Genomic DNA, 121,896 nt, shown 5'->3' on the forward strand with positions numbered 1-121,896 from the left:
CCGCACCCCTCTCATGTCATACTACCCCCCACCATACACTCCGCACCCCTCTCTTGTCATACTACTCCCCACCATACACTCCGCACCCCTCTCATGTTATACTATCCATCATGCACTCCACACCCCTCTCATGTCATACTACCCCCCGCCATACACTCCACACCCCTCTCATGTTATACTACCCACCATACACTCCGCACCCTTCTCATGTCATTCTACCCACCATTCACTTCCCACCCCTCTCATGTCATACTACCCCCCACCATACACTACGCACCCCTCTCATGTCATACTACCCCCCCCCATACACTCCACACCCCTTTAATGTCATTTTACCCCCCCACCATACACTCTAAACCCCTCTCATGTCATACTACCCACTATACACTCCGCACCCCACTCATGTCATACTACCCACCATACACTCCTCACCCCTCTAATGTCATACTACCCCCCCACCATACACTCCACACCCCTCTCATGTCATTCTACCCCCCCACCATACACTCCACACCCCTTTAATGTCATTTTACCCCCCCACCATACACTCCACACCTCTCTCATGTTATACTAGCCACCATACACTCCACACCCCTCTCATGTCATACTACCCACTATACACTCCGCACCCCACTCATGTCATACTACCCACCATACACTCGTCACCCCTCTCATGTCATTCTACCCCCCCCAGCATACACTACGCACCACTTTCATGTCATTCTACCCCCCCACTATACACTCTGTTCCCCTCTCATGTCATACTACCCCCCTCCATACACTACGCACCCCTCTCATGTCATACTATCCCCCACCATACACTCCGCACCCCTCTCATGTCATACTACCCTCCACCATACACTCCGCACCCCTCTCATGTCATACTACCCCCCACCATACACTACGCACCCCTCTCATATCATACTACCCCCCACCATACACTATGCACTCCTCTCATGTCATACTACCCCCCACTATACACTCCGCACCCCTCTCATGTCATACTACCCCCCACCATACACTACGCACCCCTCTCATCTACATACTACCCCCACCATACACGACGCACCCCTCTCATGTCATACTACCCACCATTCACTCCGCACCCCTCTCATGTCATTCTACCCCCCACCATACACTCCACACCCCTCTCATGTCATACTACCCACCATACACTCTGCACCCCTCTCATGTCATACTACCCACCATACAGTCCGCACCCCTCTCATGTCATACTACCCACCATACACTCCACACCTCTCTCATGTCATACTACCCACCATACACTCCGCACCCCTCTCATGCCATACTACCCACCATACACTCCACACCCCTCTCATGTAATACTACCCACCATACACTCCACACCCCTCTCATGTTATACTACCTACCATACACTCCGCACTCCTCTCATGTCATACTACCCACCATACACTCCGCACCCTTCTCATGTCATTCTACCCACCATTCACTTCCCACCCCTCTCATGTCATACTACCCCCCACCATACACTACGCACCCCTCTCATGTCATACTACCCCCCACCATACCCTCCACACCCCTCTCATGTCATACTACCCTCCACTATACACTCCGCACCCCTCTCATCTACATACTGACCCCCACCATACACTACGCACCCCTCTCATGTCATACTACCTCCCACCATACACTCCGCACCCCTCTCATGTCATACTACCCACCATACACTCCGCACCCCTCTCATGTCATACTACTCCCCACCATACACTACGCACCCCTCTCATGTCGTACTACCCCCCCACCATACACTCCACACCCCTCTCATGTCATACTACCCACCATACACTCTGCACCCCTCTCATGTCATACTACCCACCATACAGTCCACACCCCTCTCATGTCATACTACCCACCATACACTCCACACCTCTCTCATGTCATACTACCCACCATACACTCCGCACCCCTCTCATGTCATACTACCCACCATACACTCCACACCCCTCTCATGTAATACTACCCACCATACACTCCACACCCCTCTCATGTCATACTACCCACCATACACTCCGCATTCTTCTCATGTCATACTACCCACCATACACTACGCACCCCTCTCATGTCATACTACCCCCCACCATACACTCCGCACCCCTCTCATGTCATTCTACCCCTCACCATACACTACACACCCCTCTCATGTCATACTACTCCCCACCATACACTCCGCACCCCTCTCATGTTATACTACCCATCATACACTCCACACCCCTCTCATGTCATACTACCCCCCGCCATACACTCCACACCTATCTCATGTTATACTACCTACCATACACTCCGCACCCTTCTCATGTCATACTACCCACCATTCACTTCCCACCCCTCTCATGTCATACTACCCCCCACCATACACTCCACACCCCTCTCATGTCATACTACCCCCACCATACACTCCGCAACCCTCTCATCTACATACTGCCCCCCACCATACACTACGCACCCCTCTCATGTCATACTACCCCCCACCATACACTACGCACCCCTCTCATGTCATACTACCCCCCCACCATACGCTCCACACCCATCTCATGTCATTCTACCCCCCACCATACACTCCACACCCCTGTCATGTTATACTACCCCCCCCCCCATAGACTCCGCACCCCTCTCATTTCATACTACCCCCACCATACACTCCGCACCCCTCTCATGTCATACTACCCATCATACACTCCACACCCCTCTCATGTCATGCTACCCACCATACACTCTGCACCTCTCTCATGTCATTCTAACCCCCACCATACACTACGCTCCCCTCTCATGTCTTACTACCCCCCCCACCATACACTACGCACCCCTCTCATGTCATACTACCCCCCACCATACACTCCACACCCCTCTCATGTCATACTACCCCCCCACCATACACTCCACACCCCTCTCATGTCATACTACCCCCCACCATACACTACGCACCCCTCTAATGTCATACTACCCCCCACCATACACTACGCCCCACTCTCATATCATACTACCCCCCACCATACACTACGCACTCCTCTCATGTCATACTACCCACCATTCACTCCGCACCCCTCTCATGTCATTCTACCCCCCCACCATATACTCCACACTCCTCTCATGTCATTCTACCCCCCCACCATACACTCTACACCCATCTCATGTTATACTACCCACCATAGACTCCACACCCCTCTCATGTCATACTACCCCCACCATACACTCCGCAACCCTCTCATCTACATACTGCCCCCCACCATACACTACGCACCCCTCTCATGTCATACTACCCCCCACCATACACTACGCACCCCTCTCATGTCATACTACCCCCCCACCATACGCTCCACACCCATCTCATGTCATTCTACCCCCCCACCATACACTCCACACCCCTGTCATGTTATACTACCCCCCCCCCCCATAGACTCCGCACCCCTCTCATTTCATACTACCCCCACCATACACTCCGCACCCCTCTCATGTCATGCTACCCACCATACACTCTGCACCTATCTCATGTCATTCTAACCCCCACCATACACTACGCTCCCCTCTCATGTCTTACTACCCCCCCCACCATACACTACGCACCCCTCTCATGTCTTTCTACCCCCCACCATACACTCCACACCCCTCTCATGTCATACTACCCCCCCACCATACACTCCACACCCCTCTCATGTCATACTACCCCCCCACCATACACTCCACACCCCTCTCATGTCATACTACCCCGCACCATACACTACGCACCCCTCTAATGTCATACTACCCCCCACCATACACTACGCCCCACTCTCATATCATACTACCCCCCACCATACACTACGCACTCCTCTCATGTCATACTACCCACCATTCACTCCGCACCCCTCTCATGTCATTCTACCCCCCCACCATATACTCCACACTCCTCTCATGTCATTCTACCCCCCCACCATACACTCTACACCCATCTCATGTTATACTACCCACCATACACTCCACACCCCTCTCATGTCATACTACCCACTATACACTCCGCACCCCTCTCATGTCATACTACTCACCATACACTCCGCACCCCTCTCATGTCATACTACCCACCATACACTCCGCACCCCTCTCATGTCATACTACCCCCCCACCATACACTCCGCACCCCTCTCATTTCATTCTACCCCTCCCAGCATACACTACGCACCACTCTCATGTCATTCTACCCCCCACCATACACTCCATACCCCTCTCATATCATACTACCCCCCACCATACACGCCGCACCCTTCTCATGTACATACTACGCCCCACCATACACGCCGCACCCCTCTCATGTACATACTACCTACCATACCTTCAGCACCCCTCTCATGTACATTCTACCCCCACCATACATTCCGCACCCCTCTCATGTACATATTACCCACCGTCATACCCTCGACTTTCCTCTCCTACTCCATTTTACCACCATTGTACAGTAGGGGCCCCTACTAGGGAGATGGTGACCTGTAGCATACGGAACAAACACTGCGTGTGGATAAATTATGCTACCTATTGGGCATGGCTTTTTAGTTTGATTCAAAATTTTAGTCTGATTTTTTTTATATTATTCAGAGTTATATATTTTTTTTTTTTACAATCTTTTTATTTATTTATTTTTACATTTTTTGGTGAGAGTTTTCGGTATCTTTGGTGAGATATCAGGATTCTAAATGGATCCCTGAAGTCTCACTTTTGAGACAGAGAAAGGAAATGAGGAAACACGTTCCCCAGTTCCTTTCTCTATAGCGTCAGCTGCACTGTAGATGAATGAACAGGAGACAGAGGCTCCTGTTAATTCATAAACTAAAGCATCTTATTCTATGAAAAAAGTGAGCGATCAGTTCCAATCATGCACTGTGTTATTTTAGCAACGGTAAGGGGTGGTAAATGTAATTTACCAGGCCCTTTTCCCAGCCTCCATCCTGAAGACTCCCCCCCAGAGCAGTCAGCTGGAGAGCAGAGGAGGGAAGTCGGCAGGGCTGTGAGGGGGCACACCGTTATTTTTTATTGCTTGAATTATTTTTCCCATTATGGGCGTGAGTGGGGCCTCATGTCTAAGTTTTGCCTAAGGCCTCACAAAGCCTAGAGCCACCTCCGTCTAGAGGACTGAGAGCAGCAAAGCAGAGCTACAGAAGTCAGAGCCAGCACAGTAGATCTACAGAAGTGAGAGCCAACACAGTACATCTACAGGACCGAGACCCAGTACAGTAGATCTACAGGACCGAGACCCAGTACAGTAGATCTACAGGACCGAGACCCAGTACAGTAGATCTACAGGACTGAGACGCAGTACAGTAGATCTACAGGACCGAGACCCAGTACAGTAGATCTGCAGGACTGAGACGCAGCACAATATGTGTATAAGACTGAGAGCCATCACAGAAGATCTACAGGAATGAAAGTCAGCAAAATATATACACAGGACTGAGAGCCAGCACAACATATCCACAGAAGTGAGAACCAACACAGTATCCTGCTTCTACAGCCTACCTTATTGAAGGATAACCATGTACCACCAGAAGTCATCTTTTGTACATCATGGATGTGAAGGTAAGTTATATGAGCATTTGTGGATTCCCTGACAGCTAGAACAAGGCTTGTAATTCTCTTCTAAGATCGCCCAAATAACAAAGGGTCTTTAAAACTAACTTTTTTTTTATTTTTTTTACATCGCTCTCTGTATGAAATTGTAGTGTGAAAATTACAAGCAGGCAGCAGTTTCAGAATTACTTCAAAATCATTAAACTCATTGCATGGTCAAAGTCCCCTAAATCATTGCATCTCCCCCTTCTAGTTTTCTATGGAACAACAGAACCTTTTGACTATGTCTCCATGCTTTTTGTTACAGCCTTGCCAATCGCTGTTGGGCTATTTGTGTTACTGTAATAAAAATGGTCAGTTATTGTTCATGTGAAACTTTAAAAACTTAAAGCGCAACTCAAGTAATCGTCTTTATTACCAACCTAAGTTTGAGCAAGCTTGGCATGATGTAATCATCCATATCTGATATTTGGAGGGCACTGGAGATGCTGCCAACCATTGTAGCAGTCCGTGCTTTACGTGATAGCGGTGATTTTCTGGGTTCTGCTAGAGCGGGTTACCCTCTACACACAGGGTGTCGCTCACTTGGCACAACTGGCATTAATATTTATAGTGAATACAAGGCATTCTGTGATGGGACAATGGTAGATCCTGACGATACTGATGTCCTTTCTACCTCATCTAATTGGAGTATGCCTTGTATTCACTGTAAAAAAAGATGTCCTTTGATGCGTGGCAGTGCTGAGCGAGTGACACTCAGTGTGCCAAGGGGAAGTCACTTGAGCAGGACCTGGAAGATTGTTGCTATCACTGTATGTAGCGTAGGCTGTTACAGGGGTTTTCAGCATCCACAGCAGCCCTCTAGACATAGGATATCGATAATTAAACTGTGCTGAGCTGGATCAATATCAATTGAAAATAAAGAAAATTCATAGAGTTCCACTTTACCATGTGTTAGTATGATAAAAATCTGCATTGTTATATTGTTTGTAATATGAACATGGGAGCAGCATATTTGTGCTAAAAGAGAACCCTTTAAAGAAGCATTAAAGTAAGCATTTCAAATCTGCAGGTGAGCAAGAAGGTGTATGTTACCTCCTGGATCTTTCTATTTTGTTTACAATTTACTGGTTCAATGAGTGCTCCTAGTATAGCTTTTGCTATACTCCAGTGTTCCAAGAGGTGGCAAATGGCTCTTCTACACAGCAGACAATCTGCCTGCCATCCTTTTCCCTGCCCATGCATCAAAAGCATTGGATTTTGTGAATAGGTGTACAGAATGTAAGTTCTAATATTAATAAATTGAATCGGCGATCATATTTCTGTGGGGTGCCAACATCCAAACTAGTTAAACACAAAAAATAAACCCCTAACTGGACTTGAAAGGCACTGGCGTAGTAGATTATTGAAAAAGGTAGAATTTATTAAACATAATACAACAAAATTAACAATAAATTTGTATTGGAATGATTACAGTTGCTGTACATAAAATCACCACACAGATTGCACTATGAAATTCTCTGGGTTTATCCGACGCGCTTCAGAGTATCAAATGTCTCTTTCTTCAGGGGTGTTATGAGAAGGTCAATCGTGTATCTACAATATAGTGGTTACAAAAGGTCACAAAGATTATTGTATAACAATCAGTGGTACAATATATGTCTATATTAAATGTATTTGAACAAACTAACATAGAAGTGATGGAATTGAAATTGAAAAACTATTAAAAACCAAAAGACAGAACTGTGTCTCCATAAACCTCCTGCTTAAATGGGCTGGTCTTGTCGATATGCTTTAGTATTGCATAGAAGTGTTGGAACTGAAATTGAAAAAAATGCCAGACTTCCCCAATGGACAATGGACAGCTAAGGACGCTGAAGCCAAACAAGCGGGCGACGCTCTGTGGGTAAAAATGATGAGATATATAGTAAAGAGTAAACGTAATAACATAACAAGTTCTAATTATGTTGACCCTATACTGTATATATGGCTTCAGCATCCTTAGCTGTCCATTGTCCCTTGGGGAGAGTCTGGCATTTTTTCAATTTTAATTCCATCTTTTAAGCAGGAGGTTTATGGAGACACATTTCTCTCTATGTTTGTTTTTAATAGTTCTATGGAATGTTTCATTGGTGACACCACCACAATATGCGTAAGTTTGTTCAAATACATTTAATATAGACATATATTGTACCACTGATTGTTATACAATCATTTTTGTGACCTTTTGAAATCACTATATTGTAGATACACGATTGACCGTCTCATAACACCCCTTAAGAAAGAGATATTTGATAATCTGAAATGCGTTGGGTAAACCCATAGTGCAATCTGTGTGGTGATTTTGTGTACAGCAATTGTAATCATTCCAATACATTTTAATGTTAATTTTGTTGTATTATGTTTAATAAATTCTACCTTTTTCAATAATCTACTACGCCAGTGCCATTAAAGTCCAGCTGGGGGTTTCCTTTTTGTGTTGTTCTATGATTGGGCAAAGGAAGAGGAAGGACGGCCAGTGCTGCTGCAAACAATGCTATGGCTACAGTGTAGGAGACCCAAAGTTGGGGTGGCGGAAGTAGTAAAGAGAGTTGCAGGAGGTGGTGTATGTACGCCTCATTATTTTTAACTTATTGTGTGCCAGCAGAAATTAAAAACATCTCCTGGAGTACTTCTTTAAGCCTCCAGGCCCCTCCCGCATTTTCTCCTGCTGGGACATCTTGTAAATTTGATGGCCAAGGTCCTGATCTTCACGCCGGTGTTGATCTTTTGCTTCTATATTTACAGTCATATATTTTTTTTGTGGAAAATCAGTTTCAGCACTATGGATAGCTCCAGACAGTACATATACTGGCAGGAGCGAATGTGCTGTCTGGTATTGGTTATATTGGTATTGGGCTAATGTTGTTTAAAAAAAAATATTAGACGTGATCTTTATATAAAATTAATGTTTAATACGGGGTAAGCTGATGACTCTCAAAGGCGTATGTTTGTTTGTTTTTTAAAGTGAGACTCTATTTTTCTGGATAAAAAAAAAAAGTGAGACTCTATGCAGCCTGTGTGAACAATGCAGGCAGGGAGAGAGGAGCCACAGTTCACTTTTATGATTTATTCATGTACTGTATGGCAGGGCTCAAAATTTCAAGTCCTGAGCTACTAGGCAGGCCTCAAGGGTTACCCGCCACCAGTTTCTCCGCCCAACCCCTACCCTGCTCCACCCCTAATTCCACCGCTTAACACACCCTCATAAATTATCTTATGAAATTACACTTAAATGTTTTATGCAGAATTAAGTTATAAAAAGAAATATTAACAGCAACTTTTATCCGTGCCCAAAAAGGCAGCCTGCCTGTGTCCACCAATACAGCCTGCCAGCGTCCAGTCCACCAATGCAGCCTGCCAGCGTACAGTACACCAATGCAGCCTCTGCCGCCAGTGCACCCTGTGTCCGCCAGTGCAGCCTGTGCCTGCCAGTGCAGCCTGTGTCACCAATGCAGCCTGTGTCACCAATGCAGTCTGAGAGAGAGGAGAGCCGCTGATGCCTGGTTTATCAGAGCATCGGGGAACATAACAGCTTTCTTTTCAATAGCTGTGTGTTCCACAGCCCCTCCCCCTTGTCTGGAGAACTTTGATAGACAGATCACCTATCCCAGGTTTGGACGGGTGATCTGTCAATCAAAGTGTCCGGACAAAGAGGAGGGGCTGTATATCACAGCGTGCGGCGGGGACCACACAGCTATTGAAATGGAAGCTGTTATGTTCCCTGGCGCTCTGATAAACCAGGTGACAGCTCTCCTCTCTCTTCCCCTATAATCTCTGTCGGCAGTGCTCCCCCCGCAACCCCCGCCCACTCCCAGGCAGCCCACACTTGCCAGCCCTCAAAATCCACTCGCAAATGTAATTGTCAGCTTGGGATATTGAGCCCTATAGACAGCATTTTTATTTTAGTTTTAGTAATTGTAAATGCTTTTTTTTTTCAAATAGCAGAGATTTATACTTACTTGCACTGTGTAATACTTATACTTACCTGCTCTGCTAAATTGCACAGAGCAGCCCTGAACCTTTTTTCCTTGGGTCCCCTGCCAGTGGTCCCGGCTTTTTATAGGGGCATTCCTATAGGCATTTTTTTTCTTTAAAAGAGAAATCGCTCAGTGTTCAGAGCTCTGTGATCAGAGAGCTGTAGACTGTCGGTCGCATCTCTCTGCTCTTCTCCCTCCTCGCTCATTGGAGCGCTGAGCTGTGGAGGGGCGGGAAGCAGGCATCTCATGCTCACAGCGGCTCGCTGAGAGGCTGAGCCAGGTGTCAGTCCAGGCACCTGGCGAATCCAGACTCCGTGGTGCCTGGACCGATATCGCTGATGTCAGCAGAGAGTAGACTTCACTTCGTTCTCTGCTGAAAACAAAAATAATTGCACTCCTGTGATCCATAAGAGAAGTACAGTACAGCCAAACGAGCTTTGACTATATTTCTCCTTTAACGTATAGAATGCATTAAAGGATAAGTTCACCTTTCGTAACATGTTACACCCATATTTAGGGTATATCGTGAGAATGTCACGAAGAGACCAGCCCTGTGCTTCCCCCTCATCCACCGCTCTGACAGGTTGTGGGGATCTCTCTCCCCCCTGTACGATGTACGGGCATGGAGGTACACTGACAGGTCTGCAGGAGACCGGCATGACGCCAGTGAACAGCAGATCCTTAGTGCCATGCTTTAGATGCTTTAGAGGCTCCAGACACAAAAAAAAAACATTTTTTACCTGCAAAAAAAAGTGCATTTATTATTTTTTGTTAAAAGGTGAACTTCTCTTTTAAGGTAAAAATAGTCAGTCTTTAGAACCACTTTAACAGACCATCTAAGAATATTTAGGTAAACCTGAGAAATAGAATTCCACCACTTGCTGGTAGTTAAAATACAAAATATTTAAAGCAATATTTCTTATTCATTTATTCATTTCATATTTCCCTGACTACAATTTTTTTTTTTTTTTATATATTATTTTAGCCCTTACTATATTGAATGTTTTATAAAAAAAAAAATGCTTTATAAATCTGCCCCATAATCCACCTTCCTTATAGTCTAATTCTAAGCCCTTGTACACACGGTCAGAGAATCCGTCGGAATGTGTCCTATCGGACCGTGTTGTCAGATAATCCGACTGTGTGTGGTATGCATCGGACTGTTTCTGTCGGAATATCCGTCGGACCAAATTTTCAAACTTGCTGGAAATATTTTCCGACAAACTGGTACGATAGGACATACTCCGATCATGTGTAGAGAATTCCGATCAGACAAAGTGCCACACATGCTCAGATCAAATTCCTACATCAAAGCTATTGGCTACTAGCCTGAACGTAGTCCCATCGTAACGAAATTACGTCATCACGTTCTGAAAGATCGGATTTTTCGACAACTCTGTCCGACCGTGTGTGTGCAACAGTTTCGGACAAGATCTGACAGACAAAATCCGACGGATTTGGTTGTCGGAATCTCCGACCGCGTGTACAAGGGCTAAGACTTGTGTGCTGTGCATTCTTTATTTATGTGTTATAGTCACTTCTGGTAGGTTACCTTACCTTAATGAATAGATACAGTTTTTCACTTAAAAACCATGTCGTTCTGCTCAAAAGGCTTTAGCTGATGTTTGATCACAGCTGCCGGCACTGTGCATGAGTGCATATCACTGACTGCAAGAGGTGGAGAAAGAGAACTTTTTTTATGGGCTTTAATTTAGTGAACACTGATCTCTGCTCCAATCACATGGAGCAGAGATCAGTGTCACTAGTTGCTAGGCAGAACGGGGAGATGCTGTGTACAACGGCATTTCCCTGTTCAGCCTCCCCGTGAGACGATCGTGGGTATGCCCGCGTCGATCAAGTTCGCGGGTCTCGCGACTGGACTCCGGTGGCGGCGCGCTCGCGACGGCAGGGCGGCAAATTTAAAGGGACGTACAGGTACTCCCATTTGCCTGCCCGTGCCATTCTGCCAACGTACATTGGCGTGCGCTGGTTGGGAACCGGTTAAACAGAACCACAGGAGATGGTTTCTTGTGATGTGACCCAAGGCGAAGGCAGAGATGAAGTGAGCTGGACAGCTTTAAGTAGGCGGGTCAGACGAGCATGATCAGGAACAGCTGGTAACTGTGGAGAGAGCTGTCAATTAGCCGACAGCTGAGCAGCCAGCCCAGAGAAGGAAGGGCTAAGCCAGTTCTGACAATCCCAGCACTTCTGAATCTAAGGGAGCATATGAGCTATGCCCCCTCATTGTCTACTAATGGCAATATCATAGAATCCTATTCACCTGAAGAACGCATACTACCAAAACAATTGAAGAAAAAAGAAAAAAAAGGTCCCGGAACTTCAGTGGCTGGGGGAGCATATAAACCATGTTCCCCCACTGTCCCCTAATGACAATATCATATAATCTATCCTATTTACCTAAAGAACATATACTACCAAAAAAATAGAAAAAAAAAAAAGTTTATGATAAGGAGGTCCCGACACTTTAGAGGTTGGGGTAGCATACAAACTATTCTCCCCCACTGTCTCCTACCGGCAATAGCATGTAATTATATTCACCTAAATAGCATCATAAAAATAAGACAAAAACAGAAAAAGATTTAAAAATGTTATATAATGAAGAGATCCTGGCACTTCTCGGTATGGGGGCACATATTACCTATGGTGCCCCACTGCCTACTAATGGCAATATCATATAATCTATCCTATTTGCCTAAAGAACACATACTATCATAAAAATAATAGCAAAACTTTTTTTTAAAATGTTTAAGATAAGGAGATCCTGGCACTTCAGAAATTGGGGGAGTATATAACCTGTGCTCCCCCACTGTCTCCTACCAGCAATATCATGTCATTTCTTTCACCTAAAGAGCACAGACTATCATAAAAATAGGAGAAAAACAGGAAAAGATGAAAAAAAAAATGATAATAAGAATACCCTGGCACTTCTAGGTATTGGGGAGCATATGACCTATGGTCCCCCACTGTCTACTAATGGCGATATCATATAATGCTTTTTGCCGAAAGAGCACAGACTATCATAAAAATAAGGATCAATCTGCACTCAGTCGTATATTGTAAATAAGAAAAGTGGAAACTGCAGCTGATTATTTAACTGTGATACCAGCCAATATGATGAAAAGAAATATGTAAGCAGTGCTCAAAAAATCATAAAAGACACCACCACAATGGTGTCATGTGCTACATTAATTAAACAACCAAGTGTACAATAGAGATGAGCTTCGAGTCCAACTCATGTTCGACGCGAACATTAGCTGTTCGCCTTTTCGCTTAACAGCGAACAATTTGGGATGTTCACGGCAAATTCGAAAAACACCCTGTAAAAGTCTATGGGAGAAATTTTTTAAGGCTAATTTTTAAGGCTTATATGCAAGTTATTGTCATAAAAAGTGTTTGGGGACCCGGGTCCTGCCCCAGGGGACATGTGTCAATGCAAAAAAAGTTTTAAAAACTAACATTTTTCGGGAGCATGGATTTTAATAATGCTTAAAGTGAAACAATAAAAGTGTAATATTCCTTTAAATTTCGTACCTGGGGTGTGTATAGTATGCCTGTAAAGGGGCGCATGTTTCCCGTGCTTAGAACTGTCCCTGTACAAAGTGTCATTTCTGCAGGAAAAAAAATAATTTAAAAGCACTTGCGGCTATAATGTATTGTCGGCTCCCCGTAATACAGAGAGCAGTCATTGAAAGTCATTGATAAAAAAAATAAAATAAAAAAAGCATGGGGTTCCCCCAAATTCAGTTACCAGGCCCTTCAGGTCTGGTAGGGGTATTAAGGGGAACCCCGCGTCAAATAAAAAAAAAAATGATGTGAGGTTCCCCCCAAATATCCATACCAGACCTGAAGGGTCTGGTATGGATTTTAAGGGGAACTCCATGGCAAATGTAAAAAAAATGGCATGGAGTTCCCCCCAAAAATCCATACCAGACCCTTTATCCGAGCACGCAACCTGGCAGACCGCAGAAAAAGAGGGAGGGATGAGAGAGCACCCCCCCCTCCTGAACCATACCAGGCCACATGCCCTCAACATTGGGAAGATGCTTTGGGGGTCTGTGACCCCCTCAAAGCACCATGTCCCCATATTGATGGGGACAAGGGCCGCATCCCCACAGCCCTGACCAGTGGTTGTGGGGGTCTGCGGGCAGGGGGCTTATCAGAATCTGTAAGCCCCCTTTAACAAGGGGACCCCCAGATCCCGCCCCCCCTGTTAGAAATGTTAAGGGGGTACGAAATTACCCCTACCATTTCACAAAGAAAGTATAAAAAAGGGTTACAAAACACACACACCATTGGGAAAAGTCTTTTATTAAAAATAAAAAAAAGATTCCAGCAGTGGTAATCCGCTCTTGCTATCCAGCGATGGGTGATCTCTTCTCCGGGGTCCAGCGAAGGTGATCTGATCTCTTCTCCGGGGTCCAGCGATGGGTGATCTCTCCCGATGATCCAGCGCAGCTCATCCATCCTGTCTCCACCGGAGAGACTGTGGGAATCTCAGCAGCCTGACACGTCTTAGCTGAGGAGGACGGGGCCACCCGTCACCTGACCCCGCCCCCTCTGACGCAAGGGGAAAGTCGGGCTTCCCCAGTGACGTGTGGGTGATCCCGCCCCCTCTGATGTAATGGAAACCTGCGTTACATCAGAGGGGGGGTGGGGTCACTTCAGCCCCGGAAGATTTTACCCCCTTCCTAACCTGAGCACTTTTTAAAATTTGGCACTGCGTTGCTTTAACTAACAATTGCGCAGTCGTTCAACGCTGTACCCAAATAAAATTTGCATCCTTTTTTTCCCACAAATAGAGCTTTCTTTTGGTGGTGTTTGATCACCTCTGCGATTTTTTATTTTTTGTACTATAAACAAAAAAAGAGTGACAAAAACAATATTTTTTACTTTTTGCTATAATAAATATGCCCAAAATAAAAAAAATAAAAAAAAAATTATTCATCAGTTTAGGTCAATATATATTCTTGAACATAGTTTTGGTTAAAAAAAAACATGCGATAAGCATATATTGATTGGTTTGCGCAAAATGTATAGTGTCTGCAAACTATAGGAAAGATTTATGTCATTTTTTTTTTACTAGTAATGGCAGTGATCTGCGATTTTTTTTAGCAGTACTATGACGAGCAGAGCGGAAACTTTTGATACTTTTTGGGGACCATTGGCATTTATACAGCGATCAGTGCTATAAAAACGGACCGATTACTGTGTAAATGACACTGGCAGGGAAGGGGTTAACACTAGGTAGTGATCAAGGGGTTGTGTGTTCCCTCAGTGTGTTCTAACTGTATGGGGATAGGATTGACTAGGAGAGGAGAGTTCCTACTTAGTAGGAACAAATGATATGCCTCCTCTCCTCTGACAGCACAGGAATTTGTGTGTTTACACACACACAAATCCCTGTGCTGGCACTCGTGTATGCGATTGTGTGTGGCCGGCAGCGATCATGCCCGCTGGCCACATGCGACGGCGAGCACGCTCCTTCTGGTGCCCCGAAATAGGCTAGAACGTACCCATACCGGATTTCGCGGATTTCGCATGACATGGTCGGGAACTGGTTAAATAAATACTTTGAATCCTTGATGGGCTTCACTGTGGAAAAATGTTGTGATGTTGTGGGAACATCATGGTGTGGGGCTGTTTTTCAGCATGCAGTACTGGCAAACTTCATATCATTGAAGAAAGGATGAATAGAAAAATGTACTAGGACATTCTTGATAAAAATCTGCTGCCATCAACCAGGCGCGCTCTGTGATCAGCGAGTCTATGAGACTTGCCCGATCACAGATCGGAGTAAGGGGTCGATCCCGACCCCTTACCACGTGATCAGCTGTCAGCTAATGACAGCTGATCATGTGATGACAACAGAGCCGGTAATCGGCTATTTTTCCTCCTCGTGCTGATAGCGCGAGGAGAAACAAAAAGCTGATCACCGGTGGCCGTGAAAGGGACTTCAGTCCCGATCATGGCTAGCTGGCGCAAGCTTATCAGTGCCCACCTGCCCCCTATAGTTATAGTATAAGCAAAAGTGCCGCCCATCAGTGCGCAGCAGTGCCACCTATCAGTGCCCATTAGTCCCATCTATCAGTGGTACCTATCAGTGCCCATCCGTGCCACCCATCCGTGCCACCCATCCGTGCCATCCATCAGTGCCATCTTATCTTTGCCCATCAGTGCCGCCTTATCTGTGCCCATCAGTACTGCCTTATCAATGCCTATTACAAAAAATTGTAACAAAAGAAGGGGGAACACAAGTATCCCAGTTCATATTAGCAGAGCCAGATATACCTATGGGAGGGCATATGTGGGGGATGCATGTGGAGAAGTATGCCATACATTCATAAAGTAACAAAGGAAAAAAATCGCTTTATTTTCCTGTTCTGCAGCCGCTCTGGTCCAGTCTCCAGCAGCACCCTCTGTGTGCAGGAGAAAGCCGACAACGGTTTGGAAATTCCTGGGAAGTCACCCATAGACTCACTATGGGGCTTCCGTCGTCGGCTGTCTCTACTATCACTGAAGCCGCCGCTTACATCTCAGTCTGGGACCAGAATGGAGCGACTACAAAACAGGGAAGTGTAGAGATGTTTTTTTTACAGGGCTAGATAGATTAGGTTTGGAATTTGTCTGAGAGTAGGTTTAGAGTTAGTTAGGTTTTGCCTTTACTTCCACTTTACCCACTTCACCCGGGTTCACGTCAGATGATGTCGGGGACTTGAAGTGGTGATATCTGAATGATGGGTGCAGCCAATGATTCCCTGCACCGTAAGAACAATCATAGTGGATGTTCAGCCTCTTGATTGTTTTTACAGGTGGTGGGAGGGGGCATCCTCCTCCCTCAATCCTGCCACCCTCCGGTTCTTCTCCGATACTTCTTAGGTCTCGCTCATGCAATCGGAAAGCCAGAGAAGAAATTTCACCATAGAGCTGACCGAGGCGTTATGACGTCACGTCCAGCCAAGGCAGTTGTAAACCCTACATACATAGTTACCAAGTAGGTGAGGTTGAAAAAAGACACAAGTCCATCAAGTTCAACCTATGTGTGTGATTATATGTCTGTACTACATTGTCAGGGCCGGTGCAACCACTAGGCGGATTAGGCGGCCGCCTAGGGCGCACTGCCACCTAGGGGCGCTGCTGACCCTTGCCTCATCTCTTCCTCCTTGTCGCTCCCCAGGCTCCCAGCAGGGCTGTTGATAGAGGGGCCCCGGGACAGCAAGGCGCTCAGTGCAGCGGGCGGGTGTTATTAAGCAGAGCGGTGTTCAGCTTCCCCCTCTCCATCCCACGGCTTTCACATGATGGAGGGAGAGGGACAGACCAGTGTGTCAGGCAGCCAATAGCGCTGCTCTTCTGAGTGGGAGGGCATGACTTCTACGTTGCTCCGCCTCCCACCACCCCATTAGCCAATCAGATTGCCCAGCCCGCCACATTTGATCAGAAGATGCCAGTGACCAGAGCAGGATGAGATGCAGAGGATCCGACATACCTGAGAAAGAAGAAGGTATGATCATGTCACACACTCACTTTTAATGCAGAAGTGTAATAATCGGTGTGTTCTCCTGTCCTGTGTGTAGATTAGACAATGATCAGGATGACTTCCCCTCTATCTTCTCACACTGCTTTTTATCTGTGTTTGTATTTGCACAGCACAGTGACTGATGATTAGACTTCTGCAAGACCTTCAAACTTAAGCTGTTTCTATAGTTATTTGTGCCCGAGTTGGTGTCAGCCATCCCTGATTTATCTAACTTTCCTTGTTATCTTTGAAGGAATTAGCTGGTCAAGCTGGGAGCTTCACAGACATGTTAACTATTTACTGTCCTCCTGTGCTTGAGAAATGACTGTTAAAAATATGTGTTTTTTTTTTTTGCCACTAATAGTTATATCTTGTAAACCCCTGTTTGCAGTGATCAATGTTTTTCCACACTGCTAGGACACACTTGTACTATGTCTGCAGTCTTTAACCCTCTCCTGTACTATGTCTGCAGTCTTTAACCCTCTCCTGTACTATGTCTGCAGTCTTTAACCCTCTCCTGTACTATGTCTGCAGTCTTTAACCATCTCCTGTACCATGTGTGCAGTCTGTGACCATCTCCTGTACCATGTGTGCAGTCTGTGACCATCTCCTGTACCATGTGTGCAGTCTGTGACCATCTCCTGTACCATGTGTGCAGTCTGTGACCATCTCCTGTACCATGTGTGCAGTCTGTGACCATCTCCTGTACCATGTGTGCAGTCTCTGACCATCTCCTGTACCATGTGTGCAGTCTCTGACCATCTCCTGTACTATGTGTGCAGTCTCTGACCATCTCCTGTACCATGTCTGCAGTCTTTAACCCTCTCCTGTACTATGTCTGCAGTCTTTAACCCTCTCCTGTACTATGTCTGCAGTCTTTAACCCTCTCCTGTACCATGTCTGCAGTCTGTGACCATCTCCTGTACCATGTCTGCAGTCTGTGACCATCTCCTGTACCATGTCTGCAGTCTCTGACCATCTCCTGTAGTATGTCTGCAGTCTGTGACCATCTCCTGTACCATGTCTGCAGTCTCTGACCATCTCCTGTAGTATGTCTGCAGTCTCTGACCATCTCCTGTAGTATGTCTGCAGTCTCTGACCATCTCCTGTAGTATGTCTGCAGTCTCTGACCATCTCCTGTAGTATGTCTGCATTCTCTGACCATCTCCTGTAGTATGTCTGCAGTCTCGGACCATCTCCTGTAGTATGTCTGCAGTCTCGGACCATCTCCTGTAGTATGTCTGCAGTCTCTGATCATCTCCTGTAGTATGTCTGCAGTCTCGGACCATCTTCTGTAGTATGTCTGCAGTCTCTGATCATCTCCTGTAGTATGTCTGCAGTCTCTGATCATCTCCTGTAGTATGTCTGCAGTCTCGGACCATCTCCTGTAGTATGTCTGCAATCTCTGATCATCTCCTGTACTATGTCTGCAGTCTCTGACCCTCTCCTGTAGTATGTTTTGCAGTCTCTGACCATCTCCTGTAGTATTTCTGCAATAAAGGGGGCTACAGGCACAGTAGGTGGTAAGGGAAGGTGTACCTAGGCATGGTGGATAGTGAGGGATGGGGGGCCCAGGCATGTTGGGTGGTTAGGGAAGAGGGCTGTAGGTGCAGTGGGTGGTCAGGCAAGGGAGGCTACAGGCATAGTAGATAATGAGGAAAGGGATCCCAGGTGCAGTGGGTGGTAATGGAAAGAATGCCTAGGCACAAGTGGTGGTTAAGGCGGGGCTGTAGAGAAAATTTGAATGTAGCATACAGGGCAAGGGGCTTCATAATCCAGGGCCCACCAAAATCCTCAGCACCAGGCCTATGATGCTCCTAATCCAGGCCGAACGATCAGGCCACCGCAGGTCGCCCTTGCAATCGGGCCCTGGGGTTCCGCCGCTAATATATTTTTTATAATGGCACACAGTGAAGTAATTAAAAAGTGGCATTATAAAAAAAAATTGTGACAGATTGTCACACAATACACACTGGGATCTGTGATCAAAGAGTGTATTGTGCTATTATTTAATGACACTGTACAAAGCCATCACATTTTTCTTTTTGAATTTTTTTTGGGGGGGGGGCGCAAGTAGCTGGTCTTGCCTAGGGTGCAAAATAGTCTAGCACCGGCCCTGTACATTGTATATCCCTGTATGTTGTGGTCGTTCAGGTACTTATCTAATAGTTTCTTGAAACTATCGATGCTACCCCGCGGAGACCACCGCTTCAGGCTTTCCAGCCTAGAGGAGAGATGTGGGGTCTTTTGTGTTTTGTTTTCTTTTTTAATTCATGAAAGTGTTTTTTCCCCAAAATTGCCGCGTGACATAAAAAGTTGCAACAACTGTCATTTTATTTCCTAGGGTCTCTGATAAAAAATATATGTTGTTTGTGGGTCCTGGGTAATTTTATAGCAAAGAAATTATGATTTTTACATGTAGGAGAGAAGTATCAGAATTGGCCTGGGAGGCAAGTGGTTAAGTTGTTAAAAACAGATGACTATTAAATATAAACCTTTACCATAGTAACAGCACTATGAACAATGCATAAATAACATACAAGCCTTAAAGTGGTTCAAGTCTTTATTTTATTTTTTTACCTTAAAGCGGAACTTTAGTAATTTTTTCATCTTTCCATCTATTAAATCCTCTGCCATTGTTGTTTTAACTTCGGATAGTAAAACATTTTTTTTTCTGCCAGTAAATACGTTATACAGCCAACTTCCTCTTTCTTGTCTGGTCATTAGCCTAGGCGTATGACATCATGCACAGCTCTCTGTCTCACTCTGGTGAGAGTTTGCCAGGAAGGGAGGAGGGATGAGTCGAAAGAGGTCCAATGAGAGCTGCAGAGCTGGAGGTGTGCCTCTGTGTAAATCCAGGAAGTGAACAGGCAGCAGCTTCAGCTGCCCACAGTTAAAATGGTTGCAGCCAGACTCAGCGGAGGGAGATTTCTGCAGCCTATTTGGCAAGTACAGATTCAAAGTATATATAAAATAATATGCAAAGTGGTTGGAGGGAAGCTTCAGAATGGCAAAGATGTTTTTATTACAAACTATGTGAGCAGACTTCAGTTCCTCTTTAATACATTCTCAGCATTAAGGTAAAAAACTCTGCACTACCCACTTCCATCCATACGCACTTACCTGGGTTGTGTCACTACTTTAGCGCTGTTTGACTACAGCACCGCTCTCCTCTCTTCCTGGTCTAAGAGGAGACACTGAGGGTGGTGGAAGCCATAGACCCCTGCTGCTGTCAGTCATACTCCTATCAGAAGGGATCAGGGGGGCATGCCCAAAGACGCACACAGCCCGGCTCTAAAGTATACATGCACAGACCGCCAAAGAGGAAGTAAGGGACTGCTCTGTGCAATATAGAGCAGGTAAGTATAACATCTTTATTATAATAAAAATATCACTTTTAAGCTGGCACTACACTGCTGGAATTCTGTTCAATTCCTGCTGAGTCGTCCAAAATTTGAGATATGAGTGGCTCTGTTGGCACCATCTAGCACAACAAAAATATTTGTGTGTTTTTAAATTGACTTTTGTTGAAGAAAGATGGAAAATTGTAGGCTCAACAGTGACTGCATCCAATCAGGGGGATCCATGGATCCTGCATCCAATCAGCCATTAGGATCCATGGATCCTGATGGCTGCTAAATACAATAGCTGGCAAAGGCGGATTCTTTCATCCATGCAGTTTAGCATGGATGGTGGAATCTATTAGATTCATTAGCCCACAAGCAAGCTTTACACTAGAGAGAAAACAAGACAAGAAGACGATGCCAATTTTAGACATGAAGATGATGCCAATTTTAGACATGAAGATGATGCCAATTTTAGACAAGAAGACGATGCCAATTTTAGACAAGAAGACGATACCAATTTTAGACAAGAAGACAATGCCAATTTTAAATGACTCAGAAATTGCTAATAGGCAGAAAATTGGGGACCATGTACAGAATTCATGCCAAGCAATTACTCCTTTCGCTGGCATTTTGAGATATAAAGCTGCCCATTTCACCCGATGCTGATGTGCTACATTCTTTTAGGCCTGAGTCACACCTATGCATTTTTAGTGCGTTTTCAGTTTTGCAGAAACACACTACAGTCCAATTAACCACTTCAATACAGGGCACTTAAACACCTTCCTGCCCAGACCAATTTTGAGCTTTCAGCGCTGTCGCACTTTGAATGACAATTGCGCGGTCATGCTACACTGTACCCAAATGAATTTTTTATCATTTTTTTCCCACAAATAGAGCTTTCTTTTGGTGGTATTTGATCACCTCTACGGTTTTTATTTTTTGCGCTACAAATCAAAAAATACCGAAAATTTGGGGAAAAAAAAAAGTTTTTTTGTTTCAGTTTCAAAACTCTGTAAATAAGTAAGTTTTCCCCTTCACTGATGGGCACTGATGGGGCTACACTGATGGGCACTGATAAGGCGGCACTGATGGGCACCAATGATGTGGCACTGATGAGGTGGCATTGATGGACACTGATATGTGGCACTGACAGGCGGCACTGACAGGCGGCACTGACAGGCGGCACTGACAGGCGGCACTGACAGGCGGCACTGATGGGCGACACGGATGGGCGACACGGATGGACACTGATAGGTGGCACAAATGGGCACTGATAGCTGGCACAGATGGGCATGGATGGGCGGCACAGATGGGCATGGATAGGCGGCACAGATGGGCATGGATAGGCAGCACAGATGGGCATAGGTGGGCACTGATAGGTGGCACAGGTGGGCACTCATAGGTGGCACAGGTGGGCACTCATAGGCAGCATTGGTGTTATACTGTACTAATGGATGCCAATCAGTGCCAAACAATAATGCATGCCAATCAGTGATGCCCATTGTGGGCACTGATTGGCATCCATTATGGGCACTGATTGGCATCCATTATGCTGACTGGCATCCCTGGTGGTCTAGGGAGGATTACCTTTTCCCTGGTGGTCTGGTGGCGTCGGTGGTGGTCCAGTGTGGGCATCCTCGGGGGGGCTGTGCTGATAATCGATCAGCACAGACCCCCCCTGTCAGAGGAGCAGCCGATCGGCTCTCCTCTACTCGCGTCTGACAGACGCGAGTGAGGAAAAGCCGATCACCGGCTCTTCCAATTTACACTGTGATCAGCCATGATTGGACACGGCTGATCACGTGGTAAAGAGTCTCCGTCGGAGACTCTTTACTGAGATTGTAGTTGCCGGGTGTCAGACTGACACCCCGCAATAACGATCGCCGCGATGCACGCCCCCGGGGGCGCGCAGCGGCTCATAATCCTGAGGACGTCATATGACGTCCGGTCAGGATTATGCAACTTGGATTTGGAAAGCGGAAACACATCAAAAACACACCAAAACGCATTAAAAAACACGCGGAATGGATCTGGAGTGCGCTTTTGTGCTGTGAAACCAGCCCTAATATCTTTATTGGTGGTATTCAGTATTTGAATGCCTATTTTGTATTTTACATGCTCTACTTTATATTTTTATCCAAATTTCCATGAATGTCAAACAAACAATATAACACTGGCAGGGTGTATACAGCAGTCAGCTTTAATTCATGTGGTTTAACCTGATTTTTTTAAATATTAAAAACTGCCAAAAAGTGTTAGCTGGCATTAATTGTAAAGCCCTATTCTGAACTGGGATCCCCTCTACCCTCTTAGAGCAGCCCTGTACCCTTATTTAAAAAAAAAATAATAATAAAAAAAAAAAAAATATTATATATATAATGTATATATATTAACCACATGCCCTCTGGAAGATTTACTCCCCTTCATGACCAGATCATGTTTTGCAATACGGCACTGCACTACTTATTTTAACTGACAATTGCGCGGTCATGCAACGCTGTACGCAAATAAAATGTAGGTCCTTTTTATGCCACATAAATAGAGCTTTCTTTTGGTGGGATTTGATCAACTCTGCAGTTTTTTTTATTTTTTGCGCTATATACAAAAAGAGATTAAATTAAGGAAATCGGCAGAGCTTCCTCTCATTTCAGAGCTTCCCCTTAGATCTAGAACAAGTTGACTTGCAGGGCACAGTATATTTGCCGTTAATAAATCAACCTCATTGTGTCTGCAATAAAAATTCTCCCTGCTCATATTTTTTTTTTTAAAGAGTCGTTCCAGCCTGTATAAATAAAAAAAAAATTAAAAGTCAGGAGCAGGGTAGCCATCCTCCTACAGTATTTTTTACTGACAAAACATGGACAATTTACTGGCAGAGCAGATTTTTTACTGGCATAAGAAATTACAGAACTCCTATTGAAAACTAAAACAGTGAATATTTGAACAGTATAAACCATATATGGAAACACTGACAATACCTATACCAAAGCCATTTGCTTGATTTACACTTAAAAAGTCAACACAGCATGAAAATATCAGCCCCTGATATATAGGCCTCTTTCACGCGACTGATACGCTCAAGTCCGCCTTTTTTCAGGTGGCCCTGAATGGATGCTCCATAGAGGTCTATGGAGCGTTGGATGTCAGTGGTGACATGTCCGCTGATGTCCGACCCGCTCCGATCCGAAAAAGTGTGACGGAGGAAAAACCTACTTTTCCATCCGTCTGAGGATCGGATCGGGTGACGATGGACTCTGCGGTCCGTCCTCATCCGATCCCCCATAGGGGAGAGCGGTGCTCTGACAGGTCCGTCCCTGCACGGTGTGCAGAGACAAACCTGTCCTCTGCCTGCTCAGTGGGGATCGACAGAGCGATCCCCGCTGAGCAAGCGGATGTCCACGGGGCAGATCAGCGCGGATCCTTTCCGTGTGAAAGAGCCGTTACTGGTAGTTATAAAAAAATCACAGATTTTTACAAACTGTCAGTAAATATACTGGCGGTTGACAACCCTAGTCAGGAGCTACAAATAGTGTAGCTCCTGACTGTTAACCACTTAAGCCCCAGACCATTTGGCTGGCCAAAGACCAGACCACTTTTTGCGATTCGGCACTGCGTCTATTTAACTGACAATTGCGCGGTCGTGTGACATGGCTCCCAAACAAAATTGACGTCCTTTTTTCCCCAAAAATAGAGATTTATTTTGGTGAAATTTGATCACCCCTGTGGTTTTTATTTTTTGCGCTATAAACAAGAAAGAGCAACAATTTTGAAAAAAATCATTATATTTTACATTTTGCTATAATAAATATCCCCCAAAAATATAGAAAAAAGCTTTTTTTTCCCTCAGTTTAGGCCGATATGTATTCTTCTACATATTTTAGGTAAAGAAAATCATAGTAAGCGTTAATTAATTGGTTTGCGCAAAAGTTATAGCGTTTACAAAATAGGGAATAGTTTTATGGCATTTTTATTAATATTTTGTTTTTACTAGTAATGGTGGTGATCAGCGATTTTTATTGTGACTGCGACATTATGGCAGACACATCGGACATTTTTGGGACCATTGTCATTTATACAGCAATCACTGCTATATAAATGCAGTGATTCCTGTGTAAATGACACAGGCAGTGAAGGGGTTAACCAGTGGGTGGCAGTGTAGAAGTTAAGTGTTCCTAGGGGTGTGTTACTAACTGTTGGGGGCTGGGCTTTAATTTAGTGAACACTGATCTCTGCTCCAATCACATGGAGCAGAGATCAGCGTCACTAGTTGCTAGGTAGAACGGGGAGATGCTGTGTAGTGGCGGTGATCAGCGATTTTTATCGTGACTGTGACATTACAGCAGACACGATGGCGGCATGCACATGATGGCGTGGCCCCAAATTTAAAGGGACGTACAGGTATGCCCATTTGCCCATCCATGCCATTCTGCCAAAGTACATCAGCATGCGCCAGTTGGGAAGTGGTTAATATAAGGATACTTACCTGTAGTGATATCCAGTGATGTCGGCACCACTAGCCGATTTGTCCATCAGCTTTGGGTGCAGGAGCGGCATCCTTATAAGGGAAATAGGAAGTGAAGCCCTGCGGCTTCCCAGCCTGTTTCCTACTGTGCATGTGTGAGTTGCGCTGCCCTTATTGAAAGGTCCCACTCTCTTCTGGGACTTGTGTCTCCCAGAAGACAGCAGGGGGCGTAAGTTCAGTAGATCGTCGCAATCAATGTGCAGCGGTACCTGATTTTGACAAAAAGTGCCAAATATGGCAGTGGGGGTGGGGGGGGGGGGGCTGGTGTGAACAAGCAGAGCTTCCACTTTTGGGTTGAGCTCCACTTTAGACTTCAGTTCCAGTTTTAATTTGAGTATCACTTAGGCTGACTTCACATTTGCGTGTCTGTTGTTTTCTGTGTTCTTTTGTTATTACCTTGAACAGGTATGTTTGTCATGCGTTGACGTGTGCTGAAACTCCCATGAAAGGCTCATCAAAAGCATCAGTGGATTCCAAACTCGGAATGTTTTCAGCCAATGCGTGTCAAGGCACTGCACAGATCTGAATTGGCAGAATCCTGGCTTGTTTACACTCGTGTTGCTCTCTGAAGAGTGATCAGTATTGGATTGATCTTTGGAGGGTGTTTAACAGGTGTTGAGGAGGCATTATGTTGCCTGTTTTACCCCCTAAAAACCCCACCACCCCATTCAGTTGATTGAGTCTCATCTGTCAGTCGCTGTTGGCCGCCATGAGCGACAGTGCGGATAAATTTGGTCGCGCCGCAGTGGAAAGCATTGTGGCCATATGTACACCCCAATCCATTGCCTTTGCAGGTAGTAACGCTGCTCAGGTGTGTGTGTTTACAGTCCCCTAAATTCAAAGTGTAAATTTGCATTGCAAGTAGGGGGAAATAGTCCCCATCAACTCAAAACAACATGTCCATCTAAAGTCTAGAACACACTACTCATTTTTTCTTTCAGGGCTGAACAAAAAAAAACTGACAGCTCCAGAGGAGCCGATGTACTAACTAAGAGATGTTAGTACATCTATCTCCCCTGCTGTGCTATTGTGTTTTGACAGGGGGGACTGCTATGCCCCTTTAATAGAAGCTGGCCGCCTTCTGTTGGACCGGCTGCAGTACACGGGCAGAGCGTCTGGCGGTTTCTAGTGGACCAAGCGATGCTGCCCACCATTCAGCCCATGTGTACGGGCTTTAGACTCTTCTGTCTTACAGGGTGATGGTACATTATTATTATAATTATTATTATAATACATATTATTATATATATTTATATATATGAGATCTTGTACAATATATATAGTACATGATCTCACTGCAGAGTTGTCACGTTATAGGAAGTAGAAAAATATATGATCAATTGACAGGATCAACAGGTAACAGAAATACAATATATTGTCAAAAGTATTGTGACAGCTGCCTTTACAGGCACATTAACTTGTTTTTTTTTTGTTTTGTTTTTTCAAATAGCAATTTTTATTAGTCGTCATTGATTTTCAACAAAGGTAAAAAGCGTAACGTGAACGTACATGAACAAAAGCAAAATGTACACGACAGAAGTCCATTTAAGGTAGGAGCAAAATACAACAACCATAGTCATTGATACTACCGAAAATGTTACCGCACATGAACTTTAATGGCCTCCCAGTCTAAGGCTGGATTCACACCTACGCATTTTTATGTGCTTTTTGCATTTTGCTGATTTGCACTACAGATCGTGTTCCATAGGAAACCATGTTATTTGGACTCTAGGGCAAATCTGCAAAATGCAAAAAGCACTAAAACTGTATAGGTGTGAATCCAGCCTTAGTCTGCAGGGTTCAGTATTGGGTTGGCCCACCCTTTGCAGTTATAACAGCTTCAACTCTTCTGGGAAGGCTGTCCACAAGGTTTAGGTGTGTATCTATGGAAATGTTGGACCATTCTTCCAGAAGTGCGTTTGTGAGGTCGGGCACTGATGTTGGACGAGAAGGCCTGGAGTGCAGTCTCAACCCAAAGGTGTTCTATCGGGTTGAGGTCAGGACTCTGTGTAGTCCAGTCAAGTTCCTCCACCCCAAACTCACTCATGCATGTCTTTATGGACCTTGCTTTTTGCACTGGTCCAAATCATTTGGTAGAGGTGGGGGTTATGGTGTGGGTTTTTTTTCAGGAGTTGGGATTGGCCTCTTAGTTCCAGTGAAGGAATCTCTTAAGGCGTGAGCATACCAAGACATTTTGGACAATTTCTGCTCCCAGCTTTGTGGGAACAGTTTGAGGACGGCCCTTTCCTGTTCCAACTTGTCTGTGCACCAGTGCACAAACTTGACTGGCCTGCACAGAGTCCTGACCTCAACCTGATATAACACCTTTGGGATGAATTAGAGTGGAGACTGCGAGCCAGGTCTTCTCATCCAACATCAGTGCCTGACCTCACAAATGCTCTTCTGGAAAAATGGTCAAACATTCCCATAGACACACTTCTAAACCTTGTGCACAGCCTTCCCAGAAGACTTGAAGCTGTTATAGCTGCAAAGGGTGGGCAACGCAATACTGAACCCTACGGACTAAGACTGGGATGTCATTAAATGTCATGTGTGTGTAAAGGCAGGCGCCCCAATGCCTTTACACACAGTTTATTCTGGGAACTCAGAAACAAATGCTGTTAATTCTGGAAATAGACGGCATCATGTATAGCATTTTTTATTTCAGTCATAGTTTCATTCATAGCTTTTACAAAGAAAACATTCTGACTGGGTTCTCTCTCCCTAACGAGCATACGTGTCATCACTCCATTAATTCCTATAGATGATCTGTACAGTACTCTTGGTAGCCACCAGTCACCCAGCAGAGTAGGAATCAGGGTGGATATAAATAATTTTTTATTTTTTTTTATCGATTTTTTTTTTTTTATATATCAATTTTTTTTTATAAAATGCTTTTGGGGTAAAAATCTATCTAAAGATAAATTTCTATTTAGGATGCATTAATAATTTAGTTTATTCAGCATGAAATGGAGCTTAGTTATGTAGCATGAGGCTGTATATTCTGCAATATTTACATTTTTGAATCCAAGCTCTGCAAGCTGAGATAACAGGCACTGCATTGATGTATTCACAGTAACCAGGCGATAAAACAAAATTCAGGAATATTCCTTTATCCCATTATTTTGCAAATCTATGTACACTACAAACTGTATGATTGAATAGGCTCAGATATCGCTGTTTTACTAACCTGACAGCTTAATATTCTAAATAAGAAACCTTAATTTTGTTTGCAAATATTAAAGATTCTAACTACCAATAAGTCCTTACGTTTAAAGAGCACCTGTCACTTTAGATCCATCATGGAAGCACTTGTTAGCGGGCATCCACTCACCTGCTGCCACCACGTCCCTCACCTTGTTGTGTCACTGCCACATCACCAGCTGTCCTATTAAAGTGAATGGGACTGTCGGTGAGTCAACAGCGGGTCAGAGGAGGAGCCACTGCGGGACAGAGATGACAGTTGCTGTTTAACCACTTGACATCCGTGCTATGGCCGAATGACGGCCACAGTGAATTCAAATCCACCCTGGTAGGAATCATCCATAGTAATGAATAGGGCCCCTGGGTGCATGCATGGTAGGAAGAGGACCTGGATGAGACACTTTCCTTGCAAAGGCTCTGTAGTGCCAATCAGGACTTACCAATGAGGACCATGGAAGTCGGAAGAGTGGAAATTTACTAGGAAGACTGCAATTAATGAGATGGTTCTAAAGTTGTCCTTTAAGCAGGAAGTCTGAGCAACAAATAGTTTTCTGTGTTCTTTCTTTTTTATGTATTCTTTATTAAGGCCCCAATCAAATCTGATTACGTAGATTCATGCAGATTTAGCCTATTCAAATTCAATGGGTGTGTCTGAATATGCGCTGCACAAGTATTTATGTGCATTTTTCAAGCATTTCTCTGCCTAACAACTAGGCTCCTTCTCCTCCTCCTGAAGCTTATAATACATATAAAAAATGCTTCAAAAACGTGTATATATGCGTTAAAACATACCAAAAATTCACTGGCAAATCTCTGGCAAAAATACGCTCTGCTCAGGTGTGAATGCAGCCTTGATGTATAATTAAAGACTTTTTTTTTTTTTTTTTGGATAGTGTGGAGAGCAGGCATGTTCCGGCCATCGGGACTACTGGGAGTTTCCCGGTGGGCCGATGGCTCAGTGGGCCACTCTGATGTAAGGGGGCTGGTGATGGGACACTCTGATGTAAGGGGGCTGCTGATGGGACACTCTGATGTAAGGGGCTGCTGATGGGACACTCTGATGTAAGGGGGCTGCTGATGGGACACTCTGATGTAAGGGGCTGCTGATGGGACACTCTGATGTAAGGGGGCTGCTGATGGGACACTCTGATGTAAGGGGGTGCTGATGGGAAACTCTGATGTAAGGGGGTGCTGATGGGACACTCTGATGTTAGGGAGTGCTGATGGGCCACTCTGATGTAAGGGGGCTGGTGATGGGACACTCTGATGTAAGGGGGCTGCTGATGGGACACTCTGATGTAAGGGGCTGCTGATGGGACACTCTGATGTATGGAGGTGCTGGTAATGGGACACTCTGATGTAAGGGGGCTGGTAATGGCACACTCTGATGTAAGGGGGCTGGTAATGGGACACTCTGATGTAAGGGGGTGCTGATGGGACACTCTGATGTAAGGGGGTGCTGATGGAACACTCTGATGTAAGGGGGTGCTGATGGGACTCTCTGATGTTAGGGAGTGCTGATGGGACACTCTGATGTAAGGGGGCTGGTGATGGGACACTCTGATGTAAGGGGGTGCTGATGGGACACTCTGATGTTAAGGAGTGCTGATGGGACACTCTGATGTTAAGGAGTGCTGATGGGACACTCTGATGTTAGGGGGTGCTGATGGGACACTCTTATGTAAGGGGGCTGGTGATGGGACACTCTTATGTAAGGGGTGATGATGGGACACTCTGTTGTAAGGGGGTGCTGATGGGACACACTGATGTTAGGGAGTGCTGATGGGACACTCAAAATGTAAGTGGGCCGGTCTGGATGAAGTCCAGGGCCAAATTTCTGTCCCAGTCCAGCCCTGGTGGAGAGGGATGAGATCTGTGACCCCGTTAGGGAGACTCACCCTCTACTTTCATTTTTAACCATTATCATCGAAAGTGAAGGTAAAAGGAAATCACTAATTTTGGGTTGACGCCGAAACAGGATTGGCGGCACTAGTTCTGGTGACACCCAGGGATTCCCTCACTCAGGAGGGATTTCCTCTCACTTCCTGTATTTGGCTATGGGATAGGATGTGAAAGGAAGTCTCAACAACGAGCCACAGATGTGGAAAGTGGGGATGGTGTATTGAGTGTGATGAGCTGTGTTGCTTTTACGCCAAACATATCGTTTTGCATTGTGGGCAAAAAGTTTGATTTTGGTTTCATCTGACCAGAGCACCTTCTTCCACATGTTTGGTGTGTCTCCCAGGTGGCTTGTGGCAAACTTTAGACGAGACTTTTTATGGATATCTTTGAGAAATGGCTTTCTTCTTGGCACTCTTCCATAAAGGCCAGATTTGTGCAGTGTAAGACTGATTGTTGTCCTATGGACAGACTCTCCCACCTCAGCTGTAGTTCTCTGCAGTTCATCCAGAGTGATCATGGGCCTCTTGGCTGCATCTCTGATCAGTCTTCTCCTTGTCTGAGCTGAAAGTTTAGAGGGACGGCCAGGTCTTGGTAGATTTGCAGTGGTCTGATACTCCTTCCATTTCAAAATGATCACTTGCACAGTGCTCCTTGGGATGTTTAAAGCTTGGGAAATCTTTTTGTATCCAAATCCGGCTTTAAACTTCTCCACAACAGTATTACGGACCTGCCTGGTGTGTTCCTTGGTCTTCATGATGCTCTCTGCTCTTTCAACAGAACCCTGAGACTATCACAGAGCAGGTGCATTTATACAGGGACTTGATTACACAGGTGGATTCTATTTATCACCATCAGTCATTTAGGACAACATTGGATCATTCAGAGATCCTCGCTGAACTTCTGGAGTGAGTTTGCTGCACTGAAAGTAAAGGGGCCGAATAATTTTGTACACACCACTTTTCAGTTTTTTATTTGCTAAAAAAGTTTAACCAGTTGCCGACCGCCGCACGACGATGTACGTCGATAGCATGGCACGGGCAGGCATATTGGCGTACATGTACGTCCCTTGCCTCCCGCGGGTCGGGGGCCCGATCGGGCCCCCGCCCGGTGCCTGCGGCGGTCGGTATTCGTGCGGGAGCGATCCCGGACGAGGGGACGGCCATTCGTTCATGGCCACCCCCTCGCGATCGCTCCCGACGAATAGGAATCCCCCGTGACATCACTTCCTCTCCTGTAATGTAAACACAGGAGAGGAAGTGATGTATTCTCTCCTCCGTGTCGGTATTTTCCGTTCCGACACGGAGGAGAGCGGATCGGTGAGTTGCACCAACACTCTACACACACAGTAGAACATGCCAGGCACACTCACACCCCCCCTTTACCCCCCGATCACCCCCCCAATTACCCCTGCCCCCCAGTCACAGTGACACCAATGTCATTTTTTTTTTTTTTTTTTTTTTTTTGCATTGGTGTCATTTGTGACTGTAATAACTGTTAGGGCAGTTAGAGTTAGCCCCCTTTAGTTCTAATGTACCCCCCTAACCCCCCCAATAAAGGTTTAACCCCGTGATCACCCCCCGTCGCCAGTGTCACTAAGGCTGGGTTCACATTGCAGCGGTTTATGAGAACGAATGTGATTCGCACCGCACTGCAGTGCAAATCACATCCGATCTCTGTGCGATTCGAGTTCAGCCATTCGCCGCACCCGCCGCACCCGCCACACCCGCCGCACCCACCGCAAATTCGCACGGGACCCTTTTTTTGGCCCGCAGCAGAATCGGATCGCATGGGTGTTCACACCATGCGATCCGAGTTTGCAGATCGCACTGCGATATGCGAACTGATCTGGGGGTGTCAGTAACATTTCACTGACACTCCCAGCAGTTCGCATAGGGCAGTGTGAACTGCCGCCGGGAGGCATGCGATGCGGGAACCCGCCGCGGATTTGCGGCGTTTCCGCATCGCTCCAGTGTGAACCCAGCCTAATAAGCGATCATTTTTCTGATCGCCGTATTAGTGTCACAGGTGACGCTAGTTAGGCAGGTAGGTATTTAGGTTCGCCGCAGCTTTTTATAGCGCCAGGGACCCCCATATACTACCGCATAAAGCCCCCTGATTGCCCCCTAGTTAACCCTTTCACCAGTGATCACCATATAACTGTTACAGGTGACGCTGGTTGGTTAGTTATTTTTTATAGTTTCAGGGCACCCACCATTTATTACCTAATAAAGGTTTAACCCCCTGATCACCCGGCGGGTGTCATTTGTGACTAATAACTGTTAGGGCAGTTAGGGTTAGCCCCCTTTAGTTCTAAGGTACCCCCCTAACCCCCCCAATAAAGGTTTAACCCCGTGATCACCCCCCGTCGCCAGTGTCACTAAGGCTGGGTTCACATTGCAGCGGTTTATGAGAACGGATGTGATTCGCACCGCACTGCAGTGCAAATCACATCCGATCTCTGTGCGATTCGAGTTCAGCCATTCGCCGCACCCGCCGCACCCGCCACACCCGCCGCACCCGCCGCAAATTCGCACGGGACCCTTTTTTTGGCCCGCAGCAGAATCGGATCGCATGGGTGTTCACACCATGCGATCCGAGTTTGCAGATCGCACTGCGATATGCGAACTGATCTGGGGGTGTCAGTAACATTTCACTGACACTCCCAGCAGTTCGCATAGGGCAGTGTGAACTGCCGCCGGGAGGCATGCGATGCGGGAACCCGCCGCGCATTCGTGGCGTTCCCGCATCGCTCCAGTGTGAACCCAGCCTAATAAGCGATCGTTTTTCTGATCGCTGTATTAGTGTCACAGGTGACGCTAGTTAGGCAGGTAGGTATTTAGGTTCGCCGCAGCTTTTTATAGCGCCAGGGACCCCCATATACTACCGCATAAAGCCCCCTGATTGCCCCCTAGTTAACCCTTTCACCAGTGATCACCATATAACTGTTACAGGTGACGCTGGTTGGTTAGTTATTTTTTTATAGTTTCAGGGCACCCGCCATTTATTACCTAGTCTCACTAGTGTACCCCTAAATTTAGGGGTGTCTACTTTCCAAAATGGGGTCATTTGGGGGGGGTTTGTGCCATCTTGGCATTTTATGGCCTTCAAAACTGTAACGCCCTTAGAAAGCCTGAAGGCGGTGCTTGGTTTTCGGGGCCCCGTACGCGGCTAGGCTCCCAAAAAGTCCCACATATGTGGTATCCCCGTACTCAGGAGAAGCAGCAGAATTTATTTTGGGGTGTCATTTCACATATGCCCATGGCATGCGTGAGCAATATATCATTTAGTGACAACTTTGTGAAAAAAAAAAAAAAAAAAAAAAAGTTTGTAATTTTCCCGCAACTTGTGGCAAAATATAAAATATTCCATGGACTCAACATGCCTCTCAGCAAATAGCTTGGGGTGTCTACTTTCTAAAATGGGGTCATTTGTGGGGGTTTTGTGCCATCTTGGCATTTTATGGCCTTCAAAACTGTAATAGGTAGTGAGAAGTGAACTCAAAAATTTACGCCCTTAGAAAGCCTGAAGGCGGTGCTTGGTTTTCGGGGCCCCGTACGCGGCTAGGCTCCCAAAAAGTCCCACATATGTGGTATCCCCGTACTCAGGAGAAGCAGCAGAATTTATTTTGGGGTGTCATTTCACATATGCCCATGGCATGTGTGAGCAATATATCATTTAGTGACAACTTTGTGAAAAAAAAAAAAAAAAAAAAAAAAGTTTGTAATTTTCCCGCAACTTGTGGCAAAATATAAAATATTCCATGAACTCAACATGCCTCTCAGCAAATAGCTTGGGGTGTCTACTTTCTAAAATGGGGTCATTTGTGGGGGTTTTGTGCCATCTTGGCATTTTATGGCCTTCAAAACTGTAATAGGTAGTGAGAAGTGAACTCAAAAATGTACGCCCTTAGAAAGCCTGAAGGCGGTGCTTGGTTTTCGGGGCCCCGTACGCGGCTAGGCTCCCAAAAAGTCCCACATATGTGGTATCCCCGTACTCAGGAGAAGCAGCAGAATTTATTTTGGGGTGTTATTTCACATACGCCCATAGCATGTGTGAGCAATATATCATTTAGTGACAACTTTGTGTAAAAAAAAAAAAAAATTTTTTTTTTTGTCATTATTCAATCGCTTGAGGCAAAAAAATAAAATATTCAATGGGCTCAACATGCCTCTTATCAATTTCCTTAGGGGGTCTACTTTCCAAAATGGGGTCATTTGGGGGGGTTTTGTACTGCCCTGCCATTTTAGCACCTCAAGAAATGAGATAGGCAGTCGTAAACTAAAAGCTGCGTAAATTGCAGAAAACGTACCTTAGTTTGTAGATGTGACAACTTTTGCGCAAACCAATAAATATACAATTATTGACTTTTTTTTTACCAAAGACATGTGGCTGAATACATTTTGGCCTAAATGTATGACTAAAATTGAGTTTATTGGATTTTTCTAATAACAAAAAGTAGAAAATATCATTTTTTTTCAAAATTTGCGGTCTTTTTACGTTTATATCGCAAAAAATAAAAATCGCAGAGGCAATCAAATACCATCAAAAGAAAGCTCTATTTGTGGGAAGAAAAGGACGCAAATTTTGTTTGGGTACAACATTGCATGACCGCGCAATTACCAGTTAAAGCAGCGCAGTGCCAAAGTGTAAAAAGACCTCTGGTCATTTACCAGCAAAATGGTCCGGTCTGAAAGTGGTTAAACTATCCAATAGATTTCCTTCCACTTCACAATTGTGTCCCACTTGTTGGTGATTCTTCACAAAAAATAAACATTTGATATCTTTATGTTTGAAGCCTGAAATGTGGCTTTTCACAGGTTGAAAAGTTCAAGGGGGCCGAATACTTTTGCAAGGCACTGTGCATATATATCTATATATATATATATATATATATATATATATATATATATATATATATATATATATATATATATATATATATATATATATATATATAATATGTGTGTATATATAGAAGGAGAGAGAAAAATACATACAGAGAAAGTTCTATATACTGTACGGATAGATAGATTACAGATAGATAACCAGCAGATAAATAGATCGATAACAGATAGATAGATAAGTGAGTAAGAGATACAAATAAATCCAGTATAGAATAGACTGTACTGCATCTCAAGCTCCAAACAAAAAGGTTTCTTCCTATCCCTAGATGCGGAGAAGGCATTCGACAGGGTGTCATGGGATTATATGCAAGCTGTCCTACAAACCATAGGCCTTGGTCCTAGATTATTTACTTTTATTCAATCGCTCTATTGCAACCCCACAGCCAAAGTCAGAGTCAATAATACCCTGTCGAATGCCTTCCCCATACGCAATGGAACTAGACAAGGATGCCCTTTATCCCCTATCCTCTTCATACTTACCTTAGAACCACTTTTGAACAGTATACGACAAAACCCCGACATAAAAGGTATCCAAACTAAAGATAAGGAATACAAACTGGCTGCATTTGCTGATGACATTCTACTATTCCTAACACAGCCCCATACAACAATTCCAATCCTCCTGCAAGAATTTCGAAATTTCAACCAATTATCCAGCCTAAAGATAAATTTTACCAAGTCCTATGCCCTTAATATTTCTCTTTCCCCGGATGACGTAACTCTCTGCAAAACCAATTTTCCATTCCGCTGGCAGGAAGACCACATCACCTACTTAGGTATAAAAATTACAACGGACCTGAAAGATCTTAACGTACAGAACTACTTAACCTTGATGCGACAACTCACACTTGACCTGAAGCATTGGGACAAACCGACATTTTCCTGGTTTGGTAGAGCTGCAATATTGAAACTGAACGTACTCCCAAGAATCCTTTATACCCTACAAGCATTGCCGATACACCTCCCCCAAACTCTGTTCAGATCTTATAGAAGCATGTGTACCAGATTCCTCTGGAGTTCCCGAAGACCCAGAATCAAATACGATCAATTATCCTTGCCCAAACATCTCGGTGGCATAGGACTCCCAGATCTCTCTAACTACCACAAGGCGGTACATTGGACAAGAATCATAGACTTGAATATTCACGCAAATAGCAAAGACTGGGTACATCTAGAATCCTTATTCATGTCCCTTCCATTTAGATCTCTGCCATGGATCCAGCCCTCTCTAGGTATCAAGGAAATCAAAACGCACCCACTCCTAGCTCCAACCTTGCGCTGTTTCAGAAAACTGTGCACACGCACCACCCTCTCTACCGTCCCAGGACCATTGACGCCACTGAACCTGAACCCCGACTTCCCACCGGGTTTACACCAAACTTTTCTTCAAACACACTGGTCACAACCACAAATTCTAGTGCAACACTTCTACCAGAACGGATACCCACTGACACTAGAGCAAATAGCCTCCGTTATGCAAAAACCCCCTATACCAACTTGGACGTTCCAACAAATCACCCACTACCTACAGTCAATAAGGAAGAAAACAGACTGCTCCCGTAAACTGACGCCCTTTGAGACACTATGCTCCTCGACTACACCCCTATCACATCTTATCTCCCAGACACACTCTCTACTGTTTCGGGATAGCGACGCCACGACTTCCAAATTTTGCTCCTCCTGGGAGAAGGATCTAGATATCACTCTCACGACAGATGACTGGGAAACAGCCTTCTTTAATATCCACAAAGGTTCTATCAACGTATCCACTCAGGAAAACGGCTATAAAATACTCTCGAGATGGTATAGAACACCAGACAGACTACACAAATGGGACCCCTCTATCCCGGAATGTTGCTGGCGATGTCATCAGCATAGAGGTACATTGCTTCACATTTGGTGGTCCTGCCCTCTGCTCCAACCCTTCTGGAGATCTATCCATAAATTGATTAAAGACATTACGACCTATGATTTACCCTACACACCGGCCCAATTCCTGCTACATCACACTACTCTACCACAAACGTCCTATCGCAAAACAATACTGATTCACCTGATCAATGCAGCTAAACAATGCATACCAACCCACTGGAAGTCTCAGATCGTCCCTTCTATTAAAGATTGGCTCCATAGAATACACAAAATTTCAGAAATGGAGGAATTAATCCACATAGCAAGAGATACCCCTGTTAAATATAACACAAAATGGGCGTTTTGGAAACACTTTAAAACTACACCCGAATATATCCGCATACAAAGTCACTTAGTTTGATTTACCGAACCTTGATTTGCCCTCTGCTGCTCACTCAGGCAATATCAATAAGACCCTTACACATTTAATATATCCGGTTACCCATACCATAATGGACCGTATCTTATTTCTTTCCTTTTCTTTTTTATATGTAGTCGACTTTGACCAGACTCATATCACGAAAATTCTGTCCTAGAGCATGATATTATACGTTTCTATATGCCCCATCCTTACCTCGGAGAACATCGGTGAACGGACCCTTGATCCCCCTCCTTTCCCACCCTTACTACCCCTCTGTCTCTCCCCTTCCCACCCATCCTATCCCCATCCCCGTCACGGGTACGATTTTATGCTCCACACATAGTATATAGCGGATACATCCTCCTCTCTACCACTGGTTTGGCCCCCCTCCCGGAAGACTATCTGATGAGAACCCTGATCAGTTGGCCTTTCGGGTCCGCACAATTTGTGCCGACAAGACCCCATTTTACGAGTACGTGTGTTATTTCCTGACTATGTGCTGTTATTAATGCAATACTAGACTTTAATTAACGTTGTAGTATGCCTTGTAGTATCTCTGTTATATATGGGCCATACCAATATGTGTTCATTGTATTTTTTCCCTTATATCTGCATGTATACGTATTGTTAATGTACCCCCTTCTTTAATCAATAAAAACCTTTGGAAAAAAAAGAAAAAAAAGAATAGACTGTACTGTACAGAGAGGGGATTCAATAAAGGTAGAGCAACCAAACAGAAAGATAGATGGATAGATTACAGTGTAGAGATGTGTGTTACAAAATAGATATATACAGCGACTGTACAGTACAGAGATAGATAGTAATTAGATAAATATATAGTGGAGATAGATAGATAACAGGCAGATATATAGATCAATAACCGATACATATTACGTAGATAAATAGATCAATGACACACAAATAAATAGATTGATAATTGATAGGTAACAGATATATAACAGATATATATATATATAACAAATATATAACACGCAGATAAATAGATCGATAATGAAAAGATAAATGGATAGAGATAGATAACAGGCAGATCAATGACAGATAGATACACAGATAGACAGATAAGATTGAGGTTGATAGATTAATAAAGTATATTTTACAGAGAAAGATTAGATATTTAAAAAAAAAAAAGATATACAAACAAAAAAGATAAACTGGCTGATAGATAACAGGTAGATAGACAATACTGTGCAAAGGGAAATGAGAGGTCCAGTGAAAAGAGATAGAAAAATGAATAGACAGACGTAGATTAGACAGATAGTACACAGAGAGGGTTATTTATGAAAGGCAAATCCACTTTGCACTACAAGTGCAAACTACAAGTGCAAAGTACACCTGAAAGTGCACTTGGAAGAGCAGTCGCTGTAGACCTGACGGGGACATGCAAGGAAAAGTTAAGAAAAAGCATTTTAGCTTGCACATGATTGGATGATAAAATCAGCAGAGCTTCCCCTCATTTCAGATCTACCCCTTAGATTTACAGCGACTGCACTTCCAAGTTCACTTTCAGCACAATTCCAGGTGCACTTTGCACTTGTAGTTTGCACCTGTAGTGCAAAGTGGATTTGCCTTTCGTAAATAACCCCCAGAGAGTGAGATAAAGAGAAATATACAGATATAACCAGTTATATTGTATGAAGAGAGAAAGATTGATTAGATTGATATAGGGGAGAGGGCTAGATAGAGATATGTTACATTTGTCCTGTATACATAGAAATAGATAAACTGTGCTTTACATACAAATCGGTAAATATACAAAGAGATAAAGGAGTTGTAAACCCTCAAGGTTTTTCACATTCTGTGCATTTCTATGCATTAAGGTAAAACGCCTTTTTGGTCTGCAGCTCTCCCCAGAGCCCCCCATTTATTTACTTGAACCCGATCTTTTCAGCGACAGGGACGAGCCCAGCAGCTCCAGCCATTGTCTCAAGTCCTCATTGGATAGATTGATAGCAGCAGGAGACATTGGCTCATGCTGCTGTCAATCAAATCAAGTGTGTGTGTGTGTGTGTGGGGGGGGGGGGGGGCAAGTCCTGCTGTCTGTGTCAATGGACATAGCAGCTGGACTGCAGCACGAGTGCTTCCATGGAAAGCGGCTCTCCGCGGGGGCACCCGAGAACAGGAGGAGCCAGGATTGCTGCCAGGGGAACCCCAGAAGAGGAGGATCGGAGCTGCTCCATGCAAAACCCTTACACAGAATAGGTAAGTATAACACATTTGTTATTTAACCGCTTGCCGACTAGCAGCCGTCATACAGCGGCAGGTCGTAGCTGTACATCGGTTCATTTAAGCGGGATAGCAAGCTGGGGGGAATTATACCATGTATGGCAATGACTTGCCAATCTTCAGACCAAAGTCTCCTGTTTGCTTACAGAAGTCAGAGCCAGCGCAGCAGTTCTACAGAAGTCAGAGCCAGCGCAGCAGATCTACAGAAGTCAGAGCCAGCGCAGCAGATCTACAGAGGTCAGAGCCAGCTCAGCAGATCTACAGAGGTCAGAGCCAGCTCAGCAGATCTACAGAAGTCAGAGCCAGCGCAGCAGATCTACAGATGTCAGAGCCAGCACATCAGATCTACACAAGTCAGAGCCAGTGCAGCAGATCTACAGAAGTCAGAACAAGCGCAGCAAATCTACAGAAGTCAGAGCCAGCGCAGCAGATCTACAGAAGTTAGAGCCAGCGCAGCAGATCTACAGATGTCAGAGCCAGCACAGCAGATCTACAGAAGTCAGAATCAGCGCAGCAGATCTACAGAAGTCAGAGCCAGCGCAGCAGATCTACAGAAGTCAGAGCCAGCGCAGCAGATCTACAGAAGTCAGAGCCAGCGCAGCAGATCTACAGAAGTCAGAGCCAGCGCAGCAGATCTACATATGTCAGAGCCAGCGCAGCAGATCTACAGATGTCAGAGCCAGTGCAGCAGATCTACAGATGTCAGAGCCAGTGCAGCAGATCTACAGATGTCAGAGCCAGCGCAGCAGATCTACAGATGTCAGAGCCAGCGCAGCAGATCTACAGATGTCAGAGCCAGCGCAGCTCTTATACAGATGTCAGCCAGCGCAGCAAATCTACAGATGTCAGAGCAATAGCAGACGATCTACAGAAGTCAGAGCCAGCGCAGCAGATCTACAGAAGTCAGAGCCAGAGCAGCAGATCTACATATGTCAGAGCCAGCGCAGCAGATCTACAGATGTCAGAGCCAGCACAGCAGATCTACAGATGTCAGAGCCAGCGCAGCAGATCTACAGATGTCAGAGCCAGCGCAGCAGATCTAAAGAAGTCAGAGCCAGCGCAGCAGATCTAAAGAAGTCAGAGCCAGTGCAGCAGATCTACAGATGTCAGAGCCAGTGCAGCAGATCTACAGATGTCAGAGCCAGCGCAGCAGATCTACAGATGTCAGAGCCAGCGCAGCTCTTCTACAGATGTCAGAGCCAGCGCAGCAAATCTACAGATGTCAGAGCAATAGCAGACGATCTACAGAAGTCAGAGCCAGCGCAGCAGATCTACAGATGTCAGAGCCAGCGCAGCAGATCTACAGATGTCAGAGCCAGCACAGCAGATCTACAGAAGTCAGAGCCAGCGCAGCAGTTCTCTACTGAAGTCAGAGCCAGCACAGCAGAGTAAGAGCAACACATTATATCTAAAGACTGAGACCCAGCACAGTATGTCTAAACGAGTGAGAGCCAGATCAGTAGATCTAGAGGACTGAGAGCCAGCAAAGCAGAGCTACAGAAGTCAGAGCCAGCACAGTAGATCTACAGGAGTGAGAGCCAACACAGCACATCTACAGGACCGAGACCCAGTACAGTAGATCTACAGGACTGAGACCCAGCACAATATGTGTACAAGACTGAGAGCCATCACAGTAGATCTACAGGACTGAAAGTCAGCAAAATATATACACAGGACTGAGAGCCAGCACAATATATCTACAGAAGTGAGAACCAACACAGTATTCTGCTTCTACAGCCTGAAGGATAACCATGTACCACCAGAAGTCATCTTTTGTACATCATGGATGTGAAGGTAAGTTATATGAGCATTTGTGGATTTCCTGACAGCTAGAACAAGGCTTGTAATTCTCTTCTAAGATCTTCCAAATAACAAAGGGTCTTTAAAACAAACTTTTTTTATGTTGCTCTCTGTATGAAATTGTAGTGTGAAAATTCCAAGCAGGCAGCAGTTTCAGAATTACTGCAAAATCACTAAACTCATTGCATGGTCAAAGTCCCCTAAATCATTGCATCTCCCCCTTCTAGTTTTCGGTGGAACGACAGAAACTTTTGACGATGTCTCCATGCTTATTGTTACAGCCTTGCGAATCGCTGTTGGGCTATTTGTGTTACTTATGCCGTGTACACACGACCGGACCTTCCAGCAGATTAGGTCCGACGGTCTTCCCGACGGACTTTTCAGCGGAGTTCCGACTGACTTTCCAAATGAATGGACTTGGCCACACACCATCACACCAAAGTCCGACGGATTTGAAAATGATGACGTACGACCAGACTAGAATAAGGAAGTTCATAGCCAGTAGCCAATAGCTGCCCTAGCATTGGTTTTCATCCGTCAGACTAGCATACAGACGAACGGATTTTTCGACCAGACTCGAGTCCATCGGAAAGATTTGAAATATGTTCTAAATCTAAAGTCCGTCTGATTTTTTGACAGCAAAGGTCCGATGAAGCCCACACACGGTCGAATTGTCTGACGAAAAAAGTCCGGCCGTGTGTACATGGCATAACTCTAATAAAAATGATCAGTGAAAAAGATTGACTTACTTTTCCCTGCAAAGGAAATGCATAATGGGCTACTATGCATCAGATAGTAGCCCATTATGTGTCACTTACCTGACACAGGAGCCAGCGATGTCCCCGATTTCCTCGCCGGCTCGAAGCATCCATCTTTCTTCCGAGGTCACGAACTCCGGCTCTGTGACTGGCTGGAGTCGCGTGACATCACTCCCGCTCGTGTGCATGGGAGCCGCCAGTCACGGCATGTCATTTAATGAAAACGGCACGCCGTGACCCTTCTAAAGTATGCATGCGCTGAGTACATCGGCGCATGCGCAGAAGAAATCCAGGGAAAGAGGGAATTGTAAATATCTCCTAAACCATGTAGGTATAGGAGATATTTGCAGCACCTATAGGTAAGCCTTACCTGTAGGTTAAAGTGTGTTGTAAGGGTATACAACCACTTTAAGTTTGGGCAAGCTTGGCAAGATGTAATCATCCATATCTGATATTTGGAGGGCACTGGAGATGCTGCCAACCATTGTAGCAGTCCGTGCTTTACGTGATAGCGGTGATTTTCTGGGTTCTGCTAAAGCGGGTTACCCTCTACACACAGGGTGTCTCTCACTTGGCACAACTGGCATTAATATTTATAGTGAATACAAGGCATTCTGTGATGGGACAATGGTAGATCCTGACGATACTGATGTCCTTTCTACCTCATCTAATTGGAGTATGCCTTGTATTCACTGTAAAAAAAGGTGTCCTTTGATGCGTGGCAGTGCTGAGCGAGCGACTCTCAGTGTGCCAAGGGGAAGCCACTTGAGCAGGACCTGGAAGATTGTTGCTATCACTGTATGTAGCGTAGGCTGTTACAGGGGTTTTCAGCATCCACAGCAGCCCTCTAGACATAGGATATCGATAATTAAACTGTGCTGAGCTGGATCAATATCAATTGAAAATAAAGATAATTCATAGAGTTCCACTTTACCATGTGTTAGTATGATAAAAATCTGCATTGTTATATTGTTTGTAATATGAACATGGGAGCAGCATATTTGTGCTAAAAGAGAACCCTTTAAAGAAGCATTAAAGTAAGCATTTCAAATCTGCAGGTGAGCAAGAAGGTGTATGTTACCTCCTGGATCTTTCTATTTTGTTTACAATTTACTGGTTCAATGAGTGCTCCTAGTATAGCTTTTGCTATACTCCAGTGTTCCAAGAGGTGGCAAATGGCTCTTCTACACAGCAGACAATCTGCCTGCCATCCTTTTCCCTGCCCATGCATCAAAAGCATTGGATTTTGTGAATAGGTTTACAGAATGTAAGTTGTTCTATTATTAATAAATTGCATCTGTGATCATATTCCTGTGGGGTGCCAACATCCAAACTAGTTAAACACAAAAAGGAAACCCCCTAACTGGACTTGAAAGGCACTGGCGTAGTAGATTATTGAAAAAGGTAGAATTTATTAAACATAATACAACAAAATTAACAATAAATTTGTATTGGAATGATTACAGTTGCTGTACACAAAATCACCACACAGATTGCACTATGAAATTCTCTGGGTTTATCCGACGCGCTTCAGAGTATCAAATGTCTCTTTCTTCAGGGGTGTTATGAGAAGGTCAATCGTGTATCTACAATATAGTGGTTACAAAAGGTCACAAAGATTATTGTATAACAATCAGTGGTACAATATATGTCTCTATTAAATGTATTTGAACAAAGTCACATAGAAGTGATGGGATTGAAAGTGAAAAACTATTAAAAACAACCATAGACAGAACTGTGTCTCCATAAACCTCCTGCTTAAATGGGCTGGTCTTGTCGATATGCTTTAGTATTGCATAGAAGTGATGGAACTGAAATTGAAAAAAATGCCAGACTCCCCCAATGGACAATGGACAGCTAAGGACGCTGAAGCCAAACAAGCGGGCGACGCTCTGTGGGTAAAAATGATGAGATATATAGTAAAGAGTAAACATAATAATATAACAAGTTCTAATTACCGTATGTTTACTCTATACTATATATCTGGCTTCAGCATCCTTATCTGTCCATTGTCCCTTGGGTGGAGTCTGGCATTTTTTCAATTTCAATTCCATCATTTCTATGCCAGTACTAAAGCATATCAACAAGACCAGTCCTTTTAAGCAATAGGTTTTTGGAGACACAGTTCTGTCTATGTTTGTCTATGTTTTCCCCTCACAATTACTGCGACCACCTTCCCACTCTGTCCTCAACTCCCTAACCCACATCTTCAACCTCCCCCTCTGCTCCGGCACCTTTCCTTCCCCAGCAAACATGCACTGGTTACCCCATACTCAAAAAACCCTCACTAGACCCCACCTGTTTGAACAACTTAAGACCCAACTCCCTGCTCCCGTTTGCCTCCAAGCTCATCGAACGCCTTGTCCATAACCAAATGAGTCCCTACCTCATGGACAACAACCTTCTCGACCCCCTACAGCAGGGCCGTCTATAAGGCAGGGCAAAAGGGGCAGCTGGCCTGGGCCCTGTCATTGTTGTGGGGCCCAAAACAGCTGCCTCATACTTGCCAACTATCCAGGTTTAAATTCCCTTGTCCCTTGAAGTTTTATTCCTGTGCTGTGTCCTAATATCTGTGTGACGTGCTGCTACTAATGCTGTCCAGTTCTGCCCTATTGTGTGCAAGTGACTCACCTGCAGACCCTGGGTTTACATATAAATAACCAGCATTCATATGTAAATAGCAGTGACAATACTAAGTAAATAGCTGCGGCTGGCGGCATTGATATGTAAATAAAGGTGGCATTCCTAAGTATATCATGCTCCCCTGCTGTGAGGAGGTGATGTGCTGTAACCTCTAGCAACTAATCAGTGAGCCGTAACATGTGCTGTAACCCCTAGCAACTAGTCAGTAAGCAGTAATGATATGCTGTAACTGCTGGCAACCAATCACAATTGCTGCCTGATCTGATACAGAAAAATGATTTTAGGTCTAGCTGCTATTTATTGTATGTCTCAGAGTAGGTGGAGAGGGAAATTGCGTGGGGGGGCCCAAGAAAAATTTTGCCCAGGGCCCAATCTATATTAAAGACAGCCCTGCCCTACAGTCTGGCTTCCGCCCACAACATTCTACTGAAAATGCCCTACTAAAACTCACCAATGACCTACTAACTGCTAAAACCAACGGCCACTACTCCATACTCATACTTTTAGACCTCTCTGCTGCCTTTGACACAGTTGACCACCTGCTCCTCCTCAGCAAATTACACTCCCTTGGCCACCATGATTCTGCTTTATCCTGCATCTCCTCCTACCTCCCATGGTTTCCAATACCGCCTCTATGCCGACGACACCCAGATATATCTCTCCACTCCTCAACTCACCCCCTCGATCTCCTCACAGATCTCATACTTACTGAATGACATATCAGTATGGATGTCACCCCACTTCCTCAAACTCAATATTTCTAAAACTGATTTTGTTATTTTTTCTCCTTGACAATCCCTCCCCCCCCCCCGACTTCACCATTAATATCAACAACACAACCATTGGTCCCTCCACACATGCCAGGGTCCTGGGTGTAATCCTCGACTCTGACCTCTTCTTCAGCCCCCATATCCAATCACTGGCTAAATCCTGCCGTCTTAACCTCCGCAATATCTCCAGAATTCGACCCTTCCTGACTAATGACACCACAAAGCAACTTATTCACTCCTTGATTATTTCCCGCCTTGACTACTGCAACTCTCTCCTTAATGGCCTACCCTTAAGCAGGCTATCTCCCCTTCAGTCTATTATGAATGCTGCTGCTAGACTAATACACCTCACTAACCAATCCGTGACTGCTGCTCCTCTCTGCCAATCCCTTCACTGGCTTCCCCTACCCCACCGTGTAAAATTCAAAATGCTAACCATAACATACAAAGCCATCCACAACATCGCCCCCATCTACATCACCAACCTCATCTGCAGATATCGCCCAAATCGTCCCCTCCGCTCCTCCCAGGACCTACTGCATTCTAGCTCCCTTGTTACCTCCTCTCATGCTCGCATTCAAGACTTCACCAGAGCCTCTCACATCCTCTGGAACTCCCTGCCCCAGTCTGTCCGATCAGCCCCTACCCTGTCCACCTTTAGAAGATCCCTGAAAACTCATTTATTCAGGGAAGCCTATCCCACACCCACCTAACTGTCCCGAGCCGCCCCCATCAAATCATTCTCTGCAACTATTACCTTTTGTACCACCACCCCCTCCCTTTAGCATTTAAGCTCTACGAGCAGAGCCCTCTTGTACCTTTTGTATTGAACTGTACTGTAATTGTGTCGCCCCCCCTATACATTGTAAAGCGCTGCGTAAACTGTTGGCGCTATATAAATCGTGTATAATAATAATAATAATAATGTTTGTTTTTAATAGTTCTATGGAGTGTTTCATTGGTGACACCACAATATGCGTAAGTTTGTTCAAATACATTTAATATGGACATATATTGTACCACTGATTGTTATACAATAATTTTTGTGACCTTTTTGTAACCACTATATTGTAGATACACGATTGACCTTCTCATAACACCCCTTAAGAAAGAGATATTTGATAATCTGAAACTCGTCAGTTGAACTCAGAGAACGCGTCGGGTAAACCCATAGTGCAACCTGTGTGGTGATTTTTTGTACAGCAACTGTAATCAATCCAATACATTTTATTGTTTATTTTGTTGTATTATGTTTAATAAATTCTACCTTTTTCAATAATCTACTACACCAGTGCCGTTAAAGTCCAGCTGGGGGTTTCCTTTTTGTGTTGTTCTATGATTGGGCAAAGGGAGAGGAAGGACGGCCAGTGCTGCTGCAAACAATGCTATGGCTACAGTGTAGGAGACCCAAAGTTGGGGTGGCGGAAGTAGTAAAGAGAGTTGCAGGAGGTGGTGTATGTACGCCTCATTATTTTTAACTTATTGTGTGCCAGCAGAAATTAAAAACATCTCCTGGAGTACTTCTTTAAGCCTCCAGGCCCCTCCCGCATTTTCTCCTGCTGGGACATCTTGTAAATTTGATGGCCAAGGTCCTGATCTTCACGCCGGTGTTGATCTTTTGCTTCTATATTTACAGTCATATATTTTTTTTGTGGAAAATCAGTTTCAGCACTATGGATAGCTCCAGACAGTACATATACTGGCAGGAGCGAATGTGCTGTCTGGTATTGGTTATATTGGTATTGGGCTAATGTAATTAAAAAAAAAAAATATTAGACGTGATCTTTATATAAATAAATGCTTAATACGGGGTAAGCTGATGACTCCCAAAGGCTTTTTTTTTTTAAAGTGAGACTCTATGCAGCCTGTGTGAACAATGCAGGCAGGGAGAGAGGAGCCACAGTTCACTTTTTCTGATTTATTCATGTACTGTATGGCAGGGCTCAAAATTTCAAGTCCTGAGCTACTAGCCAGGTCTCAAGGGTTACTCGCCACCAGTTGCCATGCGAAACCCCTCCTCTGTCCCACCCTAATTCCACCCCTAAACACGCCCTCATAAATTATCTCCTGAAATTACACTTAAATGTTTTATGCAGAATTAAGTTATAAAAATAAATATTAACAGCAACTTTTATCCGTGCCCAAAAAGGCAGCCTGTCTGTGTCCACCAATGCAGCCTGCCCATGTCCAGTCCACCAATGCAGCCTGTGCCCGCCAGTGCAGCCTGTGTCCTCCAGTGCAGCCTGTGCCCGCCAGTGCAGCCTGTGTCCTCCAGTGCAGCCTGTGTCCTCCAGTGCAGCCTGTGTCCTCCAGTGCAGCCTGTGTCCTCCAGTGCAGCCTGTGTCCTCCAGTGCAGCCTGTGTCCGCCAATGCAGCCTGTGTCTGCCAATGCAGCCTGTACCCACCAATGCAGCCTGTGTCTGCCAGTGTAACCTGTGTCCACAATGCAGCCTGTGTCCCCAATGCAGCCTGTGTCCCCAATGCAGCCTGTGTCCCCAATGCAGCCTGTGTCCCCAATGCAGCCTGTGTCCGCCAGTGCAGCCTGTGTCCCCAATGCAGCCTGTGTCATCAGTGCAGCCTGTGTCACAATGCAGCCTGTGTCACCAATGCAGCCTGTGTCCACCAGTGTAGCCTGTGTCCCCCAATACAGCCTGTGTCCCCAGTGCAGCCTGTACCACCAATACAGCCTGTGTCCCCAGTGCAGTCTGTGACCCCAGTGCAGCTTGTCACTAATGGAGCCTACCTGTGCAGTGGAAGAGAGAGGAGAGCCACTGCTGCCTGGTTTATCAGAGCATGAACATAACAGCTTTGATTTCAATAGCTGTGTGTTCCACAGCTTCTCTCTTGTCCAGGATTACATGGGTGATCTGTCTATCAAAGTGCCCCGGACAAAGAGGAGGGGCAGTATATGACGGCGCTTGGCAGGGACCACGCAGCTATTGAAATGAAAGCTGTTATGTTCCCCGGCACTCTGATAAACCAGGCAGCAACTCTCCTCTCTCTTCCCCTACGATTGCTGCCGGTGGTGCCGCCCGCTCCCAGGCAGCCCACACTTGCCAGCCCTCAAAATCCACACGCAAATGTAATTGTCAGCCTGGGATATTGCGCTCTATAAAAAGCATTTTTTTTGTGAATGCTTTTTTTTTCAAATAACAGAGATTTATACTTACCTGCACTGTGCAATACTTATACTTACCTGCTCTGCTCAATTGCACAGAGCAGTCCTGAACCTTTTATCCCTGGGTCCCCCGCCAGGTTCTTGGCTTTATGGGCTTGTTCCTGAGCTTCTCTGCTTGCGTTTATAGACACAGACAGAGGGACTTGATCTTGCCCCCCCCCCCCCCCCCCCCCCCCCCCGGTTTCCTTATCACTGGCTTTGATTGACAGCAGCAAAAGTCAATGGCTTCTGCTGCCTCAGCATAGCCTGTGGAACCCAAAAGTGAGGGGATAGAAGAGCTGCAGACATGCACAACACTGGATCGAATGAGGGCTCAGGTAAGTGTAGGGGGTTAAGTGGAGATCTGATACCCAAACATTTTTTTCCCTAAAAGAGAAGTAAAAGGATTTTTTTTTGCAGATTTATACTTACCTAGGTGGATGCCGCATGGGTTTGATGCTGCATCTGTCCAGCGGCAGCTCTGCGCTGTGATCTGATCGACCAAACACCGTTGATCGCTCAGTGTTCAGAGCTCTGTGATCAGAGAGCTGTAGACTGTCAGTCACATCTCTCTGCTCTTCTACCTTCTCGCTCATTGGAGCGCTGAGCTGTGGAGGGGCGGGAATCAGGCATCTCAAGCTTACAGTGGCTCGCTGAGAGGCTGAGCCAGGTGTCAGTCCAGGGACCTGGCGAATCCAGACTCCATGGTGCCTGGACTGATATCGGTGACGTCAGCAGAGAGCAGACTTCACTGCATTCTCTGCTGAAAACGGTTTTTGCACTCCTGTGATCCATAAGAGAAGTACACTACAGCCAAACGAGCTTTGACTATATTTCTCCTTTAACGTATAGAATACATTAAAGGATAAGGTCACCTTTCATAAGATGTTACACCCATATTTAGGGTATATCATGAGATATGTCAAAAACAGACCGGACCCGAGCTTCCCCCCGTTCCCCCGCTCTGACAGCTAGTGAGGATCCCTCTCCCCCTGTACGATGTATGGGCATGGAAATACACTGACAGGTCTGCAGGAGACCTGCATTGCACCAGTGATCAGCAGATCACTAGTGCCACGCTTTAGAGGCTCCAGAAACAAAAAAATAATAACTGCACATTTTTTTTTTACCTGCAAAAAAAATGCATTTATTATTTTTTGTCAAAAAGGTGAACTTCTCTTTTAAGGTAAAAATAGTTAGGCTTTAGAAACACTTTAACAGACCATCTAAGAATATTTAAGTAAACCTGATGCCACATACACACGATCAGATTATCTGGCAGACTTGGTCCGCCGCCCATGTGTGGGCTCCCCTGGACTTTTTCGTTTTATTCTGTGGAATACACGAGCAGGGCCGTCTTTAATATTCATTGGACCCTGGGCAAAAATTTTCTTGCCCCCCCCCCATACAATTTCACTCTCCATCTGCTCTGAGACAGGCAATAAATAGCAGCTAGACTTAAAATCAGTTTAATGTATCAGATCAGGCAGCAATTGAGATTCGTTGCCAGTGGTTACAGCATATCATTACTGCTAACTGACTGGTTGCTAGAGGTTACAGCACACTACGAGTCACTGATTAGTTGCTAGAAGTTACGGCAAATGATTTCTGCTTCTTAATCGGTTGCTAGAGATTACTTTATAGTATTACTGCTCACTGGTTGCTAGAGGTTACAGCACATCATCTCCTCACTGCAGGGGGGCATGATCTACATATGAATGCCACCTTTACTTAAATATCAATACAGCCGCCCGCAGCTATTTACATATGAATGCCGATTATTTACATGTAAACACAGGGTCTGCAGGTGAGTAATCTGTACACAACAATAGGACAGAACTGGGCAGCATTAGTACCAGCACATCACACTGAGATATTGGGATTGTTGGCAAGTATGAGGCAGCTGCTTTGGGCCCCACAACGACAGGGCCCAGGGCAGCTGCCCCTTTTGCCCTGCCTTAAAGATGGCCCTGTACACGAGTCAGCTCTTAATTCAGGTAAAATGGTTGTCGATCCAATACTCCCAACAGATCTTACATATGGGAAACAGATCTTACATATGATTCACTGCTGAAGCCACATTCCGTCCTCATTGCGGAAACCTTAGAGCTTCTAGAGTAAAGCACTGGGAGACATTTACTAAAACTGGAGGGGAAAGATTTACTAAAACTGGAGCATACAGAATCTAGTTCAGGTGTGCATAGCAACCAATCAGCTTCTAACTTTCAATCAGCTTGTTCAATTAAGCTTTGACAATAAAACCTAGAAGTTGATTGGTTACTATGCACTGCACCATATTCGGTGTGCACCAGTTTTAGTAAATCCCCCCCTTAGACCCCTTTCACACTAGGTAATTTTAAGGGTATTTTTCAGGCGCTTTAGCATTAAAAAAAAACCTCTGTCAAGCGCTTGAAAGAAGCCTCATCTGCAAACCCAGTTTGAAAGGCCAAGTGCTTTAAGAGCCCTTTCACACTGCCAGCACCCAAAAAACGCTGGTAAAGCGCTGCGTAAAAGTAGCTGCGCTTTACCAGCATTTTTCAAGCGCTATTGGGCACTTTTAACCCCCGCTAGTGGCCAAATAAAGGGTTAAAAGTGCCCACAAAGTTCCGCTGCCAAAAGCGATTTGCAGGCGTTTTGCAGGCACTTCCCATTGATTTCAATGGGAAGGGGTGCGTTAGGAGCGGTGTATTCATCGTTCCAAAAGCGCTGCAAAAAAGCTGCTTGCAGGACTTTTTTTGATGCCCTGCCAGCCCAGCACCTCAGTGTGAAAGACCTGTGTAGTGTGGGGGCCGAGGAACTGTATACAGTGCTGAGATGGGAAAGGAGCAATGTCAAGTGACCTGCCAGGGGTCCCTCTCCTCTGATTCTCCAACGGTAATCACTGTCCTCTCATGTAAAGAGGAACTCAAAACTCTTAAGCCACTTTGGGTATCTTGGCATGCAGTGGGTGTTTCTGCACACACGGTTGAAGTGGTGGGTGGTAATGAGGGGGGTCCAGGCCAACTTTTGCATCGGGGCCCACAAGCTTCAAGCTATGCCTTGTGTGGTGCGATCGCTATTTACATAAGTATGCAGGACCTACATGCATGTTTACATTTGTGCATGAGCATGGGTGTATGGGGCGCTTACATTTTTTTTTTTTTTTTTTGGATGAACTTTATTGCTATAACAAGGGATTAACAACACTCATGGGCTGTGATATATCCAGTTTAAGCCCATATCGCTCCTTTTGCCTCCAAAGCATGTGATCAAAGCAAGATCAGTTTGATCAGATGCTGTACAAACCAGTAATGGCTTCTAATCAAAACAAAAGTAATGTAACAGAAGAGGGGAAGAAACTCTTTCACAGTGATTGCGATTAGAGCGGTTATATCGGTAGTGGGCTCCCCGATGGGACAGGAGAGCCCGGTAAAGGTGGAGGGGGTCCCCCTTGCTCCATCTGTAAAAATGACCGAGAGGCTGTAGAGCCACTTGGACCATTTTTCCCCAAATAGCGAAACACTCAGAGAAAAAGGATAATACCAAGACCATTGTTGTAGCTGCACTGATCCCGATCCTTGCTGAACTTGAATCCATGTATGACTGGCTTTAGTTTGCCTCTATAGATACCCTGTGCTGTTATTCCAGGTATAACAGGCCCCTGTGCACAAATGGCATCCCACACTGTGTATTTTTGGCCCAGGGATGACATCTAGCACCGTGTGTCACGGGCCCACAGATCAGGTGGCACACCGGATATGGCAATGGTACACTCATGAAAGGAGGATGGGAAAAGGGAAGTCTATTATAAAACATTTTCAGATGGGCATTCCAATCAGGTCCACCTATCAGTTTTTACGGCTGACTTGATTGGAAGGTCCATTCATCCCTATGGACAAGCAGCTGTACACAGACTTGTGTCCATTTACACCCGCCTACCCCTGGGTTCGATCAGGCCCTTAAAAAAAAAGGGTAGAGGACTCTCTCTTCAGTTTAAGGTGAAGCGGTTCCTACTGAACTGTCCGAGATTCAAACCATGTATGGGCAGGCTGATTGCACCCAAGCTTATTGATCAATCCACTTGGGTACAACTAGCCTGTTTGATTTTTCATGAGATCATTGCTAGAGGTTAAGCAATAATCACTGTGGCTCTCCCCATGAAGAGAACACAATAGCTCCACGGGATGGATTCCCCCATCAACATCAGTGTTGATGGGGGAATGCACCTATTTTCTTTCCTGCAACCACAGGTTGAAAATTTAACCATCTATGGCTGGCTTTACAGTCATTGGAGTTGCACCTGCTCTGACTAGATGGAGGTTGGAATCAGACCTGTGTTCCGGTGCATTGTGTTTAGAACGAATAAAAGAAAAAAAAAATTCTTACACACACTATTTATTTTTATTTCATTTTATTAAATGTTTTGCACAATATAGCAATAAAGTATATACGTAATTTCTTCTGCCATGATGCACCACACTGCATGGTAGTGCGTTAAACTGCATTGTGTTGAATTGTACTGCATGTGTGTTGGAAGTGCGTTTGGTCAATGTGTTGGGGTACCATTGACGATGGATGACACTGCACCACACTGATGCTTGTAACGTGAATTAAAAAAACATAGGTTGCGGTAATGCACATTTACCACAACACAATGGTGTGATTTGGCACTAAAGCATGGCAGTTCACAGAACCATCCAAAACACACATTTCCCCAGCATACTTACCAGCTAGCCAGCATAATATAACGAAAAAAAGGCTAAACTGTTTCTGCAATTTACATTGGATGCAAATATATGTGAAGCCGCACTGCCACGTCAAGGCCCCTCTGCAAAGTGCGGTCCCTAACTATAATGTTTCCAAATTGAGAAATATATAGCAAGAAATAAATTGAGTGTCTAAACTAGTTACAATTTCTTTTTAAAAACAGAGGTTTTTGTTATATATTTGCATTCATAAGTGAAGCTACATAGAGCTCCCAGGGATCCCATTGGATCTTCCTTGTGGCTTGTGCTTGGTCACAGTGAGACCTCGTATGATTGGGATTTCTGTGTCCCTCTAATGTAATGTTTCCAGGGTATATGCCTGTTAACCCTCTAAGTCTTAGGTGCTCGCAGTGATACTGGTGTTAGGTTTAGAAAGTCTCTAGCACTCAAAAAGATTATTTCCACTTATTGTGAAAAAATTTCATATTATTCCAGCCACTGTTTTATTGCTGGTTTGATAGTACCAGAAAATAAAAAAAAACTGGCCTCCAACCTCCCCTTATAGCCAGTCCAACACACACCTAAAAAGTATCAGCCTCCCGCCTGCAAAAAAACCCTGTGTCACTCCTTCTGGAGCCTGAATGGCCCACTCTGATGGAGCCAGAATGGGGGTGTCACACTCTCCTGGAGCCTGAAAAGGCCCATTCTTCTGGAGCCAAACTGGCCCATTCTTCTAGAGCCTGAACGGCCCGCTCTGATGGAGCCTGAACGGCCCGCTCTGATGGAGCCTGAACGGCCCGCTCTGATGGAGCCTGAACGGCCCGCTCTGATGGAGCCTGAACGGCCCGCTCTGATGGAGCCTGAACGGCACAGTCTGATGGAGCCTGAATGGGGGTGTCACACTCTGATGGAGCCTGAACGGGGGTGTCACACTCTGATGGAGCCTGAACGGGGGTGTCAGTCTCCTGGAGCCTGAAAAGGCCCATTCTTATGGAGCCAAACTGGCCCATTCTTCTAGAGCCTAAATGGCCCGCTCTGATGGAGCCGAAACGGCACACTCTGATGGAGCCTGAACGGGGGTGTCACACTCTGATGGAGCCTGAACGGGGGTGTCACACTCTGATGGAGCCTGAACGGGGGTGTCACACTCTGATGGAGCCTGAACAGGGGGGTGTCACACTCTGATGGAGCCTGAACAGGGGGGTGTCACACTCTGATGGAGCCTGAACAGGGGTGTCACACTCTGATGGAGCCTGAACGGGGGTGTCCCATTCTGATGGAGCTTGAACGGGGGTGTCACATTCTCCTGGAGCTTGAAAAGGCCCATTCTTCTGGAGCCAAACTGGCCCATTCTTCTAGAGCCTGAATGGCCCGCTCTGATGGAGCCTAAATGGCACAGTCTGATGGAGCCTAAACGGCACAGTCTGATGGAGCCTGAACGGGGGTGTCACACTCTGATGGAGCCTGAACGGGGGTGTCACACTCTGATGGAGCCTGAACGGGGGTGTCACACTCTGATGGAGCCTGAACGGGGGTGTCACACTCTGATGGAGCCTGAACGGGGGTGTCACACTCTGATGGAGCCTGAACAGGGGGGTGTCACACTCTGATGGAGCCTGAACAGGGGTGTCACACTCTGATGGAGCCTGAACAGGGGTGTCACACTCTGATGGAGCCTGAACGGGGGTGTCACATTCTGATGGAGCTAGAACGGGGGTGTCACATTCTCCTGGAGCTTGAAAAGGCCCATTCTTCTGGAGCCAAACTGGCCCATTCTTCTAGAGCTAGAGCAGCCCACTCTTCTGGAGCCTGAATCTCCCACTCTTCTGGAACCTGATCGGCCCAATCTCCTGAAGCCTGAATCTCCCATTCTTCTGAAATCTGATCGGCCCAATCTCCTGGAGCCTGAATCTCGCACTCTGATGGAGCCTGAACATCGCACTCTGATGGAGCCTGAACCTCGCACTCTGATGGAGCCTGAACCTCGCACTCTGATGGAGCCTGAACCTCGCACTCTGATGGAGCCTGAACCTCGCTCTCTGATGGAGCCTGAACCTCGCACTCTGATGGAGCTTGAATGGGGGTGTCGCACTCTGATGGAGCCTGAACCTCGCACTCTGATGGAGCCTGAATGGGGGTGTCGCACTCTGATGGAGCCTGAATGGGGGTGTCGCACTCTGATGGAGCCTGAACGGGGGTGTCGCACTCTGATGGAGCCTGAACGGGGTTGTCGCACTTTTCTGGAGTCTGAACGTGGGCGACACACTTTTCTGGAGTTTGAACAATTTCTTCCAACTTGTTGGCAATCTTCACTCCCAAAAATTCTGCACCCCTCCCATTTAAGTGCAGTCTATCCCTTCCATAGAGCCGGGAAGCGACCGCAAAGTCAGACCAGTTCTCCATGAAGCCAAACTCCTCTTCTCTGCACCAGTTCTTCAGCCACTTGTTAAGCTCTCTAAGCTCCTGCTGCCTTTCTGGTGTGGCTTTAGGTACAGGCAGTATTTCTGAAAATACTGCTTTGGAGGTCCTTTTTTTCAACATAATCCCTATGTCCTTGAAATCATTTTGTAGACTGCTCCATCTTCCTCTGACTTGGTCATTTGTACCAATATGTACCAAGACAGCTGGGTCCTCTCCAGCCCCACGCAACAATCTTTCCATCCTATCTGCAATGTCCCGAACCCGAGCGCCTGGTAAACAACATACTGTTCGTAGTTGAGGGTCTTTGTGACAGATTGCCCTCTCTGTCCCTCTAATAATTGAGTCCCCTACCACCAGTATCTGCCTATTCTTTCTTGTAGCCTTGCCCCCATCTTTACTGGAGGAAATGTTCCCATGGTTCACCTGACATTTTGGTTGAGTCTCAATGTCGGGTACAGTCCCAATATGCACATGACACTCTTCTGGACTTTGCACACGAGCAACACGCTCTTCTGTAGTCTGCGCGGCGGCGGTGCGCCCTCCTGGAGTCTGAGCGGCGGCGGCGCGCCCATTTGGAGTCTGAGCGGCGGCGGCGGCGCGCCCATTTGGAGTTTGAGCGGCGACGGCACGCCCTTTTGGAGTCTGAGCGGCGGCGGCACGCCCTTTTGGAGTCAGAGCGGCGGCGGCTCGCCCTTCTGGAATCTGAGCGGCTGCGGCACGCCCTTTTGGAGTCTGAGCGGCAGCGGCTCGCCCTTCTGGAATCTGAGCGGCGGCGGCTCGCCCCTTTGGAGTCTGAGCGGCGGCAGCGCGCCCATTTGGAGTCTGAGCGGCGGCGGCGCGCCCATTTGGAGTCTGAGCGGCGGCGGCACGCCCATTTGGAGTCTGAGCGGCGGCGGCACGCCCATTTGGAGTCTGAGCGGCTGCGGCACACCCTTTTGGAGTCTGAGCGGCGGCGGCTCGCCCTTGTGGAATCTGAGCGGCGGTGCGCTCTTCTGGAGTCTGAGCGGCGGCGCGCTCTCCTGGAGTCTGAGCGGCGGCGGCGCGCTCTCCTGGAGTCTGAGCGGCGGCGGCGCGCTCTCCTGCAGTCTGAGCGGCGGCGGCGCGCTCTCCTGGAGTCTGAACGGCGGCGGCGCGCTCTCCTGGAGTCTGAGGACTCCAGGACACGTTATGGCCTTCCCGGACTTCTCTGCGGAGGTCCAGAAGCAACGGGCTCGCTTCACTGAGGTCAAGCGGAGGCTGAGGGTTAATCACCTGAAGTATGCCATGATGTATCCGGCGAAGCTGCATGTTCTGGGAGAGGACCGCGCTCACTTTTTTGATGACCCGGCGCAGGCGATGGAGTGGCTGGACCGACAAGAGGCTGACCGGAACCGCCGGGCCTAGTGTGCGGACTGGAGTGGGCTCTCTGTGGTGATACACCGGATTACGGTTTCTGCTTGGACCGCAATTTATTGGCTGTTTGTATGAGGCCCGGGACCTATGTTCTTTCTTGCTCTGACTACTGCTTACTATAGTGGCTCTGCTTGCTGTGAACTGATGGTCCCTACAACCCTGCCTGCCTTCTACGGAAGATACTTTCCGGGGGGCCGGTACTGTCCGCTTTACCCTCGGATGCCACGATGCTCACTTGTCTGCCCCCCCATTTTGCATGCTGACACTGACTTGGTCCATCCTGGCATGTGTGGTTCTGTCCCTGTTGGCCTTCCTCCCCCGAGATGGCGGACTCCAGCCCCTTTTGCACTCTGATCTCCCTTTACTGCGGTGTACTTTGCTGGGACGACTGCTTCTGCCTTCTGTTCCCCCTTTTTTCAAAATCTTTTTTTTTTTATTCTTCATGTACTTTCCCAATTTATTTCTTTAATCAATTTATTATTATTATTACTGCTGTTTCTACTGCTGCTCGCAGATGCTTGTTTGCCTGTTTTCCCGGCATCGGGGGCGGGGACCGCAGCTCTGGTTTTTGCGGCTGCTCCTGGGGCTGGATACAGCGAGTGTTCGCCTTGTGTGTTGCGCCATGTCGTGTCTGCCCTCCTGGAGAGACAGCTGATTCGGGCGGCGGAGTGAAGCTGCGCTGGACGCTGTTGCTGGGATTCTGAGTTTGAGTTCGGTTGTGAGTTTATGGTAACTGAGTTTATGGTACAACAAAAAATGTCACTTCCTGCATTGCTAGGAACGCACTTATTATTGTGGGGGGGGGGGTGTGGGGTGGGACCGCTATTGGTACTTGCCTCACCTGCCCCTCCCAGTGAATAGACTGTTCCTTATTGCTGTATGGCTCCAGTTAAATTCTTGACTTGGAACGTCAGGGGACTCCGGGATAAGCTTAAGCGCACAGCAGTTTTTACTTGTCTTAAGACATATAGGGCCGACATAATAGCGCTGATAGAAACACATGTTACTGGCCAACTTCAGTTGGCTCTTAGGCGACCCTGGGTTGGATGGGCGTATCACGCGACCCACACTCCCTACTCCCGGGGTGTGTCACTGCTGATTGCCAAAACACTGCCATTTCACCTGATTGATATGCATACTGATCCCCAGGGGAGATTTATTTTTTTGCATTGTACTGTACATGGTAGACGTTGCCTCCTCCTGGCCCTGTACATACCACCTCCGTACTCTGCTAGCCTGGTGACTGAGGGATTAGCTTTTATGGCCCAATATCCGGGCACCCCTGCCATTTGGCTTGGGGACTTCAACCTTGCCCTTGACCCGAGTATAGACAGGCTGCACGGAGGTTCTGCCCCCGCGGCCCAGATGGGATCTAGGCTGAGTCGCACCCTTGGGGACTTCTCACTGACTGACGTGTGGCGACATAGACACCCCACGGCCCGAGCCTTTACGTGTTTCTCGGCCACACATTCCACTATGTCTCGCATTGACTACATTCTTGCGTCGGACATTCTCCTTCCCCAGCTGGAGGATGCGGGGTTTCACGCAAGATCTCTATCAGATCATGCTCCATGCTGGGCTACCTTTTCTGTGACCTAGCAGGTGGTTCCTCGCGCCTGGCGCCTCAACCCCTTTTGGCTGAAGGCACTGGGGGAGCAGGATGACTTAGCGGAGGAATGGCGTCGCTTTTTTGCTGTGAATAAAGGGACAGCGTCGGGTGGTATTGTATGGGAGACCTTTAAGATCTATGCGCGCTCTACTTTGACTCGGCGTATCAATACCTTGAAGGGCTCTTCCAAATTACTAGCTGATCAGGCAGTCGAGCAGCTGGAAGCTGCTACCTGTCGGTTTGTGGCGAACCCCACGGCAGAAGCTGCCTCGGCGCTTAGGCTCCAGACTAGGGTCCTAGATCATTTGCGCTTCAAACAGGCCAGACGCAAACATTTTTTCTCGCGGCAGCGCATCTTCAAGCAGGGCGAGAGGGCGGGCAAACTGCTGGCGTTCCTCGCCCATCAGGACGCGAGGCCGCCGGTGGTGGTGTCCTTAATGGACGAGAGTGGGGTACTTATTTCAGACCCTGCGACGGTAGCCGAAATGTTTAGGTCCTACTATGAGGATGTTTATGCTTCCCGGGTGGAGGCCACCTCACGGGAGACCCAGACGTTCTTACAAGAGGTCCTCTTCCCGCACCTCTCTGTGTCACAGGTTGCTGACTTATAGGCCCCGTTCACTCTGGATGAAGTTGTGTTGGCGCTCTCCTCCCTGGCAGCGTCCAAGGCCCCGGGACAGGATGGCCTACCTCTAGATTTTTACCACAAGTACTCCGAGGTGCTAGCCCCCGAACTGCTAAATTTGTATACTTCCCTTTTTGACTCTGCCACTCTCCCAGACACTCTACGTCAAGCGACGATAGTGGTTATTCCGAAACCGGGTAAAAACCCACACCGCCCTGAGACATACCGCCCGATCTCCCTGCTTCAGGCGGATGTCAAAATTTTAGCCAAGATGTTAGCAACCCGCTTGAACTCTCACATTTTGTCCCTCATCCATCCGGATCAGACGGGATTCATGCCTGGCAAGAACACGGCAATGAACCTCCGTAGGCTCCACATGAATCTGCAGGCTTCCCATGAGCACGTGGGTACTAGAGTTGTGGTGGCGTTGGATGCGGCTAGGGCATTTGACTCGGTGGAGTGGGAATATTTGTGGGAGTGCCTTCGACGGTTCGGGTTTGGCCCTAATTTTTTGAAGTGGGTTAAAATTTTATACTATTCCCCGGAGGCGCGGGTGGCGGTGAACGGGTGGCTGTCGGGTCCCCTTCCTTTGGGGCGGGGGACCAGGCAGGGATGCCCGCTGTCCCTGCTCCTCTATGCCTTGGCGGCGGAGCCGCTGGCTATATCCCTTAGAACCAATGTCCACATCAGGGGCCTTAGGATAGGTACGTTAGTGGAAACAGTTAGCTTATACGCTGACGACATGCTCCTATACCTCGAAGATGAGGGGCCATCGCTGAGGGCAGCACTTTGTACTATCGAGGAATTTGGCAAACATTCAGGTCTTACTATTAACTGGGCTAAGTCGCAGATCCTCCCTATTGATGCGTCTCCTCCGATGCATGACGCGGCCTCCCTTCCGCTGAGTAGAGTATCCTCTATTCAGTACTTGGGAATCCAGATCACGAGGGAGCCCTCCGACTGTATAGCCCATAATATTGAACCCCTGATTTCATATTTGAAGAGTAAAACCCAATCCTGGGCAAGGCTCCCCCTTGGGGTGATGGGCAGGATTAATCTAATTAAAATGATTCTGCTACCCAAATTCTTATACAAATTCTGGCACTCCTCCGTTTTAATCCCTCTTAAGTATTTTAAAACCTTGGATTCTATCCTTAATTCCTTCGTCTGGGGCTCTGGACGACACAAATTAGCCTGGAATACATTGAAAAACCCAACTGACCTGGGGGGAGCCGCACTGCCTGACTTCCATGCATACTATATTGCTGCCCAACTTTCCCATTTCTTTCACCTTCATAAAACAGATGCCCCTAGATATAGTACTTTGATTTGCAGAGTGCCTCATGGCCATGCTCACTCCCCCCTGCAGGTTCTGTTTCGGGGTAGGGAGACTACTAGGCGTGTGGGGGGGGGGGCGCCCCTCTGCTTCTTCAGCACCGGCGGGTGTGGGGGATTGCCCTTAGGATGGTGGGGGCGGATTGGGTACATTCCCACATGCCCTTGTGGCGCAATCCCTGCCTGGGGGAGCTTCGGGAACTACCCGGGGCGGGTCTCTGGGCCGCCAGGGGGGTGGTGTACCTGTACCAGGTCGTCACCCCGCGGGGGGTGCGCAGTTTTCAGGCGTTGCAGGGGGAGTTTGGGATCCCTTCGCATATGGTGTTTCGATATGCGCAGCTGTCTCACGCCCTTGGGGCCCAATTCGGGGAGGGGTTCCCTGTTCCTCAGGAACTGTCACTGGTGGGCATTCTTATTGGTGAGGAGTCCTCCAAACTGATCTCCACTTTATATAGTTCACTTCGACGCCGTTCTGAGTCCAGGCTGGCTGAGGTAGCTAAACACAGGTGGGAAGAGGAACTGGGCCCGCTCGAGACTGAGGAATGGGAGGAGGTGTTGGATAATGTTAAACTGACTTCTCCCAAGATGTCCGACAGGCTGACTCAATTGTACATTGTGCACAAATCTTATCTTACTCCCGTGCGTATTTGTAGATATAAACCTACTCAAGACCCGGGGTGCCCGCGCTGTAGGACTGTCCCATGCTCCTTCTATCACTTGCTGTGGTCATGTCCACATGTTCAGACCTTCTGGCAGCAAGTTATTCAATTCCTTCATGATCGTATGGGTTCCCCGCTTCAGGTGGACCCTAAAACCTGCATCCTGGGTCTGCTGCCAGTCCCTATGACCGACCCTTCCCATGCGGTTTTTGTACAGGAAACTCTATTCAGCGCTAGAAAGGTAATTGCCAGGTGTTGGATGCGGTCCGAGGCCCCGACGTTTGGGGCTTGGGTAGCTGAGGTAAATTTAACGCTGCCCATGAAAAAAGTCATTTATGCGCATAGGGGGTGCCCCAACAAATTTAATAAGATATGGGATCGCTGGCTTACTAACCCAGACACTTGTGTGGACTAGCCCCCCCTGGGCGGGGTGGTGCGGGGTGAGGTGTGTTCTCTTGGCCTGGTTCAGGGGACTGGATGTGGTGCTTATCAACGTCGCAGCAGATACTGGGTATGACCAAGATGGGATACTAGAGGAGCCTCTTACCCTATTTGTATTGAGCGGATTGACTCTATGCGGTCTGTCTCCTTATCAGCACCAGGGATGGGTGGGTACTCTGGATGTGTTTATATGAGTTACTGTCTTATTGATACAATATGCCATACAGTGCAAGTGCTCTGTTATTCTGCTGCCGTTCTACCGGATCTGATCTGTATTTCTATACATCACTGTACTGATTTTGAAGTTTGTTGTCCTGTCCTGCTGGATGTACCTATGATGTCGAAATTTTTTCCTTCTTTTTTCCTGTCTACTGGCTTGTATACCAATAAACTCGTTGTTTTAAAAAAAAAAAAAAAAAAGGGTTTTGATAAACATAACCTATGGAGACACTATGCGAAGTTTCATAAAAAAGACCCCTCATCTTTATTAATTTGTGGTATTCAAAAATACAAGCCCCATTGGAGAGGTGATAATAAAATTATTAGGATTAGCCAATCTGAATCCCGATGGATTCATGAATTATGCACTTTAACAGCTTTTGGACATAACGTTGACTTTGATCTTAATTGTTTTATTTCTAATTATTAATTCAAGATTTTTGTGCATTTTATTAATATTAATGAATTTTTTTATATTTTTCTATATATACTTATATATATATAGATAGCATTGGGGTTAGATGTACTTCACTGATGAGGGGTTTTGTCCTCTCCCCCCTCCCCCTCCTGTTTTTTTTTTTCCGGTATTAATTTCCCAATTGATTGGTCCAGTCAAAACCAACGTTATGGCCAGTTATGAGATAGTTAAAATATAGCTATGGTATAGTTGTCCTTTTTTTCATAATATTGCTATGTATTTGAATGACTAGATGAACACAGTTAGCATTGCCTGTATAAAATGATGTAGTATGGCATTTAACCACAAGATGGCAGTGTCTTTGGAGCGATATATTTAGAATGTTATTTTACACTTATTTATGTGGAGAAAGTTATAACAATTACTTTGTGATTTTTAGTAATGTTATTAGTAGATGTGGAAGTAATTTGAATATGCTTTTATTTTCAAGTTGTATCAGGAAGCTAGTAGTATTAAGGTATGGAGCGGTTGTTGTTTTGAGTTGCTATAGCCGCCCGCCCTATTTAAACTTCGACACCTGACTCCTTGACCCTTTGAAAAAGTCACGTGTCTGTGACGCAACGTGTCAGGGAGGAGCCAGGTGTCACGATCGTCACTTCCGGTCGCGGCCAAGACCGAAAGTTCCCTTGTTTACAAGCGCAAGATTCTGTTTTTTAATGTGAGTGGATATTTTACATTATTTTATTAAGGTTTACATTTCTACACATGAGAGTCCCCTTTCTTTCCCCCATGATCGTTGGTATTTTGGATTTTAATGTGAGGCCGAACGAATCATCTATAAGGAGCCAAATCAGCAATTTCCCCTACAAGTGTGTTGGACCCTGAGGGGTCTTGTATTGAGGGGAGAGGCTGGGGGAAACGGGGGGTGCACTGGTGGAGCACTGAAGGTGGACTGTCTCTCTCTTTTTGTGAAGCATGTCTGCATCTGTGACAACACTGCATGACTATTAGATATACTGTCACATTTGGATATCGAGCTACTGAATAGCACTGGAACATTTGTTTGATCACCTGTATTTGCACATGGACTTTTTTATTTTTATTTTTTTCTTCTTCTTTTTTAGCCATTTTTGTATTGTGATTCAGTCACATATTGTTTGCGATATTTGCACATTTCATGTCATTTGGATGTATCACTTTTTATATATGTGATTTTGCACTTTTTAAATATTATACACTACTGTGTTTTGCACGTTTATGGATGCACAGTGTTTTTACATTTGCACATTTATGTACGTATTTATTACAGTTATTGATTTGTGTCACATAATAGATGGTGTATTTTAAAAGGCAGCGCTACATACCTTTTTTTACATATATATATATATTTATATTTATTAACCACATGCCCTCTGGCAGATTTACTCCCCTTCATGACCAGATCACGTTTTTCAATACGGCACTGCACTACTTATTTTAACTGACAATTGCGTGGTCATGCAACGCTGTATGCAAATAAAATGTATGTCTTTTTTTGCCACATAAATAGAGCTTTCTTTTGGTGGGATTTGATCAACTCTGCAGTTTTACATTTTTTTGCACTATATACAAAAAGAGACTAAATGAAGGAAATCAGCAGAGCTTCCTCTCATTTCAGAGCTTCCCCTTAAATCTAGAACAAGTGGACTTGCAGGGCACAGTATATTTGCCGTTAATAAATCAACCTCATTGTGTCTGCAATAAAATTTCTGCCTGCTCATATTTTTTTTTTTAAAGAGGAGTTCCAGCCTGTATAAATAAAAAAAAAATGAAAAGTCAGGAACAGGGTGGCCATCCTCCTACAGTATTTTTTACTGACAAAACATGGAAAATTTACTGGCGGAGCACATTTTTTACTGGCATAAGAAATTACAGAACTCCTATTGAAAACTAAAACAGTGAATATTTGAACAGTATAAACATATATGAAAACACTGACAATACCTATACCAAAGTCATTTGCTTGATTTACACTTAAAAAGTCAACACAGCATGAAAATATCAGCCCCTGATATATAGGCCTCTTTCACGCGACTGATACGCTCAAGTCCGCCTTTTTTCAGGTGGACCTGAACGGATGCACCATAGAGGTCTATGGAGCGTCGGATGTCAGCGGTGACATGTCCGATGACGTCCGACCCGCTCCGATCCGAAAAAGTCTGAGGATCGGATCGGGTGACGATGGACTCTGCGGTCCGTCCTCATCCGATCCCCTATAGGGGAGAGCGGTGCTCGGACAGGTCCGTCCCTGCACGGTGTGCAGAGACAAACCTGTCCTCTGCCTGCTCAGTGGGGATCGACGGAGCGATCCCCGCTGAGCAAGCGGATGTCCACGGGGCAGATCAGCGCGGATCCGTTCCGTGTGAAAGAGCCGTTACTGGTAGTTATAAAAAAATCACAGATTTTTACAAACTGTCAGTAAATTTACTGGCGTTTGACAACCCTAGTCAGGAGCTACAAATAGTGTAGCTCATGAATGTTAACCACTTAAGCCCCAGACCACTTTTTGCGATTCGGCACTGCGTCTCTTTAACTGACAATTGCGCGGTCGTGCGACATGGCTCCCAAACAAAATTGACGTCCTTTTTTCCCCACAAATAGAGATTTCTTTTGGTGGTATTTGATCACCTCTGTGGTTTTTATTTTTTGCGCTATAAACAAAAAAAGAGCAACAATTTTGAAAAAAAAGCATTATATTTTACATTTTGTTATAATATAAAAAATATTTTTTTTCCTCAGTTTAGGCCGATATGTATTCTTCTACATATTTTTGGTAAAGAAAATCACAATAAGTGTTAACTAATTGGTTTGCGCAAAAGTTATAGCGTTTACAAAATAGGGGACAGTTTTATGGCATTTTTTTTAATAATTTTTTTTTTTTTACTAGTAATGGCGGGGATCAGCGATTTTTATCGTGACTGTGACATTACAGCAGACACATTGGACATTTTTGACACCATTGTCATTTATACAGCAATCAGTGCTATACAAATGCACTGATTCCTGTCTAAATGACACTGACAGTGAAGGGGTTAATAGCTAGGTGGCAGTGTAGGGGTTAAGTGTGTCCTGGGGCGAGTTTCTAACTGGGGCGGTGTGGCTGTGTGTGACACGTCACTGATCACTCCTCCCGATCACAGGGAGAAGAGATCAGTGACACTGTCACTAGGCAGAACAGGTAGATGCTTGTTTACATTAGCATCTCCCAGTTCTTCCTTCCCGTGAGACTATCGCGGGTATCCCCGCGGTGATCGAGTCCACGGGACTTGTGATCCGACTCACGGAGGTCTCAGCCAGCATGCACGCGATGGCGGCATGCACATGATGGCGTGGCCCCAAATTTAAAGGGACGTACAGGTATGCTCATTTGCCCATCCATGCCATTCTGCCAAAGTACATCAGCATGCGCCAGTTGGGAAGTGGTTAATATAAGGATACTTACCTGTAGTGGTATCCCGTGATGTCGGCACCCCTAGCCGATTTGTCCATCAGCTTTGGGTGCAGGAGCGGCATCCTTATAAGGGAAATAGGAAGTGAAGCCCTGCGGCTTCCCAGCCTGTTTCCTACTGTGCATGTGTGAGTTGCACTGCCCTTATTGAAAGGTCCCACTCTCTTCTAGGACTTGTGTCTCCCAGAAGACAGCAGGGGGCGTAAAATTCAGTAGATCAACGCAATCAATGTGCAGCGATCTTATCCGGGAAGAGGGAGCGGGTACCTGGTTTTGACAAAAAGTGCCAAATATGGCAGTGGGGGTGGGGGGGGGGGGGGCTGGTGTGAACAAGCAGAGCTTCCACTTTTGGGCTGAGCTCCACTTTAGACTTCAGTTCCAGTTTTAATTTGAGTATCGCTTAGGCTGACTTCACATTTGCGTGTCTGTTGTTTTCTGTGTTCTTTTGTTATTACCTTGGACAGGTATGTTTGTCATGCATTGACGTGTGCTGAAACTCCCATGAAAAGCTCATGAAAAGCATCAGTGGATTCAAAACTCGGAATGTTTTCAGCCAATGCATGTCAAGGCACTGCACAGATCTGAATTGGCAGAATCCTGGCTTGTTTACACTCGTGTTGCTCTCTGAAGAGCGATCAGTATTGGATTGATCTTTGGAGGGTGTTTAACAGGTGTTGAGGAGGCATTATGTTGCCTGTTTTACCCCCTAAAAACCCCACCACCCCATTCAGTTGATTGAGTCTCATCTGTCAGTCGCTGTTGGCCGCCATGAGCGACAGTGCGGATAAATTTGGTTGCGCCGCAGTGGAAAGCATTGTGGCCATATGTACACCCCAATCCATTGCCTTTGCAGGTAGTAACGCTGCTCAGGTGTGTGTGTTTACAGTCCCCTAAATTCAAAGTGTAAATTTGCATTGCAAGTAGGGGGAAATAGTCCCCATCAACTCAAAACAACATGTCCATCTAAAGTCTAGTACACACTACTCATTTTTTCTTTCAGGGCTGAACAAAAAAAAAACTGACAGCTCCAGAGGAGCCGATGTACTAACTAAGAGATGTTAGTACAGCTATCTCCCCTACTGTGCTATTGTGTTCTGACAGGGGGGACTGCCATGTCCCTTTAATAGAAGCTGGCCGCCTTCTGTTGGCTGCAGTACACGGGCAGAGCGTCTGGCGGTTTCTAGTGGACCAAGCGATGCTGCCCACCATTCAGCCCATGTGTACGGGCATTAGACTCTTCTGTCTTACAGGGTGATGGTACATTATTATTATTATTATTATTATTATTATTATAATACATATTATTATATATATTTATATATATATGAGATCTTGTACAATATATATAGTACATGATCTCACTGCAGAGTTGTCACGTTATAGGAAGTAGAAAAATATATGATCAATTGACAGGATCAACAGGTAACAGAAATACAATATATTGTCAAAAGTATTGTGACAGCTGCCTTTACACGCACATTAACTTGTTTTTTTTTTGTTTTGTTTTTTCAAATAGCAATTTTTATTAGTCGTCATTGATTTTCAACAAAGGTAAAAAGCGTAACGTGAACGTACATGAACAAAAGCAAAATGTACACGACGGAAGTCCATTTAAGGTAGGAGCAAAATACAACAACCATAGTCATTGATACTACCGAAAATGTTACCGCACATGAACTTTAATGGCCTCCCAGTCTAAGGCTGGATTCACACCTACGCATTTTTATGTGCTTTTTGCATTTTGCTGATTTGCACTACAGATCGTGTTCCATAGGAAACCATGTTATATGGACTCTAGGGCAAATCTGCAAAATGCAAAAAGCACTAAAACTGTATAGGTGTGAATCCAGCCTTAGTCTGCAGGGTTCAGTATTGGGTTGGCCCACCCTTTGCAGTTATAACAGCTTCAACTCTTCTGGGAAGGCTGTCCACAAGGTTTAGGTGTGTATCTATGGAAATGTTGGACCATTCTTCCAGAAGTGCGTTTGTGAGGTCAGGCACTGATGTTGGACGAGAAGGCCTGGAGTGCAGTCGCAACCCAAAGGTGTTCTATCGGGTTGAGGTCAGGACTCTGTGTAGTCCAGTCAAGTTCCTCCACCCCAAACTCACTCATGCATGTCTTTATGGACCTTGCTTTTTGCACTGGTCCAAATCATTTGGTAGAGGGGGGATTATGGTGTGGGGTTGTTTTTCAGGAGTTGGGATTGGCCTCTTAGTTCCAGTGAAGGAATCTCTTAAGGCGTGAGCATACCAAGACATTTTGGACAATTTCTGCTCCCAGCTTTGTGGGAACAGTTTGAGGATGGCCCTTTCCTGTTCCAACTTGTCTGTGCACCAGTGCACAAACTTGACTGGCCTGCACAGAGTCCTGACCTCAACCTGATAGAACACCTTTGGAATGAATTAGAGTGGAGACTGCGAGCCAGGTCTTCTCATCCAACATCAGTGCCTGACCTCACAAATGCTCTTCTGGAAAAATGGTCAAACATTCCCATAGACACACTTCTAAACCTTGTGCACAGCCTTCCCAGAAGACTTGAAGCTGTTATAGCTGCAAAGGGTGGGCAACGCAATACTGAACCCTACGGACTAAGACTGGGATGTCATTAAATGTCATGTGTGTGTAAAGGCAGGCGCCCCAATGCCTTTACACACAGTTTATTCTGGGAACTCAGAAACAAATGCTGTTAATTCTGGAAATAGACGGCATCATGTATAGCATTTTTTATTTCAGTCATAGTTTCATTCATAGCTTTTACAAAGAAAACATTCTGACTGGGTTCTCTCTCCCTAACGAGCATACGTGTCATCACTCCATTAATTCCTATAGATGATCTGTACAGTACTCTTGGTAGCCACCAGTCACCCAGCAGAGTAGGAATCAGGGTGGATATAAATAAATTATTTTATTTTTTTAATCTGATATTTTTTAATTTTTTTATTGATTTTTTTTTTTTTTTATATATCAAATTTTTTTTGAAATAAAATGCTTTTGGGGTAAAAATCTATCTAAAGATAGTTTTCTATTTAGGATGCATTAATAATTTAGTTTATTCAGCATGAAATGGAGCTTAGTTATGTAGCATGAGGCTGTATATTCTGCAATATTTACATTTTTTGATAAACTCATTCAATGAATCCAAGCTCTGCAAGCTGAGATAACAGGCACTGCATTGATGTATTCACAGTAACCAGGCGATAAAACAAAATTCAGGAATATTCCTTTATCCCATTATTTTGCAAATCTATGTACACTACAAACTGTATGATTGAATAGGCTCAGATATCGCTGTTTTACTAACCTGACAGCTTATTATTCTAAATAAGAAACCTTCATTTTGTTTGCAAATATTAAAGATTCTAACTACCAATAAGTCCTTACGTTTAAAGAGCACCTGTCACTTCAGATCCATCATGGAAGCACTTGTTAGCGGGCATCCACTCACCTGCTGCCACCACGTCCCTCACCTTGTTGTGTCACTGCCACATCACCAGCTGTCCTATTAAAGTGAATGGGACTGTCGGTGAGTCAACAGCGGGTCAGAGGAGGAGCCACTGCGGGACAGAGATGACAGTTGCTGTTTAAACACTTGACATCCGTGCTATGGCCGAATGACGGCCACAGTGAATTCAAATCCACCCTGGTAGGAATCATCCATAGTAATGAATAGGGCCCCTGGGTGCATGCATGGTAGGAAGAGGATCTGGCTGAGACACTTTCCTTGCAAAGGCTCTGTAGTGCCAATCAGGACTTACCAATGAGGACCATGGAAGTCGGAAGAGTGGAAATTTACTAGGAAGACTGCAATTAATGAGATGGTTCTAAAGTTGTCCTTTAAGCAGGAAGTCTGAGCAACAAATAGTTTTCTGTGTTCTTTCTTTTTTATGTATTCTTTATTAAGGCCCCAATCAAATCTGATTACGTAGATTCATGCAGATTTAGCCTATTCAAATTCAATGGGTGTGTCTGAATATGCGCTGCACAAGTATTTATGTGCATTTTTCAAGCATTTCTCTGCCTAACAACTAGGCTCCTTCTCCTCCTCCTGAAGCTTATAATACATATAAAAAATGCTTCAAAAACGTGTATATATGCGTTAAAACATACCAAAAATTCACTGGCAAATCTCTGGCAAAAATACGCTCTGCTCAGGTGTGAATGCAGCCTTGATGTATAATTAAAGACTTTTTTTTTTTTTTGGATAGTGTGGAGAGCAGGCATGTTCCGGCCATCGGGACTACTGGGAGTTTCCCGGTGGGCCGATGGCTCAGTGGGCCACTGTGATGTAAGGGGGCTGGTGATGGGGACACTCTGATGTAAGGGGGCTGCTGATGGGACACTCTGATGTAAGGGGCTGCTGATGGGACACTCTGATGTAAGGGGACTGCTGATGGGACACTCTGATGTAAGGGGGTGCTGATGGGACACTCTGATGTTAGGGAGTGCTGATGGGCCACTCTGATGTAAGGGGGCTGGTGATGGGACACTCTGATGTAAGGGGCTGCTGATGGGACACTCTGATGTAAGGGGGTGCTGATGGGACACTCTAAAGTTAGGGAGTGCTGATGGGCCACTCTGATGTAAGGGGGCTGGTGATGGGACACTCTGATGTTAGGGAGTGCTGATGGGCCACTCTGATGTAAGGGGGCTGGTGATGGGACACTCTGATGTAAGGGGGCTGCTGATGGGACACTCTTATGTAAGGGGCTGCTGATGGGACACTCTTATGTAAGGGGCTGCTGATGGGACACTCTGATGTAAGGGGGCTGCTGATGGGACACTCTGATGTAAGGGGCTGCTGATGGGACACTCTGATGTAAGGGGGCTGCTGATGGGACACTCTGATGTAAGTAGGGGTGCTGATGGGACACTCTGATGTTAGGGAGTGCTGATGGGCCACTCTGATGTAAGGGGGCTGGTGATGGGACACTCTGATGTAAGGGGGCTGCTGATGGGACACTCTGATGTAAGGGGGCTGCTGATGGGACACTCTGATGTAAGGGGCTGCTGATGGGACACTCTGATGTAAGGGGGCTGCTGATGGGACACTCTGATGTATGGAGGTGCTGGTAATGGGACACTCTGATGTAAGGGGGCTGGTAATGGGACACTCTGATGTAAGGGGGCTGGTAATGGGACACTCTGATGTAAGGGGGTGCTGATGGGACACTCTGATGTAAGGGGTTGCTGATGGGACACTCTGATGTAAGGGGGTGCTGATGGGACTCTCTGATTTTAGGGAGTGCTGATGGGACACTCTGATGTAAGGGGGCTGGTGATGGGACACTCTGATGTAAGGGGGCTGGTGATGGGACACTCTGATGTAAGGGGGCTGGTGATGGGACACTCTGATGTAAGGGGGTGCTGATGGGACACTCTGATATTAGGGAGTGCTGATGGGACACTCTTATGTAAGGGGGCTGGTGATGGGATACTCTGATGTAAGGGGGCTGGTAATGGGACACTCTGATGTAAGGGGGTGCTGATGGGACACTCTGATGTAAGGGGGTGCTGATGGGACTCTCTGATGTTAGGGAGTGCTGATGGGACACTCTGATGTAAGGGGGCTGGTGATGGGACACGCTGATGTAAGGGGGTGCTGATGGGACTCTCTGATGTTAGGGGGTGCTGATGGGACACTCTGATGTTAAAATGGAAGTAAACCCTTCCAAACAACTTTGACCTACAGGTAAGCCTAGATTAAGGCTTACCTGTAGGTCCAAGTAATATCTCCTAAACCTATATGGTTTAGGAGATATTTGCCCGAAAATGGGCACCGCTGTCTACGGCGCATGCGCCGTAGACAGCGGCGCGCAGGCGCACTAAATGCGGCAAGTCCAAGAATGGATTTGCCAAATTTGTCTACTCCCGTGCGCATGCGCGGGAGTGACGTCATCGCGGCTCCGGCGAATGGCAGCGTCGGAGCTCCGAGACGCGACTCCCGTGCGCATGCGCGGGAGTGACGTCATCGCGGCTTCTCCGCTGTCATTCGTCGGAGCTGCGAGAGACGCCACAACCAAGATGGATGCGGCGGACTACAGGTGACAGCGGCGACTTCGCTGGCTCCTGTGTCAGGTAAGTGACACATAATGAGCTACTATGCGATGCATAGTAGTCCATTATGCTTTACCTTTGCAGGGAAAAAAAGAGGAAGTAAACCCATCAGGGTTTACTTCCTCTTTAAGGAGTGCTGATGGGACACTCTTATGTAAGGGGGCTGGTGATGGGACACTCTGATGTAAGGGGTGATGATGGGACACTGTTGTAAGGGGGTGCTGATGGGACACACTGATGTTAGGGAGTGCTGATGGGACACTCAAAATGTAAGTGGGCCGGTCTGGATGAAGTCCAGGGCCAAATTTCTGTCCCAGTCCAGCCCTGGTGGAGAGGGATCAGATCTGTGACCCCGTTAGTGAGACTCACCCTCTACTTTCATTTTTAACCATTATCATCGAAAGTGAAGGTAAAAGGAAATCACTAATTTTGGGTTGACGCCGAAACAGGATTGGCGGCACTAGTTCTGGTGACACCCAGGGATTCCCTCACTCAGGAGGGATTTCCTCTCACTTCCTGTATTTGGCTATGGGATAGGATGTGAAAGGAAGTCTCAACAACGAGCCACAGATGTGGAAAGTGGGGATGGTGTGTTGAGGGTGATGAGCTGTGTTGCTTTTACGCCAAACATATTGTTTTGCATTGTGGGCAAAAAGTTCGATTTTGGTTTCATCTGACCAGAGCACCTTCTTCCACATGTTTGGTGTGTCTCCCAGGTGGCTTGTGGCAAACTTTAGACAAGACTTTTTATGGATATCTTTGAGAAATGGCTTTCTTCTTGCCACTCTTCCATAAAGGCCAGATTTGTGTAGTGTACATCTGATTGTTGTCCTATGGACAGACTCTCCCACCTCAGCTGTAGTTCTCTGCAGTTCATCCAGAGTGATCATGGGCCTCTTGGCTGCATCTCTGATCAGTCTTCTCCTTGTCTGAGCTGAAAGTTTAGAGGGACGGCCAGGTCTTGGTAGATTTGCAGTGGTCTGATACTCCTTCCATTTCAAAATGATCACTTGCACAGTGCTCCTTGGGATGTTTAAAGCTTGGGATATCTTTTTGTATCCAAATCCGGCTTTAAACTTCTCCACAACAGTATTACGGACCTGCCTGGTGTGTTCCTTGGTCTTCATGATGCTCTCTGCGCTTTCAACAGAACCCTGAGACTATCACAGAGCAGGTGCATTTATACAGAGACTTGATTACACACAGGTGGATTCTATTTATCACCATCAGTCATTTAGGACAACATTGGATCATTCAGAGATCCTCGCTGAACTTCTGGAGTGAGTTTGCTGCACTGAAAGTAAAGGGGCCGAATAATTTTGCACGCACCACTTTTCAGTTTTTTATTTGCTAAAAAAGTTTAAACTATCCAATAGATTTCCTTCCACTTCACAATTGTGTCCCACTTGTTGGTGATTCTTCACAAAAAATAAACATTTGATATCTTTATGTTTGAAGCCTGAAATGTGGCTTTTCACAGGTTGAAAAGTTCAAGGGGGCCGAATACTTTTGCAAGGCACTGTGCATATATCTCTATATAGATATATATAGATATATATAATATGTGTGTATATATAGAAGGAGAGAGAAAAATACATACAGAGAAAGTTCTATATACTGTACGGATAAACGGATAGATAGATTACAGATAGATAACCGGCAGATAAATAGATCGATAACAGATAGATAAGTGAGTAAGAGATACAAATAAATCCAGTATAGAATAGACTGTACTGTACAGAGAGGGGATTCAATAAAGGTAGAGCAACCAAACAGAAAGATAGATGGATAGATTACAGTGTAGAGATGTGTGTTACAAAATAGATATATACAGAGACTGTACAGTACAGAGATAGATAGTAATTAGATAAATATACAGTGGAGATAGATAGATAACAGGCAGATATATAGATCAATAACCGATACATATTACGTAGATAAATAGATCAATGACACACAAATAAATAGATTGATAATTGATAGGTAACAGATAGATATATAACAGATATATATATGGAAAGGCCAGTATGGTGGCCTGGAATTATGGGTGGAGCCCGGTGGAGTATATAACCAGCCCGTTCGCCTGGCTCCCTCGTCGGTTCCGGTGCGCGATATCTGATACGTCAGAAATCAAGGGCCGACTATCCACGAGACTTTACAGTGAGCCGGGTTCGTGAGTTCCTACGTTTTCGTCCGCCTCGTGTCGACAAAACCTTGTCGTTCATCAGCGTCCGTCCGGTCGCCGTCTGAGTCGCTATACTCTAATCGAAAGTTTCGTTGTCGTACAACACGTCTGGGCCGGCTGTCGCAGGTAGGGCTTCGGCACCCTTTTCGTTTCATGTGTTATTAAAGTCACGAAAGTTAGATTCCTGAACTCACGAACCACTCACTCTAGGTCACACGAACGGCTTAACCGCGACACTTGTATTCGGTACCTCACTGTCACTACCCCTTCTTCGTAGAAGTCGTTGTCACCTTTTCGATACATGTCGTTCGTGCCAACTGGCACTTCGTTTCGTAGCACGTCGTTGCTAAACCGAATGACTCTTGTTGTGTTCGAACCGATCGAACCATCTCGAAATCACAGCCGTCTGCTTGTCGCGCTAAATTGAGCAGTCCGGGCAATGTCAATCTCAGGTTGTTCAAAAACCAAAAAAAAAAAAAAAAAAAAAAATCATGTCATACCGTTTGTACTATGTCCGTCATGTCATTTCCTTTCATGTCAATCATTGCAGTCACTTCAATCATGTCAGTCGGTGATGTCGGATCATTTAATTTTCTTTGTCATGGCATATCATTTCTGTCACTTATTACGCTCCAATTCGAATCTCATCGCATTCCTCATGCATCGATTCGTTCTGGTGCGCCCAGCTGCACGCCTCATTTCAGTACCCCCCCCCCTTTTGCCTGAGCTCCACGTGGCAGGGTCCCCCCCCTGCCTGATCTCCACGCGGCAAAGTCCCCTCCCCCCCCCCTGCCTGAGCTCCACGTGGCGGGGTTCACCCCTCGCCTGAGCTCCACGTGGCAGGGTCCCCCCTCCCCCCCCCCCCTGCCTGAGCTCCACGTGGCGGGCTCCACCTCCGCCTGAGCTCCACGCGGCAGATCCCCCCCCCCCTCTCCCCTGCCTGAGCTCCACGTGGCAGGGTTCACCCCTCGCCTGAGCTCCACGCGGCAGGCCCCCCCTCCCCCCCCTGCCTGAGCTCCACGTGGCGGGCTCCACCTCCGCCTGAGCTCCACGCGGCAGATCCCCCCCCCTTCCCCTCCCCTGCCTGAGCTCCACGTGGCGGGCTCCACCTCCGCCTGAGCTCCACGCGGCAGATCCCCCCCCCCCTCTCCCCTGCCTGAGCTCCACGTGGCAGGGTTCACCCCTCGCCTGAGCTCCACGCGGCAGGCCCCCCCTCCCCCCCCTGCCTGAGCTCCACGTGGCGGGCTCCACCTCCGCCTGAGCTCCACGCGGCAGATCCCCCCCCCCCTCTCCCCTGCCTGAGCTCCACGTGGCAGGGTTCACCCCTCGCCTGAGCTCCACGCGGCAGGCCCCCCCTCCCCCCCCTGCCTGAGCTCCACGTGGCGGGCTCCACCTCCGCCTGAGCTCCACGCGGCAGATCCCCCCCCCTTCCCCTCCCCTGCCTGAGCTCCACGTGGCAGGCTCCACCTCCGCCTGAGCTCCACGTGGCGGGTCCACCTCCGCTTAAACCCCACGTTCTATGCGCATCTGCGTGGAAAAAAAAAAAAAAAAAACGGGGAAGGGAAAAGGAAATTTTGCATCTACGACGCAACCAAGTCACGTCTCTGTCGCCATACGCACATTATTCTAAATTCGGTTGTCTGCTCGTTTCATTTATGCAGCTCGTTTCAGTTATGTCTTTCTTCACATTTTCCAGTCTTACCTCCACGATTTAGCTAGACATCTCTCTGCAGGCATAGGAGTCTCATACAAACTTACCTTCATCTCCTCAGATCAGTCGAGTTTTCAGTAGGTCCAACCTGCACCGGGTCGGACGGTGCCTCCTTAGGTAAGAGAATCTTCGGGAAGGGAAACGCCCACAAGCGGTAGTACCCTTCTCAAAAAAAAAAAAAAAAAAAAAAAAAAAAAAAAAAGTTTGCTTAGGAGTCTCCTACGAGTCTTGTAATCCATGTCACCCTCTTAGGTTTCGTATAGGAGAAAAACCCGGTCCCAGGGATTAATAAAGCTTACCAAGCCCGGATTTTGCCACCATGTCCCAGGCTGGCAGCGAGGACTACACGGCTCCGTTGTCTCCGTCTCTTTTCTCAGAGAGCGGCAGCCAAAGGTCCTTCAGAACATGGACCATCCCCAGGCTGACGGCCGAGTTGAGGCGTAGGGGTGTACCCTTCCCAGCTACAGCCAGAAAGGCCGAGCTCTTCAGGCTCCTTTTTCCTCCCCCAGCCGCGGTTGAGGATAGTGCCCAGCAGGCCTCCCTGGGCTCCATCGCGGCCTCCATCACGCAGCTTCACACGCTGGTGTCATCCCTGACGACCTCAATGTCAGAAGTTCAGAGTCGGGTGGCCCTCCTCGAGACCCGCCCAGTCGTTTCTCCTCCTATACCAGCTTCACAAGCAGTGGAGAACACCAGCGCAGGTACCCCCGGGTGTACACCAGTAGTGTACCCTTCCCATTTAATATCAGCCAACATCAGGAAGGACATCCTAGAGGGAAAGGACGTCAATCTGGCCTCGCTACTGATATCCATTCACGAGCTGGCAGAAAATAAAGCTTATACTTGGGGGGACGTGTCGGTGGTCCTCAAAGCCAAAGACCCCAGGCTGGACAGAAAGCTGTCAGTCACCGAGTTCACCCTGGCCTTCGGCATGCTGAGGGATGTCATCTGCTCGGCCTCCCCCGGCAGAAGGGAGGAACTGGATCGTTACCTCCACGTAGTAGTCGACCTGGGGTACAAATACGGCGGTTTCGCTTTTTATGACTATCACCGCTCCTTCTCCGCTAAGGCGGCCGCCAGGCTCTCTCAATTTCAGTTACCTACGGATTGGAGTGCCTTGGACACCGAGTTGTTCTGCCGACACTTCGCAGGGCTGCGGTCTCCTCTTTGTGCCATCTGCCAGTCAGCTACTCACACCGCGACTTGGTGTGCCAGCTCGGTGGCAACCCCGCCTGTAGACGGTCCATCGACCTCAGGTTCTGCCCAGGCCCTACCAGCACCGGCACGCCTGCCTCAGACAGATAAACTGGGGCGCCCGGTCAAGACCTTGGGTGGCGCAGCCATCTGTAACAACTTTAACAGTGGGTCGTGCAATTTCAGCCAGTGCAGGCTGCTCCATGTATGCTCACGGTGTAATAGAGCTCATCCCAGGCTCATGTGCGAGCTTAAGCAGGCTAGGAAATCATGACTGAGCCGGGTCAACGTGTCGTGGCTCGGTGTCTACCTCGCCAATCACCCCACCCCCTCACTTGCCACCTACCTAGTCCAGGGCTTTACTCAGGGCTTTCATACAGGACTTATTTCCCTCCCTCACCTCACACACGAGTGCCAGAACCTGCGGTCAGCAGCCACCGACGTACAGGCCATCGACCAGCTGTTACAGGCAGAACTAGACCGGAATTTCATCATAGGCCCTTTCACGAAGCCCCCATTTAACACCTGGCGAGTCAGCCCTATTGGGCTTGTCAAGGGCAAGTTCTCAAATAAACTTAGGTTGGTCTACGACTTGTCAGCGCCTTATTCTTCCTCTGTCCCCAGTCTTAATTCTCTTATCCCCTCCGAGGAGTTCTCCCTCAAATACGCGTCCGTAGACATGGCCATCCAGGCCATTCTCAAGTCAGGCACAGGTACATGGCTCTCCAAGGCCGACATCTCGGACGCCTTCAAGCTCCTTCCTATCCATCCATCTCTCTGGTGCTGGCATGGCATCAAATGGAGGGAGCTCTACTATTTTGCCACTAAGCTGACCTTCGGGTCCAAGAGTAGCCCCTGGCTCTTCGACTCGTTTGCGCAGGCTCTCGAATGGATCTTGCTGCACGTAGCCCAGTGCCAGGGAGTCATACACTACTTGGATGACTTCCTGCTGGTCGAGTCACCTGGCTCCCTTCCAGGGGATTTGGATAAACTAAGGGTGGTCTTCAATAATCTTGACGTCCCGATTGCTGAGCACAAGGTAGAGGGCCCTGCGCAGGCAATCACCTTCCTCGGGGTCAGCTTAAATACCAGCACTATGCAGGCCAGCCTTCCCCCGGATAAACTAAGCCGCATCAGGTCGGTCATGAGGGACTTCACCCGCACCAGAACTTGTACCAAGAGGCAGTTACAGTCCCTTCTCGGTATGCTTAATTTTGCCATGCGCATCATCCCTCAAGGTCGCGCTTTCATATCACGCCTGTTAGTCCTACTGTCTCATTCACAAGACCCGGAGCATATCCTCAGCCTGGACCCCGCAGCTGTAGCAGACCTTGCCATGTGGGAAGAATTCCTGACGTCCTGGAATGGCGTGTCCCTCTTCATTCCCTCCGTGTCCTCCTCATCGCCGCAGGTCGTGACCGACGCAGCGGCCTCCACGGGTTTTGCGGCAATTTTTGGCCACCTCTGGCTTGCAGCCCCTTGGCCTCCTCAGATACTGGCTATTCCGGGCTTCACCGAGACGTCCTCCCTATTTGAGTTGTACCCCATCGTAGCCGCTGCCCATACGTGGGGCCGCAGTTGGTCCGGTCAAACAGTGACCTTTTCAACGGACAATCTCGCCACTGCGGAAATCATTAACAAAGGCAGGTCCAAGTCTCTGGAGATTATGTCCTTCCTGCGGCGACTGGTCCAGCTCTCGTTATTGTTTCAATTTAATGTCCATTGTGCCTTTATCCCCGGTAAATGTAACCGGGCAGCGGACGCCCTTTCCCGCTTTAACTTAGTTTCCTTTTTTGATCAGGTGCCCGGAGCCGGACCAACGTCAGCAGTTATCCCGGACTGGTCTCAACTGACCCTGGATTAACCCCTCACCTAGTAGCCGCGACTCAACTCATCAATCACTCCCTCGCAGACAATACCCGCAAGGCCTACCAAACAGCCTGGAGGGCCTTTAACCGCTTCTTAACGTCTCACTCCACAGAGACCTCCCGGGTCAAGCAAGTTCTGGCCTTCGTTGCCCATTGCCACTCGGACTTGGCGCTATCCGTCAACACGATCCGACTATACCTGGCCGGGGTACAACATTTTACGTCCCTCCAGGACCCCGCTGAACCCTCCTTGTTCACTTTCCACGCCATTCGGGCCGTCATGCGTGGCATCCAGAAACGCCAGCCTGCGGCCTCCCTCAAACGCTTGCCTATCACAGGAGACATTTTCAGAAACATGTCCGATATTTTGGCCACTGCACCTTTCGGACTCCACACTAGTACCATTATACAAGCAGCCATACACCTGGCCTTCTACGGCTTCCTGCGGCCAGGCGAGTTTACCTCCAGTAGCCCCTCAGCTCGCACGCTATGCAAGCACCACCTGGTCAGGCACGGAGACCATTTCATCCTGCATATAGCAGTGTCCAAGACGCAACAACTTGGCCCGGGGACGGACATACATTTTTATAAAACTAACAACCGCTGGTGCCCGGTCGCCACGCTCACCCGCTTGTTGACCCTTCTGGCCGATCAACCAGGAACTGGCCCGCTTCTACCATTCCACGGTAAGCCACTGAACGCAGCCCAGTTCATGGAGCATGTCAGGATACTCCTGAGCATCCTTCACCTCGATCCGGCTCACTACTCCGGACATTCGTTTCGGATCGGAGCAGCTTCAACTGCCTCTCGCCAAGGGGTCCCGGTCCACATCATCAAAAAGTTGGGTAGGTGGAAATCCGCCTGCTTCGCCCGTTACATACCCAATCCGCAAGTAGAGATGGCCCAGGCCTTCATCAAGCTCACCCAGTAACAAACTCGAATCAATAAAGGTATTCCCTACCTGTATGTTTTTGCCCCCTTATTTTGGTATACCCTACGTTAGGCCAGGGCACACTTTCAGGTCCGGTTCAAGTAAGCGAGTTTTGTGTTATCCTTGTTTGTCATCCTTATCCGTATCGGTCAGAGGGCTCTGGGCCATAAATGGAAAGGCCAGTATGGTGGCCTGGAATTATGGGTGGAGCCCGGTGGAGTATATAACCAGCCCGTTCGCCTGGCTCCCTCGTCGGTTCCGGTGCGCGATACCCACCCACCCATCCCCTGTCAGGGCATTTCTCAAGCATTATACTCCCGGGCGAGTACTCATTTCACTCCATTTCATTTTCATTTCATTCATTACTCATTTCTCTATCAAGGGTATGCCCCCTTATTTTGGTATACCCTACGTTAGGCCAGGGCACACTTTCAGGTCCGGTTCAAGTAAGCGAGTTTTGTGTTATCCTTGTTTGTCATCCTTATCCGTATCGGTCAGAGGGCTCTGGGCCATAAATATATATATAACAAATAGATCTATAACACGCAGATAAATAGATCGATAATGAAAAGATAAATGGATAGAGATAGATAACAGGCAGATCAATGACAGATAGATACACAGATAGACAGATAAGATTGAGGTTGATAGATTAATAAAGTATATTTTACAGAGAAAGATTAGATATTTAAAAAAAAAAAAGATATACAAACAAAAAAGATAAACTGGCTGATAGATAACAGGTAGATAGACAATACTGTGCAAAGGGAAATGAGAGGTCCAGTGAAAAGAGATAGAAAAATGAATAGACAGACGTAGATTAGACAGATAGTACACAGAGAGGGTTATTTATGAAAGGCAAATCCACTTTGCACTACAAGTGCAAACTACAAGTGCAAAGTACACCTGAAAGTGCCCTTGGAAGAGCAGTCGCTGTAGACCTGAGGGGGACATGCAAGGAAAAGTTAAGAAAAGCACTTTAGCTTGCACATGATTGGATGATAAAATCAGCAGAGCTTCCCCTCATTTCAGATCTACCCCTTAGATTTACAGCGACTGCACTTCCAAGTGCACTTTCAGCACAATTCCAGGTGCACTTTGCACTTGTAGTTTGCACCTGTAGTGCAAAGTGGATTTGCCTTTCGTAAATAACCCCCAGAGAGTGAGATAAAGAGAAATATACAGATAAAACCAGTTATATTGTATGAAGAGAGAAAGATTGATTAGATTGATATAGGGGAGAGAGCTAGATAGAGATATGTTACATTTGTCCTGTATACATAGAAATAGATAAACTGTGCTTTACATAGAAATCGGTAAATATACAAAGAGATAAAGGAGTTGTAAACCCTCAAGGTTTTTCACATTCTGTGCATTTCTATGCATTAAGGTAAAACGCCTTTTTGGTCTGCAGCTCTCCCCAGAGCCCCCCATTTATTTACCTGAACCCGATCTTTTCAGCGACAGGGACGAGCCCAGCAGCTCCAGCCATTGTCTCAAGTCCTCATTGGATAGATTGATAGCAGCAGGAGACATTGGCTCATGCTGCTGTCAATCAAATCAAGTGTGTGTGTGTGTGTGTGTGTGTGTGTGGGGGGGGGGGGGGGGGGGCAAGTCCTGCTGTCTGTGTCAATGGACATAGCAGCTGGACTGCAGCACGAGTGCTTCCATGGAAAGCGGCTCTCCGCGGGGGCACCCGAGAACAGGAGGAGCCAGGATCGCTGCCAGGGGAACCCCAGAGGAGGAGGATCAGAGCTGCTCCATGCAAAACCCTTACACAGAATAGGTAAGTATAACACATTTGTTATTTAACCGATTGCCGACCAGCAGCCGTCATTATACAGCGGCAGGTCGTAGCTGTACATCGGTTCATTTAAGCGGGATAGCAAGCTGGGGGGAATTATACCATGTATGGCAATGACTTGCCAATCTTCAGACCAAAGTCTCCTGTTTGCTTACAGAAGTCAGAGCCAGCGCAGCAGATGTACAGAAGTCAGAGCCAGCGCAGCAGATCTACAGAAGTCAGAGCCAGCACAGCAGATCTACAGAAGTCAGAGTCAGCGCAGCAGATCTACAGATGTCAGAGCCAGCGCAGCAGATCTACAGATGTCAGAGCCAGCACAGCAGATCTACAGAAGTCAGAGTCAGCGCAGCAGATCTACAGAAGTCAGAGCCAGCGCAGCAGATCTACAGAAGTCAGAGCCAGCGCAGCAGATCTACACAAGTCAGAGCCAGCCCAGCAGATCTACAGAGGTCAGAGCCAGCCCAGCAGATCTACAGAGGTCAGAGCCAGCCCAGCAGATCTACAGAGGTCAGAGCCAGCCCAGCAGATCTACAGAGGTCAGAGCCAGCGCAGCAGATCTACAGAAGTCAGAGCCAGCGCAGCAGATCTACACAAGTCAGAGCCAGCTCAGCAGATTTACAGAGGTCAGAGCCAGCGCAGCAGATCTATAGAAGTCAGAGCCAGCGCAGCAGATCTACAGAAGTCAGAGCCAGCGCAGCAGATCTACAGATGTCAGAGCCAGCACATCAGATCTACACAAGTCAGAGCCAGTGCAGCAGATCTACAGATGTCAGAGCCAGCACAGCAGATCTACAGAAGTCAGAACAAGCGCAGCAAATCTACAGAAGTCAGAGCCAGCGCAGCAGATCTACAGATGTCAGAGCCAGTGCAGCAGATCTACAGATGTCAGAGCCAGCGCAGCAGATCTACAGATGTCAGAGCCAGCGCAGCAGATCTACAGATGTCAGAGCCAGCGCAGCAGATCTACAGATGTCAGAGCCAGCGCAGCAGATCTACAGATGTCAGAGCCAGCGCAGCTCTTCTACAGATGTCAGAGCCAGCGCAGCAAATCTACAGATGTCAGAGCAATAGCAGATGATCTACAGAAGTCAGAGCCAGCGCAGCAGATCTACAGATGTCAGAGCCAGCGCAGCAGATCTACAGAAGTCAGAGCCAGCACAGCAGATCTATAGAAGTCAGAGCCAGCGCAGCAGTTCTCTACTGAAGTCAGAGCCAGCACAGCAAAATAAGAGCAACACATTATATCTAAAGACTGAGACCCAGCACAGTATGTCTACACGAGTGAGAGCCAGATCAGTAGATCTAGAGGACTGAGAGCCAGCAAAGCAGAGCTACAGAAGTCAGAGCCAGCACAGTAGATCTACAGGAGTGAGAGCCAACACAGCACATCTACAGGACCGAGACCCAGTACAGTAGATCTACAGGACTGAGACCCAGCACAATATGTGTACAAGACTGAGAGCCATCACAGTAGATCTACAGGACTGAAAGTCAGCAAAATATATACACAGGACTGAGAGCCAGCACAATATATCTACAGAAGTGAGAACCAACACAGTATTTTGCTTCTACAGCCTGAAGGATAACCATGTACCACCAGAAGTCATCTTTTGTACATCATGGATGTGAAGGTAAGTTATATGAGCATTTGTGGATTTCCTGACAGCTAGAACAAGGCTTGTAATTCTCTTCTAAGATCTTCCAAATAACAAAGGGTCTTTAAAACAAACTTTTTTTTATATCGCTCTCTGTATGAAATTGTAGTGTGAAAATTCCAAGCAGGCAGCAGTTTCAGAATTACTGCAAAATCACTAAACTCATTGCATGGTCAAAGTCCCCTAAATAATTGCATCTCCCCCTTCTAGTTTTCGGTGGAACGACAGAAACTTTTGACGATGTCTCCATGCTTTTTGTTACAGCCTTGCGAATCGCTGTTGGGCTATTTGTGTTACTTATGCCGTGTACACACGACCGGACCTTCCAGCAGATTAGGTCCGACGGTCTTCCCGACGGACTTTTCAGCGGAGTTCCGACTGACTTTCCAAATGAATGGACTTGGCCACACACCATCACACCAAAGTCCGACGGATTTGAAAATGATGACGTACGACCAGACTAGAATAAGGAAGTTCATAGCCAGTAGCCAATAGCTGCCCTAGCATTGGTTTTCATCCGTCAGACTAGCATACAGACGAACGGATTTTTCGACCAGACTCGAGTCCATCGGAAAGATTTGAAATATGTTCTAAATCTAAAGTCCGTCTGATTTTTTGACAGCAAAGGTCCGATGAAGCCCACACACGGTTGAATTGTCTGATGAAAAGTCCGGCCGTGTGTACATGGCATAACTCTAATAAAAATGATCAGTGAAAAAGATTGACTTACTTTTCCCTGCAACGGAAATGCATAATGGGCTACTATGCATCAGATAGTAGCCCATTATGTGTCACTTACCTGACACAGGAGCCAGCGATGTCCCCGATTTCCTCGCCGGCTCGAAGCATCCATCTTTCTTCCGAGGTCACGAACTCCGGCTCTGTGACTGGCTGGAGTCACGTGACGTCACTCCCGCTCGTGTGCATGGGAGCCGCCAGTCACGGCATGTCATTTAATGAAAACGGCACGCCGTGACCCTTCTAAAGTATGCATGCGCCGAGTACATCGGCGCATACGCAGAAGAAATCCAGGGAAAGAGGGAATTGTAAATATCTCCTAAACCATGTAGGTTTAGGAGATATTTGCAGCACCTATAGGTAAGCCTTACTTGTAGGTTAAAGTGTGTTGTAAGGGTTTACAACCACTTTAAGTTTGGGCAAGCTTGGCAAGATGTAATCATCCATATCTGATATTTGGAGGGCACTGGAGATGCTGCCAACCATTGTAGCAGTCCGTGCTTTACGTGATAGCGGTGATTTTCTGGGTTCTGCTAAAGCGGGTTACCCTCTACACACAGGGTGTCTCTCACTTGGCACAACTGGCATTAATATTTATAGTGAATACAAGGCATTCTGTGATGGGACAATGGTAGATCCTGACGATACTGATGTCCTTTCTACCTCATCTAATTGGAGTATGCCTTGTATTCACTGTAAAAAAAGGTGTCCTTTGATGCGTGGCAGTGCTGAGCGAGCGACTCTCAGTGTGCCAAGGGGAAGCCACTTGAGCAGGACCTGGAAGATTGTTGCTATCACTGTATGTAGCGTAGGCTGTTACAGGGGTTTTCAGCATCCACAGCAGCCCTCTAGACATAGGATATCGATAATTAAACTGTGCTGAGCTGGATCAATATCAATTGAAAATAAAGATAATTCATAGAGTTCCACTTTACCATGTGTTAGTATGATAAAAATCTGCATTGTTATATTGTTTGTAATATGAACATGGGAGCAGCATATTTGTGCTAAAAGAGAACCCTTTAAAGAAGCATTAAAGTAAGCATTTCAAATCTGCAGGTGAGCAAGAAGGTGTATGTTACCTCCTGGATCTTTCTATTTTGTTTACAATTTACTGGTTCAATGAGTGCTCCTAGTATAGCTTTTGCTATACTCCAGTGTTCCAAGAGGTGGCAAATGGCTCTTCTACACAGCAGACAATCTGCCTGCCATCCTTTTCCCTGCCCATGCATCAAAAGCATTGGATTTTGTGAATAGGTTTACAGAATGTAAGTTCTATTATTAATAAATTGAATCGGTGATCATATTCCTGTGGGGTGCCAACATCCAAACTAGTTAAACACAAAAAATAAACCCCTAACTGGACTTGAAAGGCACTGGCGTAGTAGATTATTGAAAAAGGTAGAATTTATTAAACATAATACAACAAAATTAACAATAAATTTGTATTGGAATGATTACAGTTGCTGTAAACAAAATCACCACACAGATTGCACTATGAAATTCTCTGGGTTTATCCGACGCGCTTCAGAGTATCAAATGTCTCTTTCTTCAGGGGTGTTATGAGAAGGTCAATCGTGTATCTACAATATAGTGGTTACAAAAGGTCACAAAGATTATTGTATAACAATCAGTGGTACAATATATGTCTCTATTAAATGTATTTGAACAAAGTCACATAGAAGTGATGGAATTGAAAGTGAAAAACTATTAAAAACAACCATAGACAGAACTGTGTCTCCATAAACCTCCTGCTTAAATGGGCTGGTCTTGTCGATATGCTTTAGTATTGCATAGAAGTGATGGAACTGAAATTGAAAAAAATGCCAGACTCCCCCAATGGACAATGGACAGCTAAGGACGCTGAAGCCAAACAAGCGGGCGACGCTCTGTGGGTAAAAATGATGAGATATATAGTAAAGAGTAAACATAATAATATAACAAGTTCTAATTACCGTATGTTTACTCTATACTATATATCTGGCTTCAGCATCCTTAGCTGTCCATTGTCCCTTGGGTGGAGTCTGGCATTTTTTCAATTTCAATTCCATCATTTCTATGCCAGTACTAAAGCATATCAACAAGACCAGTCCTTTTAAGCAATAGGTTTTTGGAGACACAGTTCTGTCTATGTTTGTCTATGTTTTCCCCTCACAATTACTGCGACCACCTTCCCACTCTGTCCTCAACTCCCTAACTCACATCTTCAACCTCCCCCTCTGCTCCGGCACCTTTCCTTCCCCAGCAAACATGCACTGGTTACCCCCATACTCAAAAAACCCTCACTAGACCCCACCTGTTTGAACAACTTAAGACCCATCTCCCTGCTCCCGTTTGCCTCCAAGCTCATCGAACGCCTTGTCCATAACCAAATGAGTCCCTACCTCATGGACAACAACCTTCTCGACCCTCTACAGCAGGGCCGTCTATAAGGCAGGGCAAAAGGGGCAGCTGGCCTGGGCCCTGTCATTGTTGTGGGGCCCAAAACAGCTGCCTCATACTTGCCAACTATCCAGGTTTAAATTCCCTTGTCCCTTGAAGTTTTATTCCTGTGCTGTGTCCTAATATCTGTGTGACGTGCTGCTACTAATGCTGTCCAGTTCTGCCCTATTGTGTGCAAGTGACTCACCTGCAGACCCTGGGTTTACATATAAATAACCAGCATTCATATGTAAATAGCAGTGACAATACTAAGTAAATAGCTGCGGCTGGCGGCATTGATATGTAAATAAAGGTGGCATTCCTAAGTATATCATGCTCCCCTGCTGTGAGGAGGTGATGTGCTGTAACCTCTAGCAACTAATCAGTGAGCCGTAACATGTGCTGTAACCCCTAGCAACTAGTCAGTAAGCAGTAATGATATGCTGTAACTGCTGGCAACCAATCACAATTGCTGCCTGATCTGATACAGAAAAATGATTTTAGGTCTAGCTGCTATTTATTGTATGTCTCGGAGTAGGTGGAGAGGGAAATTGCGTGGGGGGGGCCCAAGAAAAATTTTGCCCAGGGCCCAATCTATATTAAAGACAGCCCTGCCCTACAGTCTGGCTTCCGCCCACAACATTCTACTGAAACTGCCCTACTAAAACTCACCAATGACCTACTAACTGCTAAAACCAACGACCACTACTCCATACTCATACTTTTAGACCTCTCTGCTGCCTTTGACACAGTTGACCACCTGCTCCTCCTCAGCAAATTACACTCCCTTGGCCACCATGATTCTGCTTTATCCTGCATCTCCTCCTACCTCCCATGGTTTCCAATACCGCCTCTATGCCGACGACACCCAGATATATCTCTCCACTCCTCAACTCACCCCCTCGATCTCCTCACAGATCTCATACTTACTGAATGACATATCAGTATGGATGTCACCCCACTTCCTCAAACTCAATATTTCTAAAACTGAGCTTGTTATATTTTCTCCTTGACAATCCCTCCCCCCCGACTTCACCATTAATATCAACAACACAACCATTGGTCCCTCCACACATGCCAGGGTCCTGGGTGTAATCCTCGACTCTGACCTCTTCTTCAGCCCCCATATCCAATCACTGGCTAAATCCTGCCGTCTTAACCTCCGCAATATCTCCAGAATTCGACCCTTCCTGACTAATGACACCACAAAGCAACTTATTCACTCCTTGATTATTTCCCGCCTTGACTACTGCAACTCTCTCCTTAATGGCCTACCCTTAAGCAGGCTATCTCCCCTTCAGTCTATTATGAATGCTGCTGCTAGACTAATACACCTCACTAACCAATCCGTGACTGCTGCTCCTCTCTGCCAATCCCTTCACTGGCTTCCCCTACCCCACCGTGTAAAATTCAAAATGCTAACCATAACATACAAAGCCATCCACAACATCGCCCCCATCTACATCACCAACCTCATCTGCAGATATCGCCCAAATCGTCCCCTCCGCTCCTCCCAGGACCTACTGCATTCTAGCTCCCTTGTTACCTCCTCTCATGCTCGCATTCAAGACTTCACCAGAGCCTCTCACATCCTCTGGAACTCCCTGCCCCAGTCTGTCCGATCAGCCCCTACCCTGTCCACCTTTAGAAGATCCCTGAAAACTCATTTATTCAGGGAAGCCTATCCCACACCCACCTAACTGTCCCGAGCCGCCCCCATCAAATCATTCTCTGCAACTATTACCTTTTGTACCACCACCCCCTCCCTTTAGCATTTAAGCTCTACGAGCAGAGCCCTCTTGTACCTTTTGTATTGAACTGTACTGTAATTGTGTCGCCCCCCCTATACATTGTAAAGCGCTGCGTAAACTGTTGGCGCTATATAAATCGTGTATAATAATAATAATAATAATGTTTGTTTTTAATAGTTCTATGGAGTGTTTCATTGGTGACACCACAATATGCGTAAGTTTGTTCAAATACATTTAATATGGACATATATTGTACCACTGATTGTTATACGATAATTTTTGTGACCTTTTTGTAACCACTATATTGTAGATACACGATTGACCTTCTCATAACACCCCTTAAGAAAGAGATATTTGATAATCTGAAACTCGTCAGTTGAACTCAGAGAACGCGTCGGGTAAACCCATAGTGCAACCTGTGTGGTGATTTTTTGTACAGCAACTGTAATCAATCCAATACATTTTATTGTTTATTTTGTTGTATTATGTTTAATAAATTCTACCTTTTTCAATAATCTACTACACCAGTGCCGTTAAAGTCCAGCTGGGGGTTTCCTTTTTGTGTTGTTCTATGATTGGGCAAAGGGAGAGGAAGGACGGCCAGTGCTGCTGCAAACAATGCTATGGCTACAGTGTAGGAGACCCAAAGTTGGGGTGGCGGAAGTAGTAAAGAGAGTTGCAGGAGGTGGTGTATGTACGCCTCATTATTTTTAACTTATTGTGTGCCAGCAGAAATTAAAAACATCTCCTGGAGTACTTCTTTAAGCCTCCAGGCCCCTCCCGCATTTTCTCCTGCTGGGACATCTTGTAAATTTGATGGCCAAGGTCCTGATCTTCACGCCGGTGTTGATCTTTTGCTTCTATATTTACAGTCATATATTTTTTTTGTGGAAAATCAGTTTCAGCACTATGGATAGCTCCAGACAGTACATATACTGGCAGGAGCGAATGTGCTGTCTGGTATTGGTTATATTGGTATTGGGCTAATGTAATTAAAAAAAAAAAATATTAGACGTGATCTTTATATAAATAAATGCTTAATACGGGGTAAGCTGATGACTCCCAAAGGCTTTTTTTTTTTAAAGTGAGACTCTATGCAGCCTGTGTGAACAATGCAGGCAGGGAGAGAGGAGCCACAGTTCACTTTTCTGATTTATTCATGTACTGTATGGCAGGGCTCAAAATTTCAAGTCCTGAGCTACTAGCCAGGTCTCAAGGATTACTCGCCACCAGTTGCCATGCGAAACCCCTCCTCTGTCCCACCCTAATTCCACCCCTAAACACGCCCTCATAAATTATCTCCTGAAATTACACTTAAATGTTTTATGCAGAATTAAGTTATAAAAATAAATATTAACAGCAACTTTTATCCGTGCCCAAAAAGGCAGCCTGTCTGTGTCCACCAATGCAGCCTGCCCATGTCCAGTCCACCAATGCAGCCTGTGCCCGCCAGTGCAGCCTGTGTCCTCCAGTGCAGCCTGTGCCCGCCAGTGCAGCCTGTGTCCTCCAGTGCAGCCTGTGTCCTCCAGTGCAGCCTGTGTCCTCCAGTGCAGCCTGTGTCCTCCAGTGCAGCCTGTGTCCGCCAATGCAGCCTGTGTCCACCAGTGCAGCCTGTGTCCACCAGTGCAGCCTGTGTCCGCCAATGCAGCCTGTACCCACCAATGCAGCCTGTGTCTGCCAGTGTAACCTGTGTCCACAATGCAGCCTGTGTCCCCAATGCAGCCTGTGTCCGCCAGTGCAGCCTGTGTCATCAGTGCAGCCTGTGTCATCAGTGCAGCCTGTGTCACAATGCAGCCTGTGTCACCAATGCAGCCTGTGCCCACCAGTGTAGCCTGTGTCCCCCAATACAGCCTGTGTCCCCAGTGCAGCCTGTACCACCAATACAGCCTGTGTCCCCAGTGCAGTCTGTGACCCCAGTGCAGCTTGTCACTAATGGAGCCTACCTGTGCAGTGGAAGAGAGAGGAGAGCCACTGCTGCCTGGTTTATCAGAGCATGAACATAACAGCTTTGATTTCAATAGCTGTGTGTTCCACAGCTTCTCTCTTGTCCAGGATTACATGGGTGATCTGTCTATCAAAGTGCCCCGGACAAAGAGGAGGGGCAGTATATGACGGCGCTTGGCAGGGACCACGCAGCTATTGAAATGAAAGCTTTTATGTTCCCCGGCACTCTGATAAACCAGGCAGCAAGTCTCCTCTCTCTTCCCCTACGATTGCTGCCGGTGGTGCCGCCCGCTCCCAGGCAGCCCACACTTGCCAGCCCTCAAAATCCACACGCAAATGTAATTGTCAGCCTGGGATATTGCGCTCTATAAAAAGCATTTTTTTTGTGAATGCTTTTTTTTTTTCAAATAACAGAGATTTATACTTACCTGCACTGTGCAATACTTATACTTACCTGCTCTGCTCAATTGCACAGAGCAGTCCTGAACCTTTTATCCCTGGGTCCCCCGCCAGGTTCTTGGCTTTATGGGCTTGTTCCTGAGCTTCTCTGCTTGCGTTTATAGACACAGACAGAGGGACTTGATCTTGCCCCCCCCCCCCTCCCCCCGGTTTCCTTATCACTGGCTTTGATTGACAGCAGCAAAAGTCAATGGCTTCTGCTGCCTCAGCATAGCCTGTGGAACCCAAAAGTGAGGGGATAGAAGAGCTGCAGACATGCACAACACTGGATCGAATGAGGGCTCAGGTAAGTGTAGGGGGTTAAGTGGAGATCTGATACCCAAACATTTTTTTCCCTAAAAGAGAAGTAAAAGGATTTTTTTTTGCAGATTTATACTTACCTAGGTGGATGCCGCATGGGTTTGATGCTGCATCTGTCCAGCGGCAGCTCTGCGCTGTGATCTGATCGACCAAACACCGTTGATCGCTCAGTGTTCAGAGCTCTGTGATCAGAGAGCTGTAGACTGTCAGTCACATCTCTCTGCTCTTCTACCTTCTCGCTCATTGGAGCGCTGAGCTGTGGAGGGGCGGGAATCAGGCATCTCAAGCTTACAGTGGCTCGCTGAGAGGCTGAGCCAGGTGTCAGTCCAGGGACCTGGCGAATCCAGACTCCATGGTGCCTGGACTGATATCGGTGACGTCAGCAGAGAGCAGACTTCACTGCATTCTCTGCTGAAAACGTTTTTTGCACTCCTGTGATCCATAAGAGAAGTACACTACAGCCAAACGAGCTTTGACTATATTTCTCCTTTAACGTATAGAATACATTAAAGGATAAGGTCACCTTTCATAAGATGTTACACCCATATCTAGGGTATATCATGAGATATGTCAAAAACAGACCGGACCCGAGCTTCCCCCCGTTCCCCCGCTCTGACAGCTAGTGAGGATCCCTCTCCCCCTGTACGATGTATGGGCATGGAAATACACTGACAGGTCTGCAGGAGACCTGCATTGCACCAGCGATCAGCAGATCACTAGTGCCACGCTTTAGAGGCTCCAGAAACAAAAAAATAATAACTGCACATTTTTTTTTTACCTGCAAAAAAAATGCATTTATTATTTTTTGTCAAAAAGGTGAACTTCTCTTTTAAGGTAAAAATAGTTAGGCTTTAGAAACACTTTAACAGACCATCTAAGAATATTTAAGTAAACCTGATGCCACATACACACGATCAGATTATCTGGCAGACTTGGTCCGCCGCCCATGTGTGGGCTCCCCTGGACTTTTTCGTTTTATTCTGTGGAATACACGAGCAGGGCCGTCTTTAATATTCATTGGACCCTGGGCAAAAATTTTCTTGCCCCCCCCCCCCCATACAATTTCACTCTCCATCTGCTCTGAGACAGGCAATAAATAGCAGCTAGACTTAAAATCAGTTTAATGTATCAGATCAGGCAGCAATTGAGATTCGTTGCCAGTGGTTACAGCATATCATTACTGCTGACTGGTTGCTAGAGGTTACAGCACACTACGAGTCACTGATTAGTTGCTAGAAGTTACGGCAAATGATTTCTGCTTCTTAATCGGTTGCTAGAGATTACTTTATAGTATTACTGCTCACTGGTTGCTAGAGGTTACAGCACATCATCTCCTCACTGCAGGGGGGCATGATCTACATATGAATGCCACCTTTACTTAAATATCAATACAGCCGCCCGCAGCTATTTACATATGAATGCCGATTATTTACATGTAAACACAGGGTCTGCAGGTGAGTAATCTGTACACAACAATAGGACAGAACTGGGCAGCATTAGTACCAGCACATCACACTGAGATATTGGGATTGTTGGCAAGTATGAGGCAGCTGCTTTGGGCCCCACAACGACAGGGCCCAGGGCAGCTGCCCCTTTTGCCCTGCCTTAAAGATGGCCCTGTACACGAGTCAGCTCTTAATTCAGGTAAAATGGTTGTCGATCCAATACTCCCAACAGATCTTACATATGGGAAACAGATCTTACATATGATTCACTGCTGAAGCCACATTCCGTCCTCATTGCGGAAACCTTAGAGCTTCTAGAGTAAAGCACTGGGAGACATTTACTAAAACTGGAGGGGAAAGATTTACTAAAACTGGAGCATACAGAATCTAGTTCAGGTGTGCATAGCAACCAATCAGCTTCTAACTTTCAATCAGCTTGTTCAATTAAGCTTTGACAATAAAACCTAGAAGTTGATTGGTTACTATGCACTGCACCATATTCGGTGTGCACCAGTTTTAGTAAATCCCCCCCTTAGACCCCTTTCACACTAGGTAATTTTAAGGGTATTTTTCAGGCGCTTTAGCATTAAAAAAAAACCTCTGTCAAGCGCTTGAAAGAAGCCTCATCTGCAAACCCAGTTTGAAAGGCCAAGTGCTTTAAGAGCCCTTTCACACTGCCAGCACCCAAAAAACGCTGGTAAAGCGCTGCGTAAAAGTAGCTGCGCTTTACCAGCATTTTTCAAGCGCTATTGGGCACTTTTAACCCCCGCTAGTGGCCAAATAAAGGGTTAAAAGTGCCCACAAAGTGCCGCTGCCAAAAGCGATTTGCAGGCGTTTTGCAGGCACTTCCCATTGATTTCAATGGGAAGGGGTGCGTTAGGAGCGGTGTATTCATCGTTCCAAAAGCGCTGCAAAAAAGCTGCTTGCAGGACTTTTTTTGATGCCCTGCCAGCCCAGCACCTCAGTGTGAAAGACCTGTGTAGTGTGGGGGCCGAGGAACTGTATACAGTGCTGAGATGGGAAAGGAGCAATGTCAAGTGACCTGCCAGGGGTCCCTCTCCTCTGATTCTCCAACGGTAATCACTGTCCTCTCATGTAAAGAGGAACTCAAAACTCTTAAGCCACTTTGGGTATCTTGGCATGCAGTGGGTGTTTCTGCACACACGGTTGAAGTGGTGGGTGGTAATGAGGGGGGTCCAGGCCAACTTTTGCATCGGGGCCCACAAGCTTCAAGCTATGCCTTGTGTGGTGCGATCGCTATTTACATAAGTATGCAGGACCTACATGCATGTTTACATTTGTGCATGAGCATGGGTGTATGGGGCGCTTACATTTTTTTTTTTTTTTTTGGATGAACTTTATTGCTATAACAAGGGATTAACAACACTCATGGGCTGTGATATATCCAGTTTAAGCCCATATCGCTCCTTTTGCCTCCAAAGCATGTGATCAAAGCAAGATCAGTTTGATCAGATGCTGTACAAACCAGTAATGGCTTCTAATCAAAACAAAAGTAATGTAACAGAAGAGGGGAAGAAACTCTTTCACAGTGATTGCGATTAGAGCGGTTACATCGGTAGTGGGCTCCCCGATGGGACAGGAGAGCCCGGTAAAGGTGGAGAGGGCCCCCCTTGCTCCATCTGTAAAAATGACCGAGAGGCTGTAGAGCCACTTGGACCATTTTTCCCCAAATAGCAAAACACTCAGAGAAAAAGGATAATACCAAGACCATTGTTGTAGCTGCACTGATCCTGATCCTTGCTGAACTTGAATCCATGTATGACTGGCTTTAGTTTGCCTCTGTAGATACCCTGTGCTGTTATTCCAGGTATAACAGGCCCCTGTGCACAAATGGCATCCCACACTGTGTATTTTTGGCCCAGGAAAGACATCTAGCACTGTGTGTCATGGGCCCACAGATCAGGTGGCACACCGGATATGGCAATGGTACACTCATGAAAGGAGGATGGGAAAAGGGAAGTCTATTATAAAACATTTTCAGATGGGCATTCCAATCAGGTCCACCTATCAGTTTTTACGGCTGACTTGATTGGAAGGTCCATTCATCCCTATGGACAAGCAGCTGTACACAGACTTGTGTCCATTTACACCCGCCTACCCCTGGGTTCGATCAGGCCCTTAAAAAAAAAGGGTAGAGGACTCTCTCTTCAGTTTAAGGTGAAGCGGTTCCTACTGAACTGTCCGAGATTCAAACCATGTATGGGCAGGCTGATTGCACCCAAGCTTATTGATCAATCCACTTGGGTACAACTAGCCTGTTTGATTTTTCATGAGATCATTGCTAGAGGTTAAGCAATAATCACTGTGGCTCTCCCCATGAAGAGAACACAATAGCTCCACGGGATGGATTCCCCCATCAACATCAGTGTTGATGGGGGAATGCACCTATTTTCTTTCCTGCAACCACAGGTTGAAAATTTAACCATCTATGGCTGGCTTTACAGTCATTGGAGTTGCACCTGCTCTGACTAGATGGAGGTTGGAATCAGACCTGTGTTCCGGTGCATTGTGTTTAGAACGAATAAAAGAAAAAAAAAATTCTTACACACACTATTTATTTTTATTTCATTTTATTAAATGTTTTGCACAATATAGCAATAAAGTATATACGTAATTTCTTCTGCCATGATGCACCACACTGCATGGTAGTGCGTTAAACTGCATTGTGTTGAATTGAACTGCATGTGTGTTGGAAGTGCGTTTGGTCAATGTGTTGGGGTACCATTGACGATGGATGACACTGCACCACACTGATGCTTGTAACGTGAATTAAAAAAACATAGGTTGCGGTAATGCACATTTACCACAACACAATGGTGTGATTTGGCACTAAAGCATGGCAGTTCACAGAACCATCCAAAACACACATTTCCCCAGCATACTTACCAGCTAGCCAGCATAATATAACGAAAAAAAGGCTAAACTGTTTCTGCAATTTACATTGGATGCAAATATATGTGAAGCCGCACTGCCACGTCAAGGCCCCTCTGCAAAGTGCGGTCCCTAACTATAATGTTTCCAAATTGATAAATATATAGCAAGAAATAAATTGAGTGTCTAAACTAGTTACAATTTTTTTTAAAAACAGAGGTTTTTGTTATATATTTGCATTCATAAGTGAAGCTACATAGAGCTCCCAGGGATCCCATTGGATCTTCCTTGTGGCTTGTGCTTGGTCACAGTGAGACCTCGTATGATTGGGATTTCTGTGTCCCTCTAATGTAATGTTTCCAGGGTATATGCCTGTTAACCCTCTAAGTCTTAGGTGCTCGCAGTGATACTGGTGTTAGGTTTAGAAAGTCTCTAGCACTCAAAAAGATTATTTCCACTTATTGTGAAAAAATTTCATATTATTCCAGCCACTGTTTTATTGCTGGTTTGATAGTACCAGAAAATAAAAAAAAACTGGCCTCCAACCTCCCCTTATAGCCAGTCCAACACACACCTAAAAAGTATCAGCCTCCCGCCTGCAAAAAAACCCTGTGTCACTCCTTCTGGAGCCTGAATGGCCCACTCTGATGGAGCCAGAATGGGGGTGTCACACTCTCCTGGAGCCTGAAAAGGCCCATTCTTCTGGAGCCAAACTGGCCCATTCTTCTAGAGCCTGAACGGCCCGCTCTGATGGAGCCTGAACGGCCCGCTCTGATGGAGCCTGAACGGCCCGCTCTGATGGAGCCTGAACGGCCCGCTCTGATGGAGCCTGAACGGCCCGCTCTGATGGAGCCTGAACGGCCCGCTCTGATGGAGCCTGAACGGCCCGCTCTGATGGATCCTGAACGGCACAGTCTGATGGAGCCTGAACGGTGTTGTCACACTCTGATGGAGCCTGAATGGGGGTGTCACACTCTGATGGAGCCTGAACGGGGGTGTCACACTCTGATGGAGCCTGAACGGGGGTGTCAGTCTCCTGGAGCCTGAAAAGGCCCATTCTTATGGAGCCAAACTGGCCCATTCTTCTAGAGCCTGAATGGCCTGCTCTGATGGAGCCTAAACGGCCCGCTCTGATGGAGCCGAAACGGCACAGTCTGATGGAGCCTGAACGGGGGTGTCACACTCTGATGGAGCCTGAACGGGGGTGTCACACTCTGATGGAGCCTGAACGGGGGTGTCACACTCTGATGGAGCCTGAACGGGGGTGTCACACTCTGATGGAGCCTGAACAGGGGGGTGTCACACTCTGATGGAGCCTGAACAGGGGGGTGTCACACTCTGATGGAGCCTGAACAGGGGGGTGTCACACTCTGATGGAGCCTGAACAGGGGTGTCACACTCTGATGGAGCCTGAACGGGGGTGTCCCATTCTGATGGAGCTTGAACGGGGGTGTCACATTCTCCTGGAGCTTGAAAAGGCCCATTCTTCTGGAGCCAAACTGGCCCATTCTTCTAGAGCCTGAATGGCCCGCTCTGATGGAGCCTAAACGGCACAGTCTGATGGAGCCTAAACGGCACAGTCTGATGGAGCCTGAACGGGGGTGTCACACTCTGATGGAGCCTGAACGGGGGTGTCACACTCTGATGGAGCCTGAACAGGGGGGTGTCACACTCTGATGGAGCCTGAACAGGGGTGTCACACTCTGATGGAGCCTGAACGGGGGTGTCACATTCTGATGGAGCTAGAACGGGGGTGTCACATTCTTCTGGAGCTTGAAAAGGCCCATTCTTCTGGAGCCAAACTGGCCCATTCTTCTAGAGCTAGAGCAGCCCACTCTTCTGGAGCCTGAATCTCCCACTCTTCTGGAACCTGATCGGCCCAATCTCCTGAAGCCTGAATCTCCCATTCTTCTGAAATCTGATCGGCCCAATCTCCTGGAGCCTGAATCTCGCACTCTGATGGAGCCTGAACATCGCACTCTGATGGAGCCTGAACCTCGCACTCTGATGGAGCCTGAACCTCGCACTCTGATGGAGCCTGAACCTCGCACTCTGATGGAGCCTGAACCTCGCACTCTGATGGAGCCTGAACCTCGCACTCTGATGGAGCTTGAATGGGGGTGTCGCACTCTGATGGAGCCTGAACCTCGCACTCTGATGGAGCCTGAATGGGGGTGTCGCACTCTGATGGAGCCTGAATGGGGGTGTCGCACTCTGATGGAGCCTGAACGGGGGTGTCGCACTCTGATGGAGCCTGAACGGGGTTGTCGCACTTTTCTGGAGTCTGAACGTGGGCGACACACTTTTCTGGAGTTTGAACAATTTCTTCCAACTTGTTGGCAATCTTCACTCCCAAAAATTCTGCACCCCTCCCATTTAAGTGCAGTCTATCCCTTCCATAGAGCCGGGAAGCGACCGCAAAGTCAGACCAGTTCTCCATGAAGCCAAACTCCTCTTCTCTGCACCAGTTCTTCAGCCACTTGTTAAGCTCTCTAAGCTCCTGCTGCCTTTCTGGTGTGGCTTTAGGTACAGGCAGTATTTCTGAAAATACTGCTTTGGAGGTCCTTTTTTTCAACATAATCCCTATGTCTTTGAAATCATTTTGTAGACTGCTCCATCTTCCTCTGACTTGGTCATTTGTACCAATATGTACCAAGACAGCTGGGTCCTCTCCAGCCCCACGCAACAATCTTTCCATCCTATCTGCAATGTCCCGAACCCGAGCGCCTGGTAAACAACATACTGTTCGTAGTTGAGGGTCTTTGTGACAGATTGCCCTCTCTGTCCCTCTAATAATTGAGTCCCCTACCACCAGTATCTGCCTATTCTTTCTTGTAGCCTTGCCCCCATCTTTACTGGAGGAAATGTTCCCATGGTTCACCTGACATTTTGGTTGAGTCTCAATGTCGGGTACAGTCCCAATATGCACATGACACTCTTCTGGACTTTGCACACGAGCAACACGCTCTTCTGTAGTCTGCGCGGCGGCGGTGCGCCCTCCTGGAGTCTGAGCGGCGGCGGCGCACCCTTTTGGAGTCTGAGCGGCGGCGGCGCACCCTTTTGGAGTCTGAGCGGCGGTGGCGCACCCTTCTGGAGTCTGAGTGGCGGCGGCGCACCCTTTTGGAGTCTGAGCGGCAGCGGCACGCCCATTTGGAGTGTGAGTGGCAGTGGCGCGCCCTTTTGGAGTCTGAGCGGCGGTGCGCCCTTGTGGAGTCTGAGCGGCGGCGGTGCGCCCATTTGGAGTCTGAGCGGCTGCGGCACGCCCATTTGGAGTCTGAGCGGCGGCGGCGCACCCATTTGGAGTCTGAGCGACTGCGGCACGCCCATTTTGAGTCTGAGCGGCGACGGCGCGCCCATTTTGAGTCTGAGCGGCTGTGGCACGCCCATTTGGAGTCTGAGCGGCGGCGGCGCGCCCATTTGGAGTCTGAGCGTCTGCGGCGCGCCCATTTGGAGTCTGAGCGGCGGCGGCGCGCCCATTTGGAGTATGAACGGCAGCGGCACGCCCATTTGGAGTGTGAGCGGCTGCAGCACGCCCTTTTGGAGTCTGAGCGGCGGCGGCTCGCCCTTGTGGAATCTGAGCGGCGGTGCGCTCTTCTGGAGTCTGAGCGGCGGCGCGCCCATTTGGAGTCTGAGCGGCGGCGGCGCGCCCATTTGGAGTCTGAGCGGCGGCGGCACGCCCATTTGGAGTTTGGGCGGCGGCACGCCCTTTTGGAGTCTGAACGGCAGCGGCACGCCCATTTGGAGTGTGAGCGGCTGCGGCACGCCCTTTTGGAGTCTGAGCGGCGGCGGCTCGCCCTTGTGGAATCTGAGCGGCGGCGGCGCGCCCTTCTGGAGTCTGAGCGGCGGCGCGCCCATTTGGAGTCTGAGCGGCGGCGGCGCGCCCATTTGGAGTCTGAGCGGCGGCGGCGCGCCCATTTGGAGTCTGAGCGGCGGCGGCGCGCCCATTTGGAGTCTGAGCGGCGGCGGCGGCGCGCCCATTTGGAGTTTGAGCCGCGGCGGCACGCCCTTTTGGAGTCAGAGCGGCGGCGGCTCGCCCCTTTGGAGTCTGAGCGGCGGCGGCGCGCCCATTTGGAGTCTGAGCGGCGGCGGCGCGCCCATTTGGAGTCTGAGCGGCGGCGGCGCGCCCATTTGGAGTCTGAGCGGCGGCGGCGCGCCCATTTGGAGTCTGAGCGGCGGCGGCGCGCCCATTTGGAGTCTGAGCGGCGGCGGCGCGCCCATTTGGAGTCTGAGCGGCGGCGGCGCGCCCATTTGGAGTCTGAGCGGCGGCGGCACGCCCATTTGGAGTCTGAGCGGCTGCGGCACACCCTTTTGGAGTCTGAGCGGCGGCGGCTCGCCCTTGTGGAATCTGAGCGGCGGCGCGCTCTCCTGGAGTCTGAGCGGCGGCGCGCTCTCCTGGAGTCTGAGCGGCGGCGGCGCGCTCTCCTGGAGTCTGAGCGGCGGCGGCGCGCTCTCCTGGAGTCTGAGCGGCGGCGGCGCGCTCTCCTGGAGTCTGAGCGGCGGCGGCGCGCTCTCCTGGAGTCTGAGCGGCGGCGGCGCGCTCTTCTGGAGTCTGAGCGGCGGCGCGCTCTTCTGGAGTCTGAGCGGCGGCGCGCTCTCCTGGAGTCTGAGCGGCGGCGCGCTCTCCTGGAGTCTGAGCGGCGGCGCGCTCTTCTGGAATCTGAGCGGCGGCGCGCTCTTCTGGAATCTGAGCGGCGGCGCGCTCTTCTGGAGTCTGAGCGGCGGCGGCGCGCTCTTCTGCAGTCTGAGCGGCGGCGGCGCGCTCTTCTGCAGTCTGAGCGGCGGCGGCGCGCTCTTCTGGAGTCTGAGCGGCTGCGGCGCGCTCTTCTGGAGTCTGAGCGGCGGCGGCGCGCTCTTCTGGAGCCTGAGCGGCGGCGGCGCGCTCTTCTGGAGCCTGAGCGGCGGCGGCGCGCTCTTCTGGAGCCTGAGCGGCGGCGGCGCGCTCTTCTGGAGTCTGAGCGGCGGCGGCACGCTCTTCTGGAGTCTGAGAGGCGGCGGCGCACTCTTCTGGAGTCTGAATGTGGGCGACACTCTCTTCTGCAGTCTGAATGTCCCTTTCAATACTGCTCACTGTGGCAGGCCTGCCGTGTGAGCTGTGTCTGCAGTAGATCTCGCCTTCATCTGCAATAAAACCAGAGGAATTTGATTTAGCATCTTTACCTACATTTCATATATTTTTCTTTATACAACATCAAATTATGAAGAAAAAAATTCAAAGCTCCACTTCCAGGGAGAAATAGTAAACCCGACATGACAGTGACATAGGAAAAACTGCTATTGGCTTTTGTATAAAAATGCTGATTGCCTGGCAGTTATGCTGACCCACTAAAATTCCATGATTGGAAGTTTGGAAGCCAACAACAAGTATTTTTAGCAGTATAATAAAAAAGCATTTCCCAAACATAGGTAATTGCTGTGGGCACATTGTGTGGGCGGCTAAGCAATTACATGGTGTTGATCACGTGGTGGAGTGTCAGATCATTTTATCAACTGAATATCTATCATAGAGATACTACCCAATATTAATATCACAACTTATAGACTCTCTGTTTTTTCATATTTATTGTTTGCACATTGCTACTTACTGGGTGTGTAATATATATGTGTATTGTTTATGTTATCACATTACCTAGCGCCACTATTTACTTTTAACCTATGTTTGGTAGATGCTGTTTTATTATATCATTTCTTTTAAAGTGGCTGCTCTATATGTATCAGGTTTGTCTTTGGCGCAGTGATAAGATCTTAGGTAGCGGCTCATTGTGATCTGGTTGTGTATTATTTTTAGCAGTATGATGTTGCACTTTCATAGTTAAATGAGTGGGCAGGTCACAAAGGAAATTGTGACAGGAAGTAGTGGTGCCACCTGCCTGGCTGTACATTGTGGCAGGGGTTTGTGAAACATCAGACCAGCTAAGCAGGGGCTTTGTTGAGTGGCAGTTTTGTCAAGAAAGTGTGTCATTATCAGCCCTGAGATCAGAACACCACAGCAGCAAATGGAACTCCCTACATCTGAAAGAAATCTGGAGACATTAAAAGAAATACTTTCCCTGGCCCCATTAGTTCAGCGGGGAGGGGAGTGTGTGTTTGTGTGTTGGGGGGCACTGCAGAAAGGAGACAATTTCTTCACATTCAGGCTGAGAGCTCTGCTGTTTCTTATAATTGAGCTAAAATCCCAGCCTCTTTTATATCAATCTACCGGATTCCTCTGGTGAATTTATATACAAGAGGCTGGGATTGAAGAATCGGCTCCGGTGAGGACAGCTGTGGATGTTTGGACAGGTAAGTGTCTCTATATTAAAAGTTAGCAGCTATAGTATTTGTAGCTGCTGACTTAAAAATTTTTTGGGGTAGACTGGAGCGCCTCTTTAAAGTCCCACACCTTGCAAAACCTTGGGATCAGTGGACATGCGTCCTACAAGTGTGTTTTTTTTATTTTCTTTAGCCATGACAATTTCAGTTCTCTTATATGGGTTCAATTAAAGTGCTTATAAAGGCAGAGGGATTTTATCTTGCTGCATTTCTAAAAAAATAAATAAAAAATAAATGTATGCATGCATCTCCCCCCCCCCCCCCAGCCCCCCTAGGCTCTCTTGCTCCTCACTGGCTCAGTAAAAAAATAAAAAAAATAATAAGCCAATGCTGTAAAAAAAAAACACACTATTGCAAAAATGTTGAAAAACTCACTGCAAAGCTACTGCCATTTTTATAACATTATTATAACGTCCAATGTGCATGAGGAAGCTTTACCATCGCTGTAATGTATGGCATTGGTTTAACCACTTAAGCCCTGGACCAATTGTCAGCCTAAGGACCAGAGGTCTTTTTACAATTTTGCACTGCACTGTTTTAACTGGCAATTGCACGGTCATGCAATGTTGTACCCAAACGAAATTTGCATCCTTTTCTTGCCACAAATAGAGCTTTCTTTTGATGGCATTTGATTGCCTCTGCGATTTTTATTTTTTACGATATAAAAGGAAAAAGACTATGTCCTCTCCTCGCAGTCCGGTCAAAAAGACCGCCCCGAGGAGAGTGAAATCGTAAACACAGGGAGGGGAAGCTTCTCATTCGCCAGGAGCGATGGAGAGGGGATGGCCAGAAACCAACGGCCATCCCCTCATCCTGGATCGCTCCTGAAGCGAAACGGACCGCTGCAGCCAGTGGGAGGGGGTCCGGTCGGACCCCCCACCCGCTGGAAGGCAGGCACGTACGGGTATGTGCTTGTGCCCATACATGCTATTCGTATAATTACATGCGGTGGTCCTAAAGTGGTTAATTATCTGCGTCTTGTAGAACGACTCCTATTGTAAATGAAAATACATTCTCTGCCTACAATGGCTTGCTACAGTTTCTGTGGAATATTTTTTTGACATTTTGGGAACTATGTATATGTGTTATGTAGGTAACAAGGGGTTAAACATGTATGTGGGGGTCTTCTCTTCCCATATTATAAATCTCTGCCATCTTGCTGGGTGGCATTGAGGTCATCAGTCCAGCCTGTAATAAGTAGCATGCAAGGCTTGTTCAAAAAAAAAAAGTCAGTTAGTAGGTGACAGTTGGAAAAAGAGGGGGGGACTTGGCTCAGGGTAAACAGATGTAATATTAGCTGCTTTCTCCTCTTTAAAATAAATCCTCAGACTGGTGTTTACAAGACAAAAGACAGCAATGTCTATGGCCAGCCCTATACATGTGTACATAGGTTTAGTCTACTGAAAAATTTAAAAAGGGTTTGAAGACTTTTCTTTTTAGCAAATGTTTTTGAATTAAGTTATTTGTCTGTTTTTTTTATTGTAACTGTGTAGCACTTTGAGGTCTTTTGATGGAAAGTGCATTATAAATCAAATTTTTTATTATTATTATCATTATTATATGGGGGTGCCACTGTCATCAATGGGAGGAAAAAGAATCCAATGAAAGTATTTTGTATTTATCAATATCCATGAAACTTACCAGCCCTGCGTTTTTTGTCCCACCGTGGTTCATTGGCTTTACAGCCAGCATCAAAACATCCGATAACGGATCTGAAACAGCGACGTACAAATCGCACTGCCCTCCGCATTTTGGTGGGCTTCTTGAATAGGGGATCTGCAAGCTGTATATTGATCTCTCCTTCCATAGCTGGGCTTCCTTTGGTTAGTTTCTCAATATTGTTTTGAGAAACAATCTGTTTACTTGTAATTTGTCTCATTATGAAGAATAATAAGACACGCTTTAAGTCTGAGAAATTGCAATAAAACTGAATCGAATAAATCCAAATCCAATCAAACAGCAAGAGAAAGCTGGACAGAGATGTCTTCACTGTACAGCAATCAAATCACTACTGATGCCAGAAGAGCCCAGAGCAGCCTTATATTAGAGCAGGTGATGACATCATAGAGGGTTTTTTTTTTTCAACTGACAATTTTTCTTAACGGCTTTTGTTGCCATGGTTACCAAAGCTTCCTATACACAGTGATGGGCTGTGGGGGATGGGCTGTGGGGGAGAGCACAGACACACCAATAGAGGACTATGATTGGGCAGTATTAATGGTAGCAATATGATGGGGCAGTTTTGATTGGGCAGTTTTGATGGTGGCAATAGGAGGAGGCAATTTTGATGGGAAAAAGAGGGGGGGGGACTTGGCTCAGGGTAAACAGATCTAAAAATAGCTGCTTTCTCCTCTTTAAAATAAATCCTCAGACTGGTGTTTACAAGACAAAAGACAGCAATGTGTATGGCCAGCCCTATACATGTGTACATAGGTTTAGTCTACTGAAAATTTTAAAAAGGGATTGAAGACTTTTCTTTTTAGCAAATGTTTTTGAATTAGGTTATTTGTCTGTTTTTTTATTGTAACTGTGTAGCACTTTGAGGTCTTTTGATGGAAAGTGCATTATAAATAACATTTATTATTATTATTATTATTATTATATGGGGGTGCCACTGTCATCAATGGGAGGAAAAAGAACCCAATGAAAGTATTTTGTATTTATCAATATCCATGAAACTTACCAGCCCTGCGTTTTTTGTCCCAGCGTGGTCCATTGGCTTTACAGCCGGCATCAAAACATCCGATAACGGATCTGAAACAGCGACGTACAAATCGCACTGCCCTCCGCATTTTGGTGGGCTTCTTGAATAGGGGATCTGCAAGCTGTATATTGATCTCTCCTTCCATAGCTGGGCTTCCTTTGGTTGGTTTCTCAATATTTTTTTGAGAAACAATCTGTTTACTTGTAATTTGTCTCATTATGAAGAATAATAAGACACGCTTTAAGTCTGAGAAATTGCAATAAAACTGAATCGAATAAATCCAAATCCAATCAAACAGCAAGAGAAAGCTGGACAGAGATGTCTTCACTGTACAGCAAACAACTGACTTCTGATGCCAGAGGAGCCCAGAGCAGCCTTATATTAGAGCAGGTGATGACATCATAGAGGTTTTTTTTTTCAACTGACGATTTTTCTTAACGGCTTTTGTTGCCATGGTTACCAAAGCTTCCTATACACAGTGATGGGCTGTGGGGGAGAGCACAGACACACCAATAGAGGACTATGATGGGGCAGTATTAATGGTATCAATATGATGGGGCAGTTTTGATGGTGGCAATAGGAGGAGGCAATTTTGATGGGGCAGTTTTTTTATATGTATAGAGGACTGTGAAACTGGATTAAAGTTATTATTATAAAGCCCTCTATTTAAAGGCATAGTGATAGGTTGAGTGGTCAGAATTGATATTGATTATGTATATGTCGACACACGAAAGAAAATAAAAAGAAAAAATCCTGTTTTTCTTCAACGGTGACTAAAAAAAGTCGAAGTGAGGGTGTAGTGTATCTTCTAGAATGTCCTTGCCACATTCAATACATGGGAAGAACAAAAAGAGAACTCTGGAAGAGATTAAGAGAGCATGTTCAAAATATTAAAAAGGGTTTTGATGGGGCGTGGCCTGGACGGTGATGGAGTAGGTTGCACGTGAGTTGTGCTCCGCTCTCGGTCTATCCTGCATATCTATCCTGTGCATCAGCGACAGCTAAATACTAACGGGAATCGTTGGATTAAGACCCCAGCATCCAGTCTGCCATGTCTCCTTCCAAGAAGAACAGCACGGTGATGTCCTCCTTGGACAAATACCGCAGACAGGAGCGGGAGGCAGCTCAAGATGGCGCCTCCACGGCATCCTCTCCTCCGCCAGCGACGAACGACACTGAGAAGGTACTGGAGGCTATCTCGGCTTGCCAGTCCTCCCTCACTACTAAAATCGAGGAGATTCGGGTGGACGTATCCCTCATCAGGCAGGACATGTCCAAGCTTAAGGATCGTGTGAAGGAGATGGAGGACAGGATTAGCCAGGCGGAGGACGTGCTCCATCCGTTACAGCAATCCCATGAAGAGCTGAGGCGCCAACTTCATCTTCTCTCTCAGAAGTACGACGACCTCGAGAATCGATCCCGCAGGTCGAACCTTCGTTTCATCGGCCTTCCGGAGGGAGCGGAGGGCTCTGATCCACCTGCTTTTCTCGAGAACCTCCTGGCCCAGACCTACGGTAGGGAAGCTTTCTCTACCACTTTTATCGTGGAACGGGCACACCGTATGCCGGCGAGGCGCCCTCCGGAGGGTGCACCGCCCCGGACACTAATTGCCAAATTGCTGAACTTTAGGGATCGTGATGCCGTCTTGCGCCTGAGCAGGGAGAAGGGTAACATCCCGTACCGTGCAGGACACGTTATGGCCTTCCCGGACTTCTCTGCAGAGGTCCAGAAGCAACGGGCTCGCTTCACTGAGGTCAAGCGGAGGCTGAGGGTTAATCACCTGAAGTATGCCATGATGTATCCGGCGAAGCTGCGTGTTCTGGGAGAGGACCGCGCTCACTTTTTTGATGACCCGGCGCAGGCGATGGAGTGGCTGGACCGACAAGAGGCTGACCGGAACCGCCGGGCCTAGTGTGCGGACTGGAGTGGGCTCTCTGTGGTGATACACCGGATTACGGTTTCTGCTTGGACCGCAATTTATTGGCTGTTTGTATGAGGCCCGGGACCTATGTTCTTTCTTGCTCTGACTACTGCTTACTATAGTGGCTCTGCTTGCTGTGAACTGATGGTCCCTACAACCCTGCCTGCCTTCTACGGAAGATACTTTCCGGGGGGCCGGTACTGTCCGCTTTACCCTCGGATGCCACGATGCTCACTTGTCTGCCCCCCCATTTTGCATGCTGACACTGACTTGGTCCATCCTGGCATGTGTGGTTCTGTCCCTGTTGGCCTTCCTCCCCCGAGATGGCGGACTCCAGCCCCTTTTGCACTCTGATCTCCCTTTACTGCGGTGTACTTTGCTGGGACGACTGCTTCTGCCGTCTGTTCCCCCTTTTTTCAAAATCTTTTTTTTTTTTTTTTTTTTTTTATTCTTCATGTACTTTCCCAATTTATTTCTTTAATCAATTTATTATTATTATTACTGCTGTTTCTACTGCTGCTCGCAGATGCTTGTTTGCCTGTTTTCCTGGCATCGGGGGCGGGGACCGCAGCTCTGGTTTTTGCGGCTGCTCCTGGGGCTGGATACAGCGAGTGTTCGCCTTGTGTGTTGCGCCATGTCGTGTCTGCCCTCCTGGAGAGACAGCTGATTCGGGCGGCGGAGTGAAGCTGCGCTGGACGCTGTTGCTGGGATTCTGAGTTTGAGTTCGGTTGTGAGTTTATGGTAACTGAGTTTATGGTACAACAAAAAATGTCACTTCCTGCATTGCTAGGAACGCACTTATTATTGTGGGGGGGGGGGGTGTGGGGTGGGACCGCTATTGGTACTTGCCTCACCTGCCCCTCCCAGTGAATAGACTGTTCCTTATTGCTGTATGGCTCCAGTTAAATTCTTGACTTGGAACGTCAGGGGACTCCGGGATAAGCTTAAGCGCACAGCAGTTTTTACTTGTCTTAAGACATATAGGGCCGACATAATAGCGCTGATAGAAACACATGTTACTGGCCAACTTCAGTTGGCTCTTAGGCGACCCTGGGTTGGATGGGCGTATCACGCGACCCACACTCCCTACTCCCGGGGTGTGTCACTGCTGATTGCCAAAACACTGCCATTTCACCTGATTGATATGCATACTGATCCCCAGGGGAGATTTATTTTTTTGCATTGTACTGTACATGGTAGACGTTGCCTCCTCCTGGCCCTGTACATACCACCTCCGTACTCTGCTAGCCTGGTGACTGAGGGATTAGCTTTTATGGCCCAATATCCGGGCACCCCTGCCATTTGGCTTGGGGACTTCAACCTTGCCCTTGACCCGAGTATAGACAGGCTGCACGGAGGTTCTGCCCCCGCGGCCCAGATGGGATCTAGGCTGAGTCGCACCCTTGGGGACTTCTCACTGACTGACGTGTGGCGACATAGACACCCCACGGCCCGAGCCTTTACGTGTTTCTCGGCCACACATTCCACTATGTCTCGCATTGACTACATTCTTGCGTCGGACATTCTCCTTCCCCAGCTGGAGGATGCGGGGTTTCACGCAAGATCTCTATCAGATCATGCTCCATGCTGGGCTACCTTTTCTGTGACCCAGCAGGTGGTTCCTCGCGCCTGGCGCCTCAACCCCTTTTGGCTGAAGGCACTGGGGGAGCAGGATGACTTAGCGGAGGAATGGCGTCGCTTTTTTGCTGTGAATAAAGGGACAGCGTCGGGTGGTATTGTATGGGAGACCTTTAAGATCTATGCGCGCTCTACTTTGACTCGGCGTATCAATACCTTGAAGGGCTCTTCCAAATTACTAGCTGATCAGGCAGTCGAGCAGCTGGAAGCTGCTACCTGTCGGTTTGTGGCGAACCCCACGGCAGAAGCTGCCTCGGCGCTTAGGCTCCAGACTAGGGTCCTAGATCATTTGCGCTTCGAACAGGCCAGACGCAAACATTTTTTATCGCGGCAGCGCATCTTCAAGCAGGGCGAGAGGGCGGGCAAACTGCTGGCGTTCCTCGCCCATCAGGACGCGAGGCCGCCGGTGGTGGTGTCCTTAATGGACGAGAGTGGGGTACTTATTTCAGACCCTGCGACGGTAGCCGAAATGTTTAGGTCCTACTATGAGGATGTTTATGCTTCCCGGGTGGAGGCCACCTCACGGGAGACCCAGACGTTCTTACAAGAGGTCCTCTTCCCGCACCTCTCTGTGTCACAGGTTGCTGACTTAGAGGCCCCGTTCACTCTGGATGAAGTTGTGTTGGCGCTCTCCTCCCTGGCAGCGTCCAAGGCCCCGGGACAGGATGGCCTACCTCTAGATTTTTACCACAAGTACTCCGAGGTGCTAGCCCCCGAACTGCTAAATTTGTATACTTCCCTTTTTGACTCTGCCACTCTCCCAGACACTCTACATCAAGCGACGATAGTGGTTATTCCGAAACCGGGTAAAAACCCACACCGCCCTGAGACATACCGCCCGATCTCGCTGCTTCAGGCGGATGTCAAAATTTTAGCCAAGATGTTAGCAACCCGCTTGAACTCTCACATTTTGTCCCTCATCCATCCGGATCAGACGGGATTCATGCCTGGCAAGAACACGGCAATGAACCTCCGTAGGCTCCACATGAATCTGCAGGCTTCCCATGAGCACGTGGGTACTAGAGTTGTGGTGGCGTTGGATGCGGCTAGGGCATTTGACTCGGTGGAGTGGGAATATTTGTGGGAGTGCCTTCGACGGTTCGGGTTTGGCCCTAATTTTTTGAAGTGGGTTAAAATTTTATACTATTCCCCGGAGGCGCAGGTGGCGGTGAACGGGTGGCTGTCGGGTCCCCTTCCTTTGGGGCGGGGGACCAGGCAGGGATGCCCGCTGTCCCCGCTCCTCTATGCCTTGGCGGCGGAGCCGCTGGCTATATCCCTTAGAACCAATGTCCACATCAGGGGCCTTAGGATAGGTACGTTAGTGGAAACAGTTAGCTTATATGCCGACGACATGCTCCTATACCTCGAAGATGAGGGGCCATCGCTGAGGGCAGCACTTTGTACTATCGAGGAATTTGGCAAACATTCAGGTCTTACTATTAACTGGGCTAAGTCGCAGATCCTCCCTATTGATGCGTCTCCTCCGATGCATGACGCGGCCTCCCTTCCGCTGAGTAGAGTATCCTCTATTCAGTACTTGGGAATCCAGATCACGAGGGAGCCCTCCGACTGTATAGCCCATAATATTGAACCCCTGATTTCATATTTGAAGAGTAAAACCCAATCCTGGGCAAGGCTCCCCCTTGGGGTGATGGGCAGGATTAATCTAATTAAAATGATTCTGCTACCCAAATTCTTATACAAATTCTGGCACTCCTCCGTTTTAATCCCTCTTAAGTATTTTAAAACCTTGGATTCTATCCTTAATTCCTTCGTCTGGGGCTCTGGACGACACAAATTAGCCTGGAATACATTGAAAAACCCAACTGACCTGGGGGGAGCCGCACTGCCTGACTTCCATGCATACTATATTGCTGCCCAACTTTCCCATTTCTTTCACCTTCATAAAACAGATGCCCCTAGATATAGTACTTTGATTTGCAGAGTGCCTCATGGCCATGCTCACTCCCCCCTGCAGGTTCTGTTTCGGGGTAGGGAGACTACTAGGCGTGTGGGGGGGGGCGCCCCTCTGCTTCTTCAGCACCGGCGGGTGTGGGGGATTGCCCTTAGGATGGTGGGGGCGGATTGGGTACATTCCCACACGCCCTTGTGGCGCAATCCCTGCCTGGGGGAGCTTTGGGAACTACCCGGGGCGGGTCTCTGGGCCGCCAGGGGGGTGGTGTACCTGTACCAGGTCGTCACCCCGCGGGGGGTGCGCAGTTTTCAGGCGTTGCAAGGGGAGTTTGGGATCCCTTCGCATATGGTGTTTCGATATGCGCAGCTGTCTCACGCCCTTGGGGCCCAATTCGGGGAGGGGTTCCCTGTTCCTCAGGAACTGTCACTGGTGGGCATTCTTATTGGTGAGGAGTCCTCCAAACTGATCTCCACTTTATATAGTTCACTTCGACGCCGTTCTGAGTCCAGGCTGGCTGAGGTAGCTAAACACAGGTGGGAAGAGGAACTGGGCCCGCTCGAGACTGAGGAATGGGAGGAGGTGTTGGATAATGTTAAACTGACTTCTCCCAAGATGTCCGACAGGCTGACTCAATTGTACATTGTGCACAAATCTTATCTTACTCCCGTGCGTATTTGTAGATATAAACCTACTCAAGACCCGGGGTGCCCGCGCTGTAGGACTGTCCCATGCTCCTTCTATCACTTGCTGTGGTCATGTCCACATGTTCAGACCTTCTGGCAGCAAGTTATTCAATTCCTTCATGATCGTATGGGTTCCCCGCTTCAGGTGGACCCTAAAACCTGCATCCTGGGTCTGCTGCCAGTCCCTATGACCGACCCTTCCCATGCGGTTTTTGTACAGGAAACTCTATTCAGCGCTAGAAAGGTAATTGCCAGGTGTTGGATGCGGTCCGAGGCCCCGACGTTTGGGGCTTGGGTAGCTGAGGTAAATTTAACGCTGCCCATGAAAAAAGTCATTTACGCGCATAGGGGGTGCCCCAACAAATTTAATAAGATATGGGATCGCTGGCTTACTAACCCAGACACTTGTGTGGACTAGCCCCCCCTGGGCGGGGTGGTGCGGGGTGAGGTGTGTTCTCTTGGCCTGGTTCAGGGGACTGGATGTGGTGCTTATCAACGTCGCAGCAGATACTGGGTATGACCAAGATGGGATACTAGAGGAGCCTCTTACCCTATTTGTATTGAGCGGATTGACTATGCGGTCTGTCTCCTTATCAGCACCAGGGATGGGTGGGTACTCTGGATGTGTTTATATGAGTTACTGTCTTATTGATACAATATGCCATACAGTGCAAGTGCTCTGTTATTCTGCTGCCGTTCTACCGGATCTGATCTGTATTTCTATACATCACTGTACTGATTTTGAAGTTTGTTGTCCTGTCCTGCTGGATGTACCTATGATGTCGAAATTTTTTCCTTCTTTTTTCCTGTCTACTGGCTTGTATACCAATAAACTCGTTGTTTTAAAAAAAAAAAAAAAAAAGGGTTTTGATAAACATAACCTATGGAGACACTATGCGAAGTTTCATAAAAAAGACCCCTCATCTTTATTAATTTGTGGTATTCAAAAATACAAGCCCCATTGGAGAGGTGATAATAAAATTATTAGGATTAGCCAATCTGAATCCCGATGGATTCATGAATTATGCACTTTAACAGCTTTTGGACATAACGTTGACTTTGATCTTAATTGTTTTATTTCTAATTATTAATTCAAGATTTTTGTGCATTTTATTAATATTAATGAATTTTTTTATATTTTTCTATATATACTTATATATATATAGATAGCATTGGGGTTAGATGTACTTCACTGATGAGGGGTTTTGTCCTCTCCCCCCTCCCCCTCCTGTTTTTTTTTTTCCGGTATTAATTTCCCAATTGATTGGTCCAGTCAAAACCAACGTTATGGCCAGTTATGAGATAGTTAAAATATAGCTATGGTATAGTTGTCCTTTTTTTCATAATATTGCTATGTATTTGAATGACTAGATGAACACAGTTAGCATTGCCTGTATAAAATGATGTAGTATGGCATTTAACCACAAGATGGCAGTGTCTTTGGAGCGATATATTTAGAATGTTATTTTACACTTATTTATGTGGAGAAAGTTATAACAATTACTTTGTGATTTTTAGTAATGTTATTAGTAGATGTGGAAGTAATTTGAATATGCTTTTATTTTCAAGTTGTATCAGGAAGCTAGTAGTATTAAGGTATGGGGCGGTTGTTGTTTTGAGTTGCTATAGCCGCCCGCCCTATTTAAACTTCGACACCTGACTCCTTGACCCTTTGAAAAAGTCACGTGTCTGTGACGCAACGTGTCAGGGAGGAGCCAGGTGTCACGATCGTCACTTCCGGTCGCGGCCAAGACCGAAAGTTCCCTTGTTTACAAGCGCAAGATTCTGTTTTTTAATGTGAGTGGATATTTTACATTATTTTATTAAAGTTTACATTTCTACACATGAGAGTCCCCTTTCTTTCCCCCATGATCGTTGGTATTTTGGATTTTAATGTGAGGCTGAACAAATCATCTATAAGGAGCCAAATCAGCAATTTCCCCTACAAGTGTGTTGGACCCTGAGGGGTCTTGTATTGAGGTGAGAGGCTGGGGGAAACGGGGGGGTGCACTGGTGGAGCACTGAAGGTGGACTCTCTCTCTCTTTTTGTGAAGCATGTCTGCATCTGTGACAACACTGCATGACTATTACATATACTGTCACATTTGGATATCGAGCTACTGAATAGCACTGGAACATTTGTTTGATCACCTGTATTTGCACATGGACTTTTTTATTTTTATTTTTTTCTTCTTCTTTTTTAGCCATTTTTGTATTGTGATTCAGTCACATATTGTTTGCGATATTTGCACCTTTCATGTCATTTGGATGTATCACTTTTTATATATGTGATTTTGCACTTTTTAAATATTATACACTACTGTGTTTTGCACGTTTATGGATGCACAGTGTTTTTACATTTGCACATTTATGTACGTATTTATTACAGTTATTGATTTGTGTCACATAATAGATGGTGTATTTTAAAAGGCAGCGCTACATACCTTTTTTTTACATATATATATATATATTTATATTTATTAACCACATGCCCTCTGGCAGATTTACTCCCCTTCATGACCAGATCATGTTTTTCAATACGGCACTGCACTACTTATTTTAACTGACAATTGCGTGGTCATGCAACGCTGTATGCAAATAAAATGTATGTCTTTTTTTGCCACATAAATAGAGCTTTCTTTTGGTGGGATTTGATCAACTCTGCAGTTTTACATTTTTTTGCACTATATACAAAAAGAGACTAAATGAAGGAAATCAGCAGAGCTTCCTCTCATTTCAGAGCTTCCCCTTAAATCTAGAACAAGTGGACTTGCAGGGCACAGTATATTTGCCGTTAATAAATCAACCTCATTGTGTCTGCAATAAAATTTCTGCCTGCTCATATTTTTTTTTTTTTAAAGAGGAGTTCCAGCCTGTATAAATAAAAAAAAAAAAGAAAAGTCAGGAACAGGGTGGCCATCCTCCTACAGTATTTTTTACTGACAAAACATGGAAAATTTACTGGCGGAGCACATTTTTTACTGGCATAAGAAATTACAGAACTCCTATTGAAAACTAAAACAGTGAATATTTGAACAGTATAAACATATATGGAAACACTGACAATACCTATACCAAAGTCATTTGTTTGATTTACACTTATAAAGTCAACACAGCATGAAAATATCAGCCCCTGATATATAGGCCTCTTTCACGCGACTGATACGCTCAAGTCCGCCTTTTTTCAGGTGGACCTGAACGGATGCTCCATAGAGGTCTATGGAGCGTCGGATGTCAGCGGTGACATGTCCGATGACGTCCGACCCGCTCCGATCCGAAAAAGTCTGAGGATCGGATCGGGTGACGATGGACTCTGCGGTCCGTCCTCATCCGATCCCCTATAGGGGAGAGCGGTGCTCGGACAGGTCCGTCCCTGCACGGTGTGCAGAGACAAACCTGTCCTCTGCCTGCTCAGTGGGGATCGACAGATCGATCCCCGCTGAGCAAGCGGATGTCCACGGGGCAGATCAGCGCGGATCCGTTTCGTGTGAAAGAGCCGTTACTGGTAGTTATAAAAAAATCACAGATTTTTACAGACTGTCAGTAAATTTACTGGCGTTTGACAACCCTAGTCAGGAGCTACAAATAGTGTAGCTCATGAATGTTAACCACTTAAGCCCCAGACCACTTTTTGCGATTCGGCACTGCGTCTCTTTAACTGACAATTGCGCGGTCGTGCGACATGGCTCCCAAACAAAATTGACGTCCTTTTTTCCCCACAAATAGAGATTTCTTTTGGTGGTATTTGATCACCTCTGTGGTTTTTATTTTTTGCGCTATAAACAAAAAAAGAGCAACAATTTTGAAAAAAAAGCATTATATTTTACATTTTGTTATAATATAAAAAATATATTTTTTCCTCAGTTTAGGCCAATATGTATTCTTCTACATATTTTTGGTAAAGAAAATCACAATAAGTGTTAACTAATTGGTTTGCGCAAAAGTTATAGCGTTTACAAAATAGGGGACAGTTTTATGGCATTTTTTTTAATAATTTATTTTTTTTACTAGTAATGGCGGGGATCAGCGACTTTTATCGTGACTGTGACATTACACCAGACACATTGGACATTTTTGACACCATTGTCATTTATACAGCAATCAGTGCTATACAAATGCACTGATTCCTGTCTAAATGACACTGACAGTGAAGGGGTTAATAGCTAGGTGGCAGTGTAGGGGTTAAGTGTGTCATGGGGCGAGTTTCTAACTGTGGGGCGGTGTGGCTGTGTGTGACACGTCACTGATCACTCCTCCCGATCACAGGGAGAAGAGATCAGTGACACTGTCACTAGGCAGAACAGGTAGATGCTTGTTTACATTAGCATCTCCCAGTTCTTCCTTCCCGTGAGACTATCGCGGGTATCCCCGCGGTGATCGAGTCCACGGGACTTGTGATCCGACTCACGGAGGTCTCAGCCAGCATGCACGCGATGGCGGCATGCACATGATGGCGTGGCCCCAAATTTAATGGGACGTACAGGTATGCCCATTTGCCCATCCATGCCATTCTGCCAAAGTACATCAGCATGCGCCAGTTGGGAAGTGGTTAATATAAGGATACTTACCTGTAGTGGTATCCCGTGATGTTGGCACCCCTAGCCGATTTGTCCATCAGCTTTGGGTGCAGGAGCGGCATCCTTATAAGGGAAATAGGAAGTGAAGCCCTGCGGCTTCCCAGCCTGTTTCCTACTGTGCATGTGTGAGTTGCGCTGCCCTTATTGAAAGGTCCCACTCTCTTCTAGGACTTGTGTCTCCCAGAAGACAGCAGGGGGCGTAAAATTCAGTAGATCAACGCAATCAATGTGCAGCGATCTTATCCGGGAAGAGGGAGCGGGTACCTGATTTTGACAAAAAGTGCCAAATATGGCAGTGGGGGTGGGGGGGGGGGCTGGTGTGAACAAGCAGAGCTTCCACTTTTGGGCTGAGCTCCACTTTAGACTTCAGTTCCAGTTTTAATTTGAGTATCGCTTAGGCTGACTTCACATTTGCGTGTCTGTTGTTTTCTGTGTTCTTTTGTTATTACCTTGGACAGGTATGTTTGTCATGCGTTGACGTGTGCTGAAACTCCCATGAAAGGCTCATCAAAAGCATCAGTGGATTGAAAACTCGGAATGTTTTCAGCCAATGCGTGTCAAGGCACTGCACAGATCTGAATTGGCAGAATCCTGGCTTGTTTACACTTGTGTTGCTCTCTGAAGAGCGATCAGTATTGGATTGATCTTTGGAGGGTGTTTAACAGGTGTTGAGGAGGCATTATGTTGCCTGTTTTACCCCCTAAAAACCCCACCACCCCATTCAGTTGATTGAGTCTCATCTGTCAGTCGCTGTTGGCCGCCATGAGCGACAGTGCGGATAAATTTGGTTGCGCCGCAGTGGAAAGCATTGTGGCCATATGTACACCCCAATCCATTGCCTTTGCAGGTAGTAACGCTGCTCAGGTGTGTGTGTTTACAGTCCCCTAAATTCAAAGTGTAAATTTGCATTGCAAGTAGGGGGAAATAGTCCCCATCAACTCAAAACAACATGTCCATCTAAAGTCTAGTACACACTACTCATTTTTTCTTTCAGGGCTGAACAAAAAAAACTGACAGCTCCAGAGGAGCCGATGTACTAACTAAGAGATGTTAGTACAGCTATCTCCCCTACTGTGCTATTGTGTTCTGACAGGGGGGACTGCCATGTCACTTTAATAGAAGCTGGCCGCCTTCTGTTGGCTGCAGTACACGGGCAGAGCTTCTGGCGGTTTCTAGTGGACCAAGCGATGCTGCCCACCATTCAGCCCATGTGTACGGGCATTAGACTCTTCTGTCTTACAGGGTGATGGTACATTATTATTATTATTATAATTATTATTATTATATATATTTATATATATGAGATCTTGTACAATATATATAGTACATGATCTCACTGCAGAGTTGTCACGTTATAGGAAGTAGAAAAATATATGATCAATTGACAGGATCAACAGGTAACAGAAATACAATATATTGTCAAAAGTATTGTGACAGCTGCCTTTACACGCACATTAACTTGTTTTTTTTTTGTTTTGTTTTTTCAAATAGCAATTTTTATTAGTCGTCATTGATTTTCAACAAAGGTAAAAAGCGTAACGTGAACGTACATGAACAAAAGCGAAATGTACACGACGGAAGTCCATTTAAGGTAGGAGCAAAATACAACAACCATAGTCATTGATACTACCGAAAATGTTACCGCACATCAACTTTAATGGCCTCCCAGTCTAAGGCTGGATTCACACCTACGCATTTTTATGTGCTTTTTGCATTTTGCTGATTTGCACTACAGATCGTGTTCCATAGGAAACCATGTTATATGGACTCTAGGGCAAATCTGCAAAATGCAAAAAGCACTAAAACTGTATAGGTGTGAATCCAGCCTTAGTCTGCAGGGTTCAGTATTGGGTTGGCCCACCCTTTGCAGTTATAACAGCTTCAACTCTTCTGGGAAGGCTGTCCACAAGGTTTAGGAGTGTGTCTATGGAAATGTTGGACCATTCTTCCAGAAGTGCGTTTGTGAGGTCAGGCACTGATGTTGGACGAGAAGGCCTGGAGTGCAGTCTCAACCCAAAGGTGTTCTATCGGGTTGAGGTCAGGACTCTGTGTAGTCCAGTCAAGTTCCTCCACCCCAAACTCACTCATGCATGTCTTTATGGACCTTGCTTTTTGCACTGGTCCAAATCATTTGGTAGAGGTGGGGGTTATGGTGTGGGGTTGTTTTTCAGGAGTTGGGATTGGCCTCTTAGTTCCAGTGAAGGAATCTCTTAAGGCGTGAGCATACCAAGACATTTTGGACAATTTCTGCTCCCAGCTTTGTGGGAACAGTTTGAGGATGGCCCTTTCCTGTTCCTACTTGTCTGTGCACCAGTGCACAAACTTGACTGGCCTGCACAGAGTCCTGACCTCAACCTGATATAACACCTTTGGGATGAATTAGAGTGGAGACTGCGAGCCAGGTTTTCTCATCCAACATCAGTGCCTGACCTCACAAATGCTCTTCTGGAAAAATGGTCAAACATTTCCATAGACACACTTCTAAACCTTGTGCTCAGCCTTCCCAGAAGACTTGAAGCTGTTATAGCTGCAAAGGGTGGGCAACGCAATACTGAACCCTACGGACTAAGACTGGGATGTCATTAAATGTCATGTGTGTGTAAAGGCAGGCGCCCCAATGCCTTTACACACAGTTTATTCTGGGAACTCAGAAACAAATGCTGTTAATTCTGGAAATAGACGGCATCATGTATAGCATTTTTTATTTCAGTCATAGTTTCATTCATAGCTTTTACAAAGAAAACATTCTGATTGGGTTCTCTCTCCCTAACGAGCATACGTGTCATCACTCCATTAATTCCTACAGATGATCTGTACAGTACTCTTGGTAGCCACCAGTCACCCAGCAGAGTAGGAATCAGGGTGGATATAAATAAATTATTTTATTTTTTTATCTGATTTTTTTTATCGATTTTTTTTTTTATATATCAATTTTTTTTAATAAAATGCTTTTGGGGTAAAAATCTATCTAAAGATAAATTTCTATTTAGGATGCATTAATAATTTAGTTTATTCAGCATGAAATGGAGCTTAGTTATGTAGCATGAGGCTGTATATTCTGCAATATTTACATTTTTTGATAAACTCATTCAATGAATCCAAGCTCTGCAAGCTGAGATAACAGGCACTGCATTGATGTATTCACAGTAACCAGGCGATAAAACAAAATTCAGGAATATTCCTTTATCCCATTATTTTGCAAATCTATGTACACTACAAACTGTATGATTGAATAGGCTCAGATATCGCTGTTTTACTAACCTGACAGCTTAATATTCTAAATAAGAAACCTTCATTTTGTTTGCAAATATTAAAGATTCTAACTACCAATAAGTCCTTGCGTTTAAAGAGCACCTGTCACTTCAGATCCATCATGGAAGCACTTGTTAGCGGGCATCCACTCACCTGCTGCCACCACGTCCCTCACCTTGTTGTGTCACTGCCACATCACCAGCTGTCCCATTAAAGTGAATGGGACTGTCGGTGAGTCAACAGCGGGTCAGAGGAGGAGCCACTGCGGGACAGAGATGACAGTTGCTGTTTAACCACTTGACATCCGTGCTATGGCTGAATGACGGCCACAGTGAATTCAAATCCACCCTGGTAGGAATCATCCATAGTAATGAATAGGGCCCCTGGGTGCATGCATGGTAGGAAGAGGATCTGGCTGAGACACTTTCCTTGCAAAGGCTCTGTAGTGCCAATCAGGACTTACCAATGAGGACCATGGAAGTCGGAAGAGTGGAAATTTACTAGGAAGACTGCAATTAATGAGATGGTTCTAAAGTTGTCCTTTAAGCAGGAAGTCTGAGCAACAAATAGTTTTCTGTGTTCTTTCTTTTTAGTGTATTCTTTATTAAGGCCCCAATCAAATCTGATTACGTAGATTCATGCAGATTTATCCTATTCAAATTCAAAGGGTGTGTCTGAATATGCGCTGCACAAGTATTTATGTGCATTTTTCAAGCATTTCTCTGCCTAACAACTAGGCTCCTTCTCCTCCTCCTGAAGCTTATAATACATATAAAAAATGCTTCAAAAACGTGTATATATGCGTTAAAACATACCAAAAATTCACTGGCAAATCTCTGGCAAAAATACGCTCTGCTCAGGTGTGAATGCAGCCTTGATGTATAATTAAAGACTTTTTTTTTTTTTTTGGATAGTGTGGAGAGCAGGCATGTACCGGCCATCGGGACTACTGGGAGTTTCCTGGTGGGCCGATGGCTCAGTGGGCCACTCTGATGTAAGGGGGCTGGTGATGGGACACTCTGATGTAAGGGGGCTGCTGATGGGACGCTCTGATGTAAGGGGCTGCTGATGGGACACTCTGATGTAAGGGGCTGCTGATGGGACACTCTGATGTAAGGGGGCTGCTGATGGGACACTCTGATGTAAGGGGGCTGCTGATGGGACACTCTGATGTAAGGGGGCTGCTGATGGGACACTCTGATGTAAGGGGGCTGCTGATGGGACACTCTGATATAAGGGGGTGCTGATGGGACACTCTGATGTAAGGGGGTGCTGATGGGACACTCTGATGTTAGGGAGTGCTGATGGGCTACTCTGGTGTAAGGGGGATGGTGATGGGACACTCTGATGTAAGGGGGCTGCTGATGGGACACTCTTATGTAAGGGGCTGCTGATTGGACACTCTGATGTAAGGGGGCTGCTGATGGGACACTCTGATGTAAGGGGGCTGCTGATGGGACACTCTGATGTATGGAGGTGCTGGTAATGGGACACTCTGATGTAAGGGGGCTGGTAATGGGACACTCTGATGTAAGGGGGCTGGTAATGGGACACTCTGATGTAAGGGGGTGCTGATGGGACACTCTGATGTAAGGGGGTGCTGATGGGACTCTCTGATGTTAGGGAGTGCTGATGGGACACTCTGATGTAAGGGGGCTGGTGATGGGACACTCTGATGTAAGGGGGTGCTGATGGGACACTCTGATGTAAGGGGCTGCTGATGGGACACTCTGATGTAAGGGGGCTGCTGATGGGACACTCTTATGTAAGGGGGCTGGTGATGGGATACTCTGATGTAAGGGGGCTGGTAATGGGACACTCTGATTTAAGGGGGTGCTGATGGGACACTCTGATGTAAGGGGGTGCTGATGGGACTCTCTGATGTTAGGGAGTGCTGATGGGACACTCTGATGTAAGGGGGTGCTGATGGGACACTCTGATGTAAGGGGGTGCTGATGGGACACTCTGATGTAAGGGGGTGCTGATGGGACTCTCTGATGTTAGGGGGTGCTGATGGGACTCTCTGATGTTAGGGAGTGCTGATGGGACACTCTTATGTAAGGGGGCTGGTGATGGGACACTCTGATGTAAGGGGTGATGATGGGACACTCTGTTGTAAGGGGGTGCTGATGGGACACACTGATGTTAGGGAGTGCTGATGGGACACTCAAAATGTAAGTGGGCCGGTCTGGATGAAGTCCAGGGCCAAATTTCTGTCCCAGTCCAGCCCTGGTGGAGAGGGATCAGATCTGTGATCCCGTTAGGGAGACTCACCCTCTACTTTCATTTTTAACCATTATCATCGAAAGTGAAGGTAAAAGGAAATCACTAATTTTGGGTTGACGCCGAAACAGGATTGGCGGCACTAGTTCTGGTGACACCCAGGGATTCCCTCACTCAGGAGGGATTTCCTCTCACTTCCTGTATTTGGCTATGGGATAGGATGTGAAAGGAAGTCTCAACAACGAGCCACAGATGTGGAAAGTGGGGATGGTGTATTGAGGGTGATGAGCTGTGTTGCTTTTACGCCAAACATATCGTTTTGCATTGTGGGCAAAAAGTTTGATTTTGGTTTCATCTGACCAGAGCACCTTCTTCCACATGTTTGGTGTGTCTCCCAGGTGGCTTGTGGCAAACTTTAGACAAGACTTTTTATGGATATCTTTGAGAAATGGCTTTCTTCTTGCCACTCTTCTATAAAGGCCAGATTTGTGCAGTGTAAGACTGATTGTTGTCCTATGGACAGACTCTCCCACCTCAGCTGTAGTTCTCTGCAGTTCATCCAGAGTGATCATGGGCCTCTTGACTGCATCTCTGATCAGTCTTCTCCTTGTCTGAGCTGAAGGTTTAGAGGGGCGGCCAGGTCTTGGTAGATTTGCAGTGGTCTGATACTCCTTCCATTTCAAAATGATCACTTGCACAGTGCTCCTTGGGATGTTTAAAGCTTGGGATATCTTTTTGTATCCAAATCCGGCTTTAAACTTTTCCACAACAGTATTACGGACCTGCCTGGTGTGTTCCTTGGTCTTCATGATGCTCTCTGCTCTTTCAACAGAACCCTGAGACTATCACAGAGCAGGTGCATTTATACAGAGACTTGATTACACACAGGTGGATTCTATTTATCACCATCAGTCATTTAGGACAACATTGGATCATTCAGAGATCCTCGCTGAACTTCTGGAGTGAGTTTGCTGCACTGAAAGTAAAGGGGCCGAATAATTTTGCACGCACCACTTTTCAGTTTTTGATTTGCTAAAAAAGTTTAAACTATCCAATAGATTTCGCTCCACTTCACAATTGTGTCCCACTTGTTGGTGATTCTTCACAAAAAATAAACATTTGATATCTTTATGTTTGAAGCCTGAAATGTGGCTTTTCACAGGTTGAAAAGTTCAAGGGAGCCGAATACTTTTGCAAGGCACTGTGCATATATATATATCTATATAGATATATATAGATATATAGATATATCTATATATATCTATATATAAAGATATATATATATATATTTAAATATGTGTGTATATATAGAAGGAGAGAGAAAAATACATACAGAGAAAGTTCTATATACTGTACGGATAAACGGATAGATAGATTACA

The 121,896-nt window shown here is 46.6% G+C and overlaps 1 protein-coding gene across 1 annotated transcript; it reads left to right on the forward strand.

Annotated features, from left to right (window-relative positions):
* The first annotated feature begins 5,540 nt into the window (after window positions 1–5,540).
* Window positions 5,541–116,632, forward strand: LOC143986759 (uncharacterized). Its single transcript, XM_077485164.1, has 4 exons — window positions 5,541–5,583; window positions 39,671–41,316; window positions 67,458–67,557; window positions 116,533–116,632. The coding sequence occupies exons 1-2, from the start codon at window positions 5,541–5,543 to the stop codon at window positions 40,912–40,914; spliced, it is 1,287 nt and encodes a 428-aa protein (XP_077341290.1). The 3' UTR covers window positions 40,915–41,316; window positions 67,458–67,557; window positions 116,533–116,632.
* The last annotated feature ends 5,264 nt before the right edge of the window (window positions 116,633–121,896 follow it).

This window comes from Lithobates pipiens, unplaced genomic scaffold (assembly GCF_037356315.1).
Source record: "Lithobates pipiens isolate NorthernLeopardFrog02 unplaced genomic scaffold, aLitPip1_a1.2 Scaffold_18, whole genome shotgun sequence".
NCBI classification, from domain to species: domain Eukaryota; kingdom Metazoa; phylum Chordata; class Amphibia; order Anura; family Ranidae; genus Lithobates; species Lithobates pipiens.

Excerpts from the sequence above, each read along its gene's own strand:
- LOC143986759 (XM_077485164.1), top strand. The coding sequence starts at position 5,541 with ATGTACCACCAGAAGTCATCTTTTGTACATCATGGATGTGAAG. Across the intron at positions 5,584-39,670 it reads TGTACATCATGGATGTGAAG|AAGTCAGAGCCAGCGCAGCA; the intron begins GTAAGTTATATG and ends GTTTGCTTACAG.